The sequence below is a fragment of the Perognathus longimembris genome, chromosome 18 (assembly GCF_023159225.1).
Source record: "Perognathus longimembris pacificus isolate PPM17 chromosome 18, ASM2315922v1, whole genome shotgun sequence".
NCBI lineage: Eukaryota > Metazoa > Chordata > Mammalia > Rodentia > Heteromyidae > Perognathus > Perognathus longimembris.
In genome coordinates this window covers 22658665-22802843 of record NC_063178.1, presented here as the reverse complement: position 1 = coordinate 22802843, position 144179 = coordinate 22658665, and the positions used below count along the sequence as shown (strand labels likewise).

The 144179-nt window shown below is 39.1% G+C and overlaps 1 protein-coding gene and 1 non-coding gene across 6 annotated transcripts; one reads left to right on the top strand and one right to left on the bottom strand.

Moving 5' to 3' along the window:
• Nucleotides 1-37472: 37472 nt before the first annotated feature.
• Nucleotides 37473-138705, top strand: Arhgap12 (Rho GTPase activating protein 12). Of its 5 annotated transcripts, XM_048367903.1 has the most exons (19): nucleotides 37473-37542; nucleotides 57328-57369; nucleotides 59094-59848; nucleotides 90536-90799; nucleotides 97899-98039; nucleotides 99583-99663; nucleotides 103390-103515; nucleotides 105946-106020; nucleotides 113095-113156; nucleotides 120982-121063; nucleotides 124821-124922; nucleotides 125896-125994; nucleotides 129404-129506; nucleotides 130908-131024; nucleotides 133385-133483; nucleotides 135002-135079; nucleotides 135177-135311; nucleotides 135530-135632; nucleotides 136392-138705. In XM_048367903.1, the coding sequence occupies exons 3-19, from the start codon at nucleotides 59171-59173 to the stop codon at nucleotides 136564-136566; spliced, it is 2520 nt and encodes an 839-aa protein (XP_048223860.1). In that variant the 5' UTR covers nucleotides 37473-37542; nucleotides 57328-57369; nucleotides 59094-59170; the 3' UTR covers nucleotides 136567-138705. The 5 variants fall into 5 exon arrangements, with proteins under 5 accessions (XP_048223860.1, XP_048223862.1, XP_048223861.1 ...); XM_048367905.1 differs by lacking the exon at nucleotides 97899-98039; XM_048367904.1 differs by lacking the exon at nucleotides 105946-106020.
• LOC125367359 lies at nucleotides 132667-132773 on the bottom strand. The gene has a single exon (XR_007214057.1). It is a non-coding gene; the product is annotated as a U6 spliceosomal RNA (small nuclear RNA).
• Nucleotides 138706-144179: the final 5474 nt, after the last annotated feature.

Below are 144179 nucleotides of genomic sequence, written 5' to 3'. Positions count from 1 at the left end.
CCTGACTATACTTGTAATATTTATATTTAAGATTTCTATTTAATAAAATGCAAGATAGCTATTATGAAGCCTATTTGTGGATAAAAGTAATACCCAATAGTTTCCTCTAGAAATAAAAGCACATATTTCACATTCAACATGGAAAATATTCTAGTGGCACAAGTCATATATGATATCTTAATGGATTTCCTGTATATATTTATCTATTTTGTATTATTAAGAACAAAATATTTGCCATAAGAACAAATACAAAATGCTTGACACAAAGAAAACAAATAAGTGGGGGCTAGGAATATAACCTAGTGGCAAGAGCACTTGCCTCATATATATGAAGCCCTGGGTTCGATTCCTCTGCTCCACATATATAGAAAATGGCCAGAAGTGGCGCTGTGGCTCAAGTGGTTGAGTGCTAGCCTTGAGCAAAAAGAAGCCAGGGACAGTGCTCAGGCCCTGAGTTCAAGCTCCAGGACTGGCAAAAAGAAAGAAAGAAAGAAAGAAAGAAAGAAAGAAAGAAAGAAAGAAAGAAAGAAAGAAAGAAAGAAAGAAAGAAAGAAAGAAAGAAAGAGAGAGAGAGAGAGAGAGAAAGAAAGAAAGAAAGAAAGAAAGAGAAAGAAAGAAAGAAAGAAAGAAAGAAAGAAAGAAAGAAAGAAAGAAAGAAAGAAAGAAAGAAAGGAAGAAAGAAAGAAAGAAAGAAAACAAGTGTTAAAAAGTAGATCTGTTGGGCTGGGGATATGGCCTAGTGGCAAGAGAGCTTGCCTTGTATACATGAGGCCCTGGGTTCGATTCCCCAGCACCACATATACAGAAAACGGCCAGAAGTGGCGCTGTGGCTCAAGTGGCAGAGTGCTAGCCTTGAGCAAAAAGAAGCCAGGGACAGTGCTCAGGCCCTGAGTCCAAGGCCCAGGACTGGCCAAAAAAAACAAAACACAAAACAAAACAAAAAGTAGATCTGTTTAACATAATTTAAACATTACACAGTATATACATGTAAAAATCAGTTAGTGCCCCCCAAAAGGTACAATTTTTATGTTTCCTTATATTAGTTAAAAGTAAATTTCCTTTAAATAAATAAACCTAAAGATTGCCTTATTGTACCAAAAAACAGTGCATAGACTACTTGTAATAAATTACTCCCTAACTTTGCCTCTTATAACAACAGACATGCGTGCTCTCTCAGGTCTTGTAGGTGAGAAATCGGAGCATGTTTCCTGGGTGCCCTTGACTCTTACTCTCCCGTCAGCCAGGATTACCATGTCACCTGAGGGGCAGGCTGGGAGAGGGCGCAGAAAGTCCACACGCAAGCTCACTGGTGTGGACTTCTCCATAGCACTCTCTCACAACGTGCCAGCTGGCTTTCTTCACGCTACAGAAAGCCAGAAAGGTTGAGGAGACCCAAGATAAGGCTCAGTGTGTGTGTGTGTGTGTGTGTGTGTGTGTGTGTGTGTGTGTGTGTGTGTGTGTGTGTGTGTGTGTGAACCACCTGCTATGGGAAAGTCTTTATTCTCAGTTTACCTGGCTGAGGTGTCTGGGTGTTCACCCTCCTGTGTTCTCGAGTAGGCAGTTGTGGGGACTCTGGCCTGGTGAGTAGCAACATTTTAACTTTCTGCTCAAAGTAAGTCAGGAAGCATTCAAAGTTCTTTTTCAGAAACTGATGTGAGAAGTATAGGAAAAGAAAAAAGGATCTCTAATATCATAGGTGCCCTGGAACAGGAAAAAAAGCACAGAATTACTTCCAGTTTTCATAGTTCCATGTAAAATAAATGTCTTAGAGTGAAATCGACACAGAATACAACAGAGCTGAAAATGGAGAGCTAGTGAGCTACCCCAACTTCTCCCCCGCTTTTTAAACTGTTATTGTAAAGGTGATATACAGAGGGGTTACAGTTACATAATCAGGTACATCAACTTCTATGTCTAATGCCACTGGTACCTGGTTATGCCTGAAGCTAGTCTTATTTTTTAAAAAGTATCATCATCACCATTATCTTTTTTCTTTGAGATATAGCCTCACTTTATAGCCCAGGCTGGCCTTGAACTTGAAAACCTCCTGCCAGTGTGCATGACCATGCTTGGCTCTTAAAGTTAGTTTTGATTTTATCACTTGCAGCATAAGTGGCCCTATCTAATATATCCAGAGCATAGGAATATGCCCCCAAGTAGTCTAGCTCCCTTTAAAAAACCATCACAGGGGGCTGGGGATATAGCCTAGTGGCAAGAGTGCCTGCCTCGGATACGCGAGGCCCTAGGTTCGATTCCCCAGCACCACATATACAGAAAACGGCCAGAAGCGGCGCTGTGGCTCAAGTGGCAGAGTGCTAGCCTTGAGCGGGAAGAAGCCAGGGACAGTGCTCAGGCCCTGAGTTCAAGGCCCAGGACTGGCCAAAAAAAAAAAAAAACCATCACAGAAGTGCCTTTTATGAAAGTGTCTAAAAATGTTGAATATGCTTTTTCAGCCTTATCCATTTAACAGCAAGAAAACAAAGCTACGAATTCATTTCCTATTGTGTGAACTACTTCCTTGGATTTACTTTTCTGAAGGTTAGGAAAGTGGGGTGTGCTTGGTGGCACATCCTCACGCCTAGGAAGTTGAGGCAAGAGGTCCTCAAGTTTCAAGCCAGCCTGGGCTAAATGCATAGCAAGAACTTGTTTCCAAAACAAATTCGGAAAATATTTTTGTTCCTTAATAAAACATTCTCTTATTTAAGAGCAAGGAGAACTGTGTTTTTAATTTCATTTTCCCCAACATGGACCACAAGTATATCTGGTCATACAGTACATTCTTATCAACCATTTACTGAATGAATGAGTAAATAAATCTTCCAAATATAACTCAGAATATTTTCCCTTAAATGCACACCTTATTCTGTCCATGTGAAGACTGGTTTAAGCCAGGTCCCTGAGGCTCAGGCCTGTAACCCTAGCTACTCAGGAGGCTGAGATCTGAAGATCTCAATTCAAAGCCAGCCGCGGCTAAGAAATCCATAAGACTCTTATCTCCAATTCATCAGCAAAAAGCTGGAACTGGAGGCATGGTCCAAGTGGTAGAGAGCCAGAGTGAGCCAAAAAAAAAAAAAAAAGGCCAAGCAACAACACAAGACTCTGAGTTCAAGTCCTAGTACAAAAAACAAACAAAAACCGATTCAACATTTTCCTTTTCCCATGGCTTCACAGTAACTAACTCCCGGCTGACGTCACATGGTTCCACTTAGATTTGCACAATCAGAACATCTGTCACTGTGCCTCTCCTCCTCCCCCAAGTAGTTCACGCAAACCCCAAACAAGGGAACAGCAGAGGGAAGCCACTATTTATAGTCTCCAAGACCCTCTTTATCCCAAGCCATTGTTTCTTGTCTCTCACAATTCCTCCTACATTACAGCAGTTCCCATCCTACCACTGATGACTCAGTTTCTAACAATCTTTTCTGTGGAACTTGGTGAAAGGCTCTTTGAGAATCTAAATAGACACCATTCACAAGCTGTTGTCCACATGGACAAGGGCCTCCCAAAGGCCTTCCAGACATTGATGAGGCCCAGCTTCCTCTGACTGGGACCAACTTCTCTTCCAGCTCCTTCCTTGACTTTACTAGTCATCTTGGCACACATCCTGATTTTTGGTGCTATGGATGGGACACTGGAACTCAGGACCTTGAACTTGCTAAGGCAATGCTCTACCACTTGAGCCATATCCTCGTCTGATTGGCCGTAGTCACTTTGACCTTGAGTCTCCTAGGCCATCCTCTCCAGCAGGTGAAATTACAGACCTATGTCTGTTTGTTTTTTTCAGCCATGGGGCTTGTTTTTGTCGTTCAAGGCTAGTGCTTTGCCACTTTGAGCCACAGTGCCACTTCCAGTTTCAATTGGAGGTAAGAGCCTCACAGACTTTCCTGTGCCTGGGCTGGCTTTGAACCTCTATCCTTAGCTCTCAGCGCCTCCTGAGTAGCTTGAGGTGTGAGCCATGGGTCTCCGGAAGGGTTTGGTTTCGTGAGATAGAGCTTTGCTAACTTTTTATTGCCCACCCTGGCTTTGAACTGTCTGAGACTCCAACAGAGCTGGGATTGTAGTCAGGTGCTACACACATATCTTTTAATGAGAAGGACTGAGTCCTTACCTGTTGATCTATGTTGACTGAGCTCTTAATGCTTGTCAGATAGGATAAAACATATAAGGTTAAGATTGTTAAAATAAAACAAGCCTAAGAGATTAATAACAAAGGTGAAATTAGAAATAGGGACTCCGTGTGGTTCAATACGGGCAGATACCTACTATGTAACTGTACCCTTTTTGCACAACACCTTATCAAAAATTTTTTGTTTAATTAATAAATAAATTTAAATTTAAAAAATACGGGCAGATAAAAAGAAGTCAGATCAGAAGTTTATGAAGTTGGTGACTGCTAATCAAGAGTCAGAGACGTTTTAGATCCTTTAAGAATTTAAGACACTGGCAGCTCACACAAGTAATACTAACTACTCAGGGAGCTGAGACACAGAGGATTGAGGTTTAAAGCCAGCCTGGGCAGAAAAGTCTAGGAGGTTCTATTTCTGATTAACCAGTAAGATGCTCAACTGGAGGCATGGCTCAAGTGGTAGAGCATGATCCCTGAATAAGAAAGCTCAGGGTATGAGGCCTGCTATTGGGGAAAAACATTGAGACTGTTGTTGATTAATACCCCTTTTCTTTAAAATTCTCCCTTCTCTCAATTTCTTCACTGGTATATTCGCATCCTTCTGTAGAAGGCATCTGTTCTCAAATTTTCCCCAGAATTCATCCTTTTGCCTATTTATTCATTTATTTAAGCAAGCTGGGGACTGAATCGGGAGCATCACACATGCTAGGCAAGTTCTGTACCACTGAGCTCCATCCCACACTCTTCTTTAATGTGTTTCTTCTCCCCCCCCCCCCCCCCGCCTATCCTGGGGCTTGAACTTAGGGCTTGGGCATTGTCCCTGAGCCAATTTGTGTACAAGGCTAGCACTCTACCACTTGAGCCACAGTGCCACTTCTTTTTTTAAGCAGTTTATTGGAGATAAGCACCTCATGGACTTTCCTGTCCAGGCTGGCTTTGAACCATGATCCTCAGATATCAGCCTCCTGAGTAGCTAGGATTACAGGTGTGAACCATCTGTGTCTGGATCTCATTTTTTTTTTTTTAAGGAGAAGCTGAACAGCACAAAGGTGCAGCTGGATTCAACCGTATCCATGACCTGCGAATATCACCAGGATGTTACTACTTTCCTGTGGAAAGACCAATGGGGTGCCCGCTTTCTTCTACATGTATACTTCTTGTCTTCCCTATTACAGACAGATGACTTCTGCGCTGTGGTCTATATGGTAGAAACCACCATCTTTCTCTGCTCCCAGCATGCACTGTCTGAAACCCATCATTGTAGACATTCATTTTTCAGTTGGGAGAGCAAGTTCAGTCCTTGTCTTCTATGTGGCTAGGGTGGAAATCTAGCTCTTCCCAGGCTTCAAACCTTGATCCTCAGATCTCAGCCTCCTGAGTAGCTAGGATTATATACATAGGGGAGCCAGTGGTGTCCAGCTCAAGTGAAACACTGAACCAAGAGTGGTGTCAGCTGAGGCAGGAAGATTGTTTCAGACCAGGAGTCAGAAGGGTAGTCCACTTAAATAGCAAAATCCCATTTCAAAACCAAAAATACAAAAATTATTAAGTGAAATATTGTATATGGCAGCATTGAAAGAGAACACTCTTCTCCACTTATTTCAGAGAAGTAATAAGTGGTTACCTGCAAGACAGGTCTAGAAGTTGAGTATTTTTTTCCCTCTCTCCCTCCCTCCCTCCCTCCCTCCATCCCTCCCTCCCTCCCTCCTTCCCTCCCTCCCTCCCTCCTTCCCTTTCCTTTCCCTTCCTTTCCCTTCCCTTCCCTTCCCTTTCCTTCCCTTTCTGTCAGTTCTGGGTCTTGATCCCAAGGCCTGGAGGCTGTCCCTTTGCTGAAAGCTAGTGCTCTACCACCTGAGCCACACAACTCCACTTCTGGCTTTTTTTTTCTTGTATTTTTGTAGAGAATAGAATCTCAGGGGCTGGGGATGTGGCCTAGTGGCAAGAGTGCTTGCCTTGTATACATGAAGCCCTGGGTTCGATTCCCCAGCACCACATATACAGAAAACGGCCAGAAGGGGCGCTGTGGCTCCAGTGGCAGAGTGCTAGCCTTGAGCAAAAAAGCCAGGGACAGTGCTCAGGCCCTGAGTCCAAGGCCCAGGACTGCCCCCCCCCCCCAAAAAAAAAAAAAAAAAAAAAGAATCTCACAGACTTTCCTGCCTGGGTCAGCTTTGAACCATGATCCTCAAATTTCAGCTTCCTCTGAGGCTAGGATTACAGAAATGAGCTACTAATGCTGGGCTCTACTGTATTTATTCCACTCAAACATGTCATTGGCAGAATCCTTAGCACTGGACTAAGAAATCCCTCAGTGTTTTGTTGGAAGCATGCATGTTTGCAGCCTTTCTTTTCCGCAGGCTCCAGATTGTTTGGACACATGTCTGTGCAGTTTGCTTTGATTACTTATGTTGAGAAAAACATTTTTTTTTCAAATCTTTTCAATGTGTCAGATTTTGAAAAAGGGGTTGTTGTGTTTACAGTCATGCCAGGCAGAATTCAACTATAAACTGCTAAGCAAACAACCCAATCATATGCTTCTTGTGTGGTGAAACCCTTCCCTCATACAAAACAAACTCACACCACCATGCCTAGAAGTGCATTACACCACCATGCGGGAGCCTGTGCGAAAGAAACCCATGTCAGGCAAGCACATTTAATTAGCCACGAGTCAGATCTCAGATTTCACATGCGTCCTCTTATATGAAGACCATCTCCTCCACTCTGAAGTACTTTCCTTTTCTATTCCTTCCTTCCTTCCTTCCTTCCTTCCTTCCTTCCTTCCTTCCTTCCTTCCTTCCTTCCTTCCTTCCTTCCTTCCTTCCTCCCTCCCTCCCTCCCTCCCTCCCTCCCTCCCTCCCTCCCTCCCTCCCTCTTTCTTTCCTTCTTCTTTGTCATGGGGCTTGAACTCAGGGCCTAGGCACTGTTCCTGAACTTCATTTTTTGCTCAAGGCTAGCACTCTACCCTTGAGCCATAGTACCACTTCCGGCTTTTTCTGTTTTTCTGGTACTGAAAATTGGGCTTTATACATGCTAGGCAAGCACTCTACCACTAAGCCACATTCCCAGCCCCTGGAATATTTTCTTTCAATCTACTAGAGGCCTTCATACTTTTATTTCTGTCCTGTGGAAAAATCGAAACTTGGCATGGTAGTTCTAGAGACTAAGAAGGCCGAGGTAGTAGGATCACTTGAGGCCACAAGTTCAAGGCCAGCCTGGGCCATATAACAAGACATTATCTCAACAAAACAACCAAAAAAAAACCCCTCCATTACAATGCCCCCCCACTCTACACACACACACACACACACACTCATATCTACATAGATATACACTCGTATTGATCTAGCTTGTCTGTCTGTCTGTCTGCCTGTCTATAGGTTGAGGGTAGCTCTGCAGTAGAGTATTTGCTTAGCAAGCACTCTAGGGGAAGGTTCAATTCGAATCACCACATTAAAAAAGCTGATATAAATAGGTAAATAGGCCAAGTTAACAGCACTCTGTGTGTGTGTGAGAGCGAGAGTGTACGCACACGTGTGTGAGCAGTTACTAGACATCCTTTCAACCAAAGCACTAGAAGCATCACCACAGGCCTGAGCTGCGTATCTTTCCAACTAACTGCACCTGATGTTTTGTAAATCATGATCTGTTCTTCCCTCTTGTCTTTCAAAGTCAGGTAATGTCTTTTCTAATTCCAAAACACTAAAATTTCAAAGAAAACCTTTCACAAACATTGATTTGGTTACACACTCTCTCTTTGTGCTCTGATAAATAACACCTGATCGCATCATAACAACAGTCAGAAAATCACCGATGAATGTCAGTGGTTATTAATATTTACCAATTTCCAATGAGTGTTTAACGTCAAAGGAAACATTTTCCCACTTCTTTTCTATACAACATTTCTGGCTAGTCCATTCTACTAAATCATAGTAAGGCAAGGAAAACAACTTTTAAGATTTGGTGGTGGGGGCTGGGGATATGGCCTAGTGGCAAGAGTGCCTGCCTCATATACATGAGGCCCTGGGTTCGATTCCCCAGCACCACATATACAGAAAATGGCCAGAAGTGGCGCTGTGGCTCAAGTGGCAGAGTGCTAGCCTTGAGCAAAAAGAAGCCAGGGACAGTGCTCAGGCCCTGAGTCCAAGCCCCAGGACTGGCAAAAAAAAAAAAAGATTTGGTGGTGGTCTCCAGCGGCGCATACCTGTCATCCTAGCTATTAAGGAGACTGAGATCTGAGGATTGTGGTTCAAAGCCAACACTGGGCAGAATAATCCCCAAACTCTCATGTCTAAAAAACCATCAAAATTTCAGGGGTGAATCGGTGGCTCAAGTGGTAGAGTGCCGAACTTGAGCAAAAAAAAGCTAAGCAAGGTCCCTTGTTCAAGTGACACACACACACACACACACACACACATTCACAATACTGATCTATATACTGTATATTCTTAGTCGCAGAAATATATTTCTTAATAAAATAGACACAATCTCTTGCCTCATACTGCTTCCAGTATAGTGAAAGAGATGGATATTTAAAATGATACAGCTGTAAGCTAGGTGATAAGTAACATATATAATTTACAGTAAGATATCTTGAAAGGCATGACATTTAGGTGAGATCTGAAGAATGAGTAGGTGGTAGACAAAGACAGGTTATAAATAGGGAATATGCATCTCAAATGTTCTTGGGCAATTAGATGGGTAGCAGGACAGGAATAAAATCGGATATACAAATCTGTGCCAGTGTTCTTTCCTTCCATAATTAGTTTATTTTTTATTATTGTCAGTATGTGCCACTATCCTGTTTCTCCATTTCCCTTCTTGGCTAATGTCAATAGAAAAATCAGGGGCTGGGGATATAGCCTAGTGGCAAGAGTGCCTGCCTCGGATACACGAGGCCCTAGGTTCGATTCCCCAGCACCACATATACAGAAAACGGCCAGAAGCAGCGCTGTGGCTCAAGTGGCAGAGTGCTAGCCTTGAGCGGGAAGAAGCCAGGGACAGTGCTCAGGCCCTGAGTCCAAGGCCCAGGACTGGCAAAAAAAAAAAAAAAAAAAAAAGATTCACGAGAAAAGCACAGTTAAATGAACAAATCCTTAATGTTTTGCCCCAAGTTAAGAATCTATTTCAGATTCATGTTTCAGGGCATAACTTTTTTTTCCTAGGTGAATCATATCAATAACAAGTACTTACATGGCATTTACTCTTTGCCAGGCATTTTAGTTTTTGCTTTGGTAGTAGTGGGGTTTGAACTCGGGGGTATGACACGCCTGGTAGGCTGGTACTCTATCACTTGAGCCATACCTCCAGCTGGCTTCTTTGTTCAGTGGTTGCACAAGGAGGTTTCAGTTCCACAAATCAGGGTATGAATGAGGTGCATCTTGACCCGTGTCACCTGCCATCGTTCCCCCCCAGCTGACATTGTTGCTGGTTAATTGGAGGTGGAGTCTCAAAGACTTTTCTGCCTGGCCTGGCTAAGAACCATGATCCTGCAGGTCTTAGTGTCTCATGTAGGTAGAGTCTCAGGTATGCGTCACTGGTGCCTTGTATTCTTTTAATGATTCAAATAAAAGCCTCCACATGATTTTGTTTTGCTGCTCATCCTGGGGCTTGAACTCAGAGCCTACCCCTGAGCTTCTTTTGCTCAAGGCTAGCACTCTACCACTTTGAGCCACAGCTCCATTTCCAGCTTTTTCAGTGGTTAATTGGAGAGAAGCGTCTCATGGACTTTCTTGCCTGCGCTGGCTTTGAATTGTGCACCTCAGCTCTTAGCCTCTGAGTAGTTAGGATTAAGCCATCAGCTTAATGATTTATTTAGTGATCTTTTTTGTTGTTTATGTGGCACCAAGAATCAAACCCAGGGCCTCATGCATGCTAGGCAAGCACTCTACCACTAAGCCACAATCCCAGACCTATTCAGGCATTGTCATGGATTGACTGGTGGTGTTCTCTCCAAAATTCACAGTGAAATTTAACCCTTAGTTCAGCGGTGTTCGTGGTGCAACCTTTGAAAAGTGTTTGTCACTAAAGCTCTGCTGTCATGTGTGAGGTACACAAAGCCACTGTTCATGGAGGCTTGAGGTTGAGGGAGGGCTCCTTCCATCTTCTGTCCCTTCCGCAACACGACGACGATACAGTGTTCTCCCTTCCAGAAGCACCGTCTTGCAAACAGCCCTTGCTAGACACCAATACTGCCAGCGTGGTGACCCTGGGCTTCCTAGTCTCCAGAGCTGGGGTAAATATGTTGCTATAGTTCATAAATTACCCAGTTGATAATAGTTTGTTACAGCATTACACATGGATGAAGACAGGTACTAATCCGATTCATAAGAGCATAAGGAACTAGTTATAAATTTTATCATGTCACAGTCTTGAGGTTCACTGATCAATATAGGTCTTATAGGAGTATAAATTTTGTCAAACATGAAGAATGTAGGGGTCATGTTTGTTGGGTTTTTTTTTTTGCCGGTCATTGGGTTTGAACTCTGGCCTTAGGCAGTCTCTGAGCTTCCTTTTACTCAAAGTGAGCACTACTACTTGAGCCACAGTGCCACATCTGGCTTTTTTGAGTAGTTTATTACAGGTAAGAGTCTGAGTTTCCTGCCTGGGCTGGCTTTGAACCACGATCCTTGGGTCTCAGCCTCTTGAGTAGTGAGGATTACAGGCATGAGTCACCGGGGCCCAGCCTTGGGGGTTTTTTAATAGTCTTCCTCTCCTCCCCATTTGTCCATACACTGTGCTGCCTTAGTTGCCCCATAGCTGGCTGAACTCTGTTCATTTCTCTTTCTACTTGTTTCCTCTCCTTGTGATTTATTTCAGGCACTTTTGATTGCTATGGGCTTAAAGGCACTAACTTCTTTTTCTTTTATTTTCTCCTGTGGTGTTCTATCTACTGTTGATTCCCTCCAGGGATTTTTTTTTCTTTTTTGTATCTACAACATTTATTAGTTCACTGTGGGGTGTAGCATCTATGTATTTCTTTGTTACAGTTCTTTAACATATAGGGTGAATATATGATACTTACTTTGATATTACTTTACTGTTTACAAATTCTGCGTCATAGGTGCCACTTCTAGGTATGTTTCTATTGACTGACTTCTCATTATGAGTTGTCAAGTGCTATAAGAACTCGCCAAGTTCTTTGCATGAGGTAACTGGCTTGGATGTTTGGGGCCAGACTGTGTGTGGGGTGTGTGTGTGTGTATGTGTGTGTGTGTGAGTGTACTGGTACTGGGACTTGAACTCAGGGCCTCTTATCTTTTTTACTCAAGCTATCATTCTACTACTTGAGCCACAGCTCCATCCTCAGCTTTTTGGTGCTTCCCAGAGACTTTGCTGCCCTGGCTGGCTTTGATCTCTAGCTCTAAGCCACCTGAGTAGTTAGGATTGCAGGTGTGAGCCACCATAAGAGCTTGTTTTGTATTCTTATATTATCTCTTGAGGGTTTTTCTTTTGTTATTTTCATTAGCACACATTAATTGTTCAAATGAATGGGATCATAACATTTTGATGCATGTATATAATACTGCACAAAACCCCATCCTCGCGGTCCTGTCTTATCCTCTTCCTGTACTTTGAGCTTTGTCCTGTGATGCAATTAAGTCACTTCAAATTCATTTGATCTTTCCCAGGTTGATTTCTAAACTTGGCTAACTGAAACCCAAACAATCTTTTCCTAGTTCTCATTTGGCCCCTCTAAATGACAATAGCCGTTTAAGTACTCTATTCTAATAATGACAGTTTTAAAAAAAAAATTCTGTTTGATGGGAACACAAATTATTCCAAGCCAAGAGGGAACTTGAAAGAGAGCTCCACTTCCTCCCTGCTGGTGGTCCCTCCTGTAGCCTCAGAGGATTTCCTCCCCAGTGTGTGCAAAGGGCCCCTCTGCTGCTCCTAATGCTCAGTCCTTTCCTGAAAGGCAAAGCGTGACATCCTTCGCCTGGGTTCTCCTGTTCCACTCCATTTTCTTGCTCAAGGAATCCAAGCGGGCCCTGTTTGGGGTTTCTTCTCCATCCATGAGCTACAGCCCAGACACTTAAAAAAAAAATCAATCATAGGGCTTGAACTCAGGGCCTGGGTACTGTCCCTGAGCTTTTTCACTCAAGGCTAGAGCTCTACTACTTTGAGCCACAGTGCCACTCCCAGTTTTCTTTTTTTTGGCCAGTCCTGGGCCTTTGACTCAGGGCCTGAGCACCATCCCTGGCTTCTTCCCGCTCAAGGCTAGCACTCTGCCACCTGAGCCACAGCGCCCCTTCTGGCCGTTTTCCCCCATATATGTGGTGCTGGGGAATCGAACCGAGAGCTTCATGTGTAGGAGGCAAGCACTCTTGCCACTAGGCCATATTCCCAGCCCCACTCCCAGTTTTCTGGTGGTTAAATGGAGATAAGAGTCTCATAGCCTTTCCTACCCAGGCTGGCTTTGAGCTACAATCCTCAGATCTCAGCCTGCTGAGTAGCTAGGATTACAGGTGAGAGCACCAGCCTCCGGCTTCCAGACATTCTATAGGTAAGAGCAGGGACAAGGGTATAGCTCATCTACTTTGTTTTCCTTCCTGTAAAGAACACTGTCCCATGTTGTCCACTGCGTGGAAACTAGTACCTCCCATCTGTGACTCAGTTTCTCGGTTAAGGAAGGAAGGTAGAACCATTTCCTGTGGTTTCACCACAGCTGCAAGCAGAGACTCCTTCACACCCAACCCGCCTCAGTGACCTCACTCATAGCCTGACCTCTACTAATAAGATAAATAGGTCTATAACTTGAGTCATATACAGAGTCAATTATCAGTGTCATTTTTATTTTTTATTTTTTTGGCCAGTCCTGGGGCTTGGACTCAGAGCACTGTCCCTGGCTTCTTTTTGCTCAAGGCTAGCACTCTGCCACTTGAGTCACAGCACCACTTCTGGCCGTTTTCTGTATATGTGGTGCTGGGGAATTGAACCCAGGGCCTCATGTATACGAGGCAAACACTCTTGCCACTAGGCCATATTCCCAGTCCCTATCAGTGTCATTTTATGCCTTGTTTTTTGGTTGTAGAGATTTAATTCAGAACCTTACATATGCTAAGCGCTCTACATCTCAAGTGCAGTGATATTTTCTATTATGTACAAGGAATTATGGCATTTTGAATATTTCTGAAAACCATTATGTTCACTTGTCTTTTCTTCCTCATTCTCTTCCTCCCTTTCCTTCCCCCCCTCCTCTTCCTCTCATCTTCCTCTTTCTCCTCTTCTTTTTCTTTTTATACAGCATGTTGCTACATAGTCCAAGCTGGACGAGATGGAGCAATCCCATTTCTGCATTTAGGAAGGCTGATTTGATTACCAGTAAATGCCATATGCCTGGTTCTCCCAAATTTATTATTATTTTGCACCATTACTGGGCCTGAGTCCCTTAGCTTTTCCCCTTGCGGCTGAGATTCTACCACTTGAGCCACAGCTCCACTTCTAGGTTTTTGGCGGTTAATTGGAATTAAGAGACTCATAAGGGGCTGGGAATATGGCCTAGTGGTAGAGTGCTTGCCTCATATACGTGAAGCCCTGCGTTTGACTCCTCAGCACCACACATATAGAAAGAGCCAGGAGTGGCGCTGTGGCTCAAGTGGCAGAGTGCTAGCCTTGAGCAAAACGAAGCCAGGGACAATGCTCAGGCCCTAAGTTCAAGCCCCAGGACTGGCAAAGAAAAGTCTCATGAACTTTCCAGGCTGAGCTGGCTTCGAACCACAATCCTCAGATCTCCACGCTCTGGGCAGCCAGGTGACTGGCCACTTCCAACTCTAATTTTTTTTTTTTTTTTGGGTCAGTCCTGGGCCTTGGACTCAGGGCCTGAGCACTGTCCTGGCTTCTTCCTGCTCAAGGCTAGCACTCTGCCACCTGAGCCACAGCGCCGCTCAGGCCGTTTTCCATATATGTGGTGCTGGGGAATTGAACTGAGAGCTTCATGTGTAGGAGGCAAGCACTCCTGCCACTAGGCCATATTCCCAGCCCTTTCCAACTCTAATTTTAAAAAATGTGAAGCCAATGTAAAATCTGAAAACAACGAACAATGTGCTTGTGTTAGCCCTTTGTCTGGATTCACCAGTAACAACTGGGAGTATTTTGCCACATATGCCTTCTCTCTCTTTTTTCACATTAACAAATTCATCCTTGTATCCTCCAAGAAGAAGAAATTCTCTTACAAAGTCACAACAGCAGGGCTGGAGGAGTGGCTCAAGCCGTATGATGCCAGCCTAGCCGGGCTGTGGACATGAGTTCAAAGCCCCAGTACCTCCAAAACACTAGAACCACAACGGCATTGTGATATCTAAGACATATTGTACGGACACAATATTAGCTAATATACATACAGCTCATATCCAATTTTCTCCCATTATCCTTTATAGCTCCACCCTCCCTTCCTTCTTCTTTCCTTCCACCCTCCCTCCCTCCCTCCTTCCTTTCTTCCTTTCATGCTGGTCCTGGGGTTTGAACTTAGTGCCCGGTTCCTAAGCTTTTTAGGCTCAAGGCTGGTGCTCTACCACTGGAGCCACAGCTCTACTTTCTGGCTTTCTGACGTTTAATTGGAGATAAGAGTCTCATAGACTTTCTCGGGCTGGCTTTGAACTGAGACCCACAGATCTCAGCCTCTTGAGTAGCTAGGGTTACAGGCGTGAGCCACTGGTGTCCCACAATTTTTCTTTTTCCTAGATTATAAACAAATCAAAAATCACCCTCTGCATTAGTTAGTTATGTCTCTTCTATCCTTCTTTCCCTCTTTTCCTTTTTTCTTTTATAATGCTGCAGTTTGAATTCAGGGCCAAATTTTACCAATGAGGCACTGTATCTACTACTTGAGCCATGCTCCCAGCCTGGTTTTTGTTTGTTTTTGTTTGTTCTTCTTTCTTTAGCTGTTTTTCAGATAGGGTCTTGTGCTTTTTGCCAGGCCTGGCTTCACACTGTGATCCTCTCATATAACTAAGATTACAAGCATATAGCACTACAACTGGCTTGCTGGGTTGACATGGCATCTTGCTTTTTGCCTGGGCTGGCCTCAAACTGTGATCCTCCCAGTCTCTCAGTCTCCAGAGTAGCTGCACTTTGTACTTTTCTTTTTCTTTCCAAATAAATGGTTCTCCCAATATCCTCCCTCTTTTAGCATCTAGAGTGCCAAGGTTACAAGTGTGCACCACCAGGCCTGGCCTCGTTAATTTCTTTTTTAGATGGAACAATGCCTGGTATGATTTGAATATGTGTCACCCCCTCCCAATTCGTACGTTAAAAACCTGAACTTCAAGGTGAGCGCTCATGAATCACATGTCTTTATAAAATAATCCCAAGGGGACTCACTAGAATACCCCCCCAAGTGAGCACCCAGGCTGGGATATGAATCTGAGTCCTCGTGGAACACCACATCTGCTACCCCAGGATCTTAGACTCCAGGACTCTGAGACATTCATTCCTATTGCTTATATTATTCTCTTCATTTTATTCTGTTACAGCAGCATGGACAGGCTAAGAAAGTGTCTATCATTTTTCTTACATAATATTGACAGTGTTGAGGAGCACAGGCCTGCCATCAAGTTATTTTAGATTTTAAAGAACTGTGACAGAACCAGTAAATTCCATGACAATTTAGAAAGAGAAATGCCTCATTGTTTTGGGCTTACACTCATCCTGTCACTTTGAAGAAGATGCTAAATTTTGAATATGCGTAGGTCTCCTTTTACAAACTAATATTACCCTAAAATTGCTCAGTGACTCAACTGAGCTATTAGAGAACTTAGAACTAGGAAATAGCTAATATTACACTTTTTTTCCTGAGTGAAAGGAGAAGCAGTAGAGATGTTTTAGCTCTATTTTTGTTGTCATTTTCCCCATATTAAAAGGAAGAAATCTGTAACAGCTTTAAAAGCGAGTTTCCTTGTTCTGTATTTTCAAGAAAACATTAATGAGGCCAGGCCTGGCGGCGTCACAACCATTTATGCGGAGGATAGACCTTGATCAGACTCACCCCTCTGTCCCTCTCTCTCGTCACCCTTCTCTTTTTTCCAAGCCAATTTCAATAAGCTTCAGGGGTACTTCAAAATGTGGCCCAACTTTTTCACTATTGAAAAGAACTTCATTCAGCCACCTGTTTATTAGCAGCTCAGCTGATTACATGCATCCCTAAATGAAATGGAAGAGGAAAATGCTTATGGTTTTAGAACCCTAGTATGTGGATCCGACAAATAAAGGCCTTTTTCCCTTCAGAAAAAACAAAACAAAACTAGACTTTGCTTCCGGAAATTTCCAAACTGCCATCTGGTAGTCAACCCTGTTTTTCCACCAGATGGCAATAACTAACCCATAAAGGGTGAGCGGGAGGAATGGAATGTACACAAGGGCACCGAGCAGGAGCTGGGAGACCTCATTGCAATGGCGTGCTGGACGCCAGGAGAAGATAAATAATGCATTGCTCAACCAAGCACGCTAGCGGCCACCACCAGCCATTGCAGCAAGGCTTCCACTGTTGGTGCAAAAGGCAAGAGCAAGAAGGGTGGTGCTATTTGTGACTCCCTTTCCCCCACTTGCTACTCTCTGTATTTTGCTTTTGGAATTGCATATTATGGAACAGCTGTGGAGAAGTTGTTGAAATTCAGATCGAATTAAGATTTGGTAGCAAAAAGATATTGTTCCCAATAGAAATAGCAAGCTCAGAGAGAGTATTTTAGGACAAAAGAAGAGAAAGCAAGCTGAGAAGTTGCAGATGCTATTTCATGGGGTTTGGGGGTTGTTTTATTTTAACTCAGGACCTGGGTGCTGTCCCTGAGCTGTTTTGCTGAAGGCTAGTGGTCTGCCATTTGAGTCACAGCTCCATTTCTAGCTTTTTGGTAGTTAACTGGAGATGAGAGTCTCACAGACTTTCCCGCTGGGGCTGGCTTCAAACCACAATCCTCAAAGTCAGTTTCCTGAATAGCTAGCATGACAAAGCTCAGATCTCAGCCTCGCGAGTAGCTAGGATTACAGCTGTAAGCTACTAGCACTAGGCTAGATGCTGGTTTATTTAGATTGTTTTCCTTCTTTGAACCTTGAACTCATTTGGAAGTTTGCAGACTTTCTTTCTAACTCTGTTCAAGTGAGTATATCCAGTTGGTTTTGATTTTGGGTATATAACAGAAATCCAATCCAGCCAGGCACCCGTGGCTCACACCTGTAATCCTAGCAAGTCTGGAAGCTGAGATCTGAAGATTGCCAGTTCAAAGCCAGCCTGGGCAGGAAAATCACTGAGACCCTTATCTCCATTTAACCACCAGAAAACTGGAAGTGGCACTGTGGCTCAAAGTGGTAGAGTGCTCCAGTTAGAATGGCCTATACTCTGAACTTGGGCAACAACAAATGCTGGAGGGGGTGCGGGGAAAGAGGAACCCTTCTCCATTGTTGGTGGGAGTGCAAATTAGTACAACCACTTTGGAGAACAGTATGGAGGTTTCTCAAAAAGCTCAATATAGACCTACCCTATGACCCAGCCATACCACTCCTAGGCATCTATCCTGAACAGCAGGTCCCAAGATATCAAAAAGACATCTGCACTTCCATGTTTATCGCTGAACAATTCACAATAGCCAAAATATGGAATCAGTCCAGATGCCCCTGCCAGTCCTGGGCCTTGGACTCAGGGCCTGAGCACTGTCCCTGGCTTCCTTTTGCTCAAGGCTAGCACTCTGCCACTTGAGCCACAGCACCACTTCTGGCCGTTTTCTGTATATGTGGTTCTGGGGAATCGAACCCGGGGCATCATGTATATGAGGCAAGCTCTTGCCACTAGGCCATATCCCCAGCCTTTGTCAAAAATTTTTCTTTAATTAATAAATAAATTTAAAAAAAGGGGTTTCAATTTAACATGTCAATTTGTGAGTACACTGTGTCTTGATCAGTGTCTATTTTCATACATGCAAACTATCTATTTGGTCTCAGGACCTTTTTCATAAGCTGGTCTTGAACTTGTATCTTCCTGCCCCTGCCCCTGGAGTAAATGGGATTATGGGACTATGCTAACAGATGAGCCCCTCCACAAAAGTCCTAAGGAAATGTAGGAATGTTTTCTTTTGGCAAGGAGATTATCTTTTTTGGCCAGTCCTGGGCCTTGAACTCAGGGCCTGAGCACTGTCCCTGGCTTCTTTTTGCTCAAGGCTAGCACTCTGCCACTTGAGCCACAGCGCCACTTCTGGCCATTTTCTGTATATGTGGTGCTGGGGAATCGAACCCAGGGCCTCATGTATATGAGGCAGGCACTCTTGCCACTAGGCCATATCCCCAGCCCGAGATTATCTTTTTAATCTAGGTGAAGGTGTACACACAACAAAAAGACAAATGTAATGTTGGCAAGTGGTGAGACCTAGAGAATTGTTTTTCCTTTAGGATACCAGAATAAAAAATGTGAAACCTCACTCTCATTTTACCATTATTTCCTTTGTTATAAATAAGAGATCAATATGAAAAACTGGAAAATGGAAAAAAGTTACTAATCTGAAGACAATTATATTCACAAAACAATATTAGTTGAGCAAGGTTTTTCTTTTTAAATAAAACTTGTTTATTTTCAGGGATGTTTTCTGGTTTGCATTAGCTGATTATTCACATTGCACGGTAGCATGGACTTATTTTTTATGTAACTGAAAGCACTTCACGAACTAATGTCAATTGCTTCAGAGTGTGCAGGTCAGACAAGGCAAGCTTTCCTAGACATTTATTTGATTTCTTCATTGTTTGATATTATAAATAGCACTTGACAAACTCTTTAGGGTGTACTAAGTAGCTCGTGCATTGTAACTTTCATAAAATGGCTTCCCAAGTGTGAAATTACTAGTTTACAAAGCATAAAAAATGTATGCTTTCATTTTGCTTTGTATCACTCTCAATTTTCTTTTTAACACAGCTGAATCTATTTATAGAGCTACTAACAACGTGTAAGAAAACAGCTTTCATCTGATGCCAGGGCAGAGAGGGGTTCCCCAAACAACTAGCCAAACACTTTGGGAAGCGGTCTCTCATTAGTGTTTTATTCTGCATGCTTTTTGCTTACTTAGCAGCGGGCGAACTTTCTGGCACTATTTGTTAAGCAACGGAATTTCCTCTTTGGTCAATTGTCCACTATGCCTTTTGTCAGTTGATTTCTTGGGGTCTTTGTTAACCCAATTTATATAGAAAAGTAACAAGAAAAAGGCTTTCTGTGTGCGTGGCATTCTTCTCCATCCAAGTTATGACACACTCAGCATTTCAGACAGTAGTGTAAAGGGGGAAGCCAGCAAGATCAAGAAAGGTGAATGACTTTATTTTTATCTGCTAGGCAAGTGAAATAAAAGTTGACAAGTTGGGCTGGGAATATGGCCTAGTGGCAAGAGTGCTTGCTTCATATTCATGAAGCCCTGGGTTCGATTCCTCAGCACCACATACATAGAGAAGGCCAGAAGTGGCGCTGTGGCTCCAGTGGTAGAGCGCTAGCCTTGAGCAAAAAGAAGCCAGGAACAGTGCTCAGGCCCTGAGTTCAAGCCCCAGGACTGGCAAAAAAAAAAAAGTTGACAAGTTGATGTTACCATAGCCAATGGATTCTCTTCCTTTATTTAAGCCAGAGCTCATTTGATCACTATATATTGTATATTATCAAACAACGCATTGTCTACTCCATGCAATATGGGGAGCACAACATAGCCTGAAACACTGTGTGGGAGACACAGTGGTTCCCCAGAATGGTGCCATTCCAAACTCTTCTCTTAAAATGATTTCATTCGAGTGTTTTACTAGATGGAATTTAACTTGATTCTATAGCCATTTCCAGAATAGTTGGCAGTTCTGCATGTAACTTTTCTTCAGATACATTTAGATCAAGGGCAAGAGGGAAACATAAACACAGGCTGCCTGGCTTTCAAGTGAAGGCAGAGCAACCAAACTTTCATTCCAGACTGATGAGTTAGTATCCAAAGCCAGTGCAGAGGATTCAACTCCGACTAAGACCACTTCACCATGTAAGGAACTTTCCTAAGTTTCTCTATTCAAAACACGAGGGTAATAATAGTTCTTCCTCCTATTCAAGGACTATTTTGTCATCCATTCATTCAGGTACATACTAGGCAAGCACTCTATCACTAAGCTACATCTCCAGCTCCAAGGGGACCCGTTAAAGGTTATGTTATAGTGCTAGAATGTAGTTGGTTGGTGGCCTCAGGGCTCAAAATAAGCAGCTTTAAAAAAGATAAGCATCTGCTGCACAGGTGACTCACGCCTGTAATCCTAGCTATGGAGGAGGCTGAGATCTGAGGATTGCAGTTCAAAGCCAGCCCCGCAGGAAAGTCTGTAAGACTTTTATCTCCAATTAACCACCAGAAAATCTGAAGTGGCGCTGAGGCTCAAGTGGTAGAGCTCTAGCCTTAGGCTGAAGAGCTCAGGGACAATTCAAGCCCCATGACCAAAAAAGAAAAGAAAAAAAGAAAAAGATAAGCATCTTAAAGATATTTCAAGAGAAAAACACTTTTGAGGATGAATAGGGTTAAATACCATTATATATTAAATAGCTTTTTTACACATTTTTTTCTTGTGCCAGTATTGGGGCTTGAACTCAGGGCCTTCTCTCTCACTTGGCTTTTTCGCTTGGGGCTGGCACTTTACTACTTGAGCCATATCTCCACTTTTGGTTTTTTGCTGGTTAATTGGAGATAAGAGCCTCATAAAGTTTTCTGTCTGGATTGGCTTCAAATCTTGATACTTACATATCAGCTTCCTGAGTATCTAGGACTGCAGAAATGAGCCACCAGTGCCTGGAACAAAGTGATTTTTTTTAAGTTAAAAAACAAAAATGACTTCCTTTTCCTGCTTACTTTGGAGGTCCTAACAGGTCATCCTAAGAGGGAAGAGGCCTCCTTAAAAGGGAATATTGGGACTGAGTAGGCTCTTAGAATCATCTAAGCCAATACTCTTATTTGACAGAGGAAGAAACTGAGGCCAGGAGGGGTAATATCCAAGGTAACACTTGTCCAAGATGGCACTGCTAGATAATAACAGCTAGAATGTTCATTTGGAAGGCCTGAATCCCTTGAAGAAATCTTTCTAATGCCTCTCTTTCCGTCTAAGGTAGCTAATCTGTCTATGTAGCCAGCCCTCAAACTCATAATCCTCCTACCATAGCCTCTTAAGTGATGGGATCACAGATATACCCAGTTCTTTTTTTTGGCCAGTCCTGGGGCTTGGACTCAGGGCCTGAGCACTGTCCCTGGCTTCTTTTTGCTCAAGGCTAGCACTCTGCCACTTGAGCCACAGCGCCACTTCTGGCCATTTTCTGTATATGTGGTGCTGGGGAACTGAACCCAGGGCCTCATGTATATGAGGCAAGCACTCTTGCCACTAGGCCATATCCCCAGCCCCAGATATACCCAGTTCTTTATCTTCTTTCAAAGAAATTTCTTTGAGCAGTCCCTTTTCTTTAATCTATATACACAGTAAAAATCCTTTCCATTTTAAAAAGGTTAAAAATATGTACACAAAGTTTTTGAGGATGGGATGAATTTATGTACACATGAATCCTATGTCTAAAGGTTTGAAAAATAAGTACTTGAGAACAGATTTTAATCAAACCAAATCCTCTTTTTAGAGTCAGACGCAATACTTTCAGCCGGTGGAGAGTGCAAACATACAGAACGAAGGTCACTGAAATGAAGTGGAACCAGTTTGACAGAGAGTATGTAATCTGGTTTCAACAGATTGATTAATATGAGGAAAAAAAAAAGCTGTTAGCCACTAAGGAGACAGCCTCTGGAGGCTTTGTCATTTAAGAGAAGCTCAGTACAAAAGGGAATAGACCTTCTCCCACCCCCGCCTTTTTTTAAGTGAAGCCCTGGGTTCGATTCCTCAGTACCACATATGTAGAGAAAAGCTGGAAGTGGCGCTGTGGCTCAAGTGGCTGAGTGCTAGCCTTGAGCAAAAAGAAGCTCAGGGACAGTGCTCAGGCCCTGAGTTCAAGCCCCAGGACTGGCAAAAAAAAAATGCAATTGTATTCTGGGTGCTGATGGTTCACATCTGTGATCCTAGCTACTCAGGAGGCTGAGATCTGAGGAATGAGGTTTGAAGCTAGCCCACGCAGAAAAGCTTGTGAAACTCTCATCTCCAATTAACCATCCAAAAGCTGGAAGCGAAGCTGTGATTCAAGTGGTACAATGCTAGTCTTTGGTGGAAAAGCTAAGGGACAGTGCCCAGGCCCCAAGTTCAATGCCCCTGTTTGCAGGCACACACGTACACACACAAGTGCTAATAAAGCTGTATGCTTAGATGTAGAGCTGATTTAATTTGTTGAAATCAAGAGTAAGGGGTTTCCTTTCCCTTAATTTCTTTCATGATTCAATAAGCTCTCTTTTTCTTTTACGTATTTTCCCCAATGTAAATAGGATTTAACTTATATCTAGATACACAGAATTTTCTTTCACTGCACACACACACACATACACACACACACACGTGCTCATACAAAATAGTAAAAAAAGTTACTCAAATCAAACAAATGATAAATGTTGTCTCACAAGAATATTTATCATGGGGCTGGGGATATAGCCTAGTGGCAAGAGTGCCTGCCTCGGATACACGAGGCCCTAGGTTCGATTCCCCAGCACCACATATACAGAAAACGGCCAGAAGTGGCGCTGTGGCTCAAGTGGCAGAGTGCTAGCCTTGAGCGGGAAGAAGCCAGGGACAGTGCTCAGGCCCTGAGTCCAAGGCCCAGGACTGGCCAAAAAAAAAAAAAAAAAAGAATATTTATCATGCTTTTTCATAGTCAGATTATTTGCCCATTTTTATTCCTTTTCTTAAAAAACTGTTCAAGTTTAGCACAGTGGATACTCATAGTTGTTTCAGAATCCAAACTTCACTTGGATTCCACAGATCTTGTAGAACATGCAAGTGAAAGGAATTTAAAACCAAAGATTTGAATTTGGTAGACTTGACAAATTCCAGATTCTGTGATGTTATGCCAGAAAATAGACACTTAACACATCTCATCTTAGCCAGTAATTTTCACTCTTCAAGGAAAGTCAAGGAGGCAGTAAAAAAGAGCTGTCAAAGTTTTATGTCCTCACTGACCTTTCAACCCTCAAACAAAAGGGAAGGATAGGATGATGATTTTCCTAAAAGACACAAACAAGAAAAACAAAGGCAGGACATATTAGAATGTATCTCAACACCAAGGAATATCAAGTTAATGACAATAGGGAATGAGAATATCAAATGTATGACAACAGTGAATGGAGCCAATACTGGCTCTTGTTGACACTGTCACAGATGGTGTAGTGGCTGCGTTTTATGTTTCCTGTAATGGTGCCTGTGGCAAGGCGGGGTGAGAGCACTGGTATTTTTCTGACTCACGGGGAAGGAGTGTGTGCTGCCTGCTGAATCACCCGCCTTGCTTCCTGGGGTGCCTGGGTGTTCCAAGACACTAATGGCGGATTCAATTAAGGTTGCCATGACAGCTACCTAAATTCTGTCATGATAATATCAACAGATGTAGTCCAGGGTTCCCTAGAAGTTTGAGTTCTTTCCCTTCCAAAACCTTTCAATAATTTCAATAAGTAAAATTTCTTCCATAAGCAAAATGGATTTAAAGAGGGTAAATTCTTTTTTGGGCTAAACTATATAGCTTTTCCTATTAACATATAACTCATCCTTTTCTTTATTTATTCCATCTGGCACTTGTTGATACTGCTTATTGTATTCTTAGATGGAAATGGATGAGGGACATAATTCAAGTGGTAGACTGCCCACTTAGCAAAAAACAAAGCCTTGAGTTCAAATCTCAATACCACAAAAAATTAAAGTGAATAATATCAATGTTGAAGTAGAAAACAGTTGTTTTTAAATATGGAAGTTTGAATTTGAGGAAATGAATTGTAATAGCTTACGTATCAGCCAGCATTCATTGGGGTGAGCGAGCCGGTTCTATGGGCTCCAGTGGGGATAAGATGTTCAGTCCTCGCCTCACTCTCTTTGAATCAAGAGAGCCCTCATTGAGAGCAGAAGTAGTTCCTACCAAACCTCTAATTTTACTTTTAGAATGCTACTCTGGGCAGGTTTCCAGAACCTTCTGGGAGGATTACCCTAAAACCTTTGCTCCTGAGAAACATAGTGAATCATCAAAGTGGACATTACAAAAAAATTCAATGACCTCAAGGTTTATTAGAATGCTGTCACTAAAAATTTTTCAGGGAGTAGGTCTTCAGCCCTTCATTTTTGTTGTTTGTTTGGGGTTGTCTGGCTTTGGGTCTTGCTATGTAGCCCAGGCTGACCTCAAACTTGTAATCCCATTTGCCTTAGCCTTCTTTATTGTTGAAATTACAAACATGTGCCACCATGGCAGGCTACAGATGAGTTTTATATAATTGTTTTCTCTCTTTTTGTTTTTGTTTGGCTTTAGGATGTAGGTGTGAAAAGCTGAGTGTCCCGGGAAAGGTGCCAAAAGTCTAACTGGGGCTATATTCAGAATGGATCCCAGTAGCCATTTGCTAATTGGGAGGTAGCCGTCACATGTATTTTGTACTCCTGGAAGAACTACAAACTAGATTTTTCAGCCCTTGTCAGACATGTTCCCATGTTATCTGATAAGGTGAATAGCCCTCACACACATAAGTCTCATTTTGCCACTCAGAAAGCTTTGTGATGAGTTGTGATCTCTCATCAACCAATTAAGATTCAGTAGCCAATGGTCCCGGCCAAGCTGGATTTTTTTTTTCTCGGTCACGGGACTTGAACTCAGGGCCAGGGTGCTGTCCCTGTGCTCTTTTGCTCAAGGCTAGTGCTCTACCACTTTGGGCCACAGCTCCACTTTTGGTTTCCTGGTGGTTAACTGGAGATAAGGGTCTCATGGACTTTCCTAGTTGCGATGGCTTTGAACGGTGATCCTCAGATCTCAGACTCCTGAGTAGCTAGGATTACAGGAGTGAGCCACTAGCACCTGGCCCAAGTTGGATATTCCATTGTCTCCTTTGATTAGATTATAGATTGGGCCTTTTCTGAGGCCAAATCTGCAGAGCAAGCCGAACTCCCAGGACCTCCATAGCATGGGCCTCCAAACTAAGGCTCAGGCTGCGAACTTCCATACAGACAACAGAGATGCCTTTAGTGTAGCCCATGGCTTTACATACTCTGGAAGCAGAGAGTTTTAACTTCCTGGGGATAACAGGAAAAACAAAAGGCCATGTCTTTGCCCTCTCGGTTGCCATTCCAACTTGAAGAATTATCATTACCATTAAATCCAAGGTCACTCCTCTGTCCAGAAGGAAGAAAGCAAAGCCACTGTCCAAATGGCTGCCTTCCACGGGGTGCTCTGTGACGTGTTCTCGAAAAGTGTTCATATCTCCATTGCCTCCTCATCTCCAGTCTTACCCACTGGCTCATAAAGATGGGAGCCCACAGCCGGGAGAAAGAAATGGGGGAGATCAGGCCTGTTTCTTAAGAGACATCTTTTTTATTCTGTTTGTTTGCCTTTATTTGTGCCTTAGTAAGTAACCTAGGCTTCTTTTGAAAATTGATGATTCTTCTGCCTCTGCCTCCCTGAAGCTGGAATTACAAGCATAATGTTATCATGCCTGGCAAAGAGATGAGCTCCAGTCAGTGCCTTGCTCTCCCAGTCAACCTTGAAAAAAAAAAATTATTGTTGGGGGGTGTGTGTCTTATTCTTTATTTTGGACTTAACTGACCGCAATACCGACAAGGTTGCCATGGAGGAAAGCAACCTTATTAGAAGCCCGCACCCACTGTTGCTCATTGGATGTAACAACTTCAAAAAATATGTCATGCTTGTAATTCTAGCATTCAGGAAATGGAAGCAAGAAGATTGTAAGCTGGAGGCAAGCCTACATAACAGATCCTGTCTTAAACTAATTGACCAAATAAGAAACCCCGTCTAAAAGAAAAAGAAGGAAAAAATTATGCACTATAGCCTTGGAAAGTGATTTCATGCTTCTATGAGTTATTTTCCTTGTCAGATAGGCCTTTCAAAGTCTAGCAATTAGACTTTTTTTTTAAACTCCTTGCCTTTCGATTCTATATCAGTATGCAGCATTTCATATGTATTGGGCTTTGTATGTTTTTACATTGGGCTGGGGCTTTCCTCTGCTTCTAGGATATAGCCATACAATTCCTAAGGCCTTAGTAGAAAAAAAAAAATCTATCACCCTGACACACTGGTCAGGAACTTCATAGTGACTGAGTGACTGACTCATTTTATAAGACAATTGTTCAAAATGTTTATAAAATCTAGAGGATCAGCATTCCAACTGTGTTTCTCATCTCCTACCTTCTGGGTTAGTGAAATGAATCAATGGATTAATAAAAGCTAGTGGGCAAAAATTAGGTATGGCATTTAGTCAGCTTAAGGTCCTTCCCATCCCATAGTTCTTAAACTTTGTCCCAGTCTTCCCAGAAAACCTAAGTTAGGTCCTTTTGAGATGATAGTAGCCCAACAAGCCTGGGCAAAGGACTTCTCTAGCCTGGGTTCTATTAAAGGAGACACATGAAGTTCTGGTCTGAAATGTCCCCCAAGGAGCCATGTGATAAGGGATTACTCCCCAGCTGCTACTTGGAGGTGGTGGGGACTAGGAGAAGGAAACAAGGTTATTTGGGGTGTGCCCTTGTACGGGGAACCATTTCTCTCTTTTTTTTTGCTTCCTGCCTACCATGAGGGTGAGCCCTTTGGCTCCTTTATGTGTTCCTACCATCATCTTTTGCCTTGTTCCAGGCCCAAATGACCATGGGCTCAACTGACCAGAGACTGAAACCAAGAGCAAAGTAAATCTTTCCTGTTAATACAAGAGCTCCTGCATCACTACAAGGAGTGAATTAACATCCTAAAACAACACTTTTGTGAGAGTTGTTGTCAGTTGTGTGCTCCCAGGAGGTAAAGACCACTCTCACAACTTTAGGCCTTGACCTTCGAGATTATGTCTGTTGAAAAAAGACACCACCTCAAGGATTCCCTCCTGTCCTAAAAGGTAGGTGTGTGTGTGTGTGTGTGTGTGTGTGTGTGTGTGTGTGTGCATGTGCGCGTGCATGCATGGGCCAATACTAGGGCTTGAACTCAGGGCCTGGTGCTGTCCCTTAGTTATATATGAGCTATAGTTCCACTTCTGGCTTTTTGCTAGTTAATTGGAGATGAGTCTCACAGACTTTGCTGCCAAGGTTGGTTCTGAATCTCGATCCTAGTATCTCAGCCTCCTGATTAGCATTACAAGTGTGATTCACTGGTATCTGGCTTATTAGATACTCTTAACTATCCTATGTACAAGTACATTAAATGGTAGATAATCAAGAATTCATATCTCTCACTTAAAATAAACTCTTGGTTTATCTGCCCAGTGGACTCCTGACCCCATCATGATGCTAAGATCAAGCTGACCAGAAACCAAACAACTAGGACAAGAAGACATGACAGTTGAGGTAGACAAAACACTTGCAGGAAACCAGGAAAATATCTCCTGTTCCTGCTCCTTCTTTGGGGTTCTCTAAATTCGTGGAAGGATGCCACTGTCATTCAGCTCTCATATTATTGCTTCCTATGGGCAGCCTGATTCCTGGCTCAATCATGTCTTATCTTGAATTCTTTTTCAAGGAATAATGGTTCCCTAGGCATGTCATGTCTATTATGAATTTCTTTTCAGTTCCTTGCTCTTATATATCTAAGGAGGGTACCCACTGAGTTTATCTCTCTTTCCTCACAGCCTTATTTTTGCCTTATGTCATAGGAAAATTCACCTAATAATGCTTTCTGGGCAATATTATTGCTTTCTTTTTTTCAATAATATTGCTTTCTAAGCAATAGCTCCATGTACTATAATTAAACAACAACTGTAAGGCTAAGTAACTACCAGAGCACTAAGAGTTGTCTTCTGAACATTACCTACATGCTGGCCCATAGTTTATTAAATTCTTACAGGGGACTTGCTGTAAGAGGAGATGCGCTATATGTACACATGCAACCATAGAGATTCTTCTGCTTTTTTCACCCTTAATATTCTTCTAGGTTTGTCAGATGAATTTAATTTCATCTCATCTGAGCTGCCCTTGTATGCATCTTTGCTGTCATATTGTCACTAAACTTTCACCTAAAAATGAAGCACTAGGCTTTGACAGTCTAGACTAATATGCCCCCCTTGGGAACATGTCTGCCTGAATTCTTGGCAAACAGGAGGACAGAACTTATTGAAGTGTTTGAACATCCCACTTTTCATTTTCCAGTAAGTGATTCAAGTGGTACCCCATTGCAATCCGCATCCTTGCCAAAGGGGGGCTCACTCCATCATCTCTATCCTTTTTTTTTGCCAGTCCTGGGGCTTGAACTCAGGGCCTGAGCACTGTCCCTGGCTTCTTTTTGCTCAAGGCTAGCACTCTGCCACTTGAGCCACAGCGCCACTTCTGGCCACTTTCTGTATATGCGGTGCTGGGGAATTGAATGTATTCAAGGCAAGCACTCTTGCCACTAGGCCATATCCCCAGCCCTCATCTCTATCCTTGTCAAAGAAAGGATCATACTATTATGATTTGTCACAGGACCAACAATCTCTCAGAAAGGAATGAAGGCCCTTGAGAATAATCTATTTCCTTGAGAATAAATTGATATTTATAATAATAATCAATACTATTATAGTAATTCATTTCCTTGAGAATAATTTATTAGGGGGGTTGATTTGTATGGCTGAACTAGATTTGAAAGAATATCAAGATGCTTTCTTTCTTTTTTTTTTGTTGTTGTTGATCATGGAGCTTGGGCTCTAGGCTTGGGTGCTGTCTCTGAGCTTTTCAGCTCAAGGCTAGTGCTCTATCACTTGAGCCACAGTGCCACTTCCGGTTTTCTGGTGGGTAGTTGGAGATAAAAGTCTCACAGACTTTTCCTGCTGGGCTGGCTTTGAACTGTAGTCCTCAGATCTCAGCCTCCTGAGTAACTAGGATTACAGGCATGAGCCACTGGCGATCGGCTGTTAAAATCCTTTCTAAGAACTGGAACAAATAAAAGAATACAAGATCAAAAACTTTTTGTATAATGTTTAAAACAAGAAGAACAACAATAGCAAAAACAAGAACAAACCATTCATTCTAGAGACCAATGAGCTGTGATCTGCAATCAACTAATCAGGACTGAGTGATTCCTACAAACTTACATACTTGCTCTTCGTTTACCTGGGTCTGGGTGGGTGGATAGTTATACTTTGGGCCAAATTTTCTCTATACAAACCAGCATATCCTTTTGTTCCTTCCAAGTACAATTTTCTGTTGTACCAAAGGCTGTATCTCCGTAGTTTGCAACCTGTCTTCTTGTCTGAAATAAAGCCTTTCCACCACTTTTACCATGTGTCTCTTCTAGGGAATTTTTGTTAACCTTATATATTTTTTTCCTCAGCCCTGGGCATTTGTGCTTGCTCAGCTGGCTTTGTGGCCTTCAGCCCTGGTGGATGCACTGGTGGTTTTTAGAATAGAGCCTTGATTCATTTTGGACATGCTCTGGAGCCATGATATGCTTATGGTGACATTTCCTGATGTTACTGGAGTCACAAACGTGACTCCATATCCAGCATGGACTTTCCTGCCCAGGTTGGCCTGGTACTGAGTTCCTCCCAGTGTTAGACTACTAGATAGTTTGCGATGACAGGTGCGTCCAGCTATGGATTGAGAACAGGTCTCACAAGCTTCTCCCTGGCTTGACCTTGAACTTTGATCTTCCTGTTCTTAGCCTCCTAAGCAGCTAGGATTACAAGCATGAGACACTAGTGCCTAGCTTGGCTATTTTGTTTGGCTGAGCTTTTCCCTGGAATCCTTCTGATTTCAATTGCACAAACACTTACCAAAGATCTGACATGTTGTTTCTAAATTGCTCTTTATGAGGAAAACACTTAACTGTCATCAGGTGGGGTTTTTGTCAGGAAAAAGTCCACTTGAGTGAATTTAATACAAGTAAACTCAAGGAAGGGACTGCTAACAGAGGGGTGAGCAAGGTTAAGGGAAACAAAGGGACCATTTCCACTTCCATACCTTTGGGTGGAGGAGTGAACCGTGCTGGAGAGCCTGGAGGGACCACCCAGTGGGAAGCAGCTGCTTTTGTGAAGGCAAGCAGCTATTTCTAGGACCTTGGCAGGGCAGGGAGATAAATACCTAATTCCTCCGTCCTCTTACCTCTGTCTCCTGACAATGCCTCCCAGTGAAAAGCCACTGGGCAAGGAAACCTAGTTCATAGAATTCCTAATAATGAGCCTTCAGGACACACAGCAGGACAGAGGGGTGGAGAGTGGATGGGGTGATGGAGGAGCCAAATGAGTTCTACTTACTGTGAATTAAGCACAAGTTTTGTGCGTGAACTCTGTTCCATTTGAGTGCCAACCTTTGACTCGTTTTATTTTCCTTCTTTTGTTACTTTTTGGTGATAACTATAGTTCGATAGTGGGACTTAGTTTTGTAGCTGTATTATCACAACTGAATTGATGACAAAACTTTGTTTTATGTAGCAATAAAGGTAACAGTGTATATTTTTAAATTTCTTTACTTCCTTTTTGAGACAGAGACAGTCTCTCTTTGTAGAGCAGGCTGGTCTTGAACTTGTGATATTCCTGTCTTAGACTTCTGGGATTACCACACCCAGCTCTAATTTTTTTTTTCTAATTTTTAAAGTATCATTCTGTTTTTTTCTAAGTATAGAACTAAGAAAGTTCCTTGAGATTGATTCCTCAAACCATGATTATACTCAAGTATAAGGGTGGAGTGGAGGTATGTACATTGCATACAGTACAAATCTCACATCTTCAGCTAAAAGTTTCAGAGGAATGCCAGGCTCTGGTGGCTGATACTTGTAATCAAACTACCCAAGAGGCTGGGATCTGAGGACTGAGGTTTGAAATCAGCGTAGGCAGAAAAGTCTATGAGACTCTTTTCTCAAATTAACCAGCAAAAAGCAAGAAGTGGAACAGTGACTCAAGTGGTAGAATGACAGCATTGAGTGAAAAAGCTCAGAAACAGCGATTAGGCTCTGGGTTCAAGTCCTAGTACTGGAAAAAATATACTAGTAGAGTTTATTGTGAAGTTGAAGGAGTCATTTAGCATCTCTAGGATACTGGTTCCACTCCATACTATATATTGAACATCCCACAAAGTCAAATTGATATTTGACCTTAGACTGCTATATTTTTTGTTTAAAAATAGAAGCAGGGGCTGGGGATATAGCCTAGTGGCAAGAGTGCCTGCCTCGGATACACGAGGCCCTAGGTTCGATTCCCCAGCACCACATATACAGAAAACGGCCAGAAGCGGCGCTGTGGCTCAAGTGGCAGAGTGCTAGCCTTGAGCGGGAAGAAGCCAGGGACAGTGCTCAGGCCCTGAGTCCAAGGCCCAGGACTGGCAAAAAAAAAAAAAAAAGAAGCAAAATTATTTTCTGTTCACAGGATTAGCTCTAGTTGTTCTGGATGGCTTAATTATGCATCTCTTATTGACTGCCTACTTGCCACCTCTTTTCCTCATTTCAGAAAAATGTCTTGCATTCTAATTCGTGCCTCAAAGTCAGCTTCAGGAGGAACCCAGATTATGAAAGGAGTATATTCTCATCTCTGATCTGTGTAAGTCTGTAAAAAAGTTGCTCTTCCACTACTTTCTACCAAATTATCCTCTTATTAGTTGAAAAAAAATCCCCATAGAATTTCAGCTTTATCATTTATTGACCACCATTTACCCACTTTTGCTTCTGAGAGTAATTTCACTGACACCTCCTGAGTCTTTTTCCTATACATTCCCGTTATGATTGCTTTCTAAAACCAAACCAAAGGCAGATAGCAACAAAGGAAATTGTGACCTGATAAGAATGTGCTGAGATATGTTATTCATTTCAAGCTCTACCCATTGTGGTAGGCCAATCATAAGGATTTTATTTTGCATTTATTTACTTATTTTTGACAGGCATGAGGCTTAAACTCAGGGCCAAGGTGCTGTCCCTGAGCTCTTTGGCTCAAGGCACTTGGAGGCACAGTGCCACTTCTGGCTTTCTGGTGGTCAGTGGGAGATAAGAGTCTCACAGATGATTTCCATTTTAGCTGATTCAAATAGAAACGTTGTACTACTTTGACCCCAAAGTGACAAATAATAAATGTTTTATGTGCAGTGTAGGCTTACATGATGACTTTTTGATTCTTGTCTAATGGTTTTATCTGAGAGATGTAATCTCAGTTCATTTTTAATTTACAGACTATGACCAGAATAATTTTAATTATACTTTATCATATATTTTAATTATATATGTACTATTGATTGGCTGATCACATACATTTGAAAGCCAATTACTAATTCTCATTCTCTCTCTCTCAGACAGGGTCATACCATGTAGCCTGGGGTGGCCTAGAAGTTGCTATACAGCTCAGGCTGGCCTCAAATTCATGATCCTTCTGCCTTAGCCTGAGTGCTAGGATTACAGGTGTGTGCTACCATATCGGATCCTAATTTTCTTATATTTGGCAGGCCAGACTATGTAAGTTTGGAAACAAGTTCCAGGTTTCAATTTACAAAGCAGATCATGTGAATTTACATAGTAAAAACAGTGAAATTTCATAAGGAAATATTAATCATCTTTAGAGCGACGCTGTTCTGTAAACTTGACCACTACTGCAGTTGTGATCATAATTCCCTTCGAAACTTCTGGAAATTAAGCACACATAAGTATTATCAAAGGGGGCTGGGAATATGGCTTAGTGGTAGAGTGAAGCCCTGGGTTCGATTCCTCGGCACCACATAAACAGAAAAAGCCGGAAGTAGGCACTGTGGCTCAAGTGGTAGAGTGCTAACTGTGAGCAAAAAGGAAGCCAGGGACAGTGCTCAGGCCCTGAGTCCAAGCACCACGACTGGCAACATAAAAAAAAAGTATTATCAGAGAGTGAAAGATATAAGGCAAAATCATTTGCAGGGCATGTATGCAGCCCCTGGAAGCAGGAGGCCACTGACATTACAAAGTGGGGGAGTGCACAGATGCTCACAGGGACATGTCTTTAATGTGTGTTTTTTCCAACATATATTTTTCTTGACTTTAATTACCACACAAAACAATGTTGTGTGAAATTCTCGTTTTATAGTTTAAAACAGAGGATCCAAAATCCTTAAAACTTGTTTAGGACCTACTATAAGAAAATTACTTTTGAAAATTTACAGAATCTGGGGCTTAGCATTAGAGCACTTGCCTAGCATGTGTGAGGCCCTGGGTGGAATTCTCTAGCACTGCAAAAAAAAAAAAAAAGCACATAAATAACCACATATAAATAAGTAAATAAATAGCCACAGACATTTGGTAAGATACATACTAAGCCTCCAACTAGCTGTGGTATCTGGACTTAAACTATTAACAGTCGGAAATAGGGATTATTTGTTCTTAAGCAAATTAAGTCACTTTTAAAAAGATTTTTAAGTTTGCGTGACATATGTACTAGTTTGTCTGATATAATTATTCTAATCAAGGAAACTTAAAATAGGTGGAATTTGAATGTTTTAATTATAAAATAAAGATACCACATCAATTTAAATATTTTAAAGTAATGTTTTGAATAAATTATTCTCATAGTTGGAACATTAAGAAGTTTAACTATGAATGCACTGAAAAGTCCATCTGCCGTACATTCCATCTACTGAGTATAAATACACAAACAGTTAAGTCTGTCCTAGTTTAACATATACAGAAGCTGCATTTTTTTCCACTCTTTTACTGAAAGGAACTGTAGAAAGCTTAGTATTAAAATATAAAGAATTCAGTCAGGTGCTGGTGGCCCACACCTGTAAGTCTAACTATTCAAAAGGTTCCCCTGGGCAGGACAGTCTGTGAGACTCTTATCTCCAATTAACCATCAAAAAGCTGGAAGTGGAACTCGTGGCCTAAAAGGTAGAATGCTAGCCTTGAGAAAAACAGCTCAGTGACAGGATGACACAATGAAAGAAACAAAGGACTTGAAGTGTCACTGTGGCTCAAAGTGGTAGAGCGCTAGCCTTGAGCAAAGAGCTCAGGGAGAGTGCCCTGGTCCTGAGTTAAAGACTCACAACTGACAAAAGGAAAAAGAAGAAAAAGGGAACTTCCTTTCTGATTTTCCTTGTTAACAGCTGTCTAACTCAATGTTTATCTCTATCAGCATTAAACAAGTGTCCTACTGATTTCGGTTGTTCCAGTATTTTACTATTTTCAATAATACTATATGTGTTTCTTTTCCACTAACAAAATACCAGAGACAATGAAGTTGGCAAAGCTTTACTTTGGCTCACAGGTGTAAGGTCGACTCGGAGGGCCCCACACAGATGCGCCCAACCTGGTTATGTTTCCACTCAGTCATCTGGGTAACCAGCAGACCTGGAGGCAGTTACCTCCCCCTTCCCTGGGGTCTCATCCTAATCCACCTGGCCACACGCCCTGCCCCTGCCCTAGATAAGGCAGGATCGGCAGGGGTCGCCCCTTCTCTCTGGCTTTGCATCATGTCTGCCACGGGCCAGGGTAATAAACTTTTCTCTCCTGCTGGATACCGCCTGCCGTTCTCCTTTACTGGCTACCTACTTTAAAAACCTAACAGGTTTTTTGGATTCTACCCTCGATTCATGGGTCCTGTTGGGTAAGAATTGCACTCAGGATGCATATTGTAGTAGGAATACATGATGGAGCGAAACTGTTCACCTCATGGCCAAGATGAGACAGATAAGGGAACTGGGGTCCCACAATTTCTTCGAAGGCGCATGTTCCCAATGACCTAAACACCTTCTACCGGGTTCCACCTCTCAAAGGTTGCACCATATCCCGTATCCCCGTGTGACCACCCAGGGGACTAAGCCTTTAAAACAATGACCACTGGGGGAAACACTGACTCAAAACAATGGCACTATCAGAAATACCTTATCTTATGCGTGGAACTATATCTTTGGGATACATCCCTAGAAGTGAAATTCGAGGTTCCAAGTATAGATGCATTTGTAATTTTGATAAATACTGCCAAATTCCTGTTTCCTGATAGCACAGCCAAAGTCGTGATGCCAGACATAATTTAAGTCTTTTCAGTGAGGAATAAATATACAATGAAAGTAGGTTACCTATTAAAGAATTGGAAGAAACTAGGACAAGTTTAATTCAGCAATTCAGAATTCATTTTCACCGAAAAATACATGCAAAAGAACTTCTTATACATTTAAGGTGTGCCAAGAGCTTTTAGGAACTTGCAATATATTACACAAACAGATCAGACTAAAACCTCGGCCTAGTGTGAAACTTACATTTAAGTTCTACATGTTGGAACTCTGCTACTTCCTAAGAAGCCAGTTAAAATGTCAAAATCCTGAAAATGATCTGTTGAGATCTTGAGCATGGGCGCCAGACATATGCTACAAGTGTTATTTAAAAACTAACTAGAGGCAATGTTGCATATGATTTCGTAACTCTCCATCAGGTCCTTTTAAAACACACACTAGCAAGAGAGCTCTTTTTATCTGACTCCATCTGCTGTTGGTAGTGATCAGCATACTGTGGACATTGTGGTATCATCTGAGATTAGGTTGTGAAATAGGAAGTGGAGTTACAAGCAGATTTGCAAGTGTATGCAAACTGTTGGGTTCTATGGCTTGCAGAAACTAAGGGTGCCCAATTCAGGTTTGGGGAGTAGGGAAGGGAAGGTTATCAGCACATTCTTATCAGGGAATGGTTTCCTTTTTGCAGGCTGTCCTCGTTTTGATTTTAGAAAGAGATTGCAGAGGATTCTATGGAAAACAGCTTCAGAAGCATACAAGAGCAATACTCTGTAGGCTGAACAAAGGCACACTTGTATATGTTGGACAAAGGCATGGAAAAGGGAACATATCAAAAACAGAGGGAGACAGGAAGGATGGTGAAAGCCAAGGAAAGGGAGTGGGTTAAGTGTAAGAGTATACTATAGTCTCAAGGTTGTTTTTGTGCTGGTACTGGAACTCAGAGCCTGAGGGCTATATCCCTTAACTTTCTTTTTATTTTTGCTAAAAGCTGTGGCTCTACCACTTTGAGAGTCACACCTCCATTTACTACTTTCTGCTGATGAGTTGGGAGATGAGAATGTTGTGGGCTGTTCTGGCCTGGCCAGCCTAAGATCCTCAGATCTCACTCTCCAGAGTAGCTAGGATTACAAGTGAGCTGAGCCACGGGTGCCCTACTTTGAAGGTTATTTAAAAAAAAAAAAATCACTTTAAGCATCTTAGAGTAGGATATCTTAAAACGTTAGCCTCCATTAGTCAGTAAGGTTCTAAGCCACAGTTTACAACTTTCAAAGCCTGGTGAACAGCTCAGTGGCATCTTTTTTCTTTTTAACATCCTTTAAAGAACAATTGGAAGTTTCGATTGTGAAAAGGAAGTCAGGCACTGTGGCCTTTTTAAGTAAGTGACAAAGCACAGAGAAGAGCCATGTCCAAGGGGTGCCTCTTAAATCCTGCGCTTCCCCACCCCCGGGGCCCCCCTTTCTGATCTGTATTAATTTTTCATCCGGGCCTCAAAATCAACCCCATCAACAATGATTTCTGATGGCTGTCCTGAGTGGATGTGTTGTTTTTTTCCTTGTAAGCACAGTTGAGAGCGAGAGGAATTAGGTTCTAAGTCACCGTTGTCACCTGATGGTTGAAATGCGGGGGGTGAAGCGGCAGCTCGCGGCAGGCAGAGGTCACAGCTCTTCGCTCGCTCCACGCGGGGCCCGGTGGGTGCCACGACCGCCCGGCCACACCTTCCACACCTGTGACTTCCGGGCTGGGGGAGGGGCGGGCCGGGCCGGGCGTGTCAGCGCGGGCCCACCCCCCCCACCCCCGGGGGGGCTCAGGAGGGCGGCCCCGGCCGCGGGGAGGAGCCGGCCGGCCCCGAGGGTGCACAGCAGGTCGGGCCCCGGGGCCCAACCCCAGCCCGCGGCTCGCCGCCGCTCCCAGCCTCCCGGGGGGGGGGGGAGGCGTGGGGCCGACGAGCCCGGGCCCCGAGGGCCCCTTCCCGGGCTCCGTCGCGGGCAGCCCCGTCCTCCGTCGGTTCCCCTGCCGGCGTTTTCCCCACACTTCCCACTCGGTGTTTACGAGGTGCGGGCGCCCACGCAGCCTCCGAGTCCCCCCCCAGCGACTCCCGCCGTCCTCCCGCGGCCGCTCCCCGGCCCCGCCCCCTCGGCGAGCCCCACGCGGCCGCCCCGCCCCCGCGCCCACCCCGGCCGTCACGTGAGCCTCCCTCCCCGCCGCCGGCCACGTGACCCCGGCCCCGCCCCGCCCCCCGCCGGCGCCCGCCCCGCCCCCGCGCCGGCGCGCTCCGACGTGCCCGGGAACTTACCCTCCCTCGGAGACCAGCCTGCGGGGACGCCGGGCTGCGCTGCGCTGCGCTGCGCTGCGGCGGCCGCCGGGTGGGCGCTCTCCGCGGCCGCGAGCAGGGAGCGCGGCCCGCCTCCAGGCCCCGGGGCCTGCCTCCGGTAAGGCGGCTGAGGGCCGGGCCCCTCGCGGACCCGGGGCGGCCGGCCGGGCGCCGCACAAAGGCGCTCGAGGGCTCGGGCTGCGCCCCGCGCCGGGCAGCGGAGCTGGGGGTGGGGGCGGGGGCGTGTGCGGGGGGCGGCGGCGCCGGCGGCGGGCGCGCGCGAGGGGCGTCCGGGGCGCCCCGGGGGGGTGGTGGGAGGAGGGTCCGCGCCGGGGCCGGCGGGCGCGGGGAGGGGGCGGCGCTGCCCTCCCGCCGGCCGCCGGGGGCCACCCCGCGCTCTCAAGGGCCCCGAACTTGTGGCTTCTTGGCCCCCTGGGTTTCCTGACTTCCTGTGTGAGGGCAGCGGCCGCCCCGCCCCCGGGAGGGAGGGTGGCAGGGTGTGCGTGTGCGTGAGTGTGTGTGGGGTAGGTGAAAGGCCGAGCAGGTGCCGTCCTCTCTGGAGGGCCTCCCTCCTGGGCCCCCGCGGGAGACCCCCCCCCCCTCGGGGGGCCTGGCCGGGAGGGCTCTTGCCCTGGAGCGGGGCACTTTCCTCTCCGCAGTCTTCCGACGGGCCCCGCCCCTAATGCATGGAGGTTTGCTGCCCCTCCAGCCCAGCCTGGCGGAATCTCCTCCCGAGACCTTGAATTTAACCCGCCTTCCCCCCCGCCCCCCAGCACCGTCCCCTCTTCCCATCCGCAGATCTGCCTTCCCGGGGTGACTGTCCCTTGGACGTGTCGCGTCGTGTCGGTGCACCGCACGCAGACCCTCGGGCGGAGCAGACATGGCCACAGGGTGGTTATTAGAGAGAAAGGCACGCCCTTCGCTCTTCCAGGCCGGTGCTGTGGTGTTCCCTTCGCCTGGAGCAGCAAGTTAAAATGCTTTTCCCAGAGGTTCCAGCTGGAAATGTCGGAAAGAATACCTTGGTCCAGAAAGTTGTGTCATTCATTCCAAAGGCGGTGGTGGTGTGGTCTGTAAGGTAGTGTTTTGTTGTTGTTGTTGTTTTTTAAGCAGCACCCTAGGCTTGGTTGTGTATTGCTTTATGGTTCGTGATGACATGCGGAAGTAGATTTTCTTGACCACTGAGGCACGCGTTCTTCAGGAGAGGTCAACCCGGAGGCGGGAGCCTTGAGTTCTAGTTCAGATTCTGCCTCCAGCTTCCAGAGGTGAGACCTTGGAAGACTAGATGTTGCAACGAAAGAAAAAAAAATCATTCAGAAGTATGTAGCTCTTAGCATCGCCTGGTCCACACTTGAAAGTTGAGAAACGATGCCCTAGAGATATTTGTTCATATTCCCTACTTTTCTTCCCTGCTCTTTATGAGTAAGACAGTCTGGCTGCTGTTATTTTTTTTTTTCTCTTTCACACTCCCTTGGAAACGTTTCTGAGCTGGCCTTTGAGAGCCCTAAGGGCAGGTAGTGAGCCCAGCTACCTGAAGAATTAGTCAAACTGGAAACATAGTTACCGATGTTCTGCAGGGGTTTCTTTGTTGGGAAAATGCCGATAAGAAATTAAGTGAGTGGTAACAGGTTGTTTATGTGTGTCTTGACTCTTAGGAAAGCTCATTGACTCCTTTGTACAACGACTTAAGTGATAATAAAAAAAGTCAGAATTAAAGTAACTAGAGACAAACCACAGTAATATTTTTCAAAAACAGGTAAAAACAAGTGGGATAGTGGGATGTTGCTCCTTGATTCTCAATATGCCACCACTTTAATGAGTTATGATATATAATCATTAGTACTTTGTTGTTGTTGTTGGTTGTCAGGCTTGTACTCTGGAGCCTGGGTGCTGCCTTTTTAAAATTTTATTTTATTGACAAGGTGATGTGCAGAGGGGGTACAGTTACGCAATAAGGTAGTGAGTACATTTCTTGTCATATTTGTTACACCCTCATTTTTCTTTCCCTTCCCTAGTTCAGGTAGGCATATATACAATATCTAGTGTACCAAAATCATATACAGCAACCACGTAGGGTAAGCCAAAGGAAATAGAATCTTCCTGTGTCCTTCTCTTGGAGTTCTTTCTGCTTATCCTCTTCTTATATAATCATGTGTACATAGCTGCTGAACTATTGTAATCCACTGATAGGTCTATTCTAGACCTTTTTATGTTTGTTTAGTAGTTGTTTGGTTTTACATAATGTAAAGTCGCTGACCCAAACATGTGGAAATACCATTTGAAAAGAAGTTTGTTATTTTGCAGACCTGGTCTCTACTGTCTCTCCCCCTCCCCCCCCCCCAACAGTCATATATCAAGGTAGGTGCTGCCTTTTTGGTCATGGCTAGTACTCCACCAGTTTGAACCATAGTGCCACTTCTGGTTTTCTGGTGGTTAATTGGAGATAAGAATCTCAGTGGACTTCCCTGCCCAGGCTAGCTTCGAACCTTGATCCTCAGATCTCAGCCTCTTCAGTAGGTAAGCTTACGGGCATGAGCCACCAGTGCCCTTCTTTCTTTTTTACTATAAACATTTGAAAGCCACAAATAAACACACACACACATACATATATATATGAAAGCAGTATATTGTTTGTACCTAATCATTTGACTTTTCTTTCATTAATTAGAAAATATCTGCACAGTGACTTTTCAGTAAACTGACAAAAAAACAAGCTTTACCAATTTAAGTAAAAAATTTTAGATTTGCAGATGGGATTATTGAGAGAAAAGATAAATAATCTAGTTTATTGCTTTTCATACTCAATAGCATTTTTTTTTTCTTTTTGCTAGTCCTTGAACTCAGAGCCTGGGCACTGTCCCTGAGCTGCTTTTTGCTCAAGGCTAGAAGTCTTACCACTTAAGCCACAGTGCTTCTTCTGGCTTCTGGCTTTTTCTGTTTATGTGGTACTGAGGAATTGAACCCAGAGCTTCATGCATGCTGGGCAAGCACTCTACCACTAAGTTACATTCCCAGTCCTCAATAGCATTTATGTTTTTTTTGAGCCAGGCCTGGGACTTGACCTCAGGGCCTGGGCAATGTCCCTGAGCTTCTTTTGCTCAAGGTTAGCACCCTACCACTTGAACCACAGCACCACTTCCAGCTTTTTCTGTTTATGTGGTACTGAGGAATCGAACCCAGGGCTTCATGCATGCTAGGCAAGCACTCTACCACTAAGCCACAGTCCCAGCCCTCAATAGTTTTTCTGTTGATTAATCCAATAAGAATGATTATCAAGGATGAATGTGCCATACACAGACCATGAAATGAACTAGAAAAGTATACATGTGTTGAAGACCTTATCACTCTAACAAGGGTAATAAATTTAAATTGACTAAAATAACACAGTGAGCCAATAGTCATGACCTGTGAAGTTAAGTGGTACTGATGTTGCACTTTTCAGAAAACACATGCCTTGTAATTTTACAATAAATAGTGGGAAAGAAAAATTAAAACTTTTATTCTATATTTTAACAATTTTATATGTGAGGATATTCTCCTGCTCCTGGTGCTGGAGATTAATCTCCAGTCTTGCAGTTCTGGGCAAGCGCTTTACCATCAAGGCACACCCTTTGCCCAGTCATTTTAGTTATCATAAATAAGTGCAATTTTGTAGCATGAATCACATAGGAAAAGATATAATGGTAACACATAGCATCCTCGTATCTTATATCATTCTTAATGGAGGACCTGTCTGCCAGCATCCTTGTGCCTTTTCAGTTAACCTGTCTACTGATGTCAGAACCTTTATAAGTAGATGGCTTTGCTGTGACCCAGTCATTTTTCCTCTTATTTTCATTGACAACTAGTAGGCTCTAGTTTGATTTTGCAGTTGATTTGCTTTATATTTAAAGTGAACTGCCAAATGTTGTTTCTAAGCTTGTCTCTGTTGAAAATCTAGAGCTTCTCAAGCTTTAAGGTGCATGAAATCACCTGCACTTCTAACAAGTTTCCCAGATCTTTGGGTGCTGTTCTTCTGCCTAGAGCACAGCCCACTGCTGTCTCAGAAATGTAAGGCCAGATACCTTGTAATTCTAAGGCTTCCAGTACTCATTTAAAGCAAACAAGTGAGAAAAATCAACTGAAATAAATTTGTTTAACTCAGTATGTTCAAATTATTTTAACATGCAATCAACATGAAGATTATGTTCTTCTTTTGGACTTTTTTTTTTTTTTGGCCAGTCCTAGGCTGTGAACTCAGGGCCTGAGCACTGTCCCTGGCTTCTTTTTTGCCCAAGGCTAGCACTCTGCCACTTGAGCCACAGCACCACTTCTGGCCATTTTCTGTATATGTGGTGCTGAGGAATCGAACCCAGGGCCTCATATATACGAGGCAAGCACTCTTGCCACTAGGCCATATTCCTAGCCCCTTCTTTTGGACTTTTGAACGTATTTTTACACATATTTTACACTTCCTGCACATTTCAGTTTATGCCACCCACATTTCAACTTTTCAGTAGCTACATTAACTAATGGCTATTGTATTGAACAAGAGAACTGAGTCTAAAATTGAGACTAGAAGCATTTGGCCCATGGCTAGTGGCAACCTATTCGTTGCCATTGTGCAACATATCTGAGCCTAAAATCTAGACCATAGCTGTTGTCAATGTATTTTTCAGTTATCCCAACAGTAATAATCCTTGGGCTCCACCTCATATTTAACTTGTCATTAGAATATCTGGGGAACCTAGTACTAGAGGTTTCAAAGCTGTCAAGGGCATGTCTATCAGATGTACACTGAATAAATCCTAGAACAGAAAAAGATGGAAAAAACTGCTGAAATTGGAACAAATTATGGACATCGTTAAGTATCACTGCTGTTTGATTGCATATGACAAATATGCCACACTACTATAAGATTAATAATGGGAAGCTAAGTTCTAGGTATATGGAAACTCTCTGGACTATCTTTGTAGTAATTAAACTTATTAAACTTTGTAGTAATTAAACTTATTAAACTCTTCTGAACTAGTCTTTCTTTTTTTTTGTTTAAAGATTTTGTTTAAATGGTGCCATTGCTCACTAAGAACATGTGAATCAGGGATCTACATCATGAATGGCTTATCTACTGCAGCTCAGATGGGTAGGCTAGAATTAGGTCTGATAGGATAATAAATAGTATTTTGCCATCAGACCTAAAACTTACAGAATGCTTACTATATGAAGAATTTTATGCATATTTACTATTTAATCATTCTAATGTGTGGTATGTACCACTATTAAGCTCCATTTTGCTGATGGAAAAATATGAGGCTCATTGTTCAAATGACATGTGTTTAGGCTACCCAGATACAGAGACAAGATATTTGAGGTGGGTTTAATTTCATAAACGATTACTTATCAGTATTTTCTACTCAAAAGTTTTTGCTTCCTAGAGTATACAGTGATGAAAATTGTTACTCTGAGCCCAGCTTTACAGTTTTAAAAGTTCTTTTTCTGTTCTCACAAGGATCTTTTGAGGTTTATATTGTTTCATTTGTTTGACTGATAAGGTGCCCAGGGTCTGAGAACTGATAAATGCAGAGCCTCTGACCGACCCTGAATTCTGGGCCTTTTCTGTTCTCCAGCACAAATTAGAGTATGTTATGAGCTAAGTGATACCTTTGAAACTTGGCTGAAAATGGTTTGTAGAAAAATTTCCATTTTATTTAGATATGTTATCCATACACTAAAATATATGGACACTCAATAATAGAAATGAGCAACAGATACGTAAAACAAGAAGGATGAACCTCAGAAGTATTACTCTTAGTGAAACAAGTCAGAGAAGGCCACGTTATTTTTCTACTAACACAACTTTTACTTCCTTGAATAAGCAATGATCATTGTAATACTATCATGCTTTAAGTACTTTGTTCACATTTTCTTTTTTTTTTCTCACAAGACTCCTGAAGTTTGTACTTGATGTTATGCAGAGGAATATACCATAGTTTAGGCATTCACGAGTTGATATGCCTGAGTTATTTACAATTGGTGACTATTATGAATGTTCATATAAGGTCTTTCATTTCTACATCTCTTGGATAAATACCCAGAAAGGAGATTGGTATGTTGTAGTAAGTGTCTAACTTTGTTAGAATCTGCCAGATTGTTTTCCAGAATGGCAATACTATTTTTACATTCCTACCTGTAATGAATGTGAGTTGGCTTTGTTGGTATTCTTTTTTTTTTAATTTAATTATTAATTGAACACAAATTTTTTTGACAAGGTGTTATGCAAAAAGGGTACAGTTACATAGTAGGACAGTGTGTACATTTCTTGTGATAGCTTACGCCCTGTTTTTCTTTCCCTTCTCTAGGTCAGGTTGTTCGTATTCTTAACATGAAAAAAATACTCACTTTTTTTTTGTATTTCTTAAAATCATTTTGATAAATTGGTGGTGATACTTGTGGTTTTAATTTGCATTATTAAGAGTTTTGTTTAACAGTATATTGAGGTATTTTGCTGCAAAATAACCTCTACATATGAGTACAGTTTGATGAGCGTGGACATATATGTATGTTCTTGTGAACATACTGTGGTTTGAATATGGGATTTGAGTGTGTCCACAGGGTTCCTGCATTGGAGTTTGGTCCTCGCTGTGGTGGTGTTGGAAGGTGATATGGAGTCTTCTAAGAGGTGGCACCTAGTAGGAAGTTACTAGGTCCTTAGAGGGGCTGCCTTTGGAAGGAATTGATTAAATTCTCATAGGGCCTGAGAGGTTTTTGCAAGAAAGTTGAGCATGCCTGATGTCTCCCATGATGCTTTAGCTTCCAGTTTTGCCATGTGATTGCTTCTTCGCATTCTTTTTTTTTTTTTTTTTTGCCAGTCCTGGGCCTTGGACTCAGGGCCTGAGCACTGTCCCAGGCTTCTTTTTGCTCAAGGCTAGCACTCTGCCACTTGAGTCACAGCGCCACTTCTGGCCATTTTCTGTATATGTGGTGCTGGGGAATCGAACCAAGGGCTTCAAGTATGCGAGGCAAGTGCTCTTGCCACTAGGCCATATCCCCAGCCCCAAGCTTCTTTGCATTCTTGCCCCTGCCTTTGTGAAGCAATTTGCTATAAAGCCCTCCCCTGAGTTTAGCAGATGGTTTATAATTATGAGCTAAATAAGCCTCTTTATGAAGTATTCAGCGTCAGATGTTTCGTTATCTAATGGAAAACTAATACAGAAAATGTCGATTATCAAGATAAAGATCATATCCATCACTCTCCCCAAATTTCCTTGAGTTCCTTTGTCGTTTGTTTCTCTTGATCTTTGGCAGCTAGTTATCTGCTTGCTGTCCCTATAATTTAGTGTGCAGTTTTTATAATTTTATACAGATGGGCCCTTATGTACTTTCTTAAGTTTTATCTCAGCAGAATTATTTTGCGATTTTCCTTCCTCCTTTTGTGTTTTAGTAGGTCATTTCTTTTCATTGCTAGGTCCTATCTGGGTATGTAGCAATTATTTTATCTATTTGTCTGTTTATTGACATTTGAGTTGCTCCTAGTTGTTACAAATAAGCCTGCTGTCCTTGTGTGAAAGGATAATTTTGTTGCATAAGCACCTAAGAATAGAATCCTTGGGTCACATAATAGAGGCGCATTTTAACTTTCAGACACTTGCATACATTATTCTCCAGTGGGTTGTACTTTCACATCCCCATCCTCTGTAATCCCCAGAAACTGTAGTATGATTACTCTCAGGTATTCCAGTTGATGTAGGGGTATTTCTTCTTTTTATTTTTTAATTTTTATTTTTCTGACCAAAATTGGTCCTCCCCCCCCCCCCCTTCAAGGCTGTAACACTTACCAAATCTCCACTTGTGGTCCTTCAATAAGTTCATTTTCTTTCTTTCTTTTTTTTTTGCCAGTCCTGGGCCTTGAACTCAGGGCCTGAGCATTGTCCCTGGCTTGTTTTTGCTCAAGGCTAGCACTCTGCCACCTGAGCCACAGCGCCCCTTCTGGCTTTTGCTATATATGTGATGCTGGGGAATTGAACCTAGGGCTTCATGTATATGAGGCGAGCACTTTACCACAAAGCCATATTCCCAGCCCCAAGTTCATTTTCTATTAGTAGAAATTCTTTGGAAAAGTCTCTGTTTAAATCTTTTGCTTTTTATTAGGCTACTTGTCATCTTGTTAACTTGTAACAAGTTCTTTATATATTCTATTCTAGATAAGAGTTAAAAAAAAATCAGTTTTTACAAGCATATGCTCCAAGTCTTCAGTAACACTGTTTAGTTTCTTAATGGTGTCTTTTCAGTGGCCAGCCAACCAGAGGCCTCGGCTTCCAGCACAGTGGAACCAGTTGTTTCCTGGTAGAAGCATTTGATGTTGGGGATTATGACCTCTGAAGGTGGTAGAATATAAACACAATTGATGTATTCAGCCTAGAAAGAAGAACCTTTTATTTTCTGTACCTGTGAATTCTGGCTAAGACACACTGCTTTAAGTCCATGAAGTGGTTGTAACAACCTTATGCTATGGACATCTGGCTTCAAATAAAGTCTTGGTGATTAGATAAAGGATTAATTTAGACATTTATTTCATTTATTCACTTATTTTTCCCTTCTGTTTTTAAATTATTTTTCTTTGTCAGTTGTGGGCCTGGGTACTGTCCCTGAGTTCTTTTGCTCAAGGCTAGTGCTCTAATACTGAGCCACAGGGCCATTTCCTTTTTAAATTTTTTCTTGTTATTATAAAGGTGATGTACAGAGAGGTTGCAGTTACATAAGTCAAGAGTACATTTCTTTTTGGACAAGGTCCCCTTCCAGCCCTCTCTCCCAGTTTAAACATGTTATTTTCAAAGTGACAAAGTATATTTGGCTAGTTTGAGAGCAGCTGACATCTTCTTCACTTCTGCCTTTCTATGGTCACGGTTGCTGCCTCAGTGCTAAACACCTTGCCACACATTGAGGGAGACCAGGAGGAATTCTGTGAAGAAAACCTTTCAATTTTGATGGAATCCGTTTTTTGCCCACATGCTTTTTGTGTTTGCAAGAAACTTTGGTCAAAGCTGTGTGAAGGTGCATTCCTGTAATCTCAGTATTTGGGAGTGGAAGTCAGAGGACTCAAGTTTCAAGCTAAACTGGGTCTGTAGTGAGACTTTGTAACAAACAAACATAAATAAATAGGAAGGGAAGGGGGAAGAAAAGACATCTCTGCTAGTCTAATAGCCACTGATATTTTCCATGTGCCTCTAGAAGTTATACTTAGGTCTTATATATTTAAGTGTACGATCAGTTTTGAATGATTTGTTGTATATGATATGTGGTAATGAATGAAGTCTTTTCTCCCTCCCAGATATGTCTGGCAAAGTTGTTCACAGTTTGAAAAGTTTATCCTTGCCCAATTGAACTGCTTTGTCACCTTTGTTGAAAATTAATTGAACACACATCATGGACCTATTCCTGTACTCCAAGTTGTGTTTTGTTTTTGTATATATTTGTGTCTGTTCTACATGACCTTGATTACGGTAGCCTTATACTACTTCTTGCCACCAGGTGACTTAGCAGCTGTCTTTTTGTGGGGGTAGCCTTAGGACCTGCTTTGGCTGTTTTGCACAGGCTGGCCTTGAATTTGTAACCCTCCTGCTTCTGCCTCTGGCTCTGGCTCACAGGCTAGGATTACATAACTGTTTGTTTGTTTGTTTGTTTGTTTGTTTGTTTTTTAAGTTATCCTAGGTTCTTTTCTAGATTTTAGAGTTACCTTGTCAGTTTCTTCCTTGTGTTTTTGAATGAAGTCTAAGTCTTCTGGGGCTGAGGGTATAGCTTCAGTGGTAGAGCATTTGCCTAGCATTCACAAGGTCCCTACTTGGATCTCCATTCAGCAAAAAACAAACAAACAAAAACGAAACAAACAAACAAGAACAAAACAAACCGTTTTAGGTTTAGGACAAAACACCGCCTCAAAACCTTTTGGAATGTTGGTTTGGATTGCAGTGAACTTATAAATGGGTGGTGTGAGAATTGACATCTTACCAATAGTGAGTTTGTTTCAAATTCATAATTGTAAGAAAACTACATTTATTCTTTTTAAAATTTGCTTACATTAGTTATCCATGGAGTGATTTCATGGCAACATTTCCACATATTTTTGTAGTATGTTCCAACCATTCTCACCCCTTCTTTCACTCTCTCTTTCCTCCTTTCCTCTATTTTTTTTATTTTTGGCCAGTCCTGGGATTGAACTCAGCCTGGGCACTGTCCCTGAGCTTCTTTTGCTCAAGGCTAGCACTCTACCACTTGAGCCACAGCGCCACTTCTGGCTTTTTCTATATATGTGGTGCTGACGAACCAAACCCAGGGCTTCATGTATGCGAGGCGAGTACTCTACCACTAGGCCATATTCCCAGCCCAATTTTAAGTTATTATACAGGGTGATATACAGAGGGATTACAGGTACATAAGCCAGGTAAAAAGTATATTTCTTTTTGGATATTGTCACGCCTTCCCTTGCTCTCTTCTAGTTTTTCCCTTCCCTCCCCACCCACAAGTTCTATACTATAGTTCATTCATAGTGTCTAGGGAGTACCATTGCTGCATTGTTTGCTCCTTGTCCCTCCATTTCTGTGCTTCCCCTACACTCCCAAAGGCATTCCTATGTTGCCTAAACTGGCCTCAAATAAAAGGTGTCCTACTTAAATCTCCTAAGTACTAGACAGTTTTGTCCACACCCAGATGTTTCCATTTTAAGTTGTTTTTTGTGTTTACCTTTAAGTAGTTGTACAAAGGAGATCTAATTAAGTCTTTTAAAATGACTTTCAGTAGAGTTTTGCATTTTTCAGTATATCAGCCTTACCTTTTGTCTTTCTATTCCATTGTATTTAATATGGTTGTGTCTGAAATTTTTAAATTTTAATTTTTGTTTTCTTGTATCTACTATATAGCAATAAACTTGATTTTTAAAAATGTATATCATGTATATAATATGACCTTTCTAAATAATAGTTTTGCTAGCCCTTAGGATTTTTTACATACATGATTATGTTATCTGCAAATAAAAACATTTTACTTATTTTCTATTCTTTATCTGCCTTCTCCTTTTCTTTTCTTTTTTTGCTGTTTTATAGAAGTAATTGGAGAGAGGGCTAACCTTTTTTCTTCTTTTTGTTCTTTGGGGGAAGAACACCGTTTTTAAAAAATCTTTTACCATAGATATTGTTAGTTTTAATTTTGCATGTGTATGCTTATGTATTTTGTAGATTTCCTTTAGCTGAAGTAATGATTTGGATTTGATTTGGGTTTTTTGAGACAGAATCTTGTTAGGACGTCCACCATAATAACCTCAGAATTACTATTGTAACCCATGCTGGTTTTGAACTTATGATCCTTTTTCCTCAGCTCCCCAAATTCTGGGACTACAGATGTCTACTATATCTGGCTAGAGTTTGATATTTTAAAGGACTACTTTTTTGTTTTAATTTAATTTAGTTTTGTTGTAAAGATGATATACAGAGGGGTTACAGTTACATGAGTAAGGTAATGAGTACATTTCTTGTCAAGCATTGTTACCCACTCCTATTGTTATTGTTTGAGGTTCAGAACAAAATTGAGAGCAAAATACAGAGCCATTCTTCTTGTTCTCACATATGGATAGCTTTCTTCATGATCAGTATCCCCTTCCCTAGTGGTACATTTTTTTTTTTTTTTTTTTTTTTGCCAGTCCTGGGCCTTGGACTCAGGGCCTGAGCACTGTCCCTGGCTTCTCTTTGCCCAAGGCTAGCACTCTACCACTTGAGCCACAGCGCCACTCTTGGCCATTTTCTGTATACGTGGTGCTGGGGAATCGAACCCAGGGCTTCATGTATATGAGGCAAGCACTCTTGCCACTAAGCCATATTCCCAGCCCTAGTGGTACATTTTTAAAAATTGGTGAAGCTGTGTTATCACCCAAAGTCTATTAATTTACATTAGAGTTCATGTTAGGTATTATATATTTCGTGAGCTTGAGCAAATGTGGAGCATCACATATTCATCTTTATAATATCATACAGTGTAATTTTACTGTTTTCAATATTCTCTATGATCCATCTATTTATACTTCTCTCACAATAGTCTCTGTGATCCATCTATTTTATACTTCCCTCACTTGCAACCATTCGTATCCTTGCCAGCACTCTGTGTGTGTGTGTGTGTGTGTGTATGTGTGTGTGTGTGTGAGAGAGAAATAACTTAATTATAGTTGGTATGTAGTTATAATCTTGTTTGGCTTTACCTTATGTGAATTTTTTTATTAAAATTAACATTTGGATAAAATTATGAATTATATAGTATTTTCTCTTTTTTTCTAGTAGAGGACAGAAAGTATGATAGGATTGATAATAGTTCATCATTTGTGTGCTTACTTAAATGCTACGTCTCAGTTCCTTCCCTCCCTTCCTCCTCCCCTCCTTCCCTCCCTCCCTTCCTCCCTTCCTCCCTTCTTCTTTACCTGTCCTGGCTGGGGCTTGAACTCGGCCTGGGCACTGTCCCTGAGCTCCTTTTTGCTCAAGGCTAGTACTCTACCACTTGAGCCACGCAGCACCACTTCCAGCTTTTTCTGGTGGTTAATTGAAGATAAGTGTCTCAGGGCCTTTTCTGCCCAGGCTGGCTTTGAACCACAACCCCCAGATCCCAGTCTCTGGAGTAGCTAGGATTAAAGGCATGAGCCATCAGCATCTGGAGCACTTCTCAGTTTTCTAAGAAAAGTTTATATGCTTGCTTGTAACATTTCCTTTTAAAAGAAGATCTGTAGGAATTATATGGTTACTGACTTCTGTGTTTTGAGTAGGTAGGTAGTATTTTAAGTTGTAGTTTACCTTTACTTAGTTACTCTTTTTTTTGGTGGGGGGAGTTTAAGTGGAGGTAAGAGTCTCATCCCTAGCACCACAAAGTTAAAGTATGAAATTGTGTGTTTGCATATTTTAACTTCTAAAGAGTAATTGTAGCCAGTAGCTAGCTAGCTCATGCCAGGTAGCTCCAACTACTCAGGAGATCTTGAGTAGTAGATCTTAAGATCTAGAAGATTGTGGTTTGAAGCTAGGCTGGGCAAAACAACCAAACAAAAAAACCACTTTCCCAAGTGCTTCTTTAAAAAAAAAAAATTAGGAACATGAGGTTATATCATTTGTTCTTTTTAAATTTTTTTATTGACCTCCTCTTCCATTTTTCTCTCACCTTCCCTCCTTGCCAATCCCTCCCTCCCACAGTTAGTTTATAACATTTTGTTTTGTGTAAGTATTGCTGTTTCATTGGTTTGCCTTTTACCCTTTGTCTCACCATTTTGATATTCCCCTTCCTTTCCTTAATTCAGACAAACATATATACAATACCCAGTACCAGAATCAAATACAGTGGCAACCGGGGCTAAATCATAGGAAAGATAAACAAAAGGAAAAATAAATAATTTCACATAGTAGGTTAAAAATTACAATGATAAACCACTTGTTTCCATATTTTGGCAAACATTTTGCTTAGAATCATCTTATGTGATCATATGTTCGGAGCTATTGAGCTATTGTGATCATCTGCTAGGACTATTTTAAGACCTATACTAATTATTACCAATGAGGGGAACCATGGAGTCTCTGTTTCTTTGGGTCTGGCTTACTTCATGTAGTATGATTTTTTTCCCCCAAGTCTGTCCATTTCCTTACGAATGGGGCAGTGTTCCCAAGTGCTTCTCTTTTGTTTAAGATTTAAATCTTGCTTTTGTGTCTCCTTCTCGATTTTTACTTGATTGTATTGTCTGTTACATTCCAGCTGCTCAGTTCCTGTAATCTATTTTTTGCTATTTCCTTATGGCTAGGCTGGTTTATTTTCTTTTTTCCTACTTTTACTTTCCACCCCTTCTTTAGATAGCCTTTAAATTCAGATGAGAAATACTTGATATTTCGTACTTTACAGTGTATATCTGTTTTTTCTTAGAAAACAGAAGTCATTAAGAAAAAATGTTTAAGGGTATGGTAGTGTCCTATGTTTTCTTGTGAAGCGTACAGTTCAGAAAATTATTTGCTTGAATAATTTCTTCTGCTCCAACTTGTGTTAGAATTATTTTTTTCTTGGGGGGGGTACTCATTTTAAGTTTAACAGCAACCTGCTCAATAATTATTCTTTTATTTATTTTTAAATATTTTTGTTAGTTTTTATGGTGCTCAGATTGAACCTAGGGTCCTGAATATGCTAGAGAAAAGATCTCCCAGTGAGCATAACCTCAGCCACACATTATTATGTTAAAGAGTACTCGATGGACTTACTGTTGAGTCAGTGCTTAAGCTGTACTATTTTAAAGATGCTTAATATGTACATGTTTAAAATAATATTTTATTGTTTAGAGTTTTATAGTTGCTGAATAGGTTATACACATTTAGATTGTCCTTAAATAGTAAACTTGCTCATGGTGGTTCTATTTATTATATTTATCTCAAGATTTGGTTTACATGTTTTCTTTTTTTTTTTGCCAGTCCTGGGGTTTGTACTCAGGGCCTGGACACTGTCCTTGAGCTTCTATTGCTCAAAGCTAGTGATCTACTACTTGAGTCACAGCGCCACTTCTGGCTTTTTCTGTTTTTTTTTGTGGTACTGGGGAATCGAACCCAGGGCTTCATGCATGCTAGGCGAGCACTCTACCACTAAGCCACCTTCCCAGGCCCATGTTTCCTTTTTTCGATGTACCTAGTAAAATGGGGTTTGTTAAAACAGATGTCTTTGGGGAGGAAGGTAACATTTGCTAATGTTTGCTGTATAATTTGTGGTAGGCTTTTTGGTAGTTTACATGGAAAAGATTTTTTTTTTTTAAATGGCAGATGGAAAGAGCAGTGTATTAGATGATAAAAAGTAGCATAGTAGCATGACAGCTTTGAATCTGACTTGGGGCAAAGAGGTAAAAGGTGTAAGTTTGTGTGTCTGTGTTCTTGTTGAAACATGAGGAAGAAATGATTGGAATAGAGAGGAAGTAGACTAGTTTAGTTAAAAGCAGGGAGAGCTTATGTGGGTGTTTTTTTCAACCACTAAGAAAAAGGGGATGTGCACTGGGCAGGGGATATGCAAAACCTTTGTTTCCTGGTGATTTGGGTACCTAGAGGTTGTAAATTACACATTTACTGATAATTTCCTCCTGAGTCTAGTTTTTGAGAGCTACGTTATAATTATTTTAATGTGTGTGTCTGTATGTATGTGTTTTTTGATAGTATTAGTGTGTGAACTCGGGGCTTCCTGCAGGCGCTGTACCACTGGAGTCATTCCTTGTGTCCCTTTTGCTTTAATTTTTCTAGTAGGGTCTCAAAAGTTTTGCGTGAGATGATGTGGATTGCCATCCTTCTGCTTAAACTTCTCATACAGCTGGCATTAGAGGAGTAGCTACGGAGTCCAACTATTTTAGTTCTTTTTAAATTCATGATATCTAATAAAGACTTTTTTGGGGGCCAGTCCTGGGGCTTGGACTGTAGGCCTGGGCTTTGTTCCTGAGCCTCTGTCCTCAAGGTTAGATAGCACTCACCACTTCAGCAACAGCACCACTCCCAGCTTTTTCTGAGAGGTTTGGTGGAGACAAGATTCTTGTGGACTTTCCTGCCTGGATGGTTTTGAACAGCAGTCCTCACATTTCATCCTCCTTAGTAGTTAGGATTAAAGATGTGAGCCACCAGCAGCCAGCTGACTTTGCATTTTTATTTTATCTAACTTTTCCTAGACCTTGGATTGTAATGCATAATTGCTGCTATGTATTTTTCTAGAGGTGTATGGTTTTTAGTAGTTTCTTTAAGGTGGCTTACAGTTTTATTCCCTACCCCTCAACCTAGGAATGAATATTAATCAACCTCAGCTCCTATTCTATTTTCCTATTATGTCTACTTTTGCTCATTTCTTCTGCCTGGGTATCAAACTACTTTTGTATATAGATCATACCTTTTGACTACTTTATCTGCTTTGTCTTCCTACCTTTAGGGTAGTTTCTTCTCCCCCTGCCACCCAGTCCTGGGGCTTGAACTCAGGGCCTAGGCACTGTCCCTAAGCTTCTTTTGCTCAAGGCTAGCGCTCTACTGCTTGAGCCGCAGTGCCACTTCGGTGCCTCTGGCTTTTTCTGTTTATGTGGTATTGAGGACTCAACCCCAGGGCGTCATGCATTCTGGATAAGCACGCTCTCCCACTAAGACACATTCCCAGCCCCCCCCCCCCCCCCGTAGTTGTTTTTAACTAAAACTGAAGATCAGATATCTCATATTGAACTAATGAGACCGACTTTCTTATTGTGGCATCTAATTCTTATTTTTCGCCCTGATTCCTCCTTCGTACCTATTTTTGTAGTGATTAAAGGGGGTGTGATCACAAGACCTGACAGTGAAAGAGACAGAACAGGAACTGGCCTTTTAATCCATTGTTCTCCCTTTCTTACTAGCAAGAAATGAAACATTTGATATATTTAAACCTATATTTAAATCATCTGCTATACTTAAGCTACACGAACCTTAATGTAGCTGCATGTTCCCTTACTGACCCTCCATATCTTGAAGATGTATCTTAGTTATTTTATTACTTCCCTGGAAAAGAGCCCCAAGTCATCCAAGGATAAGCACAGTCATGTGTCCCTTAGCAGTGGAATACAGTATGAGACATGTGTGAGTTCCTCATTGTTGGAACAGCATATGTTTACACAAATGTAGATTTGGTCATAATTCTTTGTGAACTGTTTTTGTTGTTGTGAGACAGGGTCTCATTAAGTTACCCAGGATGGCCTAAATTTTTTACTTCTCCTTTCTCGGTTTCCTGAGTGCTAGGATTACAGGTGTGTTCTGTCATGCTAGATTCCATTTGATCTCTTGATGCAAAAGGAAATGCAATTTGTTTTTTTGGTGGGGAGGGGTGGTTCTGGGGCTTGCATTTGGGACTTGGGCACTGTCCACGAGCCTCTTTGTGCTCAGGGACAGTGTTCTACCACTTGAGCCACAATGCTACTTCTGACATTTTCTGAGTAGTTTATTAGAGATAAGAATCTCTATCCTGCCTGGGCTGGCATCGAAACGCCATCCTCAGAGCTCAGCCTCCTGAGTAGTTAAGATTACAGGCATGAGCCACTGGTTCTCGGCTTTGGTGATGCAGTTTATATGAATCTGCTGTCAGTATAACATGACATGCTGTTTTATGGCTAACTTTTTTTTTTTAGTAAGTAGAAGGTACACTCTAAAATAACAATAAAAAGTGTAGTATAATAAATACATACTCCAGTAACAAGTACTTTGTACTGTATGTAATTATATGTGTTATACTTTGTATATTACTTACTGGCAGCCTGGTAGGTTTGAGTATACCAGCATCACCAGACAGATGAATAATGTGTTGCACTGCAATATTAGGAATACTAATAGTGGTTCAGTTCCTTGGGAGCTGAAAAATCTTATGGGACCACTGTTGTTTATGTTGTCTGTGTTTCACTGAAATGGTATTATATATGGTGACTAATTCAGCATAAAATTTTGAAAATTTGCAGTAATAAATTTTTGTAGGATTAAAGCACAGAGAGACTAATGACTAATAACCTTGTGTGAAAGTAAAGGTTGAATATTTGGAAGGTTAGAATGTGTGTGTGTGTGTGTCTGTCTGTGTATGCGTGTGTACGTGTACTGGGCCTTGATCTCAGGGTTTGAGCCTGTCCTTGAGCTGTTTTTGCTCAAGGCTAGTGTTCTGCCACTTGAGCCCCAGCTTCCCTTTTGGTTTCTGGGTGGTCATTTTGGAGGTAAGAGTCTTCATGGACTTTCTGGCTTGGAACCCTGATCCTTACATCTCAGTCTACTGAGTAACTAGGATTACAGGTGTGAGCCACTGGCATTCAGCCTTTATTTATTATGATAGGAAAAACCATGGGGTAAGCAGATTTGGTAAGGAGGGGTGTAGATAGAGATGTGAAATAGATTTTGGAGAGGGTAAGCTTTAGATTCTTGTTAGACTACTATATAGTTTTAATTATTAATGTGTCACTAGTCCTTTTTTAATCTTGAAGAATCTTTGCCCCTTATTTTTCATGACTTGAAGAGTTCTGTTTTATACACTAATAGAAGGTCTCCCTTTCTGGATTTGTTTTCTAATAATTGCCTAAAATAAATATGTTTTTGATAAAAATACCACGCAGGTGCTGTTCTGTACATTTTACTTAATCATACTAGAAGGAATGTATCATCAGGTTGTCTCATTATTGGTGTTGCTAAGTTTGATCATTTTGTTAATTTTGGAACTTTTATTGTAAAGGTCTGTTTTTCTTTTCATAACTAGTGAGTATTCTGTAGAGGAAATATATTAAAACTTCCAATTACATTATTTTTTTTTGCCAGTCCTGAGACTTGAACTCAGGGCCTGAGCACTGTCCCTGGCTTCTTTTTGCTCAAGGCTAGCACTCTGCCACTTGAGCCACAGCGCCACTTCTGGCTTTTTCTATATATGTGGTGCTGAGGAATCGAACCCAGGGCTTCATGGCTTCATGTATGTAAGCACTCTACCACTAGGCCATATTCCCAACCCTTCCAGTACATGATTTTTTTTTTTTTACTGTCTTTGCACACTTTGTTCTATAAACGGATTTTTTTTTTAACCAAAGTTATTTCTTACATAATCAGAAATATTAAGTAATATTTCTGTTTGCCATGGTAAGGGGCAGAAATGAAGTTGAAACAGCATGAGACAGATGTGGGTAGTGGTAGAACAGGCCTCAGTGCCTCTTAGTGATTGCTTACATTTGGAGTGGGTGCTGTACAGTCATAATGGACATTTCACTATCTTGTGCTTCTTATAGCTATTAATAAAAAGTTATGCTTCTAAAATTATAGGCAAGATTATGTACTTAGCCTCTTTAAAGAATCTTTTTTAAAAATTTAATTTTATGTCAAGGTGACGTTAAAAGGGTTACAGTTATATGTGTAAGATAGTAAGTACATTTCTTGTCATACTTGTTACCCTTCACTCATTTTTCTCCCAATTTCTATCCCTCAACCCCCACAGTTGTACAGTTAATTTCCAATATATTGTCTTGTGAGTATCACTATTGCATTGGTTCATCCTTTATCCGTTGTCTTACCATTTTGATGTTCCCCTTCCCTTCCCCAATTCAGATAAATGTATATACAATACCCAGGGTACCAAAATCAAATACAGTAACAACAAGGACTAAAATGTAGGAAGGAAAAAAAATACACATAGTACATTAAAACTAATGACAATAATAAAAAACTCATGTTTCCGTATCTTGGAGTTCATTTTGCTTAGCATCATCTTAAATAGCTATTGAGCTATTGTGATCCTCTAATTATTACCAATGAGGAAAACCATGGAATCTGTGTTTCTTTGGGTCTGGCACTTCACTTAATATGATTTTTTTCCCAAGTCTTTCCATTTCCTTACAAATTGGGCAATGTCATTTTTTTTCTAGTGGAAGCATAGAATTCCATTGTGTATATATACCACATTTTCTCGATCCAATCATCTACTGAGGGGCATCTGGGTTGGTTCCATATTTTAGCTATGGTAAACAATGCTGCAATGAACATGGTTGTGCTGGTAGCTTTAGTATGGCCTTGTTTGTGATCCTTTGGGTAATTGCCCAGAAGTGGGGTTACTAGGTCATAGGGGAGCTCAATGTTTAGTTGTTTGAAGAATCTCCATACTGCTTTCTAGAGTGGTTAAACAAGTTTGCTCTCTTACCAACTGTGTAGTTGTGTTCCCCTTTGGCCACATCCCTGCCAGCATCTGTTGTTACTAGTTTTCTTGATAATGGCCATTCTAGCTGGGGTGAGGTAGAGTCTCAATGTTGTTTTGATTTGCATTTCTTTTATGGCCAGAGAGGTTGAGCATTTCTTCTTCATGTGTCTAGTGGCCATTCTTATTTCTTCTCTTTCAGGAATCTTGGTTAGAGTTAATAAACATATGTTTTATCTTGTAGGTTTAAATGTGACACCAAGTATTTGCATCTCTTCATTCTAAGGTAAGTTTTATATGTTCATTGTCTTTGAAACAGTGTTATTGTATTAAACTTGTTACCCCAGTATTTTGTGTAGCAATATATTGAGTTACTGAAATTATGTCAGTAATTAATTTATTTACCACTTGAGCTTATGGGTTTTATCACAGAGAAGAAAATTACACTTGGGAGAATGAGGGCTTCTTTACTATATGTACACTATAAGCTATTATGGTACACTATAATAGCTTAATAGTTGGATACTGAGGAAAATTTTAGGCTGCCATGGAACCTGGATTTCAGCATCCTGATAAATTTCAGTTTGCCATTGCATTAGCATGCTTTGAACTTTGAGGTTGAGTATATTAGCTCCCTAGGGCTGCTCTACTCAAATACAGATTGTATATCTCTTAGCTAAAGTGTTTGGGATGGAGAATTGCTTACATTTTATCTATTTTCCAAATTTTGGGATATTTGCATGTCTATAATCCAAGTTCATATGTGAGATTCTTTTTTGTTGTTTTTGTTTTGTTGTTTGGTGAGCTGGGGTTTGAACTCAGGGCCTGGGTGCTGTCTTGTCCCTTAGCTTTTTTGCTCAAGGCTGGTGCTCTACCCTTTGAGACATACCTCTGGTTGTGGCTTTTTGCTGGTAAATTAGAGATAAAGAGTCTTATAGAGTTTCCAGTTTGGGTTAGCTTCAAATCACAATCCTCAGAGCTCAACCTCCTGAGTAGCTAGGATTACAGGCGCTTGGCTCGTGTCTTATCTTTACCATATACCCATAGCCCGAAGGGAGCATTTTTGTTGAGCCTTTGTTTTAACTGTAATCTATCACTTGAGGGTAGCTGTAGCATTTTCTTGTACTATTATTATGTTGGTCCTCAAAAAGTTGCAGATTTTGAACTGGGTGTGGTGCATCAGATCTGTAATCCTAGCTACTTGTGAGGCTGATATTGAGAGTATCTCACTTGGAGGCTAGCCCTTGGCACAAGAGTTTTAGAAATTCTTTCTCAACAGAAGAAGCTGGGTGTGGTGGCATGTACTTGTCATTCTAGCTACATTGGGAAGCCTAAAACAGAAGAATTGCTGTTAGGAGAGGGCTCAGGCAAAAAAAAAGCCTGACTCTATCTAAAAATAATTAGTGGGAAAAAAGGATAGAGTCATGGCTTAGCAGTAGAGTACCTACGTAACAAGTGTCAGGCCGTTAAGAAGAAAAAATACCATATTTGGGATTTTTGGATTAGGGATGCTCTATCTAATAAAAAAAATACAAAGTAAAATATGAATGCAAGGTAAGATATTAGTGCAGGAGCATTGAGGTTCAGCTTTAACTTCAAAAAGTGCTTAGGTAACGCCTGTAGTAAACCTTGCTCAATACCTAATAGAAGTTAGTTAAGGTTAGTGAACCTTGCAGAGTAGGAGGAGGCAGTTTGAAGTTGTATGGAAGTTAAGAAAGTTCTCAGTATTTTGATAGTGTCGTGTTTGTCGTGTTGAGTTGCTTAGCATTTTCACTGTCTAGTCATTAGTTTTGATGAGTTATTACATAACTGAAAAATTATATAATAATTGTAAAGTTCGAGTATGTTAACATAGGACAGTACATGTGATATTTGATGTTTACTTCCTGGGGTTTGATATTTGAAAGAAATGTTTTATAAGTGACCTGTGTTATGTGATATTTTGAGTAATATCAAACCTAGATTACATTAAGTTTTTCTTTGTTCTCCTCTTCCATTTAAATAACATAGCTATCTAAATGCAGCAAGCCATAAAGCCATAATGTGGTATACTATCCTTTTTGAGAGGTGAATATTATTAAGTAAACATGGCTGACAGAAGTGGGAAGATTGTTCCAGGACAAGTGTATATTGAAGTGGAATATGACTATGAATATGAAGCAAAGGACAGAAAGATTGTGATAAAACAAGGGGAGCGATACATCTTGGTGAAAAAGACCAATGATGACTGGTGGCAAGTCAAACCAGATGAGAATTCCAAAGCATTCTATGTGCCAGCCCAGTATGTTAAGGAAGTCACCCGAAAAGCTCTGATGCCCCCTGTGAAACACACCATTGGACTGCCAAATAACTCCACGAAAATGATGCAGAGCCTACATCTTCAGAGATCCACAGAAAATGTGAACAAATTGCCTGAGCTTTCTAGTTTTGGGAAGCCTTCATCATCTATTCAAGGAACAGGTCTTATTCGTGATGCCAATCAGAATTTTGGGCCCAGTTATAATCCGAGTCAGACATTCAACCTTAGCCTGGACCTGACCCATAATAATGGAAAATTTAACAATGACTCACATTCTCCTAAGGTTTCCAGCCAGGGTAGGACACGTTTATTTGGACACTTTCCCGGTCCCGAGTTCTTGGACATAGAGAAAACTAGCTTCTCCCAGGAACAGTCTTGTGATTCAGCGGGAGAAGGCTCAGAAAGAATACATCAAGATTCTGAATCTGGAGATGAGCTTAGCAGCAGCTCAACCGAACAAATAAGGGTAAGATTAAAAGTAGAATGATGAAACATGCATACCACCTTGATAAAAATTGTGTATTTTAATTGTTAGTAAGAGTTATGGCTTATTTTGTATGAACTCTGTCCTGATTTAAATAGCTGGAAAATATGTAAAATAACTTTTGAAGTTCATCAAGGATGTTTTTTAGTGGTTTTCCTAGTAGGCCTACTTTTGCAGTACTGGCACTAATTTGTGAGAACATTATTTCTTCTCTCTTTTGGAGGTATGCATAAGAGAGAAAGGATGACAATTTACCTGATCTTCTAATAGAAATGTTACTCTTTTCAAGCTCTTAATTATTTTGACTTATTTCCAATAAATCTTTAGGTAATGATGGATATATGAAAAAGATGTTACTGGAATTATTAACTACTAGCTTTTGCTCACTGAAACTAGTTCATTGATTTTTTAATAACAAAATAATACAGAGATAATAAGTCATTCCTTCTATTCATATACTTGCGTGTGTTAGTGTTTAGGGTAGATAATACCCTTGGCTTCAGCAAATATTAGATACTAGCCTGAAAAAACTTTATGTGGCCTAGTCTGTTTTCCCCCCTTCATCTAACCTTATTTTGAGATTACATCTTCAGTTTATTTCTCAAATGAAGTAAAATCATTAAAAACATTAAAACAAGTGAATGTGGAAAACTCAAAATTTTAAGTAAATTTAAGGATTAATTTTTTTGTTTGTTCAGAAGTCCGAGTAAACTTAGTAATTAGGAGGTTGTGTGGCACGGTTGTCTTGGAAGTATGTTCTTTCTGTTCGGGTGTAACTGTTCTTGTTAGATTTTTGAAGAGACATTGGGAAAAGGGCAGAAAAGTTCTCTAGAAAAACTTCTGGTGTTTGAAATTTAAGTCATGAGGTAGCACTGTCAGTTTATCACTGTGTTCCCAGTAGGCTTTTCTTCAGTGTTTGCGTGATACTCTCACAGGGAACATGTTCTGATAATAGAATATGACACAGCTCACTCTAGAGTGAATGAGCATTGAGAAAGATGTATTTTCTATTCCACCCAGCCATTACCACTATTTCACACTTCAAATTATATTTTATATTTGTGTACACAAGCAGTCTTGCTCTTTCCTTTCCTTTCCTCCCCTTCCCCTTCCCCTTCCCCTTCCCCTTCCCCTTCCCCTTCCCCTTCCCCTTCCCCTTCCCCTTCCCCTTTCCTCAGTTGTAGGGTTTGAACTCAGGGTGTGGGTGCTGTCCATCACATTATTTGCTTAAGGCTAGCTCTACCACTTTGAGCCACAGGTTCTGGTGGTTAATTGGAAATAAGAGTCTCATAGATTTTTCTGCAGTCTGGCTTTGAACCATGATCCTCAGATCTTAGTCACTTGAGTACTTGGGATTACAGGCATGAGCCAAGGGTGCCTGGCCAATCTTCCATTTTTTTCGTTATGGTCCTCTTAAGTTCATTACATTTGAAGTTCAGAGTTTCTAACTAATTGCTCCTGGGCCTTAGAAATATTTGGAAATCTTAGTAGATTTATCTAGCCAACCTTTTGCGGAATTCTCCACAACAGCTGTTTTAAGCCTTTTCCATTTTCTTTATTTTGCTGGTTCACTTTCCCTGTACTCATCAGATAACCTTGCCTTCTACTTCACAGCAAAAACAAAAGCCATGATGCAGAAAGTACTTTACTTGAGCTTTTGAAGCATATTTTGCATAGTAGTTAATAGTACTGGCTTAATTTTGAATCTGGTTCCATTAATATGTCAAATGTGTGATAACTCAGGAGAAGCTCCCCCCCCCCTTTGAAGTGCTTGGAACCCAGGGCCTTATATATGCCAGGCAAGTGCTCTACCCCAGCGCTCCATCCAGCCTAGGAAAAAATTACTTAACCTCTATGTGTTGTAGTTCCACCATCTTAAAATAGGGATCACATGTAGTGAGGAGGGATCTATTGAGGCTTAATAAAGCAACTCAGATTTAGTAACTTTAAAACAGAAAACACTCTTTACTCTGAAATTTCCCTGGGTCAGTAGTAAATCAGCAGTTTAGCTGATGATTCTGAAGGTTGGAGATCTCTCTTGGGGGTTCAGTCTTTCCTTTCTGTCTGTCTCCCTCCCTTCTTTCCTCCCTCCCCCTCTCTTTCCCTCCCTCCCTCTCCCTCTCTTTCCCTCCCTCCCTCTCTCCCTCCCTCCCACTCTCCTCTCTCTTTCTGTTGGCTGTGGGGCTTTTAACTTGGGCCTGGGCACTGTCTTTGAGCTCTTTTGCTCAAGGCTAGCACTCTACCACTTTGATCAAGCTACAGCACCACTTTGGGTTTTTCTGGTGGTTAATTGGAGACAGGAGTCTCATGGACTTTTCTGCCTGGGCTGGCTTTGAACTGCAATTCTCAGATTTCAGCCTCCTGAGTAGCTAGGATTACAGGCATGAGCCACTAGTGCCCGGCTTGAGGAGCTATTTCTAATGATAGCCCACTCATGAATAAGGTAGTAGTTAGGCTTCATGGCTGCTAAAGTGTTGTGACTCCCTTTACCCACAAGGAACAATCAAGACAGAGTATGGTAGAAGCTGCACTGTTTTATAGGCACTAATCTTGGAACTCTTGCTGTTTTATCTTACTGATTATATAGTACAATTCTCTTTTCTTTGGGAGGAGACTATACAGGGATGTATGTGAAGAACATGATTTAAGAATCAGTGGGGACCACTTTGAAAGTTGGCTATCACAGTAACCTTTTAGTAAAATATAGCTGCAATTATAATAAAATGTGGCCACTTTGAAATTTGGCTATTGCAGTAACCTTTCAGTAAAATATAGCTGTAATTATAATAAAATGTGGCCACCATTTGTATTATTATTGGTTCTACCAGCAAACATCTTCTAGTACAGTGCAAGTATTGCCTGTCCTGCTAAAGGACAGTTTCTTTATATTTGTTCTTTGTAGTTTTCATGAAGCTTGTGCAAAAGGTTGCAATACTATATTCACATGGCTTTAGATTCATTGTCAGGTGTTTTCCATCAGCATTTAAACTTACTCATATATAATTTTTTCTCTCATGGTAAATCTCTTCTTCAACTCTCCCTTCCCTGTGAGTGTTACTTCATTGCTCTTTTCCTTATTGACAGCTTCTGGAAAGAAGTTGTGTATTTTTGCTTTTTCTCTGTTTTCAAGGTAACTGTTGGGATTCTGGCTCCAGCACACCACCAGACTACTTCTGTTGTCACAATTTCCTTGTTGATAAATATACAAATTAAAATTTATACATATACATATAGTACCATTGTTACAGCAATATTAAATAGCAATTTTAAATAGTTTTTGAGACATAGCATGTATAACTGGGTGTGTACATTGTACTAATCAAATGTAAGGCTTGATGAATTTTTACTTATGCATTTGTTCTATAACCTTGCACCCTTTGCTAGCTAATATCCACACTTTAACTCCCTATGTTCCTCCTAGATTTTTATTTTTATACTTCTGTTTACTATCAATGACTTCTTTAATTAAATCCTTCATTTAAAAATAATTGCATACTTGTAAACAGTTGTAAGAAACAGTGCAGAGACATCCCATGTTAACCTCCAGTACCAACATCTTACAAAACTGCACTACAGTATGACAGTCCAGAATATTGACATTAGTAGTTATGACATGGAGCATTTCTGTCTCCACAGGATTTCTGATGTTGTAGCCACATGGACTTCCCTTCCGCCTCATTCCACCCTACCCGTAGCTGCTACTCTACTGCTTTATGTGCTGTTTCTGTACTTTTTTTTTTTTTTTTTTTTTGTGGCCAGTCCTGGGCCTTGGACTCAGGGCCTGAGCACTGTCCCTGGCTTCTTCCCGCTCAAGGCTAGCACTCTGCCACTTGAGCCACAGCGCCGCTTCTGGCCGTTTTCTGTATATGTGGTGCTGGGGAATCGAACCTAGGACCTCGTGTATCCGAGGCAGGCACTCTTGCCACTAGGCTATATCCCCAGCCCCTGTTTCTGTACTTTTTAAAACAATTATTTCAAGATGTGGAATTCAGTCTTGTCTTTACAGATTGGCCTTTTCATTCACCATAATTCTCTGGTGATTGATCCAAGTTGCTCTATATATCAGTAGTTCATTCTTTTTTGGCCAGTCCTGGGGCTTGGACTCAGGGCCTGAGCACTGCCCCTGGCTTCTTTTTGCTCAAGGCTAGCACTCAGCCAACTTGAGCCACAGCACTGCTTCTGGCCTTTTCTATATATGTGGTGCTGAGGAATTGAACCTAGGGCTTCAGGTATACGAGGCAAGAACTCTTGCCACTAGGCCATATTCCTAGCCCCAGTAGTTCATTCTTTTATGTGTGTTTGTTGTTGTTGATGATGAGTTTTAGTATATGGTGTAAAGTTCTGTACCTGTTTAACAATTTGCCCATTCAAGTACATACTTTTTTTTGACAACTGTAGACAAAGCAGCTGTGAACACTTTTTTTTTGTACAGGTTATTGTGTGAAGATAACTTTTCATTTGTCTTGGGTAAATTCCCATACGTATAGTAGCTGTCTATAAAGTAGGTCCATGCTTGTCAAACCTTTTTCAGCTACATCAGTTTACATTCCCAACAGTATTATAGAAATGATGCAACTTCTTTGTTTGCCTATCAGCATTTGGTAGTATTACTTATTTTTCTTTTTGCTGGTTGTGGATCTTGAACTCAGGCCCTGGTCACTAAAGGCTAGTGCTCTATTACTTTGAGCCACAGCACCACTTCTGGTTTTCTGGAGGTTAACTGGAGATAAGAGGTTCATGGACTTTCCTGCCTGGGCTGGCTTTGAACTGGGATCATCAGATCTCAGCCTCCTGAGTCACTTGTGTGCGTCGCTGGTGCCCGGCTTGCTTTTTTTGTTTTTAACAATTCTGATGTGTAAGTAATGGTATCACATTGTTATTTTTAAAAATTTTTTAAATTTTTTTTATTTTTTTATTTTTTCCGGTCAGTCCTGGAGCTTGGACTCGGCCTGAGCGCTGTCCCTGGCTTCTTTTTAGCGCTCTGCCACTTGAGCCACAGTGCCACTTATGGCCGTTTTCTGTATATTCTGTATATGTGGTGCTGGGAATTGAACCCAGGGCTTCTTGTATATGAGGCAAGCACTCTTGCCACTAGGCCATATCCCCAGCCCCTCACATTGTTATTTTGATTCACATTTTTCTAATGGTTGTTGGTGTTGAACTTTTTTCTTTTTGGTGAGCGGGATTGAACCCAAAACCCTGTGCATGCTGAGCATGTGCTTTACCATTGAGCTATATTTCCAGCCCCAAACGTCTTCATATGCGTAGATATCTGTCAGACATGCATATTTGTCAGGTTTGCATATATTTTCTCCTAGTATGTGGCTTGTTCTTCCATTGTCTTAGGGTCTTTTGCAGAATAAAGTTTTTTTTTATTTTGATGAATTTGTATTTATCACTTTTTCTTTTATAGATCGTGCTTTTAATTTATAAAAGTCATTGCACTGACATTTTAGGCATCCTAGAGAAATAGAACCCCAGTAGGTTGTGTGTGTGTGTATACGTGTGTTTATGCGTGCATGTATACACACACACACGTAACTGTTTTAAGCATTTTGGTTCCCATAAGGATAGAGACTTACAAATTTAGAATCTCTTGAGTGGACTGGCAGGCTAGAGACACAGAAAAACTGATGAAGGACTTCAAAATTTGAAGACTTAGGGTGAAATTTTCTTTTGTTTGGGGTGGGAGTGTGAAGGTCATTGTTGCTCTATTCAGACCTTCGTCTGACTCGATGAGGGCCTCTGCATTATGCAGGGCAGTCTGCTGTGTGCAAAGTCCACTTTTAAAAATGTTCATCTCTTCCAAAAGCACCTTCATAGAAACATTCAGGATAACATTTAATAATTTATCTGGGGGTTGTGGCCCCTCCAAATTGACAGATAAACCAGATTGGTGGCAAAGCCTGTAATCCCAGGACTTCTAAGGGTGGAGACATAGATTGGTAAGAGCAGATTGGGCTACATAGCTGGTTTGAAATTAGCCTAGGACTTAGACCCTGTCATAAACAAACAAATGTGCTAACTGAATTGACCCATAAAATAAACCCAAGATCCTGAATGTTTCCTTTAGTAATTTTTCCTTTAATAGTTTATAGCTTTTAATATTTAAATTTGTGATCTGTTATTTTAATTTTTTATAAAGTTTGAGACAATTCAATGTCTTTTTGTTTATGGTTACCGTAGTTATCAAAATACAAGTTGTTGAAAAGGCTATCTTCAGTAAGTTATTCTTACACGTTTTTGAAAAGTCAAGTATTTCTAGTTTCTCTGCTTTAATACTATGTATCCCTTCTTTGTCATACAGCCTTCATTACTAAAGCTATACAATAACTTGAAATTAGTAACTGATTCCTTTTATCCCACTTTCTCTTTTTAATGGTTGCAATAAGCCTGAATTAGATCTACCAAAGATACCAGTTTCTAATCTCTGAAACTTATAAATGCTACTTTATTCTGAAAAGGAGACATTGAAAATGTAAAGATTTTAAGATGAGGAAAGATTATTTAGGTCTTACAAGTAATTACAGTTGTCCTTTTAAGAGAGGCAGAGGGCACCACATGAACAGAAGATAAAAAGATGGAGCAGAGAACTATTTGACGATGCTAGCCTTGAAGATAAATGTTTTGTGGCCACAAGCCATAAGACTTGTATACCTGAAGCTGGAAGAGGCAAAGAATATGCTCCTGGAACATCTGGGGTGTATGTGTGTGTGTGTGTGTGTGTGTGTGTGTGTGTGTGTGTGTGAGATTATTAATAGTATAATTAAATAGAATATAACACTAAGGCTTTTTCCTTGTCTTTAGTTTTGGAAAACACTCTTTTTTTCTTTTTTTAAATAATAAGAGTGTTATAAACACTTTGTCATCTGTCTGTCTTCCAGTCTGTCTGCCTACCTGCCTGCCTGTCTGTCTTGTTTGTTTAGTGTGTACTGGTCTTGGGGCTTGAACTCAGGGCCTGGGTGCTGTCTCTGAGCTTTTTTTTTTAATCAAAATTAGTGCTCTATAACTTTTGCCACAATTCTGCTTATGGCATTTAGGGGTTAATTAGCGATAAGAATCTTTGACTTTCCTGCCCAGGCTGGCTTTCTATTGACCCAGTGATCCTTAGATCCTTAGATGTCAGCCTCCTGAGCTAGGATTATAGGCGTGAGCCACTGGTGCTGGGCAAACACTAGTGTCCTTTTGTGGAGAAATAAATTTTAGATCAGCTCTCTATTTTTTTCCTTTCTAGCCTTACCATATTGTTAATAATCATTTCAAATTCCTTGTCTGGTAATTCCAGCTTCTTGTTTATATCAGAATTTGATTCTGTTATATCTGAATTTGTTTATGTCTGCTTTTGGACTGCGTTTTCTTAGCTCTTAGAAGGCTTTGTAAATTTTTTGAAAGCCAGAAATGTTGTATCAAGTGATAGAACTGATATAAGCCTGTAGTGTTTCTTAGGTGTTTGCTTAATTTGGCTAGGTATTGAACTGTTTAATGTTTACTGTATTTGTACATACCAGAGGCTTTAAATTCTCAAGTATCCATGCTTTTGTGTTTTGTTTCTCAGCTTTCTCTGAGAGCTACTTATTATGCATTAGCTTCTTGAAGTCTTTCCCCTATGATCCACTATGGGTATAATGAATCTCTGTTTGTGTGGCAGTAAAGTCTGTTTGTATTTGAATGGAGAAGAGGGGTAGTACATTCTGTAATCCTGTGATTAAATCTTAGCCTTGTAGTGTTTAGGTATTACTGGGCTGAGAACTCCCCAAGTGTCTCTTAGCTTTCCGTCAGTTAACACCTGAGCCTGAGAAATGCCCTTTTTCTACCTTAGATAAGGTTTCCTTAGGTCTTGTATCCTTGTTGAACAGGTTCTTTTGTTATGGGAACTGTTTGTGCTTTTTACACTTGGCTACCTTTTCTCTTCCATGTCAGAGTCATGGATGTTCCTTTTTTGGCTCTTTACTGAAAGAACCTTACTGGTGTTTCTGAAAGCAGGAATTCGTGAAAGTATAATATTAGGTCTTGCTTAAGACTGTGGCTCCCAGATGTTAGTTATGCTAGTCCCTATTCAGCTACCAACAACTCATTAAAATGATTACTGAGGTGTTCCTGTTAGTTTATAGCTCCAGTAGTTTCTGTTCCAGATGAATAGATCTCTTTAGTCTGGATTGGACCCTCCCCAGATCTTGAGGTAGTGGTTTCTCCTGAAACAGATGGGCTTAAGAAATAATGAATTATTAGTTTTTTAAGTTTTTGTCTTAATTTTAGCATAGGATTAATAACTTCCTAGTTCAGTTGATTGCAGTAGTGTGTGTGTGTGTATGTGTGTGTGTGTGTGTGTATTCTGGCTTGAACTCAGGGCCTCCTGCTCTAGATCAGCTTCTTTCTTTGCACATTATTAATGCTCTTCCACTTAGCTTCAGGTCTGGCTTCTTTTTTGCTGATTAACTGGAGGATTTGTCTGCTCTGGCTGGCTTCAAACCTGATGCTTTTTTTTTTTTTTTGGTACCAGTCCTGGGGCTTGAACTGAGGGCCTAGGTGCTGTCCCTGAACTTTTTTGCTCAAGGCTAGCATTCCACCACTTGAACCAAAGCTCCACTTCTGCTAGCCAGTTAGGTGTGACAGACTTTATTGCCTGGGCTGGCTTCAAATTATAATTCTCAGATCTCAGCCTAGTCAGTAGCTAGGATTACAGGTGTGAGCAGCCGCAAGTATCTTGCTTAGTTTCCACTTGTCTGAAGATTTTCCACATATCTTTTCATTATTGACTTCTAGTTGGATTACGTTGTGGTTGCAGAACAATCTCTCTGATTTAATTTTAAAAATGTTTTTTATTTGTTTAATGCCCAGGACTTGAACTATCTTTGTTTATGGTTTCTTTTCTTTTTCTGGTCATTGGGCTTGAACTCTGAGCCTGGGGACTGTCCCTGAGCTCTTCAGCTCAAGGCTAGAGTTCTAACACTTGAGCCACAGCGCCACTTCTAGTTTTCAGGTAGAGATAAGAGTCTCACAGACTTTCCTGCCCTGACTGGCTTTGAACTTCGATTCTCAGGTCTTATCCTCTTGAGTAGCTAGGGTTATAGGTGTGAGTCACTGGCGCCTGGCCCTTTGTTCATGTTTTCTTTTCCTTTTTTTTTTTTTTAAATTTGTTTGGGTTCTGCCTTCAGTAAATTTTATTATAATTTGAACTTTGAAATAATACATTCGATTGCACTGGAAAGAATGACTGGAACACTTAAAGTGACTTTGTTCATGTCTTACAGGTACTAAAGACATTTATTATGCTGCTGTTGGGTGGTATGATCAGTAATTTCAATAAGATCATCTAGTTGATGGTGTTATTTTATAGCTTTACTCTTTGCTTTTTGTGTGTGTGTAGTACTAAGTGCTAAACTCAGGGTCTTGCAGGTGCTTTCACCCTTGATACTTGCACCCAGCCCTTTATGCCTTTGTTATTTGTTTGTATTAAGGTCTTACCTGTATGCCTGGGCTGACCTGGAATTGTGCAGCCTTCCACTGCAATGACAAATATACATCAGTGTCCAACTCTTGGTTGAAATTGGGGTCTCTTATGCCTGGCTGGTTTTGAACTGTGATCCTCTTGATCTCTGCCTCCTGATTATGAACATAGGATTATGAGTGTGAGTCATCAGCAGCTGGCTGTTCTTTATTTTTTGGTAATACTGGGATTTGAGCTCAGGCCCTAGGCCCTTGCTAGCCAGGTGTTCACCACTTAAGTCAGTCTACCAACCCCCAGTTCTTTTTTTGTTTTTATCTTTAGTCTAATTTCTCTGTGTTGATGAGACAGGATAATCTGTTAGTAGTTCCAGTGTGTGGATTCTTCCCTCCATATACTCCATGATAGCCTGTTGTTCGCTTCTCTTGTTTTCATATTATTTAATTCTAATATATTTTCATTTGTTACTCCTTTATATCTATTGGTCTTTGCAGTGACTTCCTTCTTGTGTTTGTATGTTTGTTGTGTATGTGTAGATTTTCTGTTGTTTTTTTTTTGGCCAGTCCTGGGCCTTGGACTCAGGGCCTGAGCACTGTCCCTGGCTTCTTCCCGCTCAAGGCTAGCACTCTGCCACTTGAGCCACAGCGCCGCTTCTGGCCGTTTTCTGTATATGTGGTGCTGGGGAATCGAACCTAGGGCCTCGTGTATCCGAGGCAGGCACTCTTGCCGCTAGGCTATATCCCCAGCCCCAGATTTTCTGTTTTGTATCAACTAAGTGCGTGACTGCTTATTAAAGTGGTTTTTTTTGTTTGTTTGCCATTGCTGGGGCTTGGGACTCAGGCCTGAGCACTGTCCCTGGCTTCTTTTTGCTCAAGGCTAGCACTCTACCACTTGAGCCACAGCGCCACTTCTGGCTTTTTCTGTATATGTGGTGCTGAGGAATTGAACCCAGGGTTTCATGTATACGAGGCAGGCACTCTTGCCACTAGGCCATTTTCCCAGCCCGTTAAAGTGTTTTTGTGATAGATGTTTTAAGATCTCTGCCAAATGACTGGTTCTGAGCCTGGTGATTTTTGATAAAAAACATTGACATTTCTATTATGTTATGAAGCTCTAGGTCCTACTTAAACCCTGTATGTAGTTTTGTAGCTTCATTCTGACACTGGTCCAGGCATTGAAGTTGGGGTGGGGGTACAGCTTTGTTATCACTAGGTCAGAATGGAGGACCTTCATTGATAACAGAAGATGTTTCCTCATGACTGCTGGCTTATGGGGAGTGATCCTAACTCCCACTCAGTCTCCACTGATACTTCCCTGGCAGGTAGGGCTTGAAGTGCTTCTTTATATGGCCATGTGACTTTCAATGACACCATGGTGGGTGGAGTGATGGCCTAATTGCGGCTATGGTGACAGTTCTTACTCTCTAGGAGGAGGAGAGGGGCTTCTTTTTAATGTCGATGGCCTCCACTGATACTGCTTGTGTGTGAGAGAGGTGGGAGATATATCTTATTACTGGCAGTGGCTGTCTTAGTTCCTTCCTTTGAATTCTCTGACACCACTCTGATTGGGGGATACATTGTTATAGCCCAGAGGGTGTAGAAATCTAGGTGCCCACTCAACCGATGCTATATTTTCTTTTATTTTTCTCCCTGTGACATTTGCCTGGAGTAGAGTTGTTTTATCTAAATGCAGTCACCCCGTTAAGCTACCCCTTTCCCAAGTCCTTTTGCTAGATCACACAGTGGACTTACAGGACTATTTTGACCCATGTCTGTTGGTGTCTACTTTGCTATATCTGAGATATATGAAGCCAAATTCACAAAACTCACCACTGTGTCTTTTATTGGATCTTAAAGTCACCATTGGTCCTGCCTCCTACTTTGTACCTTTTAGAGAATTCCTGTTTGTTTAATATATTAAACCTAGGTTTTAATTTGTATTCAGTGTAGGAAGTAGGGAAAAGTACCATCATTGTTCATTCTCTTTGGAATTGTGTTTCTAAAATAATTTTTGTGCTATTTTGATCTCTTTTTTTTTTTTTTTTTTTTGCCAGTCCTGGGCCTTGGACTCAGGGCCTGAGCACTGTCCCTGGCTTCTTCCCGCTCAAGGCTAGCACTCTGCCACTTGAGCCACAGCGCCGCTTCTGGCCGTTTTCTGTATATGTGGTGCTGGGGAATCGAACCTAGGGCCTCGTGTATCCGAGGCAGGCACTCTTGCCACTAGGCTATATCCCCAGCCCCCTATTTTGATCTCTTAATGAGCTTGTTTTTTTCTTTTCTTCTGTGAGATATCCCCCCCCCCCATTCATCATAAGCTTCCATTGTGCCTTCTCTTGTTTGTTTTATATATTATACTCATCACACTTATGGTTGTTTTCTTTCTCCCTCATTAGTCTGTAATCTCCAGGCCATTTGTTACTGTGTCTCTGTATATCAAGTGCTTAGTAGAGTGCTAGTACATAGTTGATATGCCAAATACTTCTAAAATGACTACCAGTGTTTAGTCACAAAAACATTAAGGTTAAAGGGGAAGGAGAGACTTGGAGTAATGCTCTGTCAGATGTATTGAGAAAATAGTAGTTTAGCAGTACGATGACCTTTCCTGGAATTTAGCCTTTAAAGAAAACTGTTAGAGAGATGGGAGTTGAAGAAAAGAAGAAGTTAGAATGCAATATACAGATTCCAGAACTGGAGAGAAGATTCAGTGGCTTTTCCTGAGAAGCTGATTAGCTAAATTGTCACCAGTTACTGAGTTTTTATGTTTCTTGCCCAGAATGCATAATACTACCTCCTTAGCATTTGAAAAGAATTATTTCTAGAATTAGTAATGATGGAAAGTGCATTAAGTGGGTTAAATCTTCCAAAAATAAAAAATGAAATATTGGTAACCAGAATTGATGTATAAATAACTTAAAAAGAATTCTTAGTATAAGAATAGACATATATGAATTTTTTTTATTATTATTTTTTGCCAGTCCTGGGGCTTGGACTCAGGGCCTGAGCACTGTCCCTGGCTTCTTTTTGCTCAAGGCTAGCACTCTGTCACCTGAGCCACAGCGCCACTTCTGGCCGTTTTCTGTATATGTGGTGCTGGGGAATCCAACCCAGGGCCTCATGTATACGAGGCAAGCAGTCTTGCCACTAGGCCATGTCCCCAGCACTACATATATAAAATTGAAGATATTTGTAGTCAGCCTTTGATGCCTGCCTGTGTATGTTTTTTTTCCCACTTTCATTTTTAATGTTTTCAGTTGTTTTTTAACCGAATGTATCAGTGTAAATGTGGATTGATGGACATAGTTTCATTCCCTTATTATTTTCCTTGTTATCCCTTCCGTTGAGCATAGAAAATACTTCTGTGGAATAAGACTCCTAATAACCCATGAAAGTGATGATCATTTTTACTTAATGAAATATTTGTTGTGTTAAAATTGAGTTTTATTTCAGTAGTATTTCAATTAGTGAGAGTAACAAAATCATTAGTTTTTTGTTATTGTTAGTTTTACTGCTTTGGGTTTATGTACCACCCTAAACTTACTGTAAGTAAAGAAAGCCATATTTATGCTAACTTTAAAATTTCTAGTTTTCTTGTGCTTTCCTTTCTTTGTATTTTTCTTCTCTGAATAGCATGCTTTTGCTTCCTGGAGTTGTCATCTTTCAAACCTTTCTGCTTAATCCAAACAAGAGAAAAACACTGTTTTTAGATTTGGGGATGTGGGTGTGTGTGCATGTGTGTGTGTGAGGTCACAGGATGTTTAGAATTTCATGAACATTGTAGGCCCTTTTCCCTAGAAATGCACATTTACGCTGTTTTACTATAATTTCAAAGTATCCAGAAATCCAGATTGTCTTGAGAGGTCTGGGCAAGTAATTATGGAGTAACAATATGACAAAACTTCCAAGTGAATTTAGGCATGAAGAAAAATTGAGAGGAGCTAGACCATCATGATGTTAAATTTGCACCAAACTTGAAGGTAGAATTGAGCCCATTTATTCCTAATGATCTTACAAAGGCCATATAACTCACATACACTATGCAAATCTGGTTACAGTGACAGACAGGGGTCATTTATTTAAAAAAAACAAACCCTGATAATTGTGAAGTAAATACCTTTCTGGGGTAGAGAGTTAGCCATCTTTATTTAGTAGATGTGTTCATCTGACTCTTTACTTCCTAATAGTTGACTTTTATGATGAGCTAGTAAAAAGCTCGGACTGTTGGTCCAAAAGAATGTCTGTATGTGCATTCATGCATACAAATTCATTGACCTACAGTCCACGTGAAAGTTCTCTATGTTCTCCTCTCTTCTACCTGTTCCAAAATCAGGTCACAAATAACTGTGTTGACCTTTTTCTCACTTTCCCTTTTCTACAATCTGATCTTTTATTTTTTCTTGCTAAATTGTACTTGTCCTTTCATTGTGTCTTTAGACACTCTGTTTTATATTTATTTGCTTCTTGTTTTTTCTTCTTTGTCAGAACTGAAAGATATAATTCCAGAAACCCAACTGTGACTAGTTTAGATAAAAGAGAATTTACTGTAAACAAGCAAAACAAAATTCTATCCCATATTCTCTCTCTGATGAAAAGAAAGATCTTCCCACATTAGACCCATTCTGTACCAGATTATTAACATCAGCTACTGTTAAGGCTAGGGTGTGCAGGCAAGGATAGAATTCTCAACCTTATTTTGCTTCACCATAGGAAGTTTGAAGGTACAGGGCTTCTGTATCTTATAAAATAGGAAAAACAAATACCATCTGAATGCATTTGTATAAGTTTTTAACTCTTCAAATTGTAAAGTCCCAAAGATACTATCCTATGTACCTCTATAGTACCACTATTTTTGACAACCAGTAATATATAGTACATCATCTATGAATACAGCCACTTGGGTTAAAAAAAATAACCCAGAAATCTTAATATATGTCCCATTGAAGCGTATATGGGCAAAATACCCAGATACTTGGCCCAACTTCATTCTGAAGGTATCTTCAAAGACATATCCTAAGCCAGGTGCTGGTGGTTCATGCTTGTAATCACAGTTACTCAGGAGTCTGAGATCTGAGAATCACATTTCGAAGCTAGCCTGGGTGGGAAAGCCCATGAGACTTAGCTCCAATAAAGTACTCAGAAAAAGCTGGAAGTAGCTCTGTGGCTTAAGTGGTAGAGCACTAGCCTCGAGCACTAAGAGGCTTAAGGACAGAGCTCAGGCACAAAGTTCAAGCTCCTGGAATGGCAAAAAAAAAAAAAAAAAGATATCTCTTAGATGAGATTAACATATAAATCAGTGGATTTTTAGTGAAGTATTACCCTTCATAAGATGGGTGAGCTCATCTGGTTAATTGAACCTGAAAGATGTGGTAGAATAAAGGCTGGTATGCTGAACAGGAAGGGATTCTGCTAACTGACCACTTTTGTATTCAAATGACAATTGTTCTGTGGAACTCATCATTCTGGCAACTCTCAGATTTTGCATCTGCCAAGCTTTCACAATCATGTGAGTCAATTCCTGGAAACATGTCTTCCTCCCTCCTTCCTGAACACACACACACACACACACACACACCTACCTATGTATGCACACATCTTGTTGGATTTGTTACTCTGGAAGAACTTGGACTCATACACAGTATAGCACTTGAATGCTGTATGCTCACTCATTGTTGGATAATCTGAGGAAAGCTTGTAGTTCATATGTAAAATATTTTTAGGGAACTTCTGTTTTTGGTTTATATCATACAATTGTTTATGGTCAGGCAGGTAGGTTGAGCACTCAGATATATCAGAACTTGTGCCAGCATGTTAACGGAGCGTAGGTGCCAGGAAATATGATTGGCAGATTGGAATCCTATCAGTCTGCCTAGAGCAGATCTCTAAAGGAAGGAAGAGTGATGATGCTAGAATCAAAAAACCAGGATGCCGAGTCAGGGTAAAACAATATGTGTTTATATAGCATACTTATCTGCTATAAATTAGGAGATATTTGCCTTTTGGAATTTTCTTTATGCCTCAGAAACCTTAGGTTAGGATTATGTATAATGTTAATCACATGAAAATTGTTCACATTCGGATAGACTGGAATATTAACGTGTTTAACCTATAATTAAAAAACTGAGATTTCTATTTAAGGATAAATTCACAGTTTTAGTTGACTTTGACATATCAGAAATTTCTCTGTGTGTAAACACACATGTGGAGACATATGTACCAATGGAAAAATGGTTTAAAAGGTGGTTTTACTCTTAATGGAGGTATTAAAAATGTATACATTAAAAATCTTCTGTGTTTTCACCCTGAGTAAGAATTTTCCAACATAGGTGACATAACAACAAAAACAACAGATGTGGTGGAAACATTTTTGCATTTTTGTTGAGAAAAATCTCATTTGTATGCATGGAATATCTTTAGCAATTGCTTTAGTAAATGCCAGACATATGGTTTAAACTCATAACGACTACTCAATTTTATCACAACAATTATTTTGAACCTAGTATATATAATACTTAAGGTCTGATTTTTGGAGAGTAATGAATGTCACTTGAGACACATTAAAGGAGCATACAAATAAGTTTCTAAATCAGATAAATAGATGTCACAAACCCTTTGTATAAAAGATAACTTGAAGCTGGGTGCTAGTGGCTCAGGCCTATAATCCTAGCTACTCAGGAGGCTGAGATCTGAGGATCTTGGTTCGAAGCCAGCCCAGGCAGGAAAGCCTGTGAGACTATCTCCAATTAATCACAGAAAAATCAGGAAGGGGCACCGTGTCTCAAGTGTTGGGGCTGGGAATATGGCCTAGTGTTAAAATGCTCGCCTCATATACATGAAGCCCTGGGTTCGATTCTTCAGCTTTACATATATAGAAAAAAGCCGGAAGTGGTGCTGTGGCCCAAGAGGTAGAGTGCTAGCCTTGAGCAAAAAGAAGCCAGGGACAGTGCTCAGGCCCTGAGTCCATGCCCGAGGACTGGCAACAAAAACAAAACAAAAGTCAAGTGGTAGAGTGCTAGCCTTGAGCAAAAGGAGCCTAGTGACAGTGTCCAGGTCCAGAGTTCCAGCCCCATGACCAGCAAAAAAAAAAAAAAAGGTAACTTAAGAGTGTGTGTATGTGTGTGTGTCTGTGTGTTTTAGGTGCTAGTACTAGGCTTGAACTCAGATCCTGAACACTGCTCCTGGATTTAATCTCTCAATCTCCAACAGTACCCCTCCTCCACACACACAAAGAGAACCTTCCCCCCCACACACACACAAAGAGAAAGAAATAGGACTCTGGAACCAGAAAGAATTGTGTTTTGATGACAGGGTCTACATTTTGCTTGGGAAAGTAGTATTAGATAGGAGCCTTTCAAGTCTAATCTCCCATCATGTCATAGGTTTGTTGTAAATATTAGTGTTTTAAAGTTGACAGTTCAACTTTTCCTAACTATTGTAGAATTTGATAAAGTACTTTAAAAATACATTAAATGTAGTTAACCAAATGACTTTTTTTTTTTACAGTTACAAAGGCAAGCGGTAGATGAATTCTTTCTATTAAAAATCAGTATTAGTTCCAGACACTGGTGGCTCACACCTGTACTCCTAGCTACTTAGGAGACAGATCTTAGGATCATGGACCTCCAAGTAACCACCAAAAGAGAAAAAAAAGTTGGAAATGTAGCTGTGGCTCAATTGGTAGAATGTAGTAACTCTCTTTGAACGAAAAAGCTCAAGGCCAGTGCCTAGGCCCTGAGTTCAAGCCACAGGGTCAGCATAAAAAAAAAAATCTACTTAATGTAGTAATACTCTTTTAATCACATACAGCTTTACTTTTTCTTTTTGGTTCAAATATATATGTAGTAATACTATGGACTAATTCAACTTTTAGAGATTTTTATGGGATATAAACGGCTAATATTTAAGTTGTTTTGTATAAAGTCACATTACCTCAAGGAAAGCACAATGTAAAAATACTCAATTTCAGAATGTGAAAATGCAAAGTTAGAATGACAAGAAGTGAAAGACAAGGATGGAAAGAGGAAGAAAAGATTTCCTGTAGTTTTTGGTCAGACTTTTAAATATATTTTTGTGCTGAATTTGGAAAATGAGAAGCTTAAGAAAAATCTGCGTATTCTTGATTCTTCTAGAAAAATATGCAGTGTGAGAGATACTTTAATTAGTGGTAGAACTGCTTTTCAATACTTTGTGACATAAGATGAATTGATACTGAGTCTATTTTAATCCTTTCCTATAGCCTTTTAAAATATACAGTACATTATTGTTATGTATGGTTACCCTAGTATGCACTGGAGCACAAAAAAGTTATTTGTCCTATCTAGTTTTAATTTAGTACCTATCAATAAACTTTTTCCCATTTTTTTCCTTGCTATATTCTGATTCCAGCCTCTTAGAACTATTCTTTATTTTCAACTTCTTTTTATGCTAAATTGGAGGTAAGAATCTCATGGATTTTCCAGCCTGGGCTAGCTTTGAATCATGATCCTCCGATCTCAGCCTCCTGAATAGCTAGGATTATAGGTCTGAGCCACCAGCACCTTGCTGCTTTCAGCTTCTTTAGAAACATTATATATGTGGGTGAGATCATATGGATTTTCTCTTTCTGTGGCTTGTTGTCTCACTTAACTTACTGTCGTCCATGTTTGTCTAGCAAATGACAAGACTTCCTTTTATAGCTAAATGTCATTCCACCTTGTACTTCACATACCACATTTCCTTATCCATTTTATGTATTGATGCACATCTTGGTTGGTTCCATATGTTGGCTCTTGTGACTAATATTAAACATGGGAGTGCAGATGTTACTTTAGCCTACTGATTTCATTTCCTTTGACTATGTACCCAGGAGTCAGATTGCTAGACCATATGGTAGTGCTTTTTAAAGTTTTCTTATGTATTCCCATACTGGTTGTACTAATTTATATTCTCATTGACAGTATGTTTCCTTATTCCGTGTACCTGCTGGCATTTACACTTTGAATACTGAAGAACCATGAGTATTAATCTTGACAATCATTTGCCTTCCCCTACTCAAAACTAGTGCCTCTTACAGGTACTTTTTAATAAGTTGGATGACACCATTATAAATCAAGTCTGTTGTTTGTTAGGGTAACACACTTTTGTAGTGTTTGTTGTCTTATTTTACATATCAAAAGTAGTTGGAGAGTCAAAAACATTTTGGCTGGGACTTCCAGTAGTGTAATATGTGCATCACATGCAAGTTTTAGACCAAAAGGTAGACTTTTTTTCTGATTAGTATGAATAATGAGAATGTACTTCTGAGACAGTGGGAGAGAGAATATTTGAAATTGAAGACGACAGAATAGCACTGTTTAAACATTTGAAATACTTATTGCCTATACTGTGCTAGACCAGTGAAGAAAAGTTAGATACCAAGTACCAGAGGCTCATACATGTAATCCTAGCCACTCAGGCAGCTGAGATCTAGAGGACCATAGTTTGAAGTCAGGCTGGGCAGAAAAGTCCTTGTGACTCTCCAGTTAAAATGTCTACCTGGAGCCATGGCTCATGTGGTAGAGGACCAGCTGAACAAGCAACAAGAGCAAGAGCTTGGTATTTCAGCCCTCCAAGCACGTGTACACACACACACTTAATGAAAAAGAAAAATAGGAGTAGTCATGTCAATATGAGTGACTAACAGCCTGGACTTTGGAATCAAACAGACCTGGTTTGAATCTTGGTACAGCAACTTCCTCATGAAGAAGAATAAACTCTTGGGTTTCGAAGAATGCCCCAGAGTAACTGTTTAATAAGTATTAATTATTACTTATTGCTTTGCTATAAGAGTTGTAGTATGAATTTCTAGAATGATAAGTTGAGAATTCTGTGTAAAGGTTCATAGCTTGTACCTATTATGTTGTTGTTTCATTGAAGACATGGAGCAGAAGTTTTGAGTAATTTCTGGTATCTGTCAGTCTTTAATTCTGTTCTGTATATTCTATCCTTTTTCTTTAAAGATTGCTTTGCCTTTTGTAAACACATAATTAATATATTTTATAATTTAATGAAGTATAGCCTAAGATGTGGCCCAAGTAGTAGAAAGGTAAAGTACTTGCCCAGCCAGTTCAAAGTCCTGAGTTCAAACCCCACTACTATCTCCTCCCACTCCATTTTAACAGCTTTATGCATACCTTCTCTATTCAGGAAATTGTGATTTTAAAATTACGTTAGATATCTTCCTTAAGCATGTTAACTTTTCCTTGCTGTGTTTCAGAATGCTTATTTTGAGGCACATGGTTCAGTACCCATGTCATATGTGTTGTACTTATCATGTACATAAGAATTAAAGATTGTTTGTATAGAAACATTTCTTCTTTGACAGTTTTGTTGATGTGTAATTTAAATGATAGAAATTTTTTTGACTTTTTAGTTCTATTAACTTACTAGTTAGCTGACTTTAATTACAGTCCAGTGTGAAGTGTGTGGCCTTTTGTTAAGTTCAGAGTACAGATTTGAAGGCATATTTATATTCATACAACATGTTCACCTACATTGAATATCTTTTGCTTAAGGAACTTTTAGGGTTCTTGCTTTGGTATATGATTGCCATTAAAATGTGGGACATTATCTTTTTTGTTTTCTTTATGATAGATTTTTCAAGACAAAATGAAACTTAAAACCTGTAAGTTTAAAGTTAATGAGAAAATTGCAGTTTGGAATAGATTATTCAAAAAGCTATGTTACAATGTTCTCATATGATAGAAAGTCCTTTATTCATTTGTATTCATTTGAAGTGACATTTAAAAATTTTGCACCTTAAGCAATATGTTTGAAATTTTTTTATTTCAGAATCTTCTGATAAAAAGGCAACAAAGGATTGTCATTGGAAAAGAGAGAGGAAGTGTTACAGCCAGCTATTTAAATATGAACTATAAAACTGTATTATTTTGTATCTTGTAGGAAAGCATAAACTTGTTGATGCTACCAGAAACCTCAATTTCTAAACTTACTAGACTTATGAATGTAGTGTGTGCTTTCAACAAGTAATAAGACATGTATTTTTTTTCTTTTCATTTGTAATTCCACTATTAACTTTTTAATCTCTAGAAGTTTCAGTACAAAGTATGCTTTAGTCATTCTCTGAATGCTGATGATAGTGTTACCATTGAAGTTCCTAGGGAGGGAGGTTTAGAATAATGAATGGCAGTGTACCAGGTCACAGTGTGTTGCTTCCTCAGCATAAAAGAGCAACAAAGTCTTGCTATCTCAGCATGGTGTCCTAGTGAAGAATTTTGTTTGCTTTACTGGCCAACAAAGAGAACCATATCTGTGTGAATACGTTTGACTCTTTAATAATGACATTTCTTCTGTAAATAGTTTCTTCTGGATGTCTCCTTTGCATTTTCATTTCTTGAAATAGTCTGTGGATTGGGAAAATAGTTACTGAGAATAATAGTCACCAGAGTCCAAAGCAGAGATTTGGAAGTGAGGAGACTTCAGTTTTTTCCTTCTATATTTTGAGAATACGCAATTATTAAGACATAGTCTTGTTTTTTTTGTTTTGTTTTGTTTTGTTTTTTTTGCCAGTCCTGGGCCTTGGACTGAGGGCCTGAGCACTGTCCCTGGCTTCTTCCCGCTCAAGGCTAGCACTCTGCCACTTGAGCCACAGCGCCGCTTCTGGCCGTTTTCTGTATATGTGGTGCTGGGGAATCGAACCTAGGGCCTTGTGTATCTGAGGCAGGCACTCTTGCCACTAGGCCATATCCCCAGCCCCATAGTCTTGTTTTTAATGCATAAAGAACTTACAGTTTGGTGGCATAGAAGGAAAAATAACTAATTGTATAGTTTAATAGAGATAGTTTTATGTGTACATAAATGCTGTAGATTAGTTCTGTTCATTATAGTGCTAGTAGCCATGTGTGCCTAGTGAGACTGAAGGACTGAGTTTTTAGTTTTATTTAGTGTAAATTGAAATTTTTAATCAATTTACTATTTATTGGAAAACTTCTAAGATGTTGATCAATTTGGGTATGTGAATGTGTACTTTGAGCTGTAAATTTCATGAAACCTGAATGTGAATCAACTATTTATGATCAAAGTTTAAGATCTGAATTGAGATATGCTATAAAATACATATTAGGTTCTGAAAACTTAAAAAAAGTCAATATTATATAATTTATATATAATATATAAGCATATATGAATACACATATATACTATATAGGTATAAAATATATAACTAAAACACAAATTTATAAATATAAATTATATAACATAATATATAATATATGTTATATTTTGTAATTAACATAAACATATTTTATAATATATAGCTGATTTGTAATATGTAAATATATAAAGGCAACAATTTATGGGGTTTTGTCTCTTTTTGTTGTTGTTAGATTGAATCCAGGATCTCATGCATATGCTCTGATACTGAGCCATAGTTCCACCTGCTCGTGTGTGTGTGTGTGTGTGTGTGTGTTGCTTCTGAGGCTTGGGCACTGTCCCTGAGTTTTTTTCCCCCTGAAGGCTGGTACTCTACAACTTGAGCTGCAGCTTCATTTCTGGCTTTTTGATGGTTAATTGGAAAGGAATCTCAGCCCAGACATTTCTGCCTGGTCTGCCTTTGAACAATGATCCTTAGATCTCAGTCTCCTGAGTAGCTATGATTATAAGGATGAGCCACAGACAGGTACCTGGTTCCTCTTATGGTTTTGTGATTGGGAATGGGACATCTTGGAAAATTTTCAATGTATGGCAGAAAAAGAATATGGTATTAATAATAGAAGTTTGAGGAGCATGGGGTTTGGGAGCAAAGAAAATAGGGAGATTGGCAATAAGTGATAAAGAAAAGATTCTATTTAAATACCTTCTGTCATGATATTTGGAGTTATTTTGTAATTAGTGAAATACTCATGTTTTTTAATTAGGTGAGTTACAGGGACATGTGGTTTTAAAGAAACTAGTTGTACTTTGAAGATTGATTACATAGACAAAATGAAATGGGGTCAGTAGACCCCACAAACTATTACTATTGTTCATTAAAAGAAAAGAACATGAAATATGATGGAGAATTAGTATAATTTTGTTTAGGCAAAAAAAAAGGAGGCTCAAAATAGCGTTGAAGTTTGCAGTTAAGTATATATTGTTATTTAAATTGTTGACTGTGATTAGGTAGTATGTTGTGGAAAAACATTGTGGCAAAGTGCTTAGTGAACTTGAGGTATATATATGGAGTATAAGTGCTAATGACACTCTTTCAATCTACATGTTTGTACTCAGGAAGAGATTATTGAGGGGGAGGTTTTGGTTTTGTTGAAGCAGTTGGGCAAAATTTCCCAAGGAGACTGTAAAAATCAGAACAGGGAATTAATTTGGGTGTCTGAATTCTGTGACAGCTCCTTCTATTTTATAAATGCAGTTTTCATCCAGGAAATATTTTGTTCTTATTTGCAAGATGCTATAGTAGGCTATGAAGCCAAAGGGATTAAGCCAGACAAATGTTTCTGTTTTAAGGATACTCAAGTTCTGGGGGGAAAGTCAGACAAGTAACTATGGGGTTATAGTGTCATAAGTATCCTGATAATCTATGGAACTATAAGGCTGGAGGAAAGCTTGCATGTGAGGACATCACAGAATGAAGTTTGAGAAATGTGGCCTTGATCTTGAAGGAGATTTTTGTTTTGTTGCCCTTGGCAGCTTTCTAACTGCTGAACTTCTTGACTAGCCTCCAATGTCAGTGACGTGTTGTCCCCACCACTCAAGTTTTTCATCATGGTGTTCATTAGCTCTTAGGTTTCCGCTTCTAGGGCTGGGCAGTCTGTAGTTGCCAGTGGCTTTAGTTTATGTCATGCCATGATAACTGCAACTGTTCTTGAAAGTTGATAGCACAGAAATGACTTTGTAAATATGTTTGTCTATGGCTTCCTAGAAAAAAGCATTTATCAGGCCACATGGCTTCCTACCTAGGACCAGTTTTGTTATTGTCTGTGTCAGAGGAGGAGGGAGAAACAGTGACAATCTGTAATATTGAAAAGTGTTTATTCAAGCTTTTGACTACAGTGGTACAAGGAGGAGAGGACACGAATGAGTCAAAAGGCAGGTATGAACTAAAAAGAATCCAGTGTATGAGATATCAAACCCTGTAACAATTGGACATCCTGAGATTGGAGTAATGAGGAAAAAAAAAACAACCCTAAAAAAATCGTCTGTTTACCATATGTATTACACTTTATATTGCTGTGCTAAAACAACTAACATGAATAATATAAGGGGGGGGGAGATTTATCTTTGTCCATGATTTTAGACTTTTCATTGCATAGTATTGGGCTGTATTGATTCTGGATCTACAAAGAGGCAGAGCATCACAGTGTGAGCGCATATAGACAGGATACGTCCCTTATGGTGAGGGGGAAGCTGAGAGTGGGGAGGCCCCAGGAAAAGACACAGCCCCTAGGGACAAATCCTCAGTGACCTACTTCCTCCAGTTAGGCCCCACCTATTATAGTTTCCAGAACCTTTCAAATGGCTCAACCAGGGGTTATCTTTTCATTCCTCACGCTGTCAAGCCATATAAGGTCCTTGAAATCATCTTGTATATAATTGAAAAGACCCATTAGTAATGGGTATATAATGGGTATTATAATAATAGCGTGTAGTGTGTAATGCCTGTACTGATAATTTTGTATGACCTGAGAATGATGTTATAAGTAGAACATTCAAATGGCCTTGGAAGGAAAAACATTCCTCACTTTCTACATGAGCATGTTTTTTTAGGAGAGAGAGGATACTTCATATTTAAACCACTATACTATGAAAATTGCTTACAACTAGGGATAAAATGATACTGATTTACTTAATTGCAGTTATGTTTACTTACTAAAAGGCATTCATTCATTCATTGCTCAAGACTAGCACTTTACCACTTGAGCCACTGCGCCACTTCTGGCTTTTTCTGTGTACGTGGTACTGAGAAATCGAACCCAGGGCTTCACGTATGCTTGGCAAGCACTCTACCACTAAGTCACATTCCCAGCCCCAGGTTTTTATTTTTATGTTGCAAGTTAAGAACAATAAAGTGTTTTGTGTGCTTGGAGAGCTCTTTATCACTTCCCCTGGCTGGCTCCAACTTTCCTACAAAAATCCTGTTAAACTTCCGCTGGTTAATGATCCCATTAAACCTCTTTCTGAATTCTGTGTTTGTCCTCCTTTCCCTGCTCAGTGCTGCTTTGAATGAGTTTCCAGAGCATCCTGTGCACATCTCTCTGCCTTTAGCCCAGCTACTGGGTTGGGGCTTTATTTGTTGTTGGTTGTGGGGCTTAAGCTCAGGGTCTGGGTGCTGTCCCTGAGCCTCTTTGTGCTTTACCACTTGAGCCACAGCTCCACGGCCATTTTTTTTGAGTGATTAATTGGAGATAAGAGTCTCATGGGGACTTTTTTGTCTGGCTGGCTTCTAACCATGATCCTTAGATCTCAGCCTTCTGAGTAACTAGGATTACAGATGTGAGTCACTGGTGCCAGGCTTTTGTTTTTTGTTTTAATCTTTCCTATTTCATAGGCTACTGGTGTAAGGACAGAGATTGTCCTATTTTCATCTCCTCCCTAGGTCATCATTAGGATTTAAATGACAAATAAGTAAACCATAGCAAACAGCAGTATACAGTGAGATTGTGCTTTAAGATAGGAGCATTATAATTTTAAAGTTTTTGTATTTCATAATGGTTAAGTAAAAAGTAGTACATGATTTTTTCCTAAATTTTGGTGTAAGTGAAAGACTGTCTTTTGGAAAGGTATACTTTTTTTCCAGTTAAAATTGACGTGCAACTTTTAGTTTTGACACTAAAACACATTTTTAGTCCTATTTTAACTGACTATTGATTGGTTGATAATTTTTCTTTTTTTTTCCTTTATGAAGATGTCAGTTGGCCCAGTGTCATTGTAATACACAATTATGGTGAGGCAGACTTTACTGAAGGAGTTAAATTATAGGGACATATGTTTTGGCTTCTGTATGAGTTAAAATAGAATTTAAAAAGTAATACGTATTCTGTTTTGGAGCCTGATAATTCAAAAAATCTTTTCCCATAAATCTAAATAAAGGTGTGATTGCTGGCTGTTAGGGATTTATACTCACAAATATAAATATATTTCTGCATTTATGGTGAAGTAGGTATCTAAGGATTAATACAGAGTAGCATAGGCTCTTTAATAAAACAAGTGATATAGCTCCCTGGTTGATAATATTCTGCCATTCTCTAAAGTTCATTATAAAACAGTTCTTAAATTACTGTCAAAGATAAAAAGGCAACTGCCAATATTTTCTGTGGTAAAACTAACTATTCTGAGACAGCCTAAGTTTGACGTTACCTTCTTGTGTATATTATTCCACAGTTTTTCCTTGCTGTGGAGAGTTGAAGGATTATTTTAGTCTATCTATAGATAAAATGGGACAGGCCAAATCTTTTTTTAAGTATAAAATTGGGTCATGTGCAGTGGTACTAGTCCCAATTCAGTTGTTAATTAATGATGGGTATAACCCATAAAATTAACTTAGTTTTCTTGTTCTCCTTTTCATGTGTTTTTCAAGTATAAAAAATTCATTTGTTTATGAACAAGATTTTTCTTACAAATGTTAGAAAACTAAACGCTGACAGATGTGTGTGTATTTGTGTGTGTGTATAATATATATATAATATATATATATATATATATTACACACACACATCTTCTTGTTGCTCCCTCTTCTAACTCTGCTTGCTTTGATTGGTCTACAGGGAAAGAAAGAACTTGTGACATGGACTTAAAAATTGTGTTTAAGTATGTATTTTTTCTTAGAATGCAGATTTAGTGGCCTGAAGGACCAGTTTTTTCTGAGTCCATTCAGGATGAATGAGTTTTATCAATGTCTTTGGTATAGTAGTATACATAAAAATTAAATAGGGTACTTAACAAACTAAGAAAACAAACAAAATCTCCAGTAACTCTGTGATATGATCCAAGAATTCTTTTTTTATTTTTTTTTGGCCAGTCCTGGGCCTTGGACTCAGGGCCTGAGCACTGTCCCTGGCTTCCTTTTGCTCAAGGCTAGCACTCTGCCACTTGAGCCACAGCGCCACTTCTGGCCGTTTTCTGTATACGTGGTGCTGGGGAATCGAACCCAGGGCCTCATGTATACGAGGCAAGCTCTCTTGCCACTAGGCCATATCCCAGCCCCAAGAATTCTAATATATACCTGCAGATGATTCTTATGTAAGATCATCTATTGACTACCCTCACAAAAACCTTATTTTTATTCTAATATAGGATTGCCACTCTTAGTCCAAAAACTAAAGCTGGTAAGGTTTTAGTTTTTATTAATACTTTTACAGTTTTACATGGAATCTTTTTCTTTGGGAAGACAGAGTAGTACTGGGGTTTGAACTCAGAGCTTTGCATCTGCTAGGCAGGAGTTAAACTACCTGAGCCATATACCCAGTTCTTTTTTAGATAGGGTCATCCTTTTTGCCTGGACCTGCTGTACTTATTTACACTCCTATTTCATTTTCTGCTGTAGCAAGGATGACAGGTGTGTATTACCATGCCCTGATTCTTCTTTTCTGTTGAGATAGGCATCTTGGGAACTTTTTTGCCCCGGCTGGCCTGGAACTGCAATCCTCCCCATCTTAACATCTGTGTAGCTGGGATGACAGATGTGCACCACTGTGCCCGGCAATTGGTTGAGATAATAAAGGTTCTCAATTTTTTTAGCCAGGCTTGCCTTGAGTTTCAGTCCTTTGGATTTTCATCTGCTTGGGTAGTTAGGATTATAGTTGTGAGCCACTGTCATGTGGCTTTTTAGTAGTTCTTTAGATATGGTAGTTTGGATGGCAAATGATATTTTTTTTTCTCCTCTAGATACTTATGTTTTTAATATTGTATTACATTATTTAGAATTTCAAGTTTGAATAGAATGAATGATACTTGGTAACCTAGGGTTATTTGTAAAGTACTTTTTGTCTGTCTTAGCTATGGCACTTAGTTTGGAACTTAGTAATTTAAAAAAGTTAATCCTGTTCCTAAACTCTGAAAAGTTTTATCTGGAATCCAGGTTGAATTTTATTATATTTTTTTGGATGTTTGCAGAGATGATTGTGTTAGTCTAAATTATTATAGTATGAAGTTTCTTTTAAATGGGTTTTATTAACATATCTCCTTTTTCCTGATTTATTTAATGTACTCTTGGATTTTATTGTTAGATGTTTTTATTTAGGATATTTTCATCTATGCAAGTGATATGTTTAAGATACTCTTTGATTTAATTCTTCTTGATTTTTGCTTCAAAATTATGCTAGCCATATTGCTGTTGAAGCATATCAATTTTCCTTTCAGTTGCAAAAATTTTAAATTTGGGCTGCTTAGACAACAAGAATTAGTTGTTTCTCAAAGATTTAGTAGAATTTGTCTCTGATTTAGAAGACATCTGTTTGTTTTGTCTTTTTCCCAAAATTCTAATGAAGAATTAGGAGCAAAGTAAGAACTTCTTTAACATTCTCTAGATAAAGTTCTAAAAGGCTGTTTACTATACAGAATGTTTATTCTTACATAATGTTTTTTTCTTTTGCAAAAAGCACTATTGTGATTATTTTATAGGATGTGAAATTTGTCTGTAAGAAAAATAAATGGATACCTATCTCTTTGCGTATATTTTCTTCACAGAAATAATGTCACTGGATATGGTAGTCTAAATTAGACAATAACATTTTTAGGAAAGCAGTGTAACTTGAATCCTCAAAAACAGTACTTGCATACCTAGCATGTGTGAGAAGACCAAAGGTAACCATTTTATAATCATGTACTCATCGTTTGGGTTTATTTTTATTGTTGGCTCTTTTTAAGTATGTCCTGTGACTTAGACTCAATAAAACTATTTTACATGCAAATACTATTTTAGCAGCTAACGTACATTGAGTAAAACTGAGTTACAGTGTAGTATTTCTTCTTTTTAAATTTATTACCTAAATTTAATTTTATTAATTTATTAATTGAATTTGCTGTAATATTTCCATTCATGCAGATACTATACATTGATCATATCTAATCATCCATTCCAGCTTTCCATTCCCTGCCCCTCACACCCTTCCCATTGTCTAGTAATGACTTACCTTTTCAGATCAAGTTCTTTTTTTAGTTTCCCTATACGTAAGAGGGAGAACACCTGATAGCGAAAATTCTCTGTATGTTTCTGTGTCTGGCTTATTTCACTATCATAACACAAGTTGGATTTAGTATATATTGTACACCATAATCAAATTGGTTTCATTCCAAGATGGTTGGACACACGCAAATCAGTTACCATAATATATCACATCAATTAGACATTCTTATAACTCTGGATGGATACATGACAAGTTATTGTACATCTCACTTTTAACTGTTTACCGTAGAGGGGCTTCCACTTAGGTACATTTTGTCCCCAGAGTTTCTCAAGACTTGGGTTGCTGTTATGGAAGTATGTGTATGTCACTGTGATCTAGTGTGAAGAGGCCACAGGTGCTGGCGGACATCTCTTAGTACGCAGTGGTGCTGAAATTGAGAAACTTGTAAAAGGAAAATATATGCATAAATACGAATATAGAATATAAAAAGTTCTGAAATGTGAACTTTTTCCCTTTTTGCAACTGGAGTTTAGTATGTTAATATAATCTGTAGTGTCTTTACGCAGTGTCTAAGGTGATGTTGCTCAGTGGTAGAGTGCATACCCAGCACTGAAAACATCTTGTTAAAAGTAAAACTGTAGGTTAAGATTAAACATGCATATCAGTGAGTTACTGCTAATTTTAACTTCTTGCTGTTAAGAAATTCACAAAAGAACTAGGTAGATTAAATTATTTGTAGTTATAGAGAAAATATTATTGAGAAGAAATGGAATCAAGCAAGTTCTTAGCTCTGCTTTTACCACTTTGATTCCTGATGTAATAGTACAACTTAACCTATAAAATTTTTCTTTTGATACCGTTCTGAACAATGTTATACAGGTGTAAGACTTTTTATGTTTTCAAAAAGTTACCTAAGATGCTAGAATTTTAGAGCCAAGAATAACCTTGATTGTTTAGTCCAGTTGCTTCATTTACAGAAGTCAAATATCTCACTTTCAGAGAAGTGAAGTGACCCTGTCTAGTGTCACATATCTTTTTTTTTTTTTTTTTTTGGCCAGTCCTGGGCCTTGGACTCAGGGACTGAGCACTGTCCCTGGCTTCTTCCCACTCAAGGCTAGCACTCTGCCACTTGAGCCACAGCGCCGCTTCTGGCCGTTTTCTGTATATGTGGTGCTGGGGAATCGAACCTAGGGCCTCGTGTATCCGAGGCAGGCACTCTTGCCACTAGGCTATATCCCCAGCCCTAGTGTCACATATCTTGAACAATCCACAATCTCTAGTTGAGTATGCTATACTTTGCGTTCCATTTGATTTTTTTTTTTTTTTGGTTGGTTGTGGGGCTTGAACTCTGGGCCTGGGCGCTGTCCCTGAGTTCTTCAGTTCAAGGCTAGCACTCTTAACATTTGAGCCACAGTACCACTTGCGGTTTTCTGGTGGTTAATTGGAGATAAGAGTTTCACGGACTTTCTTGCCCAGGCTGGCTTTGTACAGTGATCCTCAGAGCTCAGCCTCCTGAGTAGCTAGGATTACAAGCCTGAGCCTCTGCCGCCTGGCACTATTTGAAATTTTTTTGTACTCATTATCTACTTTGAATTTTAAAACATTTTTTTTTTTTTTTTTTTTTTTTTTTTTGCCAGTCCTGGGCCTTGGACTCAGGGCCTGAGCACTGTCCCTGGCTTCTTTTTGCTCAAGGCTAGCACTCTGCCACCTGAGCCACAGCGCCACCTCTGGCCGTTTTCCATATATGTGGTGCTGGGGAATCGAACCCTGGGCTTCATGTATACGAGGCAAGCACTCTTGCCACTAGGCCATATTCCCAGCCCCAAAACAATTTTTTTTTAGCATGTATCTTTCTCATTTTTACTAATTAAAAATTTTAGTAGTCCCTCCTCTTAATTTTTCCCCCACTTTCATAGTGTTTTTGTGTGTTTTCTTGCAGTGCAAGTTGTCAGGTGCGGGGTCTCTCACATGCTAGGCAAGCACTCATAGAGTTATACTCCCAGATCCTCTTAATGTTTTTTGTACATTTTTAAATGAGTTCATATGCATACTTATAAACCTCTTCCTAAATATCATTTCAATTTTTAAATGTTATACAATTTTAAACATGAAATTTAAAACTTTTATTTCACAGGCAACGACACCTCCAAATCAAGGAAGGCCAGATTCTCCTGTCTATGCTAACCTACAAGAACTGAAAATATCTCAGTCTGCTCTTCCCCCACTTCCTGGGAGCCCAGCAATCCACATTAATGGAGAATGGGAAACTCACAAAGACAGTTCAGGGCGTTGCTATTATTATAACCGAGGAACACAGGAAAGAACTTGGAAACCACCCCGATGGACTCGGGATGCAAGCATAAGCAAAGGAGATTTCCAGAGTCCAGGAGATCAAGAGGTATGGGCAATTAAAGAATCAACCAATGTGTTTCCCAGTTTTGTCTCTTTATTACTCAGAAACAAAAGAATAACTGGCTTTTATTTCTTGTTATTAGCACGGTAGAACATTTAAATCTCTAAGATACTAAAAATTCTTTCAAAGCTTTATTAATGTAATGCCCTTCTAATCTCTTAACTACTGGGAAGTAGCTTACGTTGAGCTAACACTGTGCTTACTGTTTCTAGAACTGGATCGAAATTGTCTATGGCCAACGCTTTCCTTTATATGTTAGAGGACACTAATTTATTATATAAGCTAGTGGTGAAAAAGAAGGGAAATGTGTGTGACCTAGCCATTTAAGTACAAAGCTATTGAACTGATTTAAACAAATACTTTTATTTGTGAGAGTAGTTATCAAGCTCCTTCTCATTTTTCTCTTGTGTCAGAGTCACAAGGATACCTGTTTTTTTTAAATATATTTCTACATAAAGGAAATAAGGATAATATCTTTGCTGCATTATATCATTCTGTAAGTGTGATAGTTCATTCTAAGATTACTGTTTTCTCTAACAGTTGTTCATAATATTTCCTCTGCTTCTGTTTTCATTGTCTCCCTCATCCTCTTCAGGATGATATAGAGAATTTAGCAGTTATATTTTGAGATACACTTAATTTTGAGATGTGAAGAAATGTCTTGGAAATGTGTAGGTTTACAGGAAAAGGGTAGGTAGGGCTGGTGGAATGCCATTTTATAGACTGTAACCAACCCCTGCACACACAAGGTACATGCTTTTCTTAGAGGAAGCAGCTAGTGAGTGTAACTAAGTGCAGAGCTCTAGTAAAGTAGGAGCTGGAGGAGTCAGGTGACACATCCAGACACATCCTGCATTTAGTGTAACCTAAAAAAGCTTTCTTTGTGATAAATAACTCACATCTTGTCCTGTTTTTCAGTGGGTATTAATAGCTTTTGGTTGGCAGTGATTTGTATCTTTAGTGTTCAAGAATGAGCATAAAAATAGAGACATATCCCACTTACCTATAGGAAGCTAGGAAAATTTTATTTGAATTATTAGGACTAGGAAGATTTGAAAATAAATCGCCTGTGTATCATATAATAATAAAGTAAAATCTGGAAATTTGCAAGAATTAGGGAAAAGTTTGTTACAGAACAAGTTTAAGCCTATAGAGAAATTTTCTTTTTCATGCTATTTTAGTAATAGATGAAAGTGATTTGTCTATCAGTCTCAGCTTATACTTCTAGTCTGCACCACCTGTGTGACAAAATTTCCCAAGTGGCTCGAGCACATCTTCTATCACTTCTTGAGGAGCATTGCATGTGGGAGATAAAATTGAGACTGTAGACGTGTGTGTGAAAATGGCCTTGTTCTGCTGTAGTATTGAATTGATCACAGGCCACCTGTATTGTAAATACTTTTCTTTCACAGTTGCAAAACATTTTGAATTTGACTTGAATGAGATTCAGGGTCATTTGCTTATGGGGAATCTCTAGTATTGGATCTTTGGGCCTTTCCATTTGGACTAATTATAGTGTACATAGAAATCTTTAGCTCATCCATCTAGAGGGTAAAGCCTGTTGGTGTCTTAGTGTCAGCATTCAATTTGTAGATGGTCTCTTAGTTTCCCCTGTCTCTGGTACCCATGTCCCAATTGTGTCTTTTGCATTACAACAGAGGAGATTACTGGTTTGACCTCTTCAGAGTAGGTTTCACCCCATACTTCTGCTGGGGTAGGAGGTGGGGACATGCCTAATGTTCACGCATGAAGAAGGGATCATGGCGATTTTCACCTTCTTAGTTTTGGCAGACTCCTGCCTTCATCTTCCCTCCCCACCCCAGTTTCAGAGGTTGCTGATGCTGTCAATTTCTGTTTGTGACTTCATTTTGTACACTTGCTGGCTTTCATTTGCCCTCACACTCCTTATTCTGTTGGAGCAGATTCTGCTGTATTCTGCATGGGTAGTTGAGGTTTTGTTTATCTACCGAGTCTTGTCTCCATTTGTGCCTTCCTTGTAAGGATTTTTGTGGGGTTACATCTTTTTACGCATGTATCACTACTGTTAGTTTTTATGGCATTTGAAAGGGAGGAGGCATTCACATTTCTGTCTTAGAGTGACATACTTAGTGTCTTAGTGGTTATGCTAGACTGATGGCTCTTACCTAGGGACAAATATTTCTTGCAGGGACATTTGGAAATATTTGGAGACTTTCTGATTTATCACGGGGTGTGCACCATTGACATCTAGTGTATAGTTGTCAAAGGTGCTGCTGAATCTCTGTACAGGACAAAGGCTTATCTGGCCTGACTTGTCCACAGTGCTGCTGCCTTAGACTTTTCAACATGTGTGTATATCAAAGTCTAACATTTATAGGTTGATCTGGTTACGTAAAGACTTGTAAGACCTATTTGTGCTGTTGTGCTATTTTTATTTTATATGTTATTTCTGTTATTAGTCCACTTGTACAATGACTCACTTTTTTTGGCCAGTCCTGGGCCTTGGACTCAGGGCGTGAGCACCGTCCCTGGCTTCTTCCCGCTCAAGGCTAGCACTCTGCCACCTGAGCCACAGCGCCCCTTCTGGACGTTTTCCATATATGTGGTGCTGGGGAATCAAACCGAGAGCTTTGTGTGTAGGAGGCAAGCGCTCTTGCCACTAGGCCATATTCCCAGCCCCAATGACTCACTTTTTAAAAAGACTTTTTTCTTTTTATTATTATATTTAAGTAGTTGTACAAAGGAGCTGCCATTGAACAGAACAGTTTATGAATACAATGTATCTTGATCAATGTCACCTCATTTTTTACTACTTTCTTTTCTCACTTTTTTTTTTTTGCTTGTTTTGTTTTTTGCCAGTCCTGGGGCTTGGGGACTCAGGGCCTGAGCATTGTCCCTGGATTATTTTTGCTCAAGGCTAGCACTCTGCCTCTTGAGCCACAGCGTCACTTCTGGCTTTTTTCTACATATGTGTTGCTGGGGAATCGAATCCAGGGCTTCATGTATACAAGGCGAGCACTTTACCACTAGGCCACATTCTCAGTCCTTATCACATTTTTTTTTGTTCTTATGTTTTTCTCTGTTATTGAACATAGAGGTCCAAGTTTAATATTTACTTGCTTTATTTCTAATTCGTTGAAGATTGGTTCTAAATTTTTAAGCTTCTATTACTAATGCTAAAGGTTGAGCTGGTATTCTGTTGTCTTTGCTTTAACTTTTTTTTTGAGACAAACTTTTGCTGTATAGTTTAGGGTATCTCCAAACTCCCAGTGTCCTGCTTCACCCTCCTGAGTACTGAGATTTAAGTCTGTACCTTCCTGCTTGGCTTGCTAGTGTCTTCTTGCTGGTTCCTTTTAAGATCTGTAATTTCATATATGAGTGGATGTTAGTATCTTTTCCATTGTTGTGACAACTTTAGGAAATCTACCCAGTGGGGGGAAAAGTTCATCGTGGCTCATAGTTTTTTGGTTCTGTTGTTTCTGAGGCTGGGGTAAAGCAGAGGATGGCAGAGTAAAACTGATGGCTTCATGGTGGCCAGAGAGCAGAAAGGAAAGAGAAAGAGGCTAGGGACAAAATATACCACTGGAAGACACTTCCATGGTGATCTACTACCTCCAATTAGTCCCCATTTCTATTGATGAACTAGCACTATTAGCTGGTCCTAAGCCTTTGAACACATGAGCCTATGGGTATATTTTCTATCCTGACCATTATAGGTTTAAAAAAAAAATCCTGCTAGAGCTTTGTTTGATATTTTTGAATTTGAGTAGTCTTTTAACAATTCTGGCAAGTTCTGAGGTTTTATAATAGCCTTTGCTCCATTTTCTCTTCTTATTTCTAGACTTCTGGTTTGTGCTTACTGTCTGTGTGTCTGTGTGCTTCACTTTTAGTATCTGCAGATCTCACTCTGCTTTATTGTTTTTCTCTTCTTAGTATCTACCTCTTTGAGCCTACAAAAATGTTGAAAGAATAGTACAGTGAAAATCAGAATACCATATACAGATATTCTCAAAAGAAATAAAGTTTGATTTGTCCTCCAAAAAAAGCAAAGAATACTATGTACAGTATATCTTCACTTTTACCAGTTGCTAACATTTAACTATATTTACTTTCCTACCCTTTCTTGATTTTACACATACTCACACACTTGTAATTTGCTTCTGATTTATCTGAAGAAAACAATGTATTTTATTTCTTAACTATAAAGATATTTTCCAGCGAAGCTGTATTTACATATTTAAGACATCTGATATTGATATGTTATTTAATACTTCAATGTTTCTCAGTTTTCAAGTAATATCCTTTATAATATTTTCTTGGAATGAAGGATCATGTATTGCATTTACTTGTCATATTTGCTTTAGTCTTATGTTAAGTTCAGTATATGATGTTTCTGATCATATTATTTTTCTGTTGATTCTTGTTTGTTGTGCTTTTGTTTTCTATCTTTATGTCCTATGTGTATGTGTGTTGGCATTTCATAAGTAGCATGTCCTTAGTGAGTTGAAAATTGGTTCCTCCAGAAAGGACTTGGCTTTTGCTTCTGTCTAGGGAAACTAGTATTCCATGAATGTTTAGTTTTTTTTGCAGGGTCCACAGGTGGTAGTATTTGGATTGTTATGAAGACTAGCTTGTGGTTTTCTCCCAGCCTTGTCTCATTTTTTTCTCCCCAATTATTGGAGAAAGGTTGCTATGATTAGTCTAGTGTGAAATACAGGGTCAGGATTTGTTTGCAGCTCCCTCACAATTGTGAGTTTGATTTCTTGGTGGTAGTGGAGGAAGTTCCAGTTCAGAATCGTGGGCTCTCGTTTGAGACTCATGACAGTCATCTTGAGTTTGCCACCACAGTGTTTTTTTCTCCCCCATGACTTTGGCAACTAACAACATTCCACTGTGGGGCAAGTATCTCCAATCAAAAAACAGGTCTTTTGGTTTTCTTTATTTTTCCTTTTGCTGGTCTCAGAGATTGAGCTCAGCTGGCTTGCTTGTTCTGCTAACACTGCCAAGTGACCCCTGTCCCCCTCTCCAGCCTGAGTTCTTGCTAGTTAATTGGAGAAGAAGTCTCTTGGACTTTTCTGCCAGGACTGGCTTCACATAGTGATCCTCTACATCCCAGCCTTCACAGAGCCCTCAGAATAGAATAGCTAGGGTTACAAGCATGAGCCACCCGTGCCCAGCAAGAAGCTCTTCTGGTTGTACTTTTTGGGTTCTTTTCTTTCTACTTAGTATTTTACCTTGAATATTTTCTGACCTCTTAATTGCTGTTGTTTTACAAATGACATTTTCAGTTATTTAATCCTGATGAGCAATTGGAATGCACTTTTGTCATTTCATATATGGAACGTATATGATAGCGTCTGTTATAGCTGCTGAAGTACACTTCCTGCAGAATGTATCCCAAAGTTAGTATGCCACTTAGCCTCCTGAATGGAGTTATGTAGTGTAGAACAATTAACTTATGGAGAATTCCTGCCAGAAACATTCTTAATTTTTATTTAACTGCATTAAACTGCTGTTTTTAGCAGTAGATGTTGAACTCTTAAAGCTGTTTCTGGTATAATAAAACATACGATAATAATTAAGGTGACTTTTCTTGGCAGTAGAGGTCATCTTATTGAACAAAAATAGGAACATTTTGATGAGTTCTTTGTCAAATACAAACTTTTATTTATGAAAAACTGCTTTAGTTGGGCTGAGAATGTGGCTTAGCTGTAGAGAGCTTGCCTAGCATGCATGATGCTCTGGGTTCGATTCCTCAGCACCTCATAAACAGAAAAAGCAAGAAGTGGTACTGTGGCTCAAGAGATAGAGTGCTAGCCTTGAGCAAAAAGAAGCCAGGGACAGTGCTCAGGCCCTGAATCCCAAGCCCCCAGGACTGGCAAAAAAAAAAAAAAAGAAAGAAAGAAAAAGAAAAACGACTTTAGTGATTTTGTTAATTTAATTTTTACTAATTAGATTGCCCCTTTTTTCTTTTTGTAAAAGATTTTATTGTACTCTTACATGTTGTTGCAAATAAGTTTCTCAATTTTGAGTTAGGTTGTCTATATCTTAAAAGTGTTATCATTGCAAACTACATGCAGTTTATTCCATATAGTACTACTGCAGTGTTTCTCTTTTCTGTTAGTTTTTGCAAACATACTGTTAGGCTATATATACTTTTACAAACACCGAGAATTTACTTATCATTGTGTTTCATGCTTAATTATGGTGGTAGAAAATACAGTCTCATTCAGTAAGATTTATTTGCAGAGCTGATGGGAAGGCTCACTCACTGTACAAATCTAGTAAATAGTTGAGTGAATGAAGTAAAGTACAGTATGTAAAAGACACCAGGTCACATTATGGCACCCCTTGTCTTGCATCATTGACATTTTCTTTTTCACGTTTTCTGTTATCTACTTTGTTCCTCTTCTCTGACTGAAATTTTTTTATGCATACCTGTCTTATTTCCATTCTGAGTTTCTGATCTTTATGTATCATATCTGAATTTTCTCAGTACTTTTTTTTTTTAAGTTTAACTTCCAGTCATCTTTTATCAGTGTTTGGTTGAGTGCATTCGGATAACTTGCTAATAAATTAGAATATTAAGTACAGGGTTATGAAGTTAAATGTCTTTTTTCTATCCTCCTTTCGATGTCCTTTAAGTATACATAGCTATTTGCCATATTTGGTTTTGTACTTGTGATTCACTGATGAATGAGAATTTGTAAGAGGCTTAGTCTAGTGACGTTCCCTCATCCCTCCCTTGTTTACATATGGATATATGTACATATACATACCCTTTAGTGTATGATGAGATTTCTCTTTGAAAGTAACACTAAATACAAAGAAGCATTTTGTCATCCCTTTAAGTAGAAATTAGCATTGTTTTCAATTTTATTGTGGTAATTGATTACTATTAATATTAAGTAACTAACAGTTATTAACTATATTATGACTTACATTGTACTATTTAAAAATACCAATTTGTCTGGAGAATGAAATAGTCAAATATATTCAGTATGTCATAGTACTAGCCAGGTAAACTCAATCTTTGACATTTTTCACTTGCTGCATATTCATATTCAAAGAAGAAAAAAATCCTTATGTTTCTGACTATTTATAGCTTCTTTCATCAGAAGAAAACTTCCACAGCATTTGTTACAGCCAGTCAGATAGTCAGTGTGGTTCTCCTCCAAGGGGTTGGTCAGAAGAGTTGGATGAACGTGGGCATACCTTATATACCAGTGACTATACTAATGAAAAGGTACTTTCTTTTTTTTCTCATCTAGTATTACTTGGCAGAATTCTCTCATGAAATATACTTGTATAATGAAGTATTAGTAGTATTTAAAAAACTCAGCCAGGTATGGTGGTGCATTCCTATAATCTCGGTACTCAGGAAGCTGAGGCAGGATTTTTTCAAGTTCCAAGCTAACCTGAATTGCATAGTTCAAGGACATCCTGTACTACACAGCCAGACTGTCACACATACATACATACACACATACACGCACATCCTTGTGGTAATTCTGTAGTCATGTGAATTGGTAACATGAAAACAGTATAACCACTGATTCGTGGTTTTACTTATTTAATTTTGATGGTGTTGGGGATGGAACCCATGTCCCTGGACATGCTAGGCGAGTGCTGTATCACTTCTCTACTCTAGTCCTGGTTCATTATTTTAAACTGTTACAATGGTAGTGATTTTTGTGGTGATGATGACATTATTTCAAATTAATCAGGGTAGACCTGTGGAGTGTCAATTTGTTGAAATTTATCCAATAAAACTATATTTGCTGGAGGAAAAGTTTTGAAAATTGTGTTTCCAACTTATTATATATGTCTCACTACCAGTACTTTTCTTCATTTTTTACCAGATTTCTGTAAAACTAAAGCGTGAATCTAATATTTTGTGATTTAATTGGGCTGGAAGTGAATGTTGAAATTTTGTGTGTAACATATTTGTATCATTTAAGAAGATAAGTGGTTAATTTCCTAGAGATTCTTGAGGGTAAATGGGAATGGGCTTTTATTCTATTTCCCTGCCTCAGTTATTTGACACAGGATTTACATAAATGAGGTAGTATTTGTTTATAGCATAATGAAGTAAATAATAGATTGGTGTTAGGGGTATTTAGTCTTCTCCCCATCATGTAACCTTTGTTACAATGCAAGAAATTCTCTTATTTCTCTTATTTAATTGCATTGAGTAAGATACATTGCTTGGCTGAGGGAAGTAATTCCAAGAGTTTGTATGAAAATAGATTTAAGTTGTTAAGTTTTATATTTAAAGATTGAGAAATAATTCCTCTTGCATTAATGTTTCAAACTTGACCTCAGGATAAAAATGTACCTGTATTTTACTACATACACAGGTCTATACGTTTTTGCCCTTTGTTTCTTATTTATGGTGTTAAATGGTGCTGAAATCACTATTCTGAAATTAGAGAAAGAAAAGGTCATGATAGTATTAAGCACTATACTTTTTCTTGACAAATTTAATTCTCCTTCCCTCCCCCCATTGGTCGTGAGGCTTGAACTCAGGGTCTGGGCACTGTCCCTGAGTCTCTTTGTGCTCTAGGCTATCACTCTACCACTTGAGCCACAGTGCTATGTCCATTTGGGGGATGGCTTGGAACCATGATCCTTAGATCTCAACCTCCTGAGTAGATAGTATTATAGGTGTGAGCCACCGGCTGGTTGTGATAAGTAGGATAATAAAATTTATAAGAACAGTATCTAATATATCTGGTAGTAGCAACTTATATTATCTTTTATTAAAAAATACCATTCCGTTTTTATAGTGGCTCAAGCATGTTGATGATCAAGGCAGACAATATTACTACAGTGCGGATGGATCTCGGTCAGAATGGGAATTGCCAAAGGTAATAAGCTTTAACACTGAACTTGTACTTAAAGTAATAGATGAAGTAATATCTGAAGGAAATTCATATTACAGCAGATTCTTTTAGAAATCTGTTTGTCTATCTCTCTGTCTGTCTTTCTTTGTACTTGCCAGTCCTGAGGCTTGGACTTAGGGCTTGCGTGCTGTCCCTGAGCTTTTCTGCTCAAGGGTAGTGCTGTTAAACTTGAGCCACAGCTCTACTTCTGGCTTTTTGGTGGTAATTGGAGTCTCCCAGACTTTGCTTCCCAGCTGACTTCAAACTGTGATCCTCAGATCTCAGCCTCCTGAGTATCTAGGATTATAGGTTGGAGCCAGTGGCACCCAGCTCAATTTCTTTTTTAAATAGCAAGGTGATCTTTTTCAGAATTTTGAGACAGAATTCAAGTGACTGGCTCAGTGTTTCTAAGAGGTTCAGAAACATCTCATACTCTCAAGTCTTATTTAGAAATTCTTTTCCGCTTGATATCATTCTTTTATTATTCCTGGAAATATGAGTTCTCTTCAGTGCCCAATATGCATCTTATAAGTAGTTATCTTGAGTCTCCTATGGGAAATGGAACTCGTGTTTATTAGTCTTTTTAAAAGAGAAATAAACTCAGTATTCAAGGTTATCCTCTTATATAGATGTGTACGATGATTGGGTTGAGAGAGAGAGCAGCAAGTGGAGATAAGATCTTCTAGGGTTTGGGTGGATTCTCTTTTTAAGAGAGAAGACTGATTTATGTCAAAACCTCAAAGGCTAGTTAGTTCTACGTAACAGAACAATGTGGAGTTCTCAGTTTTGTGATATTATTTCCTGCCATTATTGGCCACTGAGGGTAAGTGTTAGAACATCTTGCAACTTCCTGAATTCCTGTTGTGTATGAAGAGGTTTGAGTTGGATTCCATTGGAATGAAATAAGGAAATGTGTTTTAAAGCTTCTCGTTAGTGGATTAATGTCATGTGATGCAATCACAGGATAAATTCTCTAACTTAAGTAATTTAATACTTACCATAAGTCTAAGGTGAGCTCTGTCAAGGTAGCCTTGCCCCCAATGTAAATACTATAAATTAAAACAAACCTTTATTTTTTGAGTGCATTTTTGGGGTTCAGTTCCACAATCTTTACTCTCTCTAAGATGAGGAAGTAGTCAATAAATATTTGAAAAGATGGCCAATACTCAGGGAAATATAACAAGGATAGCATTTTAAAAATAAATGTATATATGCATCGATTTTTTCTTTGTGTGTGTGTGTGTGTGTGTACGTGTACATGTCCAACAATGCCAAGAAATGATGAATATAGGCTTTTGTGAAGCATCTTGTTCTTCTGTGGACATGTCTACATTGATAGTAAAGTATGATATATGGTATGGAATGCACTATTATATAGTAGTAAAAATCGAGATAGATTTAAAAAATAGAAATATTGCATATAAAAGCAAGTTAAAGAATGATATATATGATATGGAGATATATAAAATTTTCCTTCCCTTCTTTGGGGCACTGGGGTTTGAACTCAGAACTTCTCACTGGCTAGGCAAGCACTCTTAACACTTGAGCCACAACCCCAGCCCATAAAGTTTTCAAATATATAGTGTATATTTATTGATAAATAAATATGTGTAAAACATAAAGTAAATTGATTGATGAATACTGAACTGCTATGTAGCTGGAGAAGAAAGAAGAGAAATGGCATCTAGAAGCTGTATTCAGAGGGTGTGTCATGTATCTGCAAAATTTTATTTCTTTAGAAAAAAATACCTGAAGCATGGCCTAATATGCTAAAGTTTATTAATGGGTTATCTTGATAGTCTTTATTTTCCTACATGTTTAAATTAATTCACTGTTAACAATCTTAAAAAAGTTATTTTAAGGCAATTAGAAAAATAATAGTTGGGCCATATTTTTAAGCTAGAGGTGAGGAGCGTGTTCCAATTGTGAGGTCTTATTTTTCTATAATTTTGTGTCTTTTATCATTGTCATTTAAATCTAATGTTTCATTTATTCTTGGTTAGGATTTTGGGTTTTTTTTAAATTGTATTTTTTTTGTCTTTTCTTTTTTGGTACTGAGGATTGAACCCAGGATGTTGCACTTGCTAGGCAAGTGCTTTGCCACTGAGCTACATCCCAGCCCTGTTTCATTTATTCTTTCTTAGCTTTTGTGAATATGCTGTTACCCAACAAATTTTAAATCACATTTAAAATTTGTGGTTATTACCCAGTTTAAGTTTTCATTGTTTTTGTAGCCACATAGAAAGGATTTCTAAATTGTAATAACTACAAGCTCAAAAGGTAAGTTTCTATTAAATTTCCTACAGAATCTTAACACATAAAAACACCTTTTAGTTTTTTGCCTAGTGATGATTGTGTTTCAAGAAAGATATAGTAATTAGGCCTTTTTGCACTTAGTTGTGTCTGGCACAGAATGTTTTTGGGGGTCTTTAAGTATCATCACTGGTTAGTCTAGAAATGGTGCCTTTGTGAACTTTTGTGATAATCTTATGATTGCTTTTTTGTCAAAAAACAAACACTTTTTTAAAAAAACAAACACTACCTGTCCATGATTGCCTAACTTTGGCAAATTTTGTGAAGGCTAGGGGAATAACGGCTTTGAGAAAGAACTGGAGAGCTCCTGTGGATTCATTTTGGAGAGGAACCCCCCCCCCCCCCCCCCCCACCATTGTGGAGACAAAAATGTAGGAAGACATTTTAGATATTAAAACATTACTAAAATGCAGATGTATTGAAATTATAACCAAATTCATTAAAAGTTAAGAGTTGTTGTTAGGTATATTTTAGTTTCAGAAAAGGAATGTTGTTTAAAAAGATTTCTAAGAAAATACTTCATTAAAATTGTTTATATAAGACAGCATATTTCTCAGGTCTTACATTTCCCAAATATTTTTTTTTCTTGGTGATCTACTTGGCATTTCAAATTATTACATGATTTAATAAAGAATTACTGACTTTGACCATTAGAACTAGTGTCACTTGGGAAAAACAAGGAATATAGTAATGCCTGAGCTTTAAGTGAAAAAGATAAATTCTATTTTTTTTTTTTTTTTTTTTTTTGCCAGTCCTGGGGCTTGGACTCAGGGCCTGAGCACTGTCCCTGGCTTCTTTTTGCTCACTCTGCCACTTGAGCCACAGTGCCACTTCTGGCCATTTTCTGTATATGTGGTGCTGGGGAATTGAACCCAGGGCCTCATGGATACGAGGCAAGCACTCTTGCCACTAGGCCATATCCCTAGCCCCGAAAAAGATAAATTCTAAAACCCAGCAACCCTCAAATGTAAGAATACTTGTAGTTATGTAGTCATTAAAGACTTGTACTAAAAATTAAATTCATGTAGATTTTAGAAGTACATTGACTATTACAAAATATTTGTTCACTGACCTTATTTTATAAATTATGATAGTTATTGATGAAGAACATACTGCCAGGAGGTATTTGATAGATTTTATACTTTGTTTACTCTGTAGAGCAGTGCTGTGCAGAGATGTTTCTGTTACCTCTATTTTTCATTTGGTGAAAGATAGTACTATTGGGTCCCTCCGTCCCTAAAGTCTCTGATCTTTTGGGCTGTGTCACAAGACTGGTCAAAGATAAGAAACCAGAAAATTCCTGGTGGTGTCTTATAATGAACATTACCTAAAAATCATGTGTTGTTTAGATTCCATATTTGTTTCTATTACTTATAAAGTATATTTTGTTTTCTTCAGTATAATGCGTCATCCCAGCAGCAAAGAGACATAATTAAAAGTAGAAGTCTGGACAGGCGGCTGCAAGAACCAATAGTATTAACAAAGTGGAGGCATAGCACCATTGTATTGGACACCAATGACAAGGTAGGGCTTTAGGGGGGAAAAATGTTAAGAATTTGGGAACATTCTTTGTGCATTATATTGTATATACAGTGAATTATAATCATTTGAACTAATAATCTCATTTATGTGTATTATTTCTTTTATTAAATATGATTCTTTGCTAAATAATTTGGCTTTGTACTAATTCATTAATTTTTTTTTCCTTTTTCTTAGTACTGGGGTTTGAAATCAGGGCCTTGTGCTTGCTAGGTAGGGACCTTTTTTGTATTGATTATTTTTGAGACAAGGTCTTGTTTCTTGTCCAAGTGATCACCTGGACCATGATTTACCTGCTTTAGGCTTCCTGTCATTGAGAGGGAGTCTCCTGAACGTCTCTGCTTACTCTGGCCTCAAATAGCATTGCTCTCATCCCCAGTCTCCTGACTAGCTAGAATTACAGGTGTGAGCTACTGGTACCTGGCTTAAGTTTTGATGCAATTATATGTATGATGAAATTACTTATTTCCTTAACTAAAGTGCATATCTTAGTGATTACTGTTTTATGTGTTTAGTATCCGTGTATCACGCAGTAGGTTTGGGGTTTGGGTTTGAGGTTTTTTTACACAATGGTCTAATTTATCTGTGGCTCAATGAGGCTTACAGGTGATACATATGAACCTAGTAGATGATAAATTCTTTACTACATGATTTTAAAGCCACTTCTGTTATCCTTTGTTTGTCTTCAACCTCCTGGAAATTTCCAAGTGAAGACATTGAACACATTTTGTTTTCCCTAAATATTCTGCACACAGTGCTTCTTTTATCCATCTGAGAAATGATATTCTTTGTTTCAGGTAGGGGATAATTTTTGGTACACACAGTAAAAGGGATGTTTTGAAACATTTGTTAGAAGTACAACTTTATGACCTGACTTTACTTTTGAGATGAGGTGGTCATGTACTGAACATCAAGCATAGTGTTAAAATTTGAATTTGACTATTATTTCCAATTGACTATCATGGTACAAAAAAGTAGGAATTGGAGTTGAGGGTCAAGTAATAGAATGCTAACAAAAAAGTTCTGGGACAGCACCCAGGCCCTGACTTGAACTTCCAGGAGCAGCACCCAAAAAAATCCCTAAAAAAACTAAAATAAGGCGAAACTGAAATTTACATAATACATACATTTAATTCTTTTTTATAATATTATTTTCATATGATTTTAATATTTTCTCCATTGGTCATGTGTCTTTGATGTTTGATTTTTAAAATAAGAGTGTTCCTTTAAAGGTAATATACCTGTAAAATTCCATTGCTTTCTGTGTTTACAGTCTTCATGGGATGTAAACCCGAAGACCTTTTTACAAATGCAGGAATGTTGAGTTAAAAACCATTCACAGTTCCATCAGCATAGAAAATCGAATGTTATAGATATGGAGTCAAATGATTTGAATGTATTATGGATTGGCAAATTAATAAATTTTGGCATATGATTTTTTTCTAATTCATTTTTGTGTGAAATTATTCAAAGTAAAGCAACAGAGAAAATTGAAATGGAGTTAGGTGGTTTTCTAGTCTTCTCCTCTATAAGTAGTCTTGCAAATAGGTGTTGTAGACATACAACTATTTTTTCATTTTGACAAAACAGACTGCTTATAAAGCCATCCTGGTTTGCTCTTAGGATGTTCTTGTAGACTTAGACTTTAAAACCTTTTTCCTCTGGCAAGTTACTAATGTTTGGATCTTACATTTCTTCTTTACATACTTTAATCTTACATCTAATCATTGGAAAAATAGCTAAAATTTCTTTATTAATAGCAATTGTTCTAATTTCTTACATAGCTGTCGACTAAGTAACATTTCATTCCGGTAGTTAATAATTCCTGTGACTATTCTTTGCCTAACTTTGGATACTCAAATTTGTTGACAAAGAGTTTAAATCTTTCCTTCATTTTTAAGTATTAGAGTTGAACTCGAGGTCTTGCTTTTCTGCTTGCTTGCTCAGTTGGTGTTCTAATACTTACTGGGGCCACACTGGCAGTCTTATATCTTGCTGATTATTTATTTTGGAGTAGGAGTGTTTCAGACTGTTCTGTCTGGTCTGGCTATGAACCATAATCCTTTGGATCTCAGTCTCTTGAGTAGGTAGGCATGAGCCATTGACACCTGGCAAAAATTTTACTTAAACATGGTTAATTCACACTAAGAAAACATCATAATTCTCAGGCAACATGATTCATTTTTTGAGTAACTCTATATCTATTATTTATATTTTAAGTGCTGTAAAATATGCCATATTTCATAAAATTTTGTAGCATCTAGTTTTCAAGTAAGTACATATTAGTTTTAGACAAAGAAAATTAACAAAGAAAAGTTTTTCTTAGATGACCTTATTAAGCTTTCCACTGTGAGTATAGAGAGAATTAGAATTTTATAAACTAGAGTAACTTTTTTCATTACTTATTTCTTGTAGGAATGTCCAACTGCCTCAAAACCCTGCCTTCCTGAAAATGAGTCTTCTCCCTCCTCACCAAAGCACCAAGATCCAGTTAGTATGATAGAAACATACAGTATAATACAGTCCAGTTACTTCAATCAGTTTTGATAATTAGCTTTGTCACATGTGATGTTTATCTTGGCTTCTGTTAAATTTCATTGTCTTTTTTCACTTACAGTTAAAAGTTAATATTAAGGTCATAGATTTTATTCATTTTAATGCCCCCTTATTACAAAATATGGTACTGAAATGGATCAATTTAGATATACCATCTTTTTTTGGCCAGTCCTGGGCCTTGGACTCAGGGCCTGAGCACTGTCCCTGGCTTCCTTTTTGCTCAAGGCTATCACTCTGCCACCTGAGCCACAGCGCCACTCCTGGCCGTTTTCTGTATATGTGGTGCTGGGGAATCGAACCCAGGGCCTCAGGTATACGAGGCAAGCTCTCTCGCCACTAGGCCATATCCCCAGCCCCTAGATATACCATCTTAAGTGACAAGTTTATATTTTCTTAAAAAAAAAAAGCTAAAAATCCCAGAGAATATTACCAAATTATTCATGAGCCTTTCTTAAGGCCAGCAATCCAAAGGTAAGAAGCGTTCCCCTCCTTCCTAATAAGCATAGACATCCTTATTCTGTGCTATGAAGTATGTTGTTCCATCTACCAGAGATGATCTATCTCAACTGTTACTCTCTCTCAGCCAAAAAGCCCCCAAGTGACTCTTCCATAACCTGCTTTAACTTTGGCAGGGTTGTACTTGATCTGTGTATTTACTATCACTCCCCCCGCCCCCCCCCCCCTACCCCCATCTTTCTGGCATGCTGACCCTGCCATTGGCCTGAGCCTTTAGAATAGCATCTAAAATTTTAGGTAAGATCCTGCCTGTCCTTGCACTTGACTGTTTTGCCCAGCCTCATCTCAGGCTTCCAGAATCCCCATCTGCCTTTCTTGCTTGTTTATTTCTTTCTACATGGTGTTTCTTTCAGTTCTTCAGCGGAACCTGCTTTTCTATTCAAAATCTTCACAAATGGCTTTTTATCTGCCATCGACATATTTCTCTCCCACATCTTTGTTTAGTCAACTTCTCATTCATTAGGGCTCAGGTCAAGCTTTGCTTTATCAGAGAATTTTATTCTAATCCTCTGGATTAGGCAAGACATTTCGGTGGTCTTTATAGCATTAAATTATATTTATAAAATGCAGTAACTTTCAGATACATATACCCGATAGTACCCACTCTCTTTTACTCACTCTGTCTTCTCATTAGAGAATCCTTGTAAGAATGGAAACAGTAACTCTAGTACCTGCTGCAAGACCATACAGTCACCACTCAGCATATATTTGCTAAATGAAACTTTAAAGATTGTTACAAAGACAAACTTTTTAGCATTGCTTTCTTATTTTATGAAATCATGAAAAGGCTGTTATTTATTGCTCGGATTTTAGCTTTCTTAGAGGCAAGTATTTCCACAGTAACTTCACTTTAAAAAGTGTCTTTATTCCTGATTTTTTGTGTGGTTCCTTTAAGATGTGTACATGGTATATACATTTCCTTTTTACAAAACTTTAATTGACTAATTGTGTGAATGTACAGGGTATAGTGCGGTCATATACAATGTATGTGATCAAATCAAGGTAATGTGTCTATCTCCTCAAATGTTTATCATTTCCTTTTACACTTCCTTCTGACATTGGCTAAGGCACTGTCCCTGTGTAGGATGGCTTTGGCTTTTATATACGTGCAGCTAAGTCTTATAATACCTCTTTCAAAACTAACTCTTCGGAAGCCTTGCCCCACTAGCTTCCATTATAGTGGATTCTCTAAGATAGGGTTACTATAATACTCTTAATCAGTCAATCCATGCAAAAAAAGAAAGCATTAAACTTTTTTTTTTTTTTTGCATTACAAGTTTAGGTAATATGGTATCTCTTGAAAGCTCTTATAGATTATTTATGTTTTTGGTGAAAAGGAATTCCGAGGTAGTCCTAGGAACCGGAATTTTCAAAGGACAGTAATATGTAACTTCTCTCTCCACCCATGCGTCTGTTTTCTGAAGTGTGACAGCAGCTAGACTATCCTGGATTCATGGCGCCCCCTGATGGCCACCACAGGATCTGCCTCACCGGTGTAGGTTTCTTACCATCATTGTCATCCTTACCATGAAGAGCTGGGTTAACTCCGCTTCCACATCAACAGAGGCTGGGCCTTTCCTCCCCTCCCTTAGCGCTCCTCTCCCGTGCGGCCTTTCCTTCCCCATCCCCCCTTCTGCCCTCAAGGCCCCTCCTGTCCGCTTGCCTTGTTCCCACCTATCTTGACTTTCACTCCTACCTAATTGCCACTTCCCCCCTCCTTGTAAGTTAAAATTTGGGTTTGGATAAGATTTTGGTGATGGGAAAACAGATTTAGATCTAAAAATACTGCTGTGATGAATATTAGACCCCTGGTGTTTTTTGTTTTTTGGCCAGTCCTGGGGCTTGAACTCAGGGCCTGAGCACTGTCCCTGGCTTCTTTTTGCTTAAGACTAGCACTCTACCACTTGAGTCACAGCACCACTTCTGGCCGTTTTCTATGTATGTGCTGCTGGGGAATTGAACCCAGGGCTTCATGTATATGGGGCAAGCACTCTTGACACTAGGCCATATCCCCAGCTCCTCCCCCCCCCCCCGTGTTATCTTAAAATCTCTGCAAGGTGTCTATGTCCCTCTTCACTCTCTTCTAACCGAGGTTTAAAATTCTATAATTAGTATACATTTTAACATTTTAACTTTTATGCTTTGTTTTTTAATTTTCAAACACATTGTTTTCATAGTTTATTCAATTCTTTTTAAAATAGACACATACACACGGCAGTTATAATGCATGTTTGTGAAGCTTTTATGGAGTGACCTCAGAGGCTATTATATATTTTCTCAGTATGAGAGAATGCACTTTAAAGTTCCCAACTACTACTGAATAAAAATTCTAGGATACGTAATTTGGAAATCTAACCTTGTATTCCCTGTGTATTAAGATACCTTAACTTTTTACAGAAAAGGATATTTCAATATTTCTTTAACAAGTGGGCAAATTTGCTATTTAAAATGGAATGTTACTTATTTTAAAGCTTTTTAAAATACAGGATTTAAATATCTAATTTAACATAACATTAGCTATTGTTGATTAAAAAATGTGCAACTCAGTGGTATTTGTACTTTGTATTGAGTGTAGCTATCACCTCTGTCCGGTTATAGGACATTTTCAGTACCTCAAAAGGAAACCCATATGCAGTAGGCATTCCTCCTTCCTCTCCCCCCCCCCCACCCCAGTAACCACTCGCCTGCCTCTGTCCCTCCCTTCCTCCTCCTTCCCTCAGTGGCCACTCGCCTGCCCCTGTCCTTCCCTTCCTCCTCCTCCCCTCAGTAGCCACTCGCCTGCCTCTGTCCCTGGGGACTTACCTGTTTTGGTGTTTCACTGCACTGGTTCTTTTCCAGCCTTGTATCATTGTACAAACTAGCTTCGGTAGGATTTACAACGACAACCTTGCTGCCAGACATGGTGACACATTCCTGTAACTCAGCACACTTGGAGGTTGATGCGGGAGGATCATGAAATCAAAACTAGCCTGGGGTTCATTAGCAAGTTCAAGGCCAGTGTAGTTTGTATTGCAGGACCCTGTCTCTTGATCCTTTGTGTCTAAGATCCCTCTTGTAGACTAATATTCAAATATGAACTTGGGCTTATTTTATGGGACCTAAAATAGTTTTATAAATTTATTTTGGTAATTGGTTATCTTGGAACGTTGACTGATTTTGAGTTACATAAAGAAAGCACATCAAATTAGAATTAAATAAAAAGTTGTCTAATTTAGGGAAATATTTCCCCCAGTTCTTCTCATCTGGATATGTAGGCCTATATTATTCATCTGCTTATTAGTATTTTTATGACAGATTCATAACCTTTGGTATTAAGAAGTTAAGGCTTTGTTTTCTCTGTAACTGACCCCTCATAATTCTTCATGGTATATATATAGCATGGTTTACTTGTTGGTAAATTGCTTCAGAATGCCTGTGTGGAACACTACATGCTAGTTGCAGTTCCAGGCACAGGTCTAACACAGATGACAACAGATGCGATCTCTAGTGGAGATCCCTAGTGGAGCAGACAGAATAAAAACGTGAAAATACAGTAGTGCTTCACATTAGTGTTTCTCAATCCACTTGGGCTACTGTAAGAAAAATATAATTTGGATAGTTTAAAAATAACAAATGTATTTCTCTTAGTTCTGAAATTCGGGAAGTCCATAATTGGGGGTGCTAGCAGCTTTGGTGGCATTTGCAGAGAGCACTAATTGCAGTTATGAAAGTCTCGCCTTCATGACAAGCATCTCCCCAAGCTCCATCTCCAGGTACCGCCTCATTGGGGATTAGGTTCCAAAATTCCCCTTTTTGGAGAGGGGCATAGCAGCAAGGGAATCAACTAGTTCATAATGATGACTTGTAAGAGAGGAGTTCATTCTTATAAACGGTCTGGGAAGGTTGTCTTAAAAATGATCTGGAGATTGAGATTCTACCATCTATTCAGTTGCTTAGCACTTTTCACCAGGGTCCTCCCTTCCCTCCTGCTACCGGTCCCTGTTAATTTTTGTCTCTTGATTTTCTCTGCAACTTTCTCCTCCTCCTCCTGTCACTGTCACTGCTCTAATTCAGGCCCTTGTCATTTCTTACACTGATGATTAGAGTAGTATTCTAGCTGTTTCCCAGTCTTGGCTATTCTTTCTTGTTCTTTTTTTTTTTTTTTTTGCCACTTCTCACCATACCCCTACTTTGAGGGAAATCTAAGGTTAGTTTACTCACATCCTTGGAATACTGAGAACTTGGAAATAATTGATGTGAAGTTTTACTGTAATTGTTTCCCAAAATAACATGGCATATATATTTTGTTTTTTTTTTATGTTTAACTTACAAGTGCTTAATATTTAGAGAATTAGTACTTAGATCTTGATCTTTGCCAGAGTCTGGTGAAAAGTTCTGCACACGATGCTTCATTGTGTACCTGGTTTGGTTTATCCCCTGACTCAGGTAAGAATTCCTATTTTAGGCAGTCTTATCCTTAGGCTTACATTGTCATGACTGCGGTTCCATCCATTTTTCTTCCTGTTATAATGTCTGTATTTCTTTCTGGCCTCTCCTTCTCTTACACTATTCTGGCAGTTTCATTTTAAAATATCTCACCTTTTATATTCTCACCTGTTAGCCTTTTTAATTCCTATTCACATAACCAGTGCCCACCATTCAGATTAATGTCACATAGCTTTCTTATCATTGAAAGATTACTTCTTGCTTTTGATGGCAGGGGACAGTCAGTTCAGAATACTGTTATTTAACATCTGTGCATACTTAGAGTTATATAATGATGCTGTTTATGAGAGGTAACTGCTCTTATGAAAAGTGTAAAATACTTACAAGGAGATCTTAAAAACTATTATTTTCTAAAACAATTACTATAAAACTACAAATGAGTTATTTCCAAGTTCTCAGTATTCCAAAAATCTGGGTAAACTAATAACTTGTCAGATTTGGATAAGGGCGTTTTCAGACAGAGCAAACTTTCAAAGAACTACTTAGTATTACATTTATCTCCCATAGCCAAACAAACAAAAAAAGGGTATTTCCTGATTAAAGTACAGAAAATAGTCCCAAGTAAATTCTGACTGAAGATTTATTCTTTTTGTGTATGTGTTCTACGTCTGTGTTTCAGTTGAATGTGTGTTACAGTGTTAATAGGTACTGGCTCATTTCGATTACGTTCAGGAAGCTAAAGTCAATGTTTTAAAAACCAGTGTTATTTCTACTTGCAAGAATTTTAACATAGTATTAACTAGTATAGTGGGCTTCTGCCTTCAGAGGTTTTGAGGATAAAGCTGTGTACACTATTAATGACTTCAGCTAGTTAATAAGTCTGGTTTGTCCAGAGCCTAAATGACTATGTAAAATGTCTAAGTAAAGCCCATTGAGACTTCTGTGCCACATTAGCCAGTTTTATGCAGAGTGCCAGTTACTTTTCAGTAATTTATTATTTCAATAATTTATTAGTTATAGCACTTGTTCTACATTGTTAATTTTACATTCTGACAAGTAGGTTATTATGTTTTTCAATTTTTCATTTGCTCTTTTGTGATAGTTATCATTATAGCATTTTGCCACTTTTGAAGAGGAAGACACAAGTCATTTTTCTTATGTTGACTCATTTGTAGCAAAGTGACTTGAGGAGAAGTGTTATAAAATTACTGAAAATATTGTAAAAGAATATTAGGAAAGGGCTGGAAATATGGCCTAGTTGCAAGAGTGCTTGCCTCCTATACATGAAGCCCTAGGTTTGATTCCTCAGCACCATATATATAGAAAATGGCCAGAAGTGGCGCTATGGCTCAAGTGGCAGAGTGCTAGCCTTGAGCAAAAAGAAGCCAGGGACAGTGCTCAGGTCCTGAGTCCAAGGCCCAGAACTGGCAAAAAAAAAAAAAAAAAAAAAAAAAAAGAATATTAGGAAAATTATATTATTACTGTCCACTAGAATTAAGTATGTTACATACCAGTTAATCTTTTTATTGTTATAATTGCTCAGTTTTTACTTGTCTCACATTTTTAATTAGTGCATATTGTGTAATGTAAGAGAAGTTCTGGGTGATATTTCATGCATGCACTTAATATACTTTGGTTGTAATTAGTTGTTACTCTTATCCTCCCTTCCTTACATTTCTCTAGAAACCTTCCTTCAAATTTGCTTTATGACTTTTCTAGACAAGGTACAGGTGCTTCATACATTCCCTTTTTTTCTGTTTCTGCCCCTTCCCACCTCCCTTGGTCCCCTCCCATATAATGTTCAGGTCCATTTTTCCTGTTTTTATTGTTATTATAAAGGTGATGTACAGAGCAGTTACAATTAGTTACATAGGTCAGATAATGAGTACATTTCTTTTTGGATAATTTCACTCCTTCTCTAGCTCTCTCCCTCATGTCCATTTTAAAAAAACATCTCCTAAACTATCATGTTTAGATTACCAGACAAATTTGATTTGATTATGTCTTACAACTTGTACACCATTGTCTATACAAATGACAGATAAACAGTATTACTTTGTTCCCTAGGGTCAAGAAAAGTACGGATTGTTAAATGTAACAAAAATTAGTGAAAATGGGAAAAAGGTTCGGTAAGTACATAAATCTTCAATATTCTTATGTGATTCATCTGATTGAAGTAAATAGAAATTTATAATTGTATTTTAATGGAATCATTTCAAAGAATTAGAACTTAGTCATGTATTTCCTAGTCTAAAATAATGTGAGATTGTGGTGAAATGTGTCTTAAATCATAATAAATTCTGAGATAATAAGGATTCTGAAGAAGCAATTTTCTTGTAATGTTACTGGTTATTTTTAGCAAGCAATGGTTAAAAAAAAAAGCCAAGGATCTGGGAATATGGCCTAGTGGCAAAGAGTGCTCGCCTCATACACATGAAGCCCTGGGTTTGATTCCTCATCACCACATATATAGAAAACGGCCAGAAGTGGCGCTGTGGCTCAAGTGGCAGAGTGCTAGCCTTGAGCAAAAAGAAGCCAGGGACAGTGCTCAGGCCCTGAGTCCAAGGCCCAGGACTGGCCAGGAAAAAAAAAAATAATAATAATAAAATGAAATCCAAAAGCACACTAAGTATTTGAGTCTCTTCAACATTGGTATGTTTTCCTCCAGAGATTATGTGTTAGTGTGTTGTGTGTGTATGTGTATACAAACATTTATAATAAATTGAATTTGTATTTGTTTGTTTGTTTAGTATGGGGCTTTAACTTAGGACCTTGCACTTGTGCTTGGCTTTTTCCATTAAGGATAGTGCTCCACAACTTGAGCCACAGCTCCCCTTCTGGCTTTTTTTGTTAATTGGTCTGACTTTGAATTGAGATCCTCAGATCTCATCCTTCTGAGCACCTAGGCTTACAGGCTTGAGCACCTAGGCTTACAGGCTTGAGCCACTAGTGCCTAGCAAATGATTGAGTTCTTGGTGGTACTGGTGTTTGAACTCTCAGAGCCTTGTGCATGCTAGGTAAAGGCCCATTAGCCTTTGTTTTTAAATAGGGTCTCCACGTTTTGCTAGAGCCAACCTTGAACCAACACTCCTGCCTTCTGCGGAGCTGGAGTTATACCATGCTCGTTTTGTTTGTTGACATGGTCTCATTAACTTTTTGCCTAAGTTGTCCTTGAGTGGTTATCCTCTGAATCACTCTCTAGTGCTGGGATTACAGGCATGCCTGGATATTATAGTCCGTCCATCCGTCCGTCCGTGTGTGTGTGTGTGTGTGTGTGTGTGTATGTATGTTGATCATGGTGCTTGAACTCAGGGCCTGGGCACTGTCCCTGAGCTTTTTTGCTCATGGCTAGTGCTTTACCACTTTGAGCCACAGCTCTACTTCCAGTTTTCTGGTAGTCAATTGGAGATAAGAGTCTCATGGACTTTCCTGCCTTGGCTGGCTTTGAACTGTGATCCTCAGATCTCAGCTTCTTTAGTAGCTACGATTACAGGTGTGAGCCACCAGCACCTGGGTTGAAAGTCACTTTACAGTTTGTCTTGGAGATGGTTCCATTTCATTGCATGTAGAGCTGCTATGGCATTCTGGCATACTGTGTCACTTCAGCCATTATTCATTTGCAAGTGTATAACTATGCCTGCCTATTGGCAGATATTTAGGTAGTTTATAATTTTTCCTGTTATCAATAGTATTACACTTAGCATTTTGCATTAGCATTTTGCATGGTTCGTGTATGTAAAGATGTTTGTATGATAGATTTTTATAAAGTTAGCACTTTTAGGTCATGTGCAGGTCATTTTGACATGGTGTATCAAATAGTGCTCTGTACATTGAATCATATTCGACCTACAATAGTGGTGTATTTCTCACATCTTTTAGTCCTTTCCAGTGGAGATTCAAAAGGAAATGATATATTTATTTGGATTCCTTTTTAGTGGAGAATCATGTCATTTCAGTTTTTTGTTGAATTATCTCTGTACTCTTTCTGTTGAGTGTGTTGGCGGTTTGGGTTGGTATGTCACAGCTCCAAATGAATTAAGGAAATTAAGGTAAATTGTATTTCTCCCAGGTTTTAAAAAGCAGCTAACATTTGTTATTTTTTAATAGTCAAAGTGGAATCTGTTAAAGAGTTTACATTTACAAGTATTTGAATTTTTTAGGTTTATTTTAAGTGAACTATCTTTGTCAGATTGATATTTGGAATTTTTTTTAAAGTGCTCGGAAATAGCTTTACAGATCCTACAATTCTGTATTCCTAAAACTGTTACTTGGTGGGATTCACTTATAAGTCCCATCTTTATTTTTCTCTTTCCTTGCTTTTGGCATCTGTCTTGTGAATAGATCATTGGCTGTGTTTTGTTTTATTTCTATTGTTGGGGGGGGGGAGATGTTGTTTGGTATTTTGTTTGCTTGGTTGGTTTTGTGAGGCAGATTCTCATTAGATAGCCCAGGCTTGCCTCAAAACTAAGGTTCCTTTTCCTTCAGCCTCTGGGGTTACAGGCATGTACCATAAAATCCAGCCTCTGTGCCTCCCTACCTCCATACATTGATTATATAAACAGTCTTTTAGATAGGCATCCATTTTGAAACACGTTTTGTAATCTGTGTTTTCTCGTGGATCCATTTCATCATCTTCACATTGATATACATGGAGAAAAATAGTTTTTGATCCCCTGTATCTGAGCGGTTATCAAACTTTTTGGTCCCCTTTAAACTCTTAAAAAAATTGAGTGTTCCTAAGAGCTTTTATCTTTTGTTATTTTTAGTGTGAGAAATTAGAACGGGTATTTTGTGTGTCTGTGTTTACGGAGGCGATGGTATTGAGGCCTTGCCCTTGCTAGGCGTGTATTCTATCTAGCACTGAATCATACCTCCAGCCCTTTTTCGCATTGGTTACTTTTGAGATGGGATCTTACTTCCTGCACAGGGGTGTGCTTACTCCACAGTCCACTTATTCTAGGCCTCCTGAAGCCTGGGATGACAGGCATGTGCCCCCACATCGAGCTGCTTCTGGTTGAGATGGGGGGGAGGTCTCAAAGAATCTCCTGCCCAGGTGTCCTGAAACTATGACCCTCCCCAGCTCAGCTTCCCACCGTAGGCAGGATGACAGGCCCCACAGTGCCCAGCTAGCTAGGCTGAGAGACCTTAATGTTATTTCCTATTACAAATTAATAGAAATAACATCTTGTGAGGCAAAAATTACATTTCAAAGAGGAAAAAAGTTCCACGAGAAGAGAGGCAATGTTTTTCATTTCTGCAAAGCTTTAGTGTTTGGTTTAATGGAAGGCACCGGAATTCTCATGCCAGCTTGTAGTCTGTTGTGGCATACAGTTTTAGCTAAAATACATAAAAAATGATTTCCCCTTACACATCTTTTTTTTTTTTTTTTTGGCCAGTCCTGGGCCTTGGACTCAGGGCCTGAGCACTGTCCCTGGCTTCTTCCCGCTCAAGGCTAGCACTCTGCCACTTGAGCCACAGCGCCGCTTCTGGCCATTTTCTGTATATGTGGTGCTGGGGAATCGAACCTAGGGCCTCATGTATACGAGGCAGGCACTCTTGCCACTAGGCTATATCCCCAGCCCCCCCTTACACATCTTAAGTTGGAAAAACAAGGAATGTTCTAATAGCCTGTGAAAATAATTGTGCATATTTTTATGTTACACCCAAACTCTACAAGTTGTAGTTTCTTAACAGTTAATAGAACTGAAGACTAAAACTCAAAATGAACTCTTCATACTCAGTAACAAAAGCTATTGCCCTTTGTTGCACTTGGTTGAATATTTGTGCCCAGTTTTACACTACTTGGTAGATCAATGAGCAAACCCAATGAATTACCAGTCCTCTGTGTTTTTCAATGTTTGAAGTGCTTTCACATTTTATATTATTAAAGAATCACAAATCAGTGAGGTTAGAAAAGCCTATTTACTTTGGGAAATTTTCATCTCACCCTGGCAGATACAACATTTTGCAATTATGATTCTGTTTGAAAGCTCTAATTTTTTGGTACAGTACAAAACACATGACACCAGTGCTCTGGTCTTAACTGCTTTAAGGGTATGTTAGGTATTTGGACATGGTTGTGCAACAGATCTCTAGAACCTTTTCTTTTCCTGTAGCACTAAAACCCCACCCTCTAGAACTCTCCATCCATTGAGGGGCCTCTTTTTATTTTGTTTATATGATTTGTTTACTAAAGAGGAATAAATATCTGCATGGACACATAGTATTTGTATACTGTTGTGATTGGCTTATTCCACTCAACATTTGTCTATGTTAGTGGAAGCTTTTTAAAAAATTGCCAACACTTACTAATGTTTTGTGTATTACAGTATGAGAAATGAACTTCATTTATTTTTTTAGATAAAGTCTGCCTGCCCCATACCACAGTCTGAATAGCTACAGTGTATTTATCAGTTGTTTCTTCAGAAAAATGATAAGATTACATGAAAACAATTGTGACTAATTTAGCTTCCAACTTAGAGCTCCACAGACCTTAAGACAAGGATTGCTTCTCTTTTCAAATACATATTTATTCTTCAGTTTCCCTGATTTTGAAATTAATCTGAAAAAATTTTAGTGGAATCATGGTAAGTTGAGCATCTTTCATAGCAGAGAGGTCAATAGATGATATAAAAAAATGGAAACCTGCAAGTATAAAACTAATTTACAAATGAAAATAGGTCATCCAAAAATGTCAAGAGATTCACACAAAAGGAAATGATAAAACAAAAAATAAGCAAAGTGGTGGCAAAACAAGTACCGGTGTAAGAGCAAACTGACTATATTCATCTGGTGAAACAAACATCCTCAGATTGAAGCAAAGCAAAATCCAACTAAATACTACATACAAAAGAACTCCTCCAAAAAAAAAAAAACTAAACTAAAAAGAAACATCCAGAATAGTTCAGAAAAGTTTATTGAACGTATAAAGTTTCCCAGGTGCTGATGACTCATGTCTGTAATCCTACCTACTCAGGAAGCTGAAATCTGAGGATCGTGGTTCAACGCCAGCCTGGGCAGGAAAGTCTGTGATACTTTTAATCTCCAATTAACCACCACAAAAATGGAGTGGAGCTGTGGTTCAAAGTGGTAGAGCACTAATCTTGAGCAAAAGAGGTCAGGGACAGTGCCCAGGCCCTGAGTTCAAGCCCCATAACCAGCAGCAACAACAACAAGAAGAAAGGAATAAGGAAAAGTTTGAGGTTTGTTAAAGTATAAAAAGTAAAAACAGTGATAGTGTATATCTAATACCAGTGACATACTGGTATTAGAACTAGGGAAGTGAAAGGGAATATCAAAATCGAGAGACAAAGGAGAAAAAGTGATTCCAAAAGCAATACTTGCAAAACCGTTTGGTATAAACCAACTGAACAACTCATTGGGGGGGGGGGGGGGAGAGGGAAAGCAGAGGGGAGAGTGAGGGAGGAGGTAAAAAAATAGTACAAGAAATGTACCCATGGCCTTATGTATGAAACTGTAACCCCTCTGTACATCACTTTGACAATAAATAATTATTAAAAAAAAAAATAAGAACAGCTAAGTACCAGTAGCTTACATCTGTAATCCTAGCTACTCTGGAGGCTGAAATTCGAGGATCATGGTTCAAAAATCCTGTCAGGAAAGTCAGAGACTCTTACATCCAGTTAAACCACTAAAAAAGCCAGAAGTGGAGCAGTGGCTCAAGTAGTAGAGCATTAGCCTTGAGCAAAAGAACTGCAGGGACAGCACAGCACCCTGAGTTCAAGCCCCAGAACTAGCACACAAAAAAAGTAAAAACAGATTAAGGATTTTTATCGCAAAGTTTAGGGAGAAAGCACTAATTATTACAACTGTGAGAACATTAAAATAAATGTGCTTATTAGGAATAGTCATTAGCCAAAATAAAGTAGTATTAAGAAGCAAAGTCCTAAACAATGGGAAATAAACGGAAAAATAGAAACAGCAATGATTTTATTTCACTCTTCTTAATTCTATAAAAAGTATCAAAATAATAAAGTTGGAATTGTTGATAGAGACTAAATCCTTCATTTTGAGAACAGAAAATAAGCCTGCTTTTGAGTCCCTGTACTTGTCACAAAACTGTATGTTTGGGGCTGGGGATATGGCCTAGTGGCAAGAGAGCTTGCCTCGTATACATGAGGCCCTGGGTTCGATTCCCCAGCACCACACACACAGAAAACGGCCAGAAGTGGCGCTGTGGCTCAAGTGGCAGAGTGCTAGCCTTGAGCAAAAGGAAGCCAGGGACAGTGCTCAGGCCCTGAGTCTTAAGGCCCAGGACTGGCCAAACAAAACAAAACAAAAACTGTATGTTTAACTATAAATAAAATCTTAAGAAATTCCTATGACAAGATATATTCAATATTCATTTTACTCTCCTAGTAACTGAGTACTCTTTACAAGATAATTTTATTTTTCCATTTGCAAACATTGACCTACACCTGTTATTTGAAAAGATAGATACAAAACAGTTTCTGCTTTCAAATTTCTTATAGCTCCAGTGAGACAAACATTTAAGAAAAAAATCTAAAATGTAGCATTAAAGATAACAAAGGAAGTTGAGTGGCATCTGGCCAATGAATCTGCTTTTAAATTGTCTTTAGAAATATCAGTAATAGGGGGCTGGGAATATGGCCTAGTGGCAGGAGTGCTCTCCTTGTATACATGAAGCCCTGGGTTTGATTCCCCAGCACCACATATGTAGAAAATGGCCAGAAGTGGCACTGTGGCTCAAGTGGCAGAATGCTAATCTTGAGCAAAAAGAAGCCAGGGACAGTGCTCAGGCCCTGAGTTCAAGCCCCAGGACTTGCCAAAAAATAAATAAATAAAAAGTAATATTATATGATGTCAGGGGAGAAGATGATGAATCAGTGTACAATTTCTTTAAAAGCTCCCTATATACCAAGCTCCTAACATTGGTTTTCTCTGGAGTGTAAATTGGAGGAGAAGAAATGTGGATCTTTTCCTCAATATACTTTGGTATTCAGAGTTTTTAATGTATGTATTTCACCTTTTAAAACTTACTAACTTAAGGGCTGGGGATATAGCCTAGTGGCAAGAGTGCCTGCCTCGGATACACGAGGCCATAGGTTCGATTCCCCAGCACCACATATACAGAAAACGGCCAGAAGCGGCGCTGTGGCTCAAGTGGCAGAGTGCTAGTCTTGAGCGGGAAGAAGCCAGGGACAGTGCTCAGGCCCTGAGTCCAAGGCCCAGGACTGGCCAAAAAACAAACAAACAAACAAAAAAAAAACTTACTAACTTAAACCTCTCATCTTGGTAAAGTTTCAGTGATCACGCATTGTGTCATTTATTATATACTTACAAGGCATGTCGTATCTATTCCCTATTTAGGACAGCCATATTAGGTGAAAGGATATAACTTAAGAAACATAAAATAGCCTGTGTCTATACAGATTTAAGTGAGCAAATCTACCTAATTTTTAATGGCAGTGAATAAGATTTCTATCCAAATATAATATTCCAGTTTTAAAGCCAAATTGTTCTGGATTAATTCCATGTAAAAATAATTAGCTATAATTCTGATTATCTATATTTCTGATTAACTTCATTTATATTAAAGTCTTCATGATTAGATTGGGACTGTAAAATGAATGATTCTAGTAGACGCATACCTCCAACAACAAAAAAATTAGGATTACCAAAGTGCTAGTAATTTACACTTGTAATCCTAGCTTCTCAGGAGGCTGATATCTGGAGGATTGTGGTTTAAAGTCCAGAAGCCTTCCTCTGTAAAGTAATGGGCAAAAATTCAGCCTGGAGGCATGGTTCAAGTGGTAGAACAGAAACAGAGCAAGAAAAGCCTCCCCTGTATCCCTCCCATAGTTAGGATTAGTAACAACTAAATTGTAGATAACTATTAGCAATTAGGGAAATTAATTTTTTATAACTTGGTTGAATAGTGGGAGCTTTAATTGATTGTTTTTATAATTACAGAAAGAACTGGTTGTCTTCTTGGGCAGTGTTGCAAGGTTCATCTTTACTTTTTACCAAAACTCAAGGAAGTAGTACAAGTTGGGTAAGTATTTCTTCTGTGTGGAAAGTTTGTACACTTAAGTTATGTGGATAGTATTATGCCTAAATTTCAGGAAGTAATTTCCGAAGTCCTTGTTACAGCAAGTGTGCATACAAAAATTAATGAAGGTTTCTTAAAGGTTTGTTTTCACTCTTAAGAGAAAGAAGACTAGTTATATTAGAAGTCAAGTCTAATTAGTTATATTAATGAGTAATAAACATGAAGCAAACCGCATACTGGCCATTTGTTTAATAATTATTGCTACTAAAAGTTGAAGGTTTGGTGTGGGCCAAGGCAGGTGTGTATAGAGCAATGTGTTTAAGGAATAGGCATCATTTAACGAGCATTATTTAGTGAATCAGGTTAAAGAAAATGAAAACTTCTTTAAAAACTTAAAGATGGCAAATGAGTTACCCCAGCACTTAATCATTTACGGGATGGTTGTATTTTATTTGAATTTTTCACTGTAGAACCCCTTGCTAAATCAGAGCTCAAAACATTTTAATGCAGAGCTTTGGTATTTGCAATCTGAAATTGTGATACTGTGCTACCATGTGTCAGTAGTGAAACACAGGTTAAAAATCTACTGAGGTAGCCAATTTTGAAATTGTATAGTTGTTATTCAGATTAAATTTAGGTATTTAACTATTTGAATTTTTTTTTCCTTCAAAATGAAATTTTACTAATATTGTTACCAAAAATGTAGTAACCATTACTAGGTAGATATAATTAAAGCATAGCTATCTTGAGTTTGACTGTCTTTTTAAAGACTAAGTGGATTTAATATAAGGTGAAATGCATGGTTCTACAGTGAACTCTTAGTTTTTATTTCATAGCTAATTTTAAGACCTCACAGAATCTTGCTTTACCTATTCTTACATATTGAGGTAATGAAAATGAAGTTAAATGACCCAAGTAAAGGCAAGTAATATTATTTAACTAAAAATAGCATATAAGCCTGTATAATGTATAATACCAAAATTTGAAAGAAAATTTGACAGAAAATACAAGATGTTTCTTAATCCTGGAATTAGGGGGATTGGAAAGGATCTGAAAAAAAATCTAGATTTGTTTTTCCTCTCAATTACCAACTATATCTAGTGTACATTAAAATGTGTCCCATTTCTACAGTGGAGCCCCATCTGACCTGAGGAGACTCAAAGGCTAGCACAAAAGTCCAAAAGACAAAATCACCTACAGCCATTAGGAAAGTGCTTCATTGAGGCTGGTTTCAAGAACCATTTTTGTTTGTTTTGTTTTTGTTGCCATCCTGGGGCGTGGACTCAGGACTTGAGCACTGTCCCTGGCTTTTTTTTTTTTTTTTTTTTTTTGCTGAAGGCTAGCACTCTACCACTTGAGCCACAGCACCACTTCTGGCTTTTTTCTATGTATGTGGTCCTGAGGAATCGAACCCAGGGCTTCATGTATATGAGGCGAGCACTTTACCACTAAGCCATATTCCCAGCCCCTCAAGAGCCATTTTTGTTCCTTCGGTGTCCTTCAGTTTGAGTTTGGATGTTAAGGCACCATTATTGTAAAAGAATGTATATCTTTAAAAATTAGATCCACACGGAGTGTCAAAACCTAAGAGATCCATCCACTTGAAGAAATAGCAGCTTCAGATCCTAGCCTCATCCCAGGGCACATGCTCATTGATAGGATGCTAAGAAAAATCACCTGCACTGTTCAAAATGCTTTTAAAAAATCATCCATGCCTTGTGTTTCTTTTCCTTTTCTTTTTTGCAGACAATAGATAGAACTGAGTAAATCAAATACACATAGGCTTACTTGCAGTTCCATTTATAAGATGAATTTATGTACATACTCTATCATCCATAACTATAGTGAGCCTTTCCGTCTCCCTTAGAATAGTTTTCTGGAAAAATACTATTCATCTACCAGACTATTCACTTAGTAACATGAGCATACACGTTCATTTCTCCCCCTTCCCCTGACCTCATTTCACTTCTGAAATGTCTGTAAATATCTATTGTTTGTTCATCAGACATGAAAGCCTGTAGTGCTCTGGGCATTGTGTTAAGCTTGGGGATTTAAAAGTAAATAACACAGACTTGGTCTTCAGTGTTTAAATTGGAGTCAGGAAGACTGGCAAGTGAACAGTTATAATGTGACACAACATATGTTGTGTTCCCTCTCAGAGTTTGTCATATCCCTTGAGTACTAAAAACAACCCCATAGATATCAATAGTTACTCAAACATTCATTTGTACATGCTTAGAATTTCTAAATGTAGTCACTCTTTTAGTCCAGATAATGCCTTTTGGGGGGAGGGGTTGTGCATTATAGAGTGTCTTAACAGATGACTGGCACCTTCATCTCTAGTTGTGAGTACTCAAAGTGTCTCCAGACATTGCCGTATGTCTTCAGAGGACAAAAATCAACATCTGTGGAGGAAGAACCAGTATCCTAGAGGAAGGGAAAATCAAGCTAGATGATAAGAGCACTCTCAAGAGTTGCCTTGGAAAGGGATCCCAGAGGACATTGCCTCGTAGAGGTTTCAGAGCACATGATAGAGGCCCCGGTGTGAGTTCTTTTTGTTACTCCTCGGGTATAATCTAAGCTGTGTGTGAATATAAGCTATGAAGCGCCCATTTAAATCTGTAAAAATAGATAAATCTTAAAAATAAAAAACGAAAATATGTAATAACAAAGACAGAAAATGCTCTGAGCTGGTCATAAGTGGCTCACACTGTAGTCCTAGCGATTCAGGAGGCTGAGACCTGAAGATGGAGATTTGAAGCCAGCACAAGCAGGAAAATTCATGTGGCTCTCATCTGTAGTTAACCACCAGAAAGCTGGAAGCGGAGTTGTGGCTCAAGTGATAGAGCACCACCACCAGCCTTGAGTAAAAAAGCTCAGGAACCCCAGCTGCCTGAGTTCAAGCTCTAATACCAACACCTTCCCCCTGCCAAAATAAAAACCAGGATAAATTCTAGGGCTTTTCCAAATTTGTCTGGAAGTTTAGCCTTGCTTGTGTTGTGTCTGCTTACTGAATTGTATTCTTGTGAGTTCCGTTGTGCTTTTCTTCCTTTGCGTGCCATTTTGCCATTGTGCATTGACATAATCATTTTCTTCCCTTTTCCCATCAAGTCATTTTGCCAACCCGGCTCAGTCTCTGAGTTCTTGTTTTCGCTGCTTTCTTCCTGGAAAAATTCTATCAGTCATCGGCCTGCTGTCGCATATATAAAGTCTGATCCTGTTTCAGCTGTCACTGTATGTGTTCTTGTTGCATACCCTTTGCTACAATCCCTCTCTCTATATACATATTTTTCTCTTGCCATGAGTAAATTGGTAGGGAAGCCAAGGTATACATGTATTTGTCAATTTGCAAACAAGAGCGTTATCAAATAAACTTTCCTCTGTTAGGAGTTAAGATTTATAATTAACTTGCATCTGAGGGTCTATCATATTATACCCTTACCCAATAGTTCTGTATTTTTTCCCACTCTGATGGAGAAAAAAGAGATTTCAGTGTGATGTATACACTGTGATCTATTTTAGATGCACACACACACACACATACATATGTACACATACATACTGTGCTGGAAGTTGAGCCATTTTATTTCCTTCCTGTGAACTACACTAACTTCTAGGTATTTTTCCATTTTAAAGTAGGAATTGTTCATTTATAATAAAGGTGAATACAAAGTAGACTATTTGATTCTTGATCATGTAAAATTGGTCTTAACTCTTCATGGATACCACATAAAGATGTTTCCCTTTTTCTGAAATGAAGTTTGGGAGTAATCAGTCCAAACCAGAATTCACAGTGGACCTAAAAGGGGCAACCATTGAGATGGCGTCTAAAGATAAATCCAGCAAAAAGAATGTGTTCGAGGTAAGACTTCTTTCCTCCTAAATATGACTCGGTTTCTTAACTTCAGTAACTGGACGTACAATTTTGTTTTTTAGTTATTTAGGGAAATATTCTTGCATTTTGGCTAGTTAAGGCAGAGTTGATAGGCAAACAATAAATATTACACCTTTTAGGTATTCCAAGAAATATTTTCTTTTGGCATTTCTTTCTTGTGGAAGTATGTTGGAAGAAGTTGCTTCTGAGACTGCTGTTTGGTATACAATGCTGCATGTTGCCCTAGGAAAAACCAAGTCACTTCTGAGAGAGAAAATGGGAGGAATATTTTTTTTATAACGGCCTCAAAATTTTTGCCTAGTCAAATGTAAGAAACTTGAATCTAAAGAAATGGTATATCAGTTAGTTCTTTTTTTTTGTTTTTAACTTTCTGCAGAATAACATACTGTATCATTATTTCAGTTCATCGTTTGACACTTAATTTGGGAAAATTTCTGCCCAGAGGTATAATATTTATTATTTGTGCCCTGTCCCTGCACTCAGCCATTACACTTGCCTTTAGTACGTTGGAAGTATTGAAAATCTATCATTTTTTTTTGTTTTCATAATCAGATAGATAACATTCTCAAGCTGTGTAAAAATGTCTTAGATGTTTATTTCTTTATGGATGTATTTTATTTCACTTCTACATACACAGCTTTGATACTTGACATGTATTTAAACGATAAACTACAATTTCAACATTTTTAATTGTATTTCTGTGTTGGCTTTGAGATCCTGAATTAGTTTGAGATTTTATTATGAAAACAACTTCATATCTTATTAACTATTGTGATACTATTTTACACTATAAAAAAGATACTCCATACCTATCTAGTACCTTTCATTGCTATTAATAGATGATACTTAATCAACTGGTAATTTTGTAAACTTTGAATTATATGGTTTTGTTGAAAGAACTGACTATACTCTTTCCTCACCCTTTTTGTTTTTTCTAAAGCTGAAAACTCGTCAAGGAACAGAATTGCTAATTCAGTCTGATAATGATGCTATTATTAATGACTGGTTTAAGGTTCTTACTAGTACTATCAATAATCAGGTATGTGTTTGGCTTAGATAAGATTTTTACTGCAGAATTGTTTTATTTTTAATTTTATAATTGCTTATTTCATATCCAGATTCCAGTTAATATATGAAAAATATTGATTTTATATATAGACACAGAGTATATATTCCTCTATAGAAATGAGGAAGACAGTGATTGTTCCATCACTGCAGTGACTGTTAACATGGATGGTTTATCTTTGCACTTGTTTAATGCTTACTGAGCCACTGAGTTTGAAACAATATTTCAAAAAAGAAATGGTTCCAGAAGGTTGAACAAGTAGTGCCTATACATACTATCTGGCAATACTTAGAGAAATGAGGTTCCAGACAAAACTGTAAAATGAATGTAACTATAATCTCTTCATTAGCACTTATTTCTTTTCTAGTGACATCTGTCTAGTTCTTCTACCCTGTCCCTTCTGAAAGTATTCAGTACTCTCATGTTACTGGGTCAATTTCTTACTTATATAACAACCAAAACCAACTTCAAATTTATATTCTGCAAGCATGCAGAATATTAAAAATATTAATAGGCAGCCTGGCTTATGCACTTTGAGAGTCTGTTCTTACCTTTTACCATTTAGGGATGTGCCTCTGCATCAAGTAGGATTTATCAGAGACAGAAATGAAAGATAATAAAGTGAAAGGGAACATATCTCTTCTAGCAAGTCCTGAAGCTGTATATAAATACATACTTTGTAGCTTCTAGTATAATATGGCATTTATGAATCTTATCCCTTCCTTTTCATTTATTCCCAAACCATGGACAGACATATATTCATGCCACAGTAAGAATGATCTTTTAACAGTTTGACCTTTTTAACATGATGACCCTTTGATGGATTGATTGATTTTGTCTCCTGGAGTTTGAACTCAGGACTTAGGCACTGTCCCTGGGCTGCTTTGTTCAGGGCCAGTGCTCTGCCACTTGAACCACAGCTCTACTTCTGGCTATTTGGTGATTAACTGGTGATAAAGGTCTCCTAGACTTTCCTGCTCAGGCTGGCTTCAAATCTTGGTCTCAGCCTCCTGAGTAGCTGGGATTACAGGCGTGAGACACTGGTGCTTCTCTTCCCTTTTTGTTTTTCACTTCTAGGCAGGATTACAGGCGTGAGGGCACAGGTGCCTGGCCTGCCTCCTAATCTTTTATGTGTCCTAGGGGCTTGAACTCTGGGCTTGGGTGCACAATCCTTGGGTTCCTTTTGCTCAAGACTAGCATTCTACCACTTGAGCCACTTCTGGCTTTTTCTATGATTAATTGGAGATAAGAGTCTCACAGGCAAGGGCTTTTCCTGCTGGGCCTGGCTTCAAACCCAAATCCTCAGATCTCGGCCTCCTGAGTAGCTAGGATTATAGGTATAAACCACTGGTGCCCGTCTCTTTTTAAGAGAGTGTGTGTGTGTGTGTGTGTGTGTGTGTGTGTGTGTGTGTGTGTGTGTGTGATGCAGAAAATTGAACCCAGAAACTTCTGCATGCCAGGCAAGCACTCTGTTGCTGAGCTACATCCCCGGCCCTAAAGTGTAATGTTGTGGATAGTGATCCAAATGCCATCGCTTATATGAAACTTCCTGACGTCAATTTTATAGTCCTATATCACTGAGAAACCTTTTGCATCTCATTAAAGTTAATCTAAGCCCAGTCTTAACTATTCAGATGTACCTTGTACTCTATCCACTGTAGATTTTCAGCTGTAATTACAGTTATCTGTTCACTGTATGTACCTTGAAAGCATATGCATACATTCGGTTTAATGCGAGTGCCATGTTCACTGGACAAAGGACAGCATGCAGTCAGATACTGCACCTTCCTATCTATAGGTTACAGTGAGAGGTTAAATTGCAGGTAGTGAGACAGTTAATAAAATGTGTTGAGTGTTACCTTGGTAAGAGTGTACAACATATTATAAGAAGACTGATAAAGGATCAGCTTAGTGATTGGTCAGAGATGCATTGCAGGGAAAGTACTGTTGGTTTTTAAAATTAAGGCCTATATATAGGATCAGGAAATAAGCAGAGAGAAGAACAATTATTTACTATGAATTTTTAACATAATGTTATTTCCAAAGTGTCAAAAGATAGGGAGGTACGTAAGAAACTGTAACCACTCTGTAAATAACTTTTATAATAAAGAAATGAGAAAAAAAAAGATAGGGAGGATTACAAGAGATGTGTGCATCCTGTTGAAGAAAAAGTACAAGGAAAACTGCAAAATTTGCATTGAAAGACATTAAAGAAAAAGCCTAATTAAATGAAAACTACATTGCATTTATGGACTAAAAGATTAAATCATATATGAACATACATTGCCTTCCAAATTTATTTTGTGAGTCTCATTCAAAATCAAAGTAATTTTTCTGGTAGAACTTGATAAACTAACCAGAATTATTATACAGAGATACAAGGGCTAAGCATTATCCAAGACACTCTTACATAAGAAAGTAAAAGGACTTCATTAAAACCTTTTAAAGCTATGTTAGTTAATACAGTGTGACACCACGAAGGGATACACATCCAAACCTGTGGAATAGAAAACCTAGAATCCATTTATGCCAATTGCAACACCATAGAACAGTGAGGAAGAATAAGCTTTTCAGTAAGTAGCGTTGGTACAGTGGGATCTCTAAGAAGAAACAGGAGCTATTCCTTCCTTACACAGAAATTTATTTAGATTAAAATAAATTTAAGTGGAGTAAAGACCTCAGGGTCAAATACAGAGTATTTAGTTTCAAGAATTCAGTCCTGATTTTAACCTATAAAAGTTACCTTGGTAGTAAGCAGGTTATCAACGAGTTCTAGATTCCTTTCAGTTCCTAATCTGCAGGAGTCACTTTTACCACAGCAAATACTGTCATCATAGATAGTGTGATTGTCATATCCATGGTGTAAGTCCTTCCCTGTTGTCACAGAATGTAGCTGATGGTATCAGATATTGTAGCCTGGCTTCCTAACTGCTACTGTTGCACTAGATCAAATGGGGCAATAGTCTTGCCATCAATATACACCTACCATCCAGTGAGCTACTAGCAGTATATTCTCTCTCTCTCTCTCTCTCTCGTAATTACATCAAGAGGAGGAAACAGTAAAGATATATCTATAGATAGGTATCTATCTATAGAGATAGGTAGATAGAGAGAGAGAGAGATAGAGATAGATAGATAGATAGATAGATAGATAGATAGATAGAACCGGTCTTTGAATTCAGTTGAAGGTCTTGGACTTCCTAAGCAGTCACTGTATTATTTAGGCCACATCCCAGCTCTCAGATCTTTTAATTGAACATACTGTACACTAATTCTCCCCCAGATTCATTCAGAAGTCAGTTACTGATCATTTGGAGAATTATACTGCTTCAAATAAAGTAATTCTAGAAGTAATGTTACTTGGGAAACCTCTCGCCAATAGGTAGTAGAGACTGATGAAGCATTTGAAGAGGAGGTACCGGATTCACCAGGAATAGAAAAGCAGGATAAAGAAAAAGACCAAAAGGAGCTTAAAAAACTTCGTTGTAAGTAGTTTCTTTCTTATTTGGTAATAGTTTGAGTGAGCTTCTTAGCTTTTCATGAGTTTAAATAAATGCCTATACGCTTTGTGCAACAGCCAATATCAGAAAAAGTTACAAAATTAAGTAGTTGCAGCTCAGTATTTCAGTAGTCTTTTGTAAACTCAATATTATCCAGCTTCATAGTATATATTATATGATAAAACTTTACGACCATAATTCATATGAATACTGTTAGTTAAGGTATTGTTATATTTGAAGGGAAAAATGGTACATTTGGAGGAGGGCTCTTGGAAAGTGAATTTGCTTGATTTGTAGGTATGTATTATACATTTGGAAGGCTCTTGCACAGTGTATTGATTGATTTGTAGGGATATATTGACTGTTGAAGATTTTACATAAAATCTTAAGAAGTCCAAAGTCATGGAGTATATTAAATACTGACCCTAGGCTTCTGTGTCTGCAGTATGACCTCTGTATGTATACAGATACATTTAGCTTGTTACAAATAAGAATAAAAATAAGTAACAGCAATTAGATACTGTGCTTTGTTACCATTTAGTGAAGATAGAGCTAAAGTTAGAAGTTTTAAGAAGAGCATTTTCTGGATATAGACTGATAAGTGTGTTATCGAAACAGGCCATTTGCTGTGACTCTGTCCCTTTCAGTCTATTTGAATTATAACTCATATGTTTGATAGTTTTCTGGCCTTCAGACTGAATGATAGAAAATAGGTTCTTCTCTTAATTCTAATGAAGGTTAAGGCTTTTATTGACATTGCTACCATGTAGCAGTGTCAGTACAAAAATTACTTTTATTCTTTGCCTAATAGATTCTTGGTTCTTAGGTTTCCCCAAGCACAATTATTTGTAGGAAATACAATTTAGTATTTTTTATCATTGTAATGCTCCTGAGGTAGTACCAAAGAAGACAGTGCAAAACATTTTGCAGGTGGTCCCATTCTTAGATCAGAATACAGACAGTTATGGTGAGAGTTAGTTTGAAATATGAGTGTGTTTACTAATGAGACTTGAATAGGATAGGGATTTTTGTGTTTTATGGATTTTCTGTAGTCATTTTACTTTATAAAACTGATGGAGATTCAAAAAGGTAAGTAGGATCACTTAGGAAATAATATTAAATTTGGATTACTTAAGGACATCATGACATCTGTCAGTGGAGGCACAGCTATGGTCAGTTTTTAGGGATAAAAATGTAAGTTTTACTTCAAGTTGTATCTCTGTTCATTTTCTTTTTTTACATATTTTCTTTAAACTATATTAAAGTTAGAATAATTTGTGCTGTGATTTTGACATAGGAAATTAAAATGTTTTGAGTGCTCTATGGAAAAACTTCTACTAGAAAAAAAATTATTTTATTTAATGTCTGGTGTCTATTCATTTTAAGCCATGAAAGTATCTAGCATAGATTCTTCAGAGCAGAAAAAAACCAAGAAAAACTTAAAGAAGTTTCTTACACGACGCCCCACTTTGCAAGCTGTTCGTGAAAAAGGCTATATAAAAGGTAGGTAGGTGAAGTGATTTTCATAATGCATGTTGTACAAAACCAGAAATAAGATGTTTTGAATTAAAATTGCTAAATATACTGTTTGGAAATTTCTTGTTTGTAAAAGTGTTAAAATTTTTTATTCATAGAATTTTCAAGTACAATGATTAAAAGACATTAGAATAATTAACATTTTTTAGTGCACATATAAACTTTAAACATTGTACAAATATAAATGCTCAACTGTTTTAGAAACCCTGTATCTGAGAATGACAGGATGTGAAGAGTTTTGGTTTTGTTATGTAAAGATCAGAAGTTAGAAATTTTTCATTAAAATACATTATATTTATAAGCTGCTTTGTTAAATGTGAACCCTTCTGTACAACTACTTAAAGATAGTTTAAAAATAAATTATTACCAGCAATGTAGAATGAAAGAAAAAAATGAACTAGTAATTTTCTTCACTTTATTTTCTTATTTTGTATGTTTGCTTCATTTGTAAGTACCATGTGTACTTAAGATCTACTAATAAGAAAGCATTCTTTAGCATCACTTAGGCCTATAGTTTCAGTGAATATGTTAAATCCCAAAGAGAAAACTTCTTAAGTTGTGATTCAAAACAGTAATATCCAGAAATAAAGGTAAAAGTGACACCATAAGATGCACTGTATATATCTATGTCTGATTACAAAGTTTCTACCCCAAACCAGAACATCTGCTTTCCAAAGCATCTAAATGAAAATACAAAAATGAGTTTCATTCAAATGACATTTAGGAACTACTGATTATCATCCTTAAGCATTACATAGGAACAAATCTTCCTGAATAAAGCACATGAATTGGCATATCTATAGTTTAGAGCCTTTAAAGAAAACAAAGCCTGATGATGTGAGTAGACACAACTGTTAATTTGTTTTATCAAACCTTTCACTGAGAAAAATAAGCTATTGTCGCCCGGTGCTGGTGGCTTGCACCTGTAATAGAGCTACTCATGAGGCTGAGATCCAGGGATCACAGTTTAAAGCCAGGCTGGGAAGAAAAGTCTGTGAAATTCTGGTCTCCAGTTAACCACCAGAAAACCAGAAGTAGCACTGTGGCTCCAAGTGGTAGAGAACTCGCCTTGAGTGAAAGACAGGGACAACACCCAGGCCCTGAGTTCAAACACAAACACGAGTTATCCTCACCTTATGAGATTATTCATCACTTCAAATAATTTTGCTTGTTTTCCTGAGTAATTAACATTGATGTACCAATTCTAAACTGTTGGGTAAAAGGATTAGTGGAGCAGTTTTTTTTTTCTTCAAATTTTTATTATCAAACTGATGTACAGAGAGGTTACAGTTTCATACGTTAGGCATTGGATACATTACTTGTACTGTTTGTTACCTCCCCCCTCATATCCCCCTCCCCCCTCCCCCTTCCCCCCCCCCCCCCCCGAGGTGTCAGTTCACTTAGACCAAACAGTTTTGCAAGTATTGCTTTTGTAGTTGTTTTCCTTTTTTTTACCCCGTGTCTCTCAATTTTGGTATTCCCTTTCAATTTCCTAGTTCTAATACCAGTATGCATGGCTTCCAATATACTCAGATAAGATTACAGAGATAGTGTAGGTACAACCACAGGAAGGTGATACAAGAACATTATCAATAATAGAAGCTACAGAAAAAATATGGAACGCTTCACAAATTTGCGTGTCATCCTTGCGCAGGGGCCATGCTGATCTTCTCTGTATCATTCCAATTTTAGTATATGTGCTGCCGAAGCAAGCACTAGTGGAGCAGTTTTTAAAGTACATTTTTTGGAATTAAGTGTTAGCGAATGGTGGGGGTGTTTGTGTTTGTTTTGGTAGTGTTCAAAATGTCTGGATATTTAAGAGCCAGACATGAGCATAGGGGCCCATCAATTCCTGTTTGCCTTCAAGAACTGTACAGTCCTTCTCTCATGGAACTGGTACTGAAGTGGGAAATCAGAAAAGATTGTTTGAAGCTGTGGCACATACTGTGAATCTAACATAGTAATAAAACAGAAATGATTAGAATTGGATTATCTTACATAAGCATAGTTGCTTCTAAGGAGGTGACATTTTAGCTGAGAACCAGGAGTAAAGAGAAAAACATCACATTTGGGGGAAATTGTTCTCTGCAGAAGAAATACAAAGTATAGATACTCTCAGGCAAGAGAGTGAGTTGTGTTCATGAGTTTAGTAAGAGGCATTATTTAAAGTGAAATTGGACAGTAGGGCGCTGATCAAATAAGGTCTGAGTCATGGGAATCGGAGTGAGATAGCCCTGCACGTGTTCTGTTGCTCTAGAATGATTTAGCCAGTGCCTGACTACATTTCCAGCAAGAGATTCATTATTTAAAAATCAAAACTCTTTCAGATCAGGTATTTGGATCCAATCTTGCTAATCTGTGTCAAAGAGAGAACGCCACAGTGCCAAAGTTTGTGAAGTTATGCATTGAACATGTTGAAGAACATGGTAAGACAATTTTTTTTAAGTTTTATTTTTCTAGCAAACCAAATCCGTACTCATTCTTTTGCCATCAAAATCCCTAGAATTTTTGAGATCTTGAGGGAGGCAACCAAATATTTATTGTGCTTCTAAGATTTTCCTTCTTACAGCATTTTGCTTGTTAAAAAAAAAAAACACCTCAACTTATAATGTAGTTAATTAAGTGTCTGGAATTCTTGGAAGCCATTTGGAATTGCCCGTTGCTTAAAATGCAAACAATAGTGATTGTGAAACTGAGTTTACTAAGGAATGAGATAACACTGTAGAAGGTCTGAGAAGGTTGTATTTTCTTACCAAGAGAATATTCTGTTGTAATAAAATTGAGATGACATTTTAAAGTTGTTAAATCAACTATAACATTGCTAAATAGACATCTTTCTTGTGTTGTTTCCTGAAAATAAGGCATTCATTTCTATTTTGTTGAATTATAAATTTTATAGTAGTCTAGTTTATATACAGTAACTGTATAGTAACTAACATTAACTTGTATCTATAATTGGAAATATTTTGTAAAATTAAAATAATACTGTGATTTCATTTGTAATTTCTGCCAATCTCAGATTCCTTTCATTTACTATTTTTTTTTTTTTGGTCAATATGACAATAGAGACACCATACTGTTTGCTAGTATTTTAAGTTTAATGAGGTTTTCCTTGAGCTAACCCACAGTTTATATGACAAACAAAATAGAGTTATTGCTGCTTATTAAACAGAGTCGAGAGTAAATTCTCATCCTTCTCTTCCTGTCAAGAGTCTTAGCCATAAAATTTTAGGCTAAGGGTCTGAGAATATGGCCTTGTGGCAAGAGTGCTTGCCTAGTATACATGAAGCCCTGGGTTCGATTCCTCAGCACCACATATATAGAAAAGCCAGAAGTGGCGCAGTGGCCCAACTAGCAAAGTGCTAGCCTTGAGCAAAAAGAAGCCAGGAACAGTGCTCAGGCCCTGAGTCCAAGCCCCAGGACTGCCCCCCCCCCCAATTTTTTTTTTTTTTTTTTTTTTTGGCTAAGGCTAATGAGAAAGAATTCTGAAGCTGAGTGTGACAGGAAGGGCCTATGGTCCCAGCGATTGGAGTGACTTCTGAAACTAGAGGATTGCTTGAGCCCCTGTCTTCCACGTCACAAGATCCTTTCTCAAAAAGAATAATGGGGCAGGGGAGGGGGAGATATCTTCACAAAAGGCAAATCGTTTTGGTTTTGTCTTTGTTTCTTTGCTGTTTTTACTGTTGTTGTTGTTGCCAGTCCTGAGGTTGGAATTCAGCGCCTGGTGCTGAGCTTTTGCTCCAGGCTAGTGCTCCACCACTTGAGCCACCATGCCGCTGCAGCTTTCTCTGAATAGTTTACTGGAGATAAGAGTCTCATGGTCTTTCCTGCCCTTCCAGGCTTTGAACCATGATCCCTAGGTCTCAGCCTCCAGAGTCACTAGGATTACAGGTGTGATTGCAGTACTCTTAAACGTGCTGTGCCGTGTTGTTGTTGCCTCCTAGGTCTGGATGTGGATGGGATCTATAGAGTAAGCGGCAATCTTGCAGTGATCCAGAAGCTGAGATTTGCAGTCAATCATGGTAGGATTATACTCTTTGGGGTTATCCAAAATACGTCACTTGTCATCTTGAGAATTAGTTAAGTAACTTGCAATATCCTATTCCTACCTGTTTTTAGATGAGAAATTGGACCTGAATGATAGCAAATGGGAAGATATTCACGTTATCACGGGAGCACTCAAAATGTTTTTTCGAGAACTACCAGAACCACTCTTTACATTTAATCATTTTAATGATTTTGTTAATGCAATTAGTAAGTATATAATTCCAGTATTTCTCTATGAAATTGTTTTTCTTAGACAAGTTTATTTCAGTAGGTTGTTTTACTCCAGAAATTCTAAATGTGACCACCAGATGTCACTGTGTATTATGAAATCTCAGCTTCCAAAAGGTCATTGTTTCAGTTTCATAAGCATTTGCCGCAAGATAGCTAGTTGATATCTGGTTTGGTGTTTTTTGTTTTTTTCCCAGAACAAGAACCAAGACAACGTGTTGCTGCTGTTAAGGACCTAATCAGACAGTTGCCAAAGCCAAATCAAGACACGATGCAGATTCTTTTTAGACATCTTAAAAGGTACGAGAACTGCAGGTTTAGGAGGTCTCATGTGGTAGCCCGCAGAATGCCACACATGTGCAGATTTGGTTCCTGGTTGGGACACTTGATGTCTTTGTAACTTAGAAAAAGATGCTCAACTTCCTACAGTATCAGTTTCTTACAGATAAAGTTGGGTTGGTATTAAAGCTGGTATTTTATGCAAAATATTTATATAATGGCTAGCGGTCACATGGTAGGTGCTCAAACAGTATAACCAATAGTAATTAGTATGAAGATGAAATTATTAAGGAATACTAAGTTACCCTAAAATAAAGCCATTGTGGCTGTAGGTTGTCATGGCCACTTCAGTAACTGATTTTGTTCATTTATTCTAACAATAGTAGAATACTAAAATGATACCAATTAGAAAATTAACATAAACTTAATTTTAATATCTATGCTCTAATAAAATGTTTTTCTCACTAACCGGAATTGTAACATGTTTAAGACTCTGTCTAGTTTTTAAAACTAAGTAAAAATGTCACATGTTTAAGGTTTGTTAAAGGATCTATCTATCTGTCTGTCTGTCTGTCTATCTATCTATCTGCTTTCAGCTTTGTTTAACAAAAGCAAACTTCAGTGTGGCATACAGGTGGAATTCTACTTGTTTAAAAAGTTTGGTGCAACCTAGCAAAGTGGTGATGATTTTTCTTTTCTAAATGTAGACTGTTAACATTTATAATGCAATTTGAAATTTTTCCCTGTATTTTTTATTTTCTCTTGTTTTTTTCTTCTTAGGGTTGTAGAAAATGGAGAGAAAAACCGAATGACTTATCAGAGTATAGCGATTGTCTTTGGTCCCACTCTCTTAAAGCCAGAAAAAGAGACTGGCAATATTGCGGTTCATACTGTGTACCAAAATCAAATCGTTGAACTAATTCTTCTGGAATTAAGTGCCATCTTTGGACGTTGATTCTTATGGAAGACAACCTGTGGAAGAGAAGCTGATTCCATCAGATTTCAATTTTTTATGTACGATGTATTTTATTTTGGACCAAGCAGTGACTCTTTGATTTTGCACTTTTTTTTTTTTTTAATTTGAGGGATCATACAGGAAGGGGAGAATGAAGATGTCTGCTAGGCCCTCATATTTGCTGCTTTGTTTCAAGGTGATATGACTGTGTAATTTTGGATCCATTTTATTCTGAAGGTTTGCATTTCATACTCTGAATTTCAGTATAAATTAAAGCTCAGATTCCTAACCAGTCATACACACTGGATCATTTGGTAAGAAAAACCAAATCTCCCCCACCCCCATCAAACTGGATAATGTAGAATTTCTTCTCTTGATCTGTAAATTCTTCACTTGGTAGCACAGTACTTAATATCAGTTACTTTGAAAGCATACGTGGGCATTTAAAACAAAATGAAGTATATTCATTATGAAACCTGTGTACTTCTTTTGCAAGGTTTCTGCATGCAGTGGCAGTCTAAGTGCTGAAATTCACTATAATCCAGACATAATCTCTTTGGATGAAGGCTTGCTGTCTGCTCCATATTACCCAGCATCCTTACTGGATATCTTAATCTTAGTTGCTTGTTTGAGCAGCACACTAATATTACCTAAAACACTGTGATTTACTGGAGTTTTACTTAGATAAGTCAGTTCAGGGTATTTGAGAACTGTCTTGGTATACTGAATTGTAGCTAACAATCCTAATTATATCTAGTGCCATATTGAGTTCTTGGTATCACCCTGTGGAAATGGACATTATTTGATGTAAATAGCTAAAGACTTCATGTCCTTTAGCTTATGTATATAATTGTGTTGTATAGTCTCAGAGCACATTCTAACCCTACGTTTCTAATCATGATACTGGTAATCTTTTCCATGAATATTAGGTTTCCTCCAGAAATAGGCCGGTATTTGAGAAATTATAACAACGTGCACTTTTAGATTTTAATTACATTTACAAGCAGATCACTGTAATGTGAATGGTACTGGAAAAAATACTGAATATACTTGCTAAATGATAAATGCACTACAAGAGGAACCTTTTAGGTCATATTATTTAATATGTATAGAAATATTAGAAAAAATATTACAGAGTCCTAACTCCAGTTTGAATAGTGGAAATCCACATGTATATTAGATAGATGTTGGATGGAAAGTGATGTTGCTAAAATTGAGAATTTCCTTTTACATTACTAATGTAGATTGAATTGTACAATAAAACAGGGTTTGGAAGGTTTTGTTACAGGGAGCATGGTCTGTTGAAAAATTTTTAAATGTATTTTTCTAGATTACTGTATATGAAATGTCTAATAAAGAAAACTATAAGAGGCTTAGAGATTTCCCATTAGAGGTATACATTTTGGCTCTTAATTTTTTGTTTTCATTTACTGTCATACTCTTACATTTTTTTAAAAGTTAACTGAATCCAATGTTTCTTGTGGCAAATACATTTTCCATACTTCATATCCTTCCTGTCCTTTCCATGCCAACACCTCCCTGTGCCCAACACAGTTTATTTCTCTTTAAATTCCTTTATCAGTATTTGAAAGTGAATGGTTTGTGGCCACTATTCTTTCCCCTTGGATTGCATTTATAATTTATAGATTGCCTTCCTTAGGAACAAGTATCTTTATATGATCTGTCCAAAAACCTCCTGGGTTGTGGTTAAGATGCTGTATTTGTTGTTGTGATATTGTTAAATAGGTATCAGACCAAACTACTTGACAGCTAAAGCAGATTGTTTTGAGTGGGGAGAAAAAGTCCCAAATCTGCTGGGGTTTGCTTAAAGATGTCATTAATAACACAGTATGCTTTAGGACTGGCTTGTTTCTTGATTGTATACCAGGAAAATAATTAGATTCAAATCTGTGATGTTCTTTCTCTTGGTGGTCATGAGCATATCAAAGATTAAAATTGTCCCGTGCTCCTTGTTTCAAAGTACATATGTGTGTATGTGAAGTCTTAAATGTTTTACTGGTCTACAGCTAGTCATTTTATTGTAATACTGTATGTATAATGAGATCTGTGTCTTGTGTTTTCATCCTTTGTGAATTAAAAACCTCACTTGTTTTTGTAATAACAAAACCAGTAATATTTTCCTGTCTTGGCAGCTTGATTTTTAGTAGAAAACATATTAAAAGCTAAAAATAAATCATCAGTGGAATTTCATTTACCAATAGGCCTTCCTTCAAAATACCATTTAAAAATTGAAACAAAAGTTGTTTCAACAAACTAGTACAGTTAGAATTAGAAGAAAATATGTACTTTTGAATTATTATCGTAATAGGAAACTTGACCTTTTTCTTCTGGAGAATGTAACTGTGAAACCTCTGAAAAGATATAGATGTGTAAATTTTTGAGTTCTTGTTTGAAAAGGACAAATGGAATAAATAATAGAGCCGAACTTTGGGCTTAGGGGCAGATAGGCCATATGTGCATTTACACATGTACCAACACATGTATGGATATAAGCATGTATGTTTATGCCATAGAAGTGAGTAACACATGTCACATGTAAGTAAGAAAGAAACATGAGTAATACAGTAGTAATAGTAATAACAGGAGCCTGGAGACCTTTGTACTATTTTAGTTTCACACAGATCTTTACAAGGCCATAGTATTGGATAGTAAGAGAAGTAGGAGAAAAATAGTACTCCAAAGAAAGAAATAATTTCCAGATCATGGGAGAGGCTTCTAATTCAACTTTTAACGTAAGCATGTAGTTTCCCCTGATACTGAATCCTGAAATATCTTTATGTGTTTTTAAAGAATATTCAGGGGAGTCTACAACATATTACCTTAGAAGAAAATAAAAATACTGAAATGGGCTTTACTTAGCTAGTCAAAGTCAAAAGTTCATTTTACCGCTACATCCAAGATTAGAAATGGAGAAGAAAAAGGCTTTGTGGCGTTTTCTCTCTCTGAACTCTGGCAGTCAGCTCTGATGGGTTCGTGTGCGTAGCATGCACCTCTCCAGTGTGCAGCTAGCTGTGTTTAATGGGCAATTGGGCCCCTGTTACTTTGCTGGAGGTGGGCATGGCCTTTTCTTTGTTGTTGTTTTAAACTATGCCAGTGTAACTAGTATAGTCCTCTTAAATGTAACTTTTGGTATGAGATAAAAGAAAAAACAAACAAGCAAACAGGGATGCAAACCAAACCGACAGTCTGTTTGAGTCTATTTGAAATTCTCAAGCTGCAAACTCAGGCCATGTGGCGTGTGACTTAGTATTCCAGAGAGGAGGGAGGCACCGAATGCGGAATGAGACGTTCTGTAACTGCTGAGACAGGGGAGGCCTCCCAGAGAATCTCAATTAGTCTGCTCAACTGAAGTTCTGCCGGCCAGGGGTGGCGGTAAGTAGACTCAGCTGGATTGAGCTTTTGCAAATTGGCCTTCTGTGACTACGGCACTTAAATGAACTCTTTCATTTCCTTCATTGCTTTCCTTCTCTCACCGGAAAAAAAAAGGGGGGGGGGGAGGAAAAAGCACTTCGATAATACTCCCATAATCGGAGCACTTAGAAACAAGGTAATGGTTTTAATCAAACACTGTAATACATACTCAAAAAAAAGTCAGTTTCTTATTTTCTCTTTTCTCCTTGCCCTTCCCTTTTATTTTCTGTCCTCACTGTTTTCAGAAAAGCGGTTTTTGGTAAAGATGCTAAATTATTGATGCTGATGAGCAAGTTTTTCAGGTACTTCGGAAAGCTTGTAGGGCAAGCTTGTAATACTGTCATGAACCTTACAATGTTGATGGAATCCATAGGAGTATCAGAATATATGGTGCAGAAGAGCGTGTTCTCAACGGAGTTCTCAGAAGGACAAACCAAAACCACCACAAGGTCATCGTAAAGTGACCTAGAAGAATATGTATAAACGTCCTTTTTCCCTTGGGCATTTTGAAAATTTGTATTTCTGTGAGAATTGATATCTTAGATGCTCTTGTAAAACACAGTCTTGATTCTGACCAATTTGAGTACAATGGCACCCCTGTTCAGAGGAGATTTATCCCAAGACCTACCCTAAAAAGAATCAGTGAAGGGCTGGGGATATGGCCTAGTGGCAAGAGTGCCTGCCTCGGATACACGAGGCCCTAGGTTCGATTCCCCAGCACCACATATACAGAAAACGGCCAGAAGCGGCGCTGTGGCTCAAGTGGCAGAGTGCTAGCCTTGAGCGGGAAGAAGCCAGGGACAGTGCTCAGGCCCTGAGTCCAAGGCCCAGGACTGGCCAAAAAAAAAAAAGAATCAGTGAAGTGGTTGGAGGCTTGGCTCCGCTGTGCCCCAGTAGCTGTCTTGAGGCCCTGAGCTCAAACCCTGGTGCCCTCATTAATTAGTTTACTGTGGGTGTCAGTGCGCTAGAACCCTGATGACACTTAGATTTCCCTGTTGGTGAGAACACAAACAAGTGCAGCCCTTACAGGACACTATGGTGTGCTTTCTACTCAAAGGTTTTGCAGTTCAGAACCTTTAGTTCCTTGGTCGCAACCACGTTTCAGATACTTAACAGTGACATGGGGTTGATGATTGCCAAATTGGGTGGAACAGTGACCATCACTTCGGTGCTCAGAACGTTTTGAACAGTGCTATTCCAGAAGATGGTGAGGAATAAGTGAGAAATGAAAAGGATTTTTTTGAGAAAAGCAAGATGTAAAACATTATGCAGTGTTTTATAATCCCCCCTGCCCCGGGAATCTCAAATAAATACACAACCCCAGAAGAATTTGCAGTGAGTAAGATCTCTTCATTCGAGCCTGCAGAACGTGGGATCTTTGTGTATTGGGCTGCGAAGGATGCTAAGTGTGACTTAGCAGTTACAGCCCTGTCAGAATGGTTGCAGTTTGGCCAAACCCAGTTTGCAAATTGTAGCTTGAAAGAAGTGTCCCCCCCCCCCCCCCCCGTTGTTGTTTGGGTTTCAGTGCAGTGCTGCGAATTAACGTTTTTGAAGTCCGTGTCACAATGTTCCTGGCTGCTAAAGCTTAGAAACTCATGGAAAAGATTCTGTAAAGTCTTCTTTTAGAAAATGTCGAAACAATTAAAGCCCAGTTATAATTGGAATCTTCCCTTGGGTTCCAAGCTACTTCCCTTTGTATTTAGGTTTTTAATACACACTGGTGGTGACATACTAGTGAAGGTCCCAGACGGATGTTCTCGTAGTGTCTCCGGGTTCAAGGCCTCCTGCTTCGGGATGGGCTCTGCCTCCGCCGTGCCCTAAGCCCCGTGCCTGGCATCCTGGGGGGACTGGAAAGCTCTGCCCACTGCCGTCACCTGGAGGAGGGAGCGGGGGTGCGCGGGGCACGAAGGCCTGACTGTCCAGGACGATAGCGCCCAGGTGAACCGCCAACTGCCAGCAGAATGAGTACCTAGAAACGAGCACCAACGACGAGTGGAAGGAAGTCCAAGGCAAAAAGGGGGGAGGAGGGAAGCAGAACCAGGAAATCCTCCAAAAGCGAGTTGCTGTACTTTTAAAAATAGCTGCTTAAACAATGCAAGGATGAGCTCTGAAGTTAGCAAAGCCTGGGTGCTGTCTCATTCTGCAGCTTCGGGAAACCAGTTTTGCATAAAAATAAATAATAGCATCAAGGTTAGAGTCCATGCTTAAAAAACAACACGAAAATAACACTCCAATGGAACATGCATGTCAGAAACACCAGGAAGATTGCACTTTCCTATTGCAAAATGAGCTGAAAGTTTAAGGAGCTTTAAGGGAAGGTTAAAGAACAACATAAATAAGAAATTTAGAAAGATAGGCCATCAAGAATAAATTACAGATAAAAAAAATGGAATTGTTAATTAGGAGGAACATAAAGTAGGTAAAATAGACGATGCTTTGTGAAAAGATCCAAAGGGGAACACTTAAAATGGAACATGTATTTTTTTTAAATTAAAAGACATTGAAGAAAGGAAAACGAGAATTGTACAGAGCCAAAGCCAGCAAAAGACAACACCTAATAATTCAAGTACATTATCCTGAAAGTAAAAAAGAAATGGTATTGAAATAATACAACTAACATAATACCAATATATCCAAGTAAAATTATTGTAGTACAAATAAGTTGAATGTGGGCAGGGATGTGAGGAGGAAACGGGGAAAGAAAGGAAGAGGTAACATTTTCCATGAGGAATTACACCTGTCTGTACAGCTCACTAATAACAATAACAAAAAGAACTGAAAGCAGGGACCAGGCCAGGTGGCCCGTTCTTGTCATTCAAGTTACTCAGAAGATGGAGGTCAGGAGGATTGTGGCTTAAGGTCAGCCCAGAGAAAAAGTTAAGGAGACCTCATCTCGGTTGGGAAGCTGGGCATGGTGTTACGTATCTGTAATCTCAGCGGAATATAGAGTCATACAAGCATCTCAGAAGCCAGCCCTGGGCAAAAATGCAAGATGCTATCCAAATAAATAGAAAAGACCCCGGGGGGGGGGGGGGAAGAGGAGAGAAGAGAAAGAAGACAGGCCGGAAAAAAGGAGCAGGTGTCAGTGGCTCACACCTGTAATCCTAGCTACTGAGGAGGCTGAGACCTGAAGATCTCAGTTCAGAGCCCGCCCAGGCAGGAAAGTCCTGAGACTCATCTCTAATCACCCCCCAAAAGCCCAAAGTAGAGCCGTGGCTCAAGTGGTAGAGCACTATCCCTGAGGAAAAAAACAACAAAACCTCAAGGATAGTACCCAGGTCCTGAGTTCAAGCCCTAGGAGTGGCACACGCACAACTAAAGCAAAAGGAGTTTCAGCATGGTTCAAATGGCATAACACTAGCAAGCTTGAGACCCTGACTCTAAACTCTATTCCAAAAAGAAAAAAACCAAAGAAATGGAAGCATATCTTTGGGGCATCTATTTGAAAAGGACATTTGATTTGCAAGGAAAACTACTAGATTATCGTCACCATTTTCAACACCAATAACAGCAATGTGTCCAGTAAAAATGGGGGAAAAAAACCAAAACATATATAAACCTAAAAAAAAAAAAAGTTCCAAGGAAATAAAATTGACCAGTAGGTTTTCTATTTCTAGGGGGGGAAAATCCCTGAAATTTAAATATTATCTAAGTGTAAGATCCCACTGCTATTAGAGACAACAGCCTGAAAACTGAGGATTGGTGTGTTAGTTGCATGTTTCTATAAGAAAACGTGAGGCAGTGTAACAGAAAAGCGACTTTGGCTCTGGGGTTTCTAGTGTGGCCTCTGGCAGGGGCTGCAGATCACGACCGGAACAGGTGACAAAGGAAACCACTTCTCTCTACAGCCAGGAAGCGGGCCGAGTGTGGAGCCCCACAGCAGCCTTCCAGGTGCTCCTCAGGGACCTCCTGCCCGGACCCCAGTTTCCTCTCAGTGATTTTACCCCTGCTCAAAGTGCCACCCTGGGGACCAAGAAGCCCCCTTTGGGGGAGACATCCAAACCGTAGGCTCCGTGTTCATGAGCTGAACATCCTTCAGATGCCGTAGAGACTTAGGGAGAGAATTGTAGTAGCTGCACAGCTCAGCGATAGAGTGCTTGCTTAGCACGCCTGAGGCCCTGGCTTCTATCCTTAGCTCTAAAAGAAGAATGGGGGTGGGGTGGGGTGGTGGTATTCACCTA

Bases quoted from the DNA above. Each gene is read 5' to 3' on its own strand.
- Arhgap12 (XM_048367903.1), top strand. From the start codon at position 59,171: ATGGCTGACAGAAGTGGGAAGATTGTTCCAGGACAAGTGTATATTGAA. The intron at 98,040-99,582 runs GTACTTTCTTTT...CCGTTTTTATAG, and splicing joins GTGACTATACTAATGAAAAG to TGGCTCAAGCATGTTGATGA. The intron at 135,080-135,176 runs GTAGGATTATAC...ACCTGTTTTTAG, and splicing joins GAGATTTGCAGTCAATCATG to ATGAGAAATTGGACCTGAAT.